This window comes from Triplophysa dalaica, chromosome 10 (assembly GCF_015846415.1).
Source record: "Triplophysa dalaica isolate WHDGS20190420 chromosome 10, ASM1584641v1, whole genome shotgun sequence".
NCBI lineage: Eukaryota > Metazoa > Chordata > Actinopteri > Cypriniformes > Nemacheilidae > Triplophysa > Triplophysa dalaica.
In genome coordinates this window covers 12130097-12271428 of record NC_079551.1, presented here as the reverse complement: position 1 = coordinate 12271428, position 141332 = coordinate 12130097, and the positions used below count along the sequence as shown (strand labels likewise).

Genomic DNA, 141332 nt, shown 5'->3' with positions numbered 1-141332 from the left:
AGGAGCATGTTGATGTCTCCACGCACTTTGTGCTTTCCACCTGTAGAGGGCACCAGAGAAACACATCTCTGTCAATACTGTATTTTTATTACTTTTAACAGAGGCTCAGATATGACACATTTTTGTAGGAGAAAGAAAGAAAGTGCCACGCTCTGTGATTAAGAAAGGTTTGTGATGTTTACACGTTTTGTATATAAAGAGGATCTTTACAAATTACCACATTTATTACTTTTGAAGCCGAAATACAAATAGGCAGAAGTCAAAAGCTAAAACGATGCTATAAACAGACTACAATTAAGGTCGCTTGATATCAACGCTCGATATCCTCATCTATGTTTTAATAGATTTGTGTCCATGTTGCATTATTTGTGAGCTTTATATGCACGATGGCGTCTAACGTCCCCACAAAAGGAAGTAGTCGCTTTTAGCAACTGCAGTTTTTAAGACACAATAAGTCTGTAAAAAATCTCTAGCTGGTTGTAATTAGTGCATTTGTCAAAAAATAAGGTTTTGTTTACCACAGATTTTATTTCAGGCAATTTACCAAAAAACATTAAAAAAACTATGCCAATCCAAATGCACTCGCTTACAGGTTAAGCATAAAAAAATACATCATCTGTGCGGCTCCCTAGTCTAAGACAGGCACGACGATGTTAGTGTTCAGTACCTGGATTCTTGGCCTCGCCGCCAAACAAAGCAAGAGCCAGACCACGTTTAATGTCCTCATGCCCATAGATGGATGGACCAATACTGGCAAAAATCTAGAGCAGAAGAAAAAAAACGTGTAAACTGGAGGTTTTACATAATTGTTTTATGACAATCAAGCTATTTTGAGTGATCAACACTCACTCTTTCACCAATGCGCTCATCTTTGGATAGAGCTACAATGGCTTTCACGTCTTCATCCGTGAGCTCTGCCACGGCCACGCCCTCATCCTTACGAGAGATGTGATTGGCCATGATCACCGTGGCAAACACCGGGAAGCCATTGGCCATGTTGAGGGAGCCATCATAATTATTGTGGTAGATCCCAGTCAGCTCCTATTGATCAAAACCAAATTATGAACATTTTAATTTATTAAAGCATAATAAGTATTAATAGTGTTTTATAGTATTAAAGAATGCTTAAAACTAGACAGATTTTGCCCCCCTTTGACTACAATAGTAGAAAAAGCTACAATAGTAGTTAAAAGTGCCCCAGAACTGTTTGCTGTCCAACATACTTCAAAATATCTTCTTCTGTGTTCATAAGAACAAAGAAATGTACACAGATCTGGAACAACTCGAAAGTGAGTAAATGATGACAGAATGTTCATTTTTTCAAGTTTTTTTTTTCCAATCCTTATTTAATAAAATAGTGCCAACTCACAATTTCATCTCCAGGTTTGCAGGTGTCCACCAAGTCGGCAAGCAGGATGGCATCTTTAGATCGAGGCAGACGGCCGGCAGCGACTTTCCCAGGACTCTCCTGTATCGTGATACGCTGGTAGTTCTGGTACACGGTCTAAAGAGCGAAAACAACCGTTAATATCACAAAAAACACATTACGCATCTTTGTGCCATCTTTCACAGGTTCATCTTTCTAACACACCTGTTCCATGTTGATGTCGAACGGGCCGAGGGACTGACACTCAGGACAGGAGCCCGGCTTCACCTCCTGGTTCTGGGACTGGAAGAACGGACCCAATATGAAGTTACACTTGTTACAGTTGTACTTCACCATACCCAGCTGAGGCAGAACTCCAGTACATCTGGTCACCACCCCGCTGGTGCGAATCAACTGATTCAAGTGAAGCTGCCTGCAAAACAAGGTTTAATTCATTTAAACCCATTTCAATTTAGTTAAATAATTAAACTAATTTTTGTTATGTATAGTCACAATAGAAATGCAGCTATCCGCACCTGAGCGATCGGAGTTCTTCCACCAGCGGCAGGTTTCCGATACGGACGTGAATTTCATGTGCGATTCGGTCGTATTTGGGGTACATGGCCAGCACGACTTCTCTCGCCGCCTCATCGAAGATCTTCAGCATTTCTGAAGGTGCTTCCGGCAAGAAATATGCCAGAACGTGCTCTCTGGATGCCAACTCCTCGTAGTTCGCCAGCAAGCTCTCCTTATTTTCTAAAAATGCCATAGAAAATTATATAGATGCATAAAAAGACGATCTTCTGTCATGACTATCTTTGTTCTCATTTACCCTTGCACATGTCGCTAATGCGCTCCTTGAAGACGTTGTGTCCATGCTCGTCCACATGTGTGCGCAGAAAGTTTTTGAAGCGGTGGTAGATCTCCAGTCGCGGTGCGGCCATTGACACCCACTCTCTGACTGTGTGACCCTTCATGTCCTCCAGGTTCTCAATGCTTTCGATCATCTCTTCGTCTTCACCCTCCGCCCCGATGCCTTCGGCAGCGATCTCCGCCAAACGACGCTGTCTCTTAGTGGGCCGCGAATCGTCTTCATCTTCACTGTCTGTGCGGCAGAGGAACACACTGCTTTAGTTTTAACGTCACGAGAAATGATCACAAGACACTATTGGATTAACACAAACACAGCACTCACCGTAAAGCAGACCACGTCCAATCCGTCCCATGCCCTCTACTCTGTCCCGTCGTCTCATGGCCTCTTCTGCCGCCGCCCGAGCGCCCGGAGACAGCTCGCTGAGATCTTCATCTTCATCCAGACCCTCCACTTCGTAACGGTCCAGCTCTGGGATTGCGCGGTAGTCTCTAAAGACAAAAGTTCAATGTAAAATGCATTTAACTCTTTCACAAAGTGGTAGTAGATGTAAACCGATCGATAAAGGTAAACACCTTTCCATCGCATCTCCAATCAGCTCTTCGCCATCTCCATCTTCCTCATCAGGAATGTTATCTCCCAGTAGCCCCTCAGAACCCTCATCTTCAAACGGGGGGAGGTCTCTGCCCGGGCTGGAGGTCAGATCACCCCGTCTGGAGGTGGGACCGGGGCTGGTGGCCATGTGAAACGACTCTGATGAATCCTGTTCACAGGCAAAAGAAGAGTCACTCTAATGTCATGCGTCAAAATGACATCACATCCTGCACACATTAACACGTCTGTTACAGAGCATATACTGCTGAATTTATGTAACAATGTTTAAGGTATAATTTATATTAAAATATATACACACTCATGCCAGAATCACAAACAGACACATAAATGTCACAGGGAAGATCAAGTCTGGACTGTTGTGTCCAGATGTGATAATATAACACTGATAATTTCATGATGAAACAAATCCGACTTCATTAAAAACACATCGACATACACACACTGCAAATTGCCAAAAACACTTTAAATGTGTAAGTAACGTTATGTTTGAACTAACTTATAACTAGGCCACGACGTTTAAACAAAAAAAGAGTATTCCACGTGGGACTTTCAAGACAAATTAAAAACATGTTTATTTTAACAAAATGTAACGGGATAAAAAAAATGCTAACACATGACAGTTCATAAAGATTTGCAGCTCAAAAAACTTTATTGACCGGAAAACAAAGATACTTTTATTTTGTATTTTTATAATGAAAGTACTTAAAAGTATTAAAGAACTCTAAATATGACACAGTATGACGAATTCAAATCAGAAAGTGCTACATTAAATGAAAAAAAATGATTTAATATAATATTCAAAGATAACAAAGTTTAACAGAACTAGTCGATCCATCTTATAAACAATTCCATGACAACTACGATCACGCTGACATATAGTAACGTTAAAACAATTTAAAACATGTAGACTGTTACACCGTCCACCTTTATTGTTTATAAACATGTTATTTCTATAAACTAATTAAATAAATTCACTCACCGCCATTGTCTTGCGTCCTCGTTTGAGTGTTGCTCGACTCGCGACTGGCTTCTCCCGCGAGCACTGAGTTTTCGCGCGAAATTCGTCACGTGACCAAAAACCGCGCGAAATCCTCATGAACGTGATACGGTAAGCGCGTCGGAGCGCTGTGATTGGGTCTTTGATCAATACGTCAAAACGCACTGAATTGCCATTGGTTGCCCTTCAGAAATGGGCGGGTCACTTTAATACTGTTAAAATACACAGCGTCGCTTCAGCGCGGAGGGGGATTTCTGCAAGATGCCCACTTGAAAAGAACTGTCGCATACTTTAATGTTTACTATAATAAAGTGCATTATATTTCAGTATACTGCAGAATATTATAGTTATGACGACACAGTGTAAACTACAGTGTTTTGTAGTATGAAAACTGTTGTGTACTTAATATTTAATACAGTTAAAAAACACTGACATTAGATTAGACATCTAGAAACTTTATAGTAAAAATTGACAGAACATCAAAATATCAGACTGACATTCTTGTAAAGAATTTGGACGTTTATAATATGTGTAATGTACAATAAAAGTCCCATTTAAGAATAAATAAAGATACTATGACAGCACAATATTGTGTTCAATTACAATGAAACATGAAACAGAAAGTTAGCATTGAGAAATTTAATTAATCTTTTACGACAACACTTGCATGATTTCAGTGCAGACAATGTAGTTATATTATACCTTTTAAATTCTCTTGTGTGTTTAATGGCCCCTAAAGTGTAAACGTCCATGTAGAGTTTCAAGTACCTTTCAAAATCACATACAAAACCGGTACGGTCACGGCGAACACGGCACACGTTACGACTGTGCTATACAGACTCGTCTTGCTAATCTGAGCGTCCAATCTTTTCTCAGCCTGATCGAGGCCCTGGATGACCACCTCCGTATCGCACACTAACAGTTGCTTGTCTCGCGTCTGAATGAGCGGCTTCTCGATGGGACGAGTCTGTAAGGTGGTCTTCACCGCCCGTAACTCAGTCTCGACCTTCACGACGTTCTCCTCCAGATGTTCCAGCTGAGGTTTAATGCTCTCCATGAGCCCTTGGGCTCTTTGGGTATGCTGAAGAATCTCTTTGATCGCTTTATCCGAGGAACTTGATGGGACAGTTTGGGCTACGAAGTGTCTCGGTGGGACATTCGCCGGCCTGACCGCTTTCACATCATCTACGCTGCCTTTTACAGTCAACCTGAGTGAGCCGATGAGGTTGCCGAGTTCATCTTGCTGGGCTTTGTACATGCTGTCTTGGACCTTCATGGCTTCCTGAAGACTCGCCGGTCCTTTCTGGGCTTCCAACAACAAGCTCTTGAGTTCCTGCAAACGTACCCTGTTGATGTAAGTAGACCCCATCACCCCGATAACGGCGCCCAGCACGGACCCGATGACGGACCAGTTCTTGGTGCGTTCGGCTCTCGTCCTTTCTCTCTCATGGCTTTCGCGCACAGCAGCGGAGAACAGGGCGAACTTCTCTCGCTCGCCTTCCTCTGCATTCTCATAGGCTGTTCTGAGACGCCTCTCCTCCTGTATACCCAAACAACGGCGTTTGAAACACGTAACTTCGCAACCTTTTAATAGAGTATTCGAGTAATACCTCACCTGTAGTAACTTGTGCTCCATTGTGGCTAACTCCAGATAATGTGCCTCTTCTCGTGACACACGGTCCAGTCGGTCCCTCACCTCCTTCAGCCGAACCTGAAGGGCCTCCAGGCTACCATGAGCTTCTCGCACGATTCCTCTGGCCACCATGAAGGCCTTCTCCCCCTAACAGTAAAAATTATTAAGATAAAAAATATATTTGATTTTGATTTTACTGAGATTTGAAAAATACATCAAATGACACAATTGCTTACCTCAGTGACTTGTGTCTGAGCATCTCTGACTTCATTAAGCCCGACAAACTCCTCGTATTTCACCCACCAATTGTTGACAGTCACAGTCACGACTTTAACGGTTTTCCGGCCCAACTGGCGCCCTAACTCTCCTGTGAACGTCAAGACAGACGCTGTGCGTTCTTTCACTGCTGTCATTTTACTGGGCTCATCTTTTGGGCTATGCTGCTGGGTGCAGTACGTTCTGCACATGTTCCACCGGACCGACCTGGACATGTGGTGTCTGTAGAGACATGTGCCATAGCTGCTTGGAAACACAGCGTTCCCTCGAAACCTCACTCCACACGTCATCTGAAAGTATTCCAAAATAAATTCATTTAGTCAAATATTTTGACGTGTGACATAATATCAATGATATATTAATGCTTTGCAGCAGTGTAAAGATATATTGATGTATCGAATATTGCAATACAAAAAAAAACATTGTATTGTATAGACTTAGTGACTGTATCAACATATTATATTAACATACAGTCTTTAACAAAATTGTAACTGTTTAGAAATAAATCTGTCACTTGAATTTAAGTTGAATTTCCACTTTGTAAAAAAATGCACGTATCGTGACATTTCCCGATACATTTGATTTGCATTTAAATGTACAAGAATAAGAAACAAACACTAAAAGAAAACAATTAAATTATTCAAGACAACAAACATGCTAATGTTAAAATTGTTTTTACAAGTTAAGCGCATTACTAACTTTCTATACAAGTTTAAATGTCATTATTTGGAAAACTAAAGCATCAAAGAATGTCGATCATTCAAAGTGAATCACACATCGAAACTAAATGTACAAATGGTGTTCGACATGTCTTCATTTAACGTGTTTAAAGTCCACGAATTCATCGCTAGCAAAATAAAACCGATTTTTAAGCCGATGAATGAATCAAATACTATTCGTAAGTAATTCTATTGTTTGGTGATGTCATTATTACTTGACAAACCAATTAAACACATACCAGGAGTTCGCAGTTTCGTCTTTTTGCTCGGTCAGTGATGAAACATGTTTACAAACTGTAAAATAATGAATATAGCTATTTAATCTTCAACTGTCATTCTGCGCATTTCACTCAGGCACTTGCTGCTGCTGTCCGATTCCCTAACAACTGAGCCGGTTCCTTTACAAACGATTCAGTCGAATCTTTTCGCAATCCGTGGAAACAACGTTGAGCGATGAATCACGAAGCACGAACCGATTCTTTTAAATAATTCTCACGAATCTTTCAGTCATATCAGGCAGGTGCTGGGACAACTACATCCGCCGGAAAACCGCTGGGGTCCTTACAGCGCCGAAAAAAGCGTTTGCTAAATAATCCGAGCATCATGTCTGGAAGAGATGGTAAAAATGAATTTAGTACACAAACATTAATACATTAGTCACTTCGTTTAGAAATAATATTGAAACAGACATTTCTACACAGCATCAATATGTAACGTTAACGTTTAAAGTTTTATTATACTCACGATGCCAAAACTGCATTAACGGTGTTACTATATTTAATTTGAAATTGTTCTTTTTAACCCATATAGTTGTCTGTCGATAAGAAAAGCCCTAAATTTGTAAATTTAAAGTGCTCTTTGGGATTTTTTTTGTTCTACGTAACTGTAACACATGTGTTATGGCGAAACAAATTATTTATTGATCTTATTAAAGTGTCTCGTCCACAACACTTCAGATTTTAGTGTTCATTTTGTACCAGAGAATACTAAAAGTTGTTTATTTTGTTAAACAGGAGGTAAAAAGAAACCACTCAAGGCTCCCAAGAAACAAGCTAAAGAAATGGATGATGTAAGTTTTCTGTTGACGTGTTTATATATAAACATTGAGATTATAGGTTTGTGGACAGATTCAGTCGCTCTAAAACTAGTGTTTAATCTTCATTGTTACAAATTTTAACATTTTAGACTAGTTGCAAATTCATCAAAGTTATAAATGGCCACAATTCAAGTGTGGGAATTATGAAATGACCATTTTCATATGTGAACCCTTTTTTGCCTGCTTGTCAAGCATTATCTGCATTAACTTCTCCGTTAAAATGAATTCCTTGCAGGATGAAATGGCTTACAAACAGAAACTGAAGGATGACCAGAAAGCTTTGGAACAGTTGAAAGCTAAAGCTTCTGGAAAAGGACCTTTAGGTACGTGATAGGGAATCATACATCGGCATTAATCATTGTGTTTCGTCGTGTTGAAATTATTATGTATAATTCGCTTGTGTTCAGTGTTTTGACTTGTGGTTTTAATAAATGTTTTTCTTTTTATAGCCTCGGGTGGAATCAAGAAGTCTGGGAAGAAATGAATTAGTGTTTTTATTTTATATTTGCTTGCCATGTTTGGGAACACATTGTCTGATTAAAGTCTGTGTAAACATCATTTGGGTCCACATAATGGCAAATCCTTTTCTTTCTTAGTTTATTACTCTTGTAAAGACAAAGTTCGGGAATAAAGTTTGTAATGTGTTTAAGTTTCTGTTTGAGATGATTTAATGTCCTTTGTGAAACTCTCACTACATTTTTACAAGACAATTCAAGTTCTGAATGATTTCTTGCAAGAAATTCTTTAATCTGTTCCAATTTCATATTTGGGTCTTCGGTCACTTCTGGAGGAGAATTCGGTCTCTTGTCCGGCTCTTTCACAAACTTCTAGCTTGAAGTATCATTGTTTTTCCTAAAGAAAGAATAGCATTCTTATTGTTTATACTCTTTCAATGTATTGCTATTTCGACCTGAAGTTGTTTCTTACATGTGCGTTTGCGCTTTGGCTGCTGACTTTCACGTTTCGGCTGCTGACTTTCCCGCTTTGCCTGCGGACTTTTTCGCTTTAGTTCCACCTCTACTGGGTAGTGATCACTCACTTTCAGTGCCTGTGTAAAGGTGGAAATATGTGTTATCGAAATACCGATTAGACCCCTTAAAATACAATACTGTAAATCATGTGCAGATTGATATTCATGGTAACATTGATTAAACAACTGGTTTCAGTGATGAAAAAGATGATTCTTGGGTTTACATTCTCATCTGTTAGCTTGTAGGCCTTCTGGAAGTTGAATGGTTTTGCAGAATCTGGAACAACAGCCTCCAACATATCGTTTCCATATACCACGATCCTGCATTTAAACGTGATATTGAGCATATATCAATTCATGTTTTATAAGTGCTGTGATTGGTTTATGTGGTATGAGAATGATTTACCGGTCATAAGTGTGGTCATTATTAACACTGGCTGTGGTGTCAACGTCGTCTGTGATCAGCCAATGGAAATTCTTGTCGCTCCGGATTCTGATTTTATGCATTTGTTTTTCAGACACGTAATTTCCATCTGCATTGAAGTCCCCCAGTATCATAATGTTCTGGACATATGAGAATAGTTGTATGTCTTACGATTGATAGAATTGATAAAGCATGTATACATATATTTTTATTATTCGTGGTGCTTGTCCTGATATCAGAACGAACCAGAGAAGAGAAAAAAAAAAATCATGTTTAACTATGCATTTATGTTTTTCCTGCACTTGTATAGTTTTTTACGCAATTAGACTAGTTTGGTTAAGAGGATCTGGCAAATAATAAAAATAAACATTTACAAATGTGACTTGTAGTGACAGACATTTTGAGGCAGGCTTATTCACTGGCGAACACCACCAAAAATAACCAAATCAGATAGTTACATCCGTCTCCCATTTCTCCTTGACGTTTTGGAACACATCATAGAGTTCGTCCAGTTCTTTCACTGAATCCTCTGGTTTTGTGTGAACAGGAATCAGCACCAAATCCTTCAACACTGTAAAGACACAAACACCACACATGATTACCCAAATTCCATCCAAACACCTTAAAAATGGATGAGGAAATGAATACTAGTGTTTCCGTCATTAATATTTATTTTCAAATTATGATTTGAATTGTGATTTCACCATACACTCATCACAAAAACATTTTGCTTGATTTTATGTATCATTTCCTTGTAGTCTACATTCAGTCTTCACACAAAAGAGCATCAGTCTTGGCCTTGCCCTTAAAGATGTGCAATGCCCAAGACTCATGGGACTGTCACACTGAGATGATGAGAGTATGAGTCAGTTTACCAGTTTCGTGACATGTGAATCGCAGAACATACGGTTCTCTGGCAAAAGCATCCTCGTCTCCAGTCTCATCATCTTTATATTGGTAGGAACCAATCAAATCCACCAGGTCGTCCCTTTTCAAATAAAACAAATACCAATAAGGTCTGTAAAAAGTGAATGATTATACTATTTAAATCCATATCAAATTCAACTAAGGCAGTAACCTGTAAAGGAACATAAACTGTTCTTTGTAAGTTCCTCGTCCCAGCCGTGTGCTGATCTTCAAGGTGTAATGATGCGTCTTAGTATACCTGTGAAAGAAGAGTAATGACCACTAATGACATTTAATCACACGCTTTTCAGTATAAATCCCACCTTTCTGACTCACTTGTTCAGCTCTTTGAGAAACTCATCCACTGAGATTCCACTTGAATCCACCACCTCCAGAATCACGATGATGTCATAGCGTGAAACTATCTGAAAAGAGGGAGCGACAGAAAATGAACATTGTGACGAAAGTGTGATTATACACGATTCTGCAATAATGTCACACACGCTGCTTCTCACGAATAGGATTCTGGGATTTCGGAGGGTGTGGAAAGGGCTTCACCTTAATCAGGGTTTTCCGCACTAACGGATCCGATAGTTTTGATTTGCCAAATTTCTGAATGTTAAAAGCAGCGATCTTCATGATGCCTGAGAAAACATGAATTCACTCATTACAGATATGCAGCAACATTTGTGAACGAACGAATCAGTAACAAACTAACAATAGATAATGAACAGATAAACAGATACAGTTGATTGAAGGATAGAAAGACAGACAGACGAATGGACAGACAGTTGAACGGATAGACAGATGAATAGATCAATAAGCAGACAAACACATAAATGGACAGACAAATAGAATCAGACAGAAAATAACATCCTGTAGTTGCTTCTTTAGAACAATAATATTCATAATGATGTAATGCTGATCATTGGACAACAGACTCTTTTCTCCTCAGAATGCTGTGAGAAGTGGATAAACCTGTTTCAGTAGACACCAGAGATCAGCAGCTTTTACAGAATTTGGGTGGAAGAGAGATCCCCCATTGATATCCCAATTCAAATGTTTTTAGATTGGCATGCAACACATTTTGTGTGAATGAAGAATTGTTACCCTTTTTTTATTTCACAAAATGTTGTTGTTTTAAAGTATTTTTCATAAAAAGAAACAGCAAAAACATAGAAATAAAATAAAATATAAACCTATATTATAGGTAGCTCATGCAAAAGACTTAACTCACATAATTCACAAAATGTTGTAGTTTAAATGTATTTCATATAAAAATACACACTTGAACATTTTGCAAATAATAGAAATAAAAAAACAGACTTAACTCACCCAGCCACTGGTCTAAAGATGCACAGGTAAAGACCACAAGACTTTTAAAACGCCAGCATTACTTATAGCAGAAACCTGGCCTGTGATTGGCTAACGCTTTTTTGGCCCAGCCCCAGTTTGGACACTGTTGGGATGGACTTTTAAACAACAAAGCAGTTCCTCCCCCTGGGCAAATACTCACACGGAAGTAGAACGTCCAACCTTACAGGTGAGTTTAGTCAACATAACCGTCATTGTCATTAAAAGCTTCACATTGCATTGGAAGGTGTGGACATCATCAACAGGTAGGAAAGAATTCAAGCTTTTGACCATTCAAGCAAGAAAACGTGTGAGGAAACAATAAACAGGTTCTGCCCTTAGAGGGAAGCAGAGTTCATGAGTGTAGAACAAAGCCATCTCCTGAAGATGGAGGTGGATGTGATCTTTGGCATCGAGTTGATATTGAGTGAAATTATAACAAATGTAAATTCATTGGTTGTGGATTAACTCAACGGCTGCAACCCATTTGGCTCAGTGTTTTTTGGCAGAAATCTTATACGTATCCAAAATTCCTCCATGTCACATATGTGTTTCGTGTTACATTATATCGGTTGTTGACACAAAATTCATGTTGAGGCAGAGGACTGATGTTCCGTTGAAATGCAGTCAGTCTCGCCATGGCAATGTGTAATGTGACTACAGTCTTTGTATTTGACCGGTGAACCAAAAACAACATTTTAGTTGTGCGCAACAGATACTTCAGATTAACAGCTTTCACTTTATTTAAAAAACTTCAACAAATCATCAGTCAATGTTTAAACCTATAGTCATAAACAATGGCTTTAGTTCTATTTATAGTGCATTCACATGTGTTCCCTTTATTAGCTGTCTGATTCTTTTGTAGTGTTAAACAAACAACACAGCTAACAAAAATGTGTTTACATTGCAGTATGTTTTGCTAACTTTCCATTACCCTATGAAAACATTATCTCTCACTTCTTTAACATTTCAGTGTATGTTTTCATAATTCGCTATGACGTTTACGAAACATTTTTAATCTTACTGCAAAAATGCTATTGATAACGTTGAGAGAACGTTTAGAGAACGTTATCTGAAAGTCTAACGTTTTAAAGTTACATCAAAAGTGTAAATTTGTTTGGTTCCAAAATGAGTTAAACTGCAGTTAGTTTTTTTTTTATTTAAGCCATAATAACTCCAAAAATACAGCTTACTAACACAAAAAAACATAATAACAAACATGATTTTTGAAAAATGTTAAAAACGTTATCTCATTTTGGAACCAAACTCTTCGTTTATTATTTGCGTTACATTGGAAGAACACTCAAGACAGTGTGCTGGCATTTAAAAAATGCAACTGAATGCATGAAGGATGTTATTTCTGTCAATCATTAAACCGGTGCAAGATCAACAAACACTTCCATACATCTACAACAAAAAAAGTTGTTATTTGTTTAGATAGAGGGAGACGTGTACCCGTTCTCTACTTTAGGACACATCTGTACCACAGACACTTCTGTTTAACTTTGAACAGGAAGTGGACATGTGACCTTATTATCAGCGCTCAACCTAACAGACAACACAGGAAGACAAGCCAACATTTGAAAACACTGCCGCTACTTTAGGTAAGAGTCGAAAATCCTGCTGTTGGATTTCATTAAAAGAATATTAAATGTTTAGATTGTGTCACTTGTGACTAATGTAACTTAACATTTATGCATTTATGTTCAACATTTACAAACATAACATACTTTAGTTTTATTTAAACTAATTTATGCCCAAAGCTCATTCTTGAATGTTTTGATAAATTTGTGACCTCCCACTGGTAATTTTTTTTAGTTTTGTGTTGTGTTGGGTGCTGTTTTCAAAATGAGTATCGCAATGGTTTTCCTTTCAGTGTCTAACACATCTGCTGTGGTCTGTAATCTGTCATGTCAGCTCTTAAAAAACTACATCTGTTTCCATTGTGAGAACAATGAAAACGTTTCCGAACATGATTTAAAGCAGGAAAATGTATGGAAATACACAGGAAAACATATAGCTGAGGCATTATCAGTGTCAAGTGGTTTAAAGGCGGAAAAACATGTTTTACCGTGACACACTGAAACCTTTCTCGACTCTTTCACAGAACGGCACCATGAAGATCGCATCTTTTAACATCAAACGTCTGGGCCCGACCAAGCTGTCAAACGCAAACGTTGTAAAATATCTCATAAAGGTGAGTTAAACGTGTCCCCTGCAGAGTGCAATAAATTCCAGAAAGCACTTTTACAACCAAACTGCACTTTATCTATGTTGTCAAGATAACATAAAAACTTCAAAGCTGCTTTTGAAGACATCTCAATACTCTGCCCGTAGATTTTCTCTCGCTATGATATGATCGTAATTCTTGAAGTGGTGGACAAATCAGGAAAATCCATCGAGAAGTTTCTGAGGGAGCTGAACAGCACGGGGTCTGTTGAATCTTCACACATACTTTATATGTTCTGTTGTTGGAAAATCCTAAAATACGACATCTGTGTTTCTCTAACAGAGCCAATAAGAAACGTCCTTTCAGTATGATCGGGAGCTCCAGACTGGGCCGAACTCTTTATAAGGAGCAGTTTGTCTGCTTTTACAGGTATGATGCTTTCAGCACAGTTTTTTGTATTATTATTGCAAATTTAGTGGCTCCCTGTTTTATTTTGATGTTATTTAGGATGCTGTTAACATACATTTTTTCATATCTGATAACAGAAAAGATGAAGCTGAACTGGTTGACACTTACCAATATGAGGACAATCAGGAGGGCGATGAAGACGCATTCTCACGTGAACCTTTCATTCTGCGCTTCTGTTGTAAACACACAGGTAGCCAATGTCTGCGAACAGACATTCTAGCATTTTAGCGTCCATTTAACACTTTTAAAATCTTTATAAAGGGATAATTCGCCGAAAAGTTCTGTTGTCAATTATTCACCCTCAGGTTGTTTCAAACCCGTTTACATTTCTTTGTTCTGTTCAAACCAAAGAAAAATATTTTGAAGAATGTAAATGATGACATGATTTTCATTTTTGGGTGAACTATCACTTTGAGAACATTAATTGACATCTATATTATTTAATATGTAAAAGAATTAAGAAAATTAGTTCAAAAATAATATTTTTTAAAGAACTTTTATAAAAACTAGAGATGCAACAATATTACATTTCTCCACTAATACCGATAGCAGAGTGATATCTGCCGATACCGGTGACGATACTGATAGTTTGGTGGTTATATTAAAAGGCAGGGTGACCGAATTCTCTTAGGCGTTGTTGATTTTCAAATCACCAAAACAAACACATCCTTAACCCAATCTTTCGTTTTCGTCAAGCACTCGGCTCGGCCAATGTCCGACCTGTGCACTGTGCACCTTTATGGTGATTGGCTGCAAGGTTGTTTTTGTAATCGGCCCGACTCAGTTGTCTAAAGCGTAATTCGGAAATCGGTTACCCCGTCTTTAACACACATTAACTAAATTCTAAATGTTAAATTATTTTTCTTACCTTTTAGAATGTTATTAGTTCATATAACGACTATTAGAGGTTTCTCAACATTAAATATACACAGAGCACAAATTAATTGCATTTTAATTGACAGGATGTATCGTCCCTGATCATTGGTTGTTTTGTGAAAAATTCCTTTTATCAACCGATACCAATAATTAGCCGATATATCGGTGCATTTCTAATAAAAAGTAGTCCATATCTGATTCCAAAATGATATTGTGTGTGTTGCAGTGCTAAAGGATTTAGTGCTGATTCCCGTTCACACAAAGCCAAAAGACTCCGGGAAGGAACTAGACGAACTGTACGATGTGTTTCTGCATGTTAAGGACAAATGGAAGACGGATGTGAGTTCGACCTGTGAAACAAAACTACATTTAAAATATACATTCATAAAAATAAATATTTCATCTTTCAATAAACTGAAATTTAAATTCAAAACAATGGGTAAATATCTTACATTTACACAAAGTATATAGAAACCTCATTTCTTAATAAATGAAGATTTTTCTCTCTCTCAAACACACAAAATAAATATATAAATTGAAAATTAGGTAGTTCGGTGGTAAATTAACACTGTTGAGTTTAAGAGAAAACTCAGACTGGCTTCTTACAGAATGTCATGATCCTCGGCGACTTCAATGCAGACGGCGCGTATGTCTCCAAGAAAAAGATGAAGGGCATCAGAATCCGCAGCGACCCAGATTTTCATTGGCTGATTGGGGATGATGTCGACACTACAGCCAGTCTGTCCAACGATCACACCTACGACAGGTGAAACAGATCAAAACCTGTAACAATTAACAAAATGCTTTGTGGGAAAAATGCGTTATTAAAGCCCAACCCTTAAATCTACTGTCACTTTAAAGCAGATTGAACTGAATACACGTTTGAATAAGATTGTACGAATTAATACAAATTAGCCCTCTCATAGAAAGTAATGTAGTTGTCATGAGATTACGTCTTAATATTTTATGGTGGCTAAACAGTTGTATATAAATACATTAAGTCTGTCTCACTGGACATTAATATTTACCTTGTTTAGAATCGTGGTGTATAAAAACGACATGTTGCAAGCTGTTGTGCCAAGATCCGCAAAACCCTTCAACTTCCAAATAGCTTACAAACTATCTGAGGAAATGGTGAGTATGTGCTTTTAGTAGCAGGAATCATCTAGTTTTCAGTTATGTAATGAAATATTATTATTGATAAATTTCATTCATGTTTTGCAGGCTCTAGACATCAGTGATCATTATCCTGTGGAGGTGACTCTGAAAAAGAAGTCAACAGCAAAGCAGTCAGCAGCAGGGACTAGCAGCAAACCCAAAACAAAGAAGCGCAAAGCATGATGGGATATCCCTGCTGTTAATTTCTTTAGAAATGACTGATCTCATCACTCTAGTTAAGGAGAGATACTACCTCTTAATTAGGAAAACCAGGATGTAACATTTCATTTAAATTTAACTGTGAAATTTTAAAAGCGTTTGTGATAATTTTCAATTTGCACTTCTATGAATTTGTGTTTTTAATTGTATTAAAACAAAACCCAAAACAATACTTTTTACCCCTTTATTGAAAAAAACACTTGCACCCAAAACATTGTAAAGATGCCTTTAATGTCAACAAAAAGCGTTTGTTCATAAAGTCCCCACGTGATAATAATGAAGACGTAACATTTCAAACATCGGAACAGTCACACCATGTCATCAAAATGTTTTAACATTTATTCTTGAAACGTTACGCATTGACCGGAAAAATGACTAACTGTGTTCCAAGACCCCATTTTATTTGTTGAGATAGTTCAAGTTAAAACAGTAAACTCAACAGGAAAGTAAGCACTTTAATGCATAGTACTACAATAAATTAATGACTTTTACTATTCATAAAACATTATAGTGATATTTCCACCAATCACATCTTATCCCCCATTGACTCCCATAGTATTTTCACCTACTATAGGAGTCAATGGGGGATGATATCTCTTTGGTTTCTGACATTCTTCCAAATATCTTTCTCCTTGTTCTTCAGAACAAAGAAATTCACAAAGGTTTGGAACAACCTGAGGGTAAATAACTAATCACAGAATTTTTGGGTGAACTGCAACTACTATAACTTCTCCACAGGCTCCATCCAGGTGTTTTTCACATAGTTCTTTCTTTATTGTGCTTTTGATATCTTTCCAACAGAAACTCTGCACTTTACTTCAGCAGCTTTGGATTCATGCCAGTCGGTAAAGCATGTGCGTGTAGGAACAAAACACAATGGCAGCTTGCAAAGCACACACATGATCGGAGTTTTGAGGTAGCAATTTCGGCATTTCTGCCTTCCGACAGTGCTATCATCACTGATGTACTTTGGCAGGTGTAGAAGTTCAGGAGCAGGATGAACTATGGAGTAACAACCGCTTGCTTTCATGAGATCTGAGCATAGACCCTCCCGGAACTCCTTCTGGGTCATCGACTTCTCATTCTTTTCCTTGGCCGTGTGCTTGTGTAAAATGAAGGCGTTTACCACGGCAATGTCCACAAAGTGGTAGAAGAAGGTCCGATACCACTTTCTTGTTTTATGTAGGACTTTGTAATATCCAATGAGTGCGTCAGAAAGATCCACTCCACCCATGTGCCTGGAAGTATAAGAAAATGTATTATTATACAATTTGAACTTGCTTCATAACTTCATAACACTAAAAGATTTCGACTTACTTATTGTAGTCCAGCACTGCAGCTGGAACCGGGAAGTCCTTAATGATCCTGCCTGATTTCTCTCCCTTCACCTTCCTCTTCACTGTGTCACCATTGTATGCTTTATGGAAGGTGGAGCACATCAGCACATCTCTTCTGTCCTTCCACTCGATGAACAGAAGTTTGTCATCTCTGAACCAGCGTATATTGCCACGAGGTGCCGGTGTTTTCGAGTGGTTTATCCTGTTTGCACGAAGAGTCCCACAAGCCCAAATCTTCTTACTCAGGAGGTCCTTGAACAACGATGGGCTGGTGAAAAAGTTGTCAACGAACAGCTTGTAGCCAGAACCCAACAACTTTTCATTTGCCAACCTCATGACAGTATCGTAGCCAACCCCTTTGCCTTGGCTAAAAACTGACTTTCCCTCGTACACGAAGAAGTCCCACGTGTAGCCAGAGAGCGAATCTGCCAGAACAAAGAGTTTGTAGCCCCATTTCGTCGGTTTGTTTTTCATATATTGTTTGAGTCCATTTCTAGCCTTTGTTGCAACCATTCTCTCATCGATGGAGATGTTCTGAAAGGGCTGAAATGAGGTCTTGCAGGCTTCTTGAATGTCCTGATACAGCGGTTTGATTTTACACAGACGATCGTATTCATGTGTTCCCTTCTTCTCTTCATTCACGGCATCTACTTTGGGATCACTGAGGTGAAGTGCGGAGGATATGGCTAGAAATCTGTTACCTGACATAGTTCGGTTGGGGAAGGGCAGACGGTAGATGTTGGAGGTTTTCCAGTAGTCTTGTAGCGAGGAGCATTTTAGCAGCCCCATGTAGATGACCAGTGCCAGGTACGCCTTAAATTCTTGTACGGAAGTGTCCTGTTTCCATATTTTTTTACTGCACTTCTCTGCTCCGTAAGCGTTAGTATGATCAACAATGGTCTGAAGGACCGACGTCGTAAAGAACAATTCGAAATATTGCAGAGGTCTGCAGAACGGGCTGCAAACCACCTGTGGTCCAGGTGGTTGGAGGGGTTTGAAAACCGGTTGGCGCGGCTCTTTATCTGGTTTATCCATACTGTTCCACTTCAACTCTGAGGTGTTTAGTTGAAACTCTTCTTGCAATCGGTGCAGGCTCTTTCTCTTGCCTCTCCATTTGACAACTGGTATAGCGGCGGGTGATGAAAAAGAGTTCACAGACTTCTCTGGAAAAGGTCTCTTTCTTTTTTGTGGGGTTACCTCTGGATTTAAGACCTCATCTGACGAGTCGCTGGATTCCGAGAGCTGACTGTGCATAGAAATATGCAAAAAGTTAGGGCTTTATCAAAGATATCGAAGACAAATGCAATAACTTGCTAAAAATTGGAGACAAAGGACTCTAGCTGGGGATGTATGTAAAAGATGCAAGTAAATGATAACAGCATTTTCATGTTTGAGTGAAACATCCCTTTAAAGAGGATGTCCGAAGCTTCATGAAATTCACACCCTCAACTCCGCAACCCCGCGTTTTCGCAATTACTAGCCACAATAAAGTAAAAAGATAATGCCTCAAGATAATAAAATCAATTCAACTCAAATTACACTAAAATATATTTCAAGCTGAAAATTATATAACCAGCATTTTTCGTGAAGAAAGCATCACCGGTTCTGATGGTCAAAAGGCGTGTTTGACGGTTTTAGACTAGATGTTGTGCCGAGAAATGAACCCCCTCCCCAGAATGGTTAGGATAAGGTGTGGGGAGGGGTCAGAATTAGCCAATAAAACAGGTGATCTGGCAGGGGTGCATTTCGGCACAACACCGGTTTCACAAACCAGGACGTTTTCCTCAGTGGACTTTAGATATTTATATCGCTTTTATAAGAATGTCTTCTAGGAATACATTACCGGTCTACATTTCGAGACAAATCAATGGCACTGATATATTTGAAGATATTTCTGAGCCAGCTATATTCAGGTCGATGTTAGTCTGGGACTAAAACAAATCTGACCATGTCATGGCAAACCATGCACAGGATTGTTGAGTTTACACAAACTGTTTGAATAACCCGCAAATATTTCCACAAAAATGATACTAGAATTTGCATATACATGCAAAATCTTGATCAATGTAAACTCACTCTTTAAGTACAGATTCGACGGTCATCTCTTCTTCAGATTCCTCACTGAAACCAACGCTCTCCGGATCAGATGAATCCTCAGACAACATCAACACTAATTCTACATCGTCCATAGATGTACAATCGTCCGAGTTATCCTCACTTAAATCGTTCGCGTTTAAAAAATCGTCCGAGTCATCCTCACTTACGTCGTTCGCGTTTATAAAATCGTCCGAGTTTTCCTCTTGTTTCACATCGTTCGCGTTTTTGCTGATAAACTCTTGCGAGTTTTCCTCTTTTGCATCGCGCGAGCACTCCTCTGTCGCGGCGCTCGAGTTGATCAAACTCGGCGAGTTTTCCTCTTTGACGTCGTCCATGTTTATATTGATAAATCTTGCGCGTTTTTCGCGCACCTATTTGTAACCTTTTATTTGAGGGTCCATCGCAAAATACTGAAGAGAGGCCACGTGCCGTACGGCTGCAGAATTTTAAACAGCGTGAATGGGGAGTACACACAAAACACGACACAGAGATCGAGCTGTGATTGGCGGCTTTTATCCTATAGCTTGACGTCACGGATATCGGTGGCCTCCATTGGATATTTGAAACAACACTAGTAGAGGACTTTTGATTTTTGGGAAAATCACGTCTTGATGTGGGAGTGGAATCACTTACGAATACGAACCATGATTTAACTGCAAAAACACGTGTTTAAAATACTGTGATTTGTTTTAATATTAACTAAAGTAAACTCTATCTAAGTGTGGTAGAGACCTCTTCAAAATTACGTCTTTGAATGTTGTAGCCCAAATAAAAATATGCAGTACACGTGGTATGTGTTTTTAGTTGCGAGTGAATCGTCTTACAAATATTTTTGAGTGTAATGTCTGGAGAATAACAATAGTGTTGATGATGCATCTTTTGTCATCCTAAACTAATATGTAAATATATCATCAGCACCCAATCCGACATAAAACTATTTGTTTAATAAATTTGGCAATTTTACATTATTTACACGATATTTTGCATTAGGTAGAAAAATGAAATGTGACGTCTGCTAAAGATCCGGAATACATCCGCTGTGTAAAAACATCTGATAAACGTCTTAGAAAAGGCAGGTTTACATGCATTCTAAATCATCAACACCTAACAGACATCTTCTAGATGACTACAGTACATGACACCTGACAGGAGACGTCTCGGAGACATATTGCAGATGGTCAAACAATAAACAAAATACATTTTGTAAATACATATATTAAAAAGACGTCTGCAAGACGTCAATTTTCAAAATTACGTCTGTAAATGTTGTAGCCCAAATAAAAATGTGCACTACATGTGGTATGTGTTCAGTTGCGAGTGAATCGTCTTAAAAAGGTTTTTATTGAGGTTGTTTCGAGAATAAATATAAAAACTACAATAATAGAGTTGGAGTGTAATGACTGGAGAGTAACAATATTGTTGAGTAATAATACTGACGTCTCGGACACATGTTGCAGATGGTCAAACAATAAACAAAAATACAATTTGTAAATGCAGACATCAAAAAAACGTCTCCCAGATGTATCTGTGATATCAGCAAACAAGTTAAAATGGATAATAGATTAGGTAACCACTTATGGACACAAGTACATGCATTTAATAAAACAAAAACTTTTTGTATTCGTAAATCATGTACAGTAAAATCTTGTCAAACCAGTTGCAAAATATACACAAATGGGCATGACAGCGCACACTTACGCATTTCAGAACACACGGAATAGTATTTAAATAAATTGTATTACAAAATTCACATAGTAATGTGTTTCCAGTGTACAATGACACCAACACTGTAACAAAATACAGTTCATCTAACTACTTTTTAAAAAGGAAATAGATCATAAATTATGTGCTGTTCACAATGTATAGCACGTTTCCAGGAAGCAGGCTTTAGACCAGGCGCTTTTCCTTCCAGTGTCTTTCTGTACATACCCGTTTAAGCATTCAAAGCAAAACTTCGGGACTCAGACTTTTCCCAAAGTCTCTTACATATAACTACCAGATTTATGCCATAGAGTGAAACACTGACGCTTGGCAACAAAGCACAGACACACATCACAGGAGACACATATAACTGGAGTTTTAAGGTGGCACAATTTGCATAAGCGCCTTCCGAAGGTGCTGTCGCCGGAAATGTACTTTGGCATGTGAGAATGATTGGGAGATATCTTGGAAATATTATTCTGACCATTATTTTTAGGACCGGTGTTATCTGCCGCAGTGGCAGAAACAGGGCCTGTCCCTGCCAGTTCTGAGACAAGAGCCTCCCGAAACTCCTTCTGCGTCATCGGCTTCTGGTTCTTCGACCTGGCCACGTGCTGATGTAAAATGAAGGCGTTTACCACGGCAATGTCCACAAAGTGGTAAAAGAAGGTCCGATACCACTTTCTTGTTTTATGCAGAACTGTGTAATATCCAATAAGTGCGTCTGACAGATCCACTCCACCCATGTGCCTGGAAGTAAAGGAAAACTGATTATTATACAATTTTCAATTCGAAAATGCTTCATAACACGGAATAAAGTTTGACTAACTTGTTATAGTCGAGCACTGCAGGCGGAACCGTGAAGTCTTGTTCAGTCCAAACTCCATCGACTCCCTTCACTTTCCTCTTCACTTTGTCACCGTTGAATGCTTTATGAAAGGTGGAGCACAGCAGGACGTTTCTTCTGTCCTTCCACTCGACGAACAGGAGATTGTCGTCTCTCAACCAGCGTATGCTGCCACGAGGAGCTGGTCTTGTTGAGCGCCCGATCCGGTTTGCTCGAACTGTCCCACAAGCCAAAATCTTCTTACTCAGGAGGTCCCTGAACAGCGCGGGGCTGGTGTAAAAGTTGTCAACATACAGCTTGTATCCAGTGCCCAACAACTTATCATTGGCCAACCTCATGACAGCATCATGGCCAACCCCCTTGCCTTGCCTTAAAAGTGACTTTCCCTCGTACACGAAGAAGTCCCACGTGTAGCCAGAGAGCGAATCTGCCAGAACAAAGAGTTTGTAGCCCCATTTCGTCGGTTTGTTTTTCATATATTGTTTGAGTCCATTTCTAGCCTTTGTTGCAACCATTCTCTCATCGATGGAGATGTTCTGAAAGGGATGAAAGTAAGTCTGGCAGGCCATTCTGATGTCATCGTACAATGGCTTGATCTTAAACAGACGGTCATATCCAGCCATTCCCTTCTTCTTTTCATTCTCTACGTCTTCTTCGGGGTCACTGAGGTGAAGAGCGCTGGATATGGCTAGAAATCTCCTACAAGACATCACTTGTATAGGATACGGCAGACTGTAGATGTCCGTCTTTTTCCAGTAGTCTTGGAGGTTGAAGCACTTTACCAGACCCATGTAGATGACGAGCGCCAAAAACGACTTGAAGTCTTTCAAAGAAATGTCGAACCATGATGTTCGCCTCGAAGCCAGCCAGTTGGCCCCATAGGCATTAGAGTGCTCTATAATTTTCTGCATTACTGATACTGAAAAGAACATGTGAAAAAACTGCATAGGACTGTAGGACGCAGTCAAGATCACCTGCGGGCCGGGTGCTCGGAGGGGTCTGAAATTCTGTTGAGGTGGCTCGATATCAGGCTCATCCGCACTATGCCACTTATCATTTGAGATGTCTACAGAAAACGGCAATGACCGCTTAACTCTCTTTTTCTTGACCCTCCCTTTTCTTCTGCCTGCATAGGCAGGTGAACCAGTTCTTTTCGATTTCGCTGGAGACGGTGAAACAGAGATCTTCCGCTTTCGTTGGCTGATTGCAGGACTCAAGTCATAATCAGACGACGAGATGTCATCTGAAAGACTTTTAAACGTACAAAAAAGGATTATTAACGCACACATTGAGAAAAAGTTGCACATTTTGTAGGTTTTTATTTATTATCTGCGTGACTAACTTTATCAACATAGTTGTGACTCTCGCCCAACAATGAGTAAAATAGCCTGTCTGTGAATCAAGATGTAATAACATGTACTTTTAAGCATTTAGAAGACACTTTTATTCAAAGTGATTAATTGAAATAGGATTTTTGCCTTATTTTTTCTAAATAGAAAAGCTGTATGTCAGGTACTATAGCCTGTACAGTATTATAAAACATCAAATAAATGTAAAAAATCTTTATTTACAAAAGGTGAAAGAAAATATCAATGCAGTACAAAAAAAATCATAAGTCACACAATTGGTTATTTGTTTTTGTTTCACAGACATTGTCTACCAATTTTTTTTTAAATATACAATCTCAAAATCTAAAACTATGTCTCTAAAAATCTAACAAAAAATTTGCCTTAACTCGAAAAAATAAAGAGCATGTGATCAGCCATGGACATAGAAGAAATAAGACTGCAAACAATAATTCATTAACAGACCTTCATACACAGCCACTAGATGGCGCATCTACGTCACTCATACAGGGTTTGTCCGGATTTATCGGCATCTAATTCATATCCATCTATGCAAATTTCCTCAGAAGAAATCTCTTTTATTGCTTTTTTTATTGCTTTTAAAAAATTAAGCTCAACAGAATATTCAGACTCTTTCATTTAAAAACAAAAAAGTCAATAAAACTTTACACCTGTGCTTATTATATATATATATATATATATATATATATATATATATATATATTGTTACTGTGCAATATTATATATTTTTTCTGAATAATTGTGTCTTGTTTTTATAAGTTGATTTTGTGGGTGTTGTTTAATTTATTTTCTCCTTGTTTTTTTGTTTGCTTTGTTATTGTTGTATTTTGCCACCTTTTTACTTGTCATTTATTTTCTTATGTGAAAAGTACAATTACTAAACTTTATACTTGTATCTACCTTACATGGGATTTAAAAAAAGTCCGCATGTGGTAAAGGTGTTTGCAAACGCTGCATGTTGCGGTTTTAGTTCATTTAGAAGTATGCATTAAGTAGAGACTTCAACTTGTAACTAAATCGGCTTTTTGTATGATTTCAAGCCATTAAAATTCCGGAATGTATTTCCTGTATACGTTACAAAACGCTGTTCAGTTCCCCAGTTAATAAAAATGACACCACGTGCTTTTTTGAGTACCACAACAGCGGTGTTTTGCGTCTTCTTTTCACGGATACATAAAAATATCTCGCAAAATCACGTTCTGAATGAAGCGATCGCTTTACATTCATAACAAGCGCGTGCATGACGTAAGAGGGTAGAAAGGGTCGTGTGATGACTACGGGCACATCCCAAACCCCCAACCCCCAATCCGGTCACCAATTAAATTAAATCGAATTTATGCGGTTTTACGCGGGGATCCATGCGCTTAAAAATACGCAAATACGTATTTATACGGAAAAAGCGTAACCGTGAAAATATCATTTAAAAAGCGTCTCTTTTTTTAATATAAGGTGAGAAAGTGTGCACTCACTTATCAAAGACCATCTCCTCTCCTGAGGACACCACGCTCTCATTCTCGGATAAATCCTCGCGTTCACTCGTTATGTCGTCTTCTTCTTCGACATCGTTTACTTTCTTCCGGGACTCAACAACTTTAACCTTTTTACGAGTTCTCATCGTAAACAAATGCGATGTCTGAGGTGAATAAACTCGACAGTCCTGCAGAATCACAACTATCGAACAACTTGGGAGTCAGTGGGCGGAGCTCCGAGACGCAGTTTGAAAACAGGAATTATACTCATTCACAAAAATTCAAAAGCAAACGTGTGAACGTCACTTGAAGCAAACAAATTAGTACTAATGGGCAATCGTAATAAGGTCTATGCATATTTGAGATTATGCTTATAATGTCGGAACCATAAAAGAAAAATGAGATTTGAAACAGGCGCACATTTGCAGGGCTCTGCAGACGAGGGGTGGGATCGACCTCGTGCGGTGCTGCGCAGACCAATCGGCAAAGACATCAATTATCGCGAGAGCGGTTAGGAAGTTGAGCGTTTGATTCGGTCTCGCGATACCTCGACGTCATACGCCGAGCATTTTGAGCCGTGTCGCTCAGGTCTGCATAACTGTACTTTAAGAAGTCCGTAGTAACAGGGCACAACATAGTGTGTAATTATGAAGGAATTTTCCGAATCCTTTTCTCAGTTGTTTTGCCAGTTATTTTTGTGCAGCATTTAAGTACATTTAAGCACTAACGGAAATGTCTGTAAAATACACTGATAAATTAGTGGCAGAAAATTGCCAGTACATTTTCCCCTTTTATTTACAGTGTGGTCTCTTCTGAAATAACATGAGGGTTAATAGATCATTTTTTAGGGTGAACCATCTCTTGAAAACAACAGTACTATGAACATTTAAAGGGATAGTTCACCTAAAAAAGAGGTCCTTGTTAATCACTCTTATCTCATTGCAAACCTGTATCGCTTTCTGGCTGCTATGGAACAAGTACACGATTTAAAGCTACCACAACCCACGCAGCTTCTGCCAATCTCATATTTATCTTGAGAACATATAGAGCAGTATGGCATACTTCTAATCTTCACAGTGTATTTAGTTTGATCACATTTATAAAAGCCCCGGAAAAATACGTCCTACTGGGGTATTAGACAAAAATGTATTTAAAATATGCATGTACGCGGCGATTGTCAACAAAACACAGACATTTGACTTAGTTTCACTTACCGCATGCGATTCATGTCCTGTATCTTTTAGCGCTGGGACCGTTCCATCTATCAGTTTCAAATAATCGCTTTTCCAGTAGAATTGCCCAATAAGGGACTAAGAGTTGTTTTTACAGAATGGATTTTCATGTTCGAAATAAACTTTCCAAAACCTATACAAACGCTGGGGGAGTGTATCGAGCACAGAAATACTACGTCATAGGTTCAAACTCGTTTTTGACAAGTTTACCATGTTAAGAATGAGAAGCCAGCATGTTTAACATTGTAAATAAGTCAGAATGCATGAAACACAGATGCATGGCCCCTTTCGTGAACATCCAGTGGGTTGTAAGTATATATTTGACTCGCTTTAACGCTTGGTGATGCAACAAAGTTTATACTCACCTTTCACCCTTCCATGCAGAAGTGAGATCGATTTTACTTAACAATGATAAACATTTAAAAAAAAGCTTGTGTTCACATCTGGATGTTTGACATCTTTAATGAAGATGGTAAAAAGTGACAAACACAGCGATTCTGATTTCTTCAGCTATATGAGGACAGAAACAATCATACCTGTGAATGAAAAACAACCGAAGGTTTTCTGAAAAGGCACATTTCCATAAAAACAATTCAAAGGACATAATAGAATACTTTTTAATACAACACTTTTTAAAAGCATTGGTAGGAATTTCAAAAGAGTAACGATAAAGTAGTGCACAAGACAGCAAAAGCATAAAAAACAAACAGAGTTCGTATAACTACTGTTCCGAACCACCAGGGTTTCAATTTAGAGCTTTCTTTCCTGTTGTCATGGGTCTCGGTGTGAGACATGGCTTGAGAACCCAAGTGCAGGCAGACACAGACGGTATTGATGTAACAGATATTTATTAAATTAACAACAAGACAAAACAAAGACCCACGATGGGGTAAAAACAAGACAGGGCTATAAATATAAACTTTAACAATAAACGAGGACACTGACTGAACTAAGACTACAAACAAACACTGGTACAAACACTAAACTGACACTTACTACAACTGGGGGAACAGGAACCAGAACAAGTACACCGGTACAAGAACATCAAGCAAACAGCAAACAGGTATCAAACATGAAACAGCAAGAAGTAATGCACGAGCAACGAGACAAAGAAACATGAGGACTCTTTATAGGGAGACAAAACACAGGATAATTAATGGGGACCAGGTGAAACAGATGAAACACTAAGGGGAAGCTAATGACACGGAAAGGGCGGGAAACACAGACGAGACTAGGGGAGAGTATGGAAGGCCAAAAGGTCCAAAATGTCTCTCCCCACATGAAACAGGGAATTCTGTTTTGGTTCTGCCTCAAGACCAAGAATTAGCCAGACAAGATAGGCAGAACCGTGACACCTGTTTCTTTCGGTACATGCTCATCTAGGTATTCTAAATAAAATTTGTGGGCTCAGACCATATTACCTTCCTCTTTATATTGACCAGATTTATGCCATTCAAAGAAACACTGACGCTTGGCAACAAAGCACAAACTCACATCACAGGTGACACACTTAAGTGGAGTTTTAAGGTGGCACAATTTGCATCTGCACCTTCCAGCAGTGCTATCACTAGAGACGTACTTGGGCATGTGGGAATTATTAGGAGAATTTTTAGGAGCGGTGTAATCTGGACCAAGGTCAGAAAAAGGACTTGTTCGGCCAGGGCTGAAACAGGACCTGTTCCTTCCAGTTCTGAAACAGGGCCTGTTCCTGCCAGTTCTGAAACAAGAGCCTCCCGAAACTCCTTCTGCGTCATCGGCTTCTGATTCTTCGCCCTGGCCATGTGCTGATGTAAAATGAAGGCGTTTACCACGGCAATGTCCACAAAGTGGTAAAAGAAGGTCCGATACCACTTTCTTGTTTTATGCAGAACTGTGTAATATCCAATAAGTGCGTCTGACAGATCCACTCCACCCATGTGCCTGGAAGTATAAGAAAATGTATTATTATACAATTTGAACTTGCTTCATAACTTCATAACACTAAAAGATTTCGACTTACTTATTGTAGTCCAGCACTGCAGCTGGAACCGGGAAGTCCTTAATGATCCTGCCTGTTTTCTCTCCCTTCACCTTCCTCTTTACTGTGTCACCATTGTATGCTTTATGGAAGGTGGAGCACATCAGCATTATTGTACAATTTTCAATTCGAATTGCTTCATAACACTGAATAAAGTTTGACTAACTTGTTATAGTCGAGCACTGCAGCTGAAACCGGGAAGTCTTCTTCGGTCCAAACTCCATCGACTCCCTTCACCTTCCTCTTCACTTTGTCACCGTTGAATGCTTTATGAAAGGTGGAGCACAGCAGGACATTTCTTCTGTCCTTCCACTCGACGAACAGGAGATTGTCGTCTCTCAACCAGCGTATGCTGCCTCGAGGAGCTGCTGTTGTTGAGCGTCCGATCCGGTTTGCTCTAACTGTCCCACAAGCCAAAATCCTCTTACTCAGGAGGTCCCTGAACACTGCGAGGATGGTGTAAAAGTTAGCAACATACAGCTTGTATCCAGTGCCCAGTGACTTTTCATTCACCAATGTCATGACAGTATTATAGCCAACCCCTTTGCCTTGCTTTGTGTCTGACTTCCCCTCCCTTCAGGGTCACTGAGGTGAAGAGCGCTGGATATGGCTAGAAATCTCCTACAAGACATCACTTGAATAGGATACGGCAGACTGTAGATGTCTGACTTCTTCCAGTAGTCTTGGAGGTTGAAGCACTTTACCAGACCCATGTAGATGACGCGCGACAAGAACGACTTGAAGTCTTTCAAAGAAATGTCCCACCGTGATTGTCGTTTTGAACCATGAAAGTTTGCCATATAAGCATTAGAGTGCTCTATAATTTTCAGCATTACTTTTGATGAAAAGAATAATTCAAATAACTGCATAGTACTGTAGGATGCACTAGAGACAACCTGCGGGCCGGGTGTGCGGAGGGGTCTGAATTGCTGTTGAGGTGGCTCGATATCAGGCTCATCTGCATTATGCCACTTATCATTTGAGATGTCCATAGAAAACGACGGCTTTCTCTTGACGCTCCCTTGTCCACTCCCTACAGAGGCAGGTGAAGCAGATCTATTCGATTTTGCTGGAGGCGCTGAAACAGCGGAGGGACGGGAGATCTTCCTTTTCCGTCGGCTGACTGCAGGACTCAACTCATCTTCAGACGACGAGGAATCGTCATCTGAAAGACTTAAAAAAGAAACAGCACTGCTTATGCTCATATGAAGTAACGGATGTATACATGTAAAAGAAAAAAGAAAATAATAATACATTTGTGCTTTTTCAAGTTCGATCATATTGATTATGAAATGCAGCAGATTAGGTTTAGTTAAAATGGGGAGAGACTCTATAGCAACAAAAAGTAAAATAGCTGTCAAGTTAATTTACATTAAATAAAATGACAGATGCTATTCACATAGCGATTTGAAAAATAAGAACTAAATATAAAGTAACTAATCTTAAAGGAGCAAGAATAAGAGAAGATCATTTTTTATCAATTTGGAAAAGTGATAATCAGTAATCAGATTGATTACTTTATGAGAAGCATTAACAGTAGTCAGTGGGCGGAGCTGTCGTTTGAAAATAGAAATGATCAATTATTGCGTAACTAAAACGTATGCATTATTATATACAGCAAGCGAAATAACTCGTATTGATAAGCAATCATATTGATGCATATTTGAAGTTAGTGTCGGAACCTCCAAAGAAAAATAACACGTGGGTGACCATGAACTTAATCGACTTCAAACGGCGCTGCGCAGACAGATCGGTGAATGACATCATGTATCGCGAGAGCGTGGTGAGAAAGTTGAGCTCTCGCGATACGTTTAACTTTTGAACGATTTCGTGAGGCCACAAGTCAAATCAAATATTTTATTCACTTAAAAGAATCGTCAAATTCACGAGTTGTGAGACTTTACTCGATAAACCTTTCATAGAAATTCACATTCACTGGCAACTTTAATGAAGACGTAATCAAATTCGAAATTTCATTTCGATAAAAGTTTTCTGAAAAGGTACATTAGGTACAAATTTCAAAGGACAGATAGGCTTATACAAAAACTGCAATAAAATACACGCTTTTAAAGTGCATTTTTTAAGAATTTCAATATAGAAAGGATAAAGTGATGTGTTTCTAAGTCAGCAACAGTGTAAAAAATTACTACTGTTCATCTAACCACAACATAAATATTGAATTACTGTAAGATTTTAACCACCAGTCTTTAGATTTAGAGATTTTTATTCATCGCCTTTCTGTACACACGTTGTCAAACATATATCAACAAATTACATATAAAGTTTAATTAAAAATAAAAAATAATTGGAAAATTTATAAAAGTAATTGAGTGATCTTGACACCAGATGGCGCTCTACACATTTCCTCATCTACATTGCACTGCTGAAAGAAGAACAATTGGGACACAGAACAAGTTTCTTTTTCTGAAGAGGAATATTTTTGATGTAACAGAAAAAAATCTGAACACATCGTTTCAAACCTGTGCAAAGATGTGACCTGTGAACACAGCAACTACTTAACCTGCAATGCAAAAACTTATGAACAAAATAAATGTTTATCCTTCCGCCTTAAAAATAAAGTGACGAGATTTTGGTCAGATTTAAAGGTATGACACGATTATGGTGCCTATACATTTGATGTAATGTGATTCATATAGTAACAAACAAATTAGTTTGGTCTTTCACTCATACAGACACTTTTCTAGCTAAAGGCCAATTAAACCTAGAAATACATTTTTCAGATAATGTTTTTTTTATCATAAAAATATTGATTGTAATAGTCATATGTAGGGAAGTGTATATATATATTTTAATAATCATTCACTGAAACGTCCCAAAAATACCTTTGCACGCATTAAGTGCATGTGATATTACCCCGTCTTTTGAAAGTTACTACAAGTTGTGAAGGTATTTGAGAACGCTGCTGTCAAGGGCCACATTAAAAATTTAGGTGCTATTCGAGCTCACTGAGACAATGAGAGAGAGAGTGTGTTTACCGCAGACCAGCGAGCTCAGATAAAGCATCCTGTGTGAGTTTGTCCCATCTAAAACAGGTTCTCCCACAATAGAACTCTCCACCCCATCCTGGTCGGACTTTAAAAGCCCAACCTCCCCACAGGGAGACACACGTATCACTCAGGTCTGCCCATCTGGTCTCATCAGAAACGTCTTCCATCCTCTCCTCCACGGTCCTGTTTTCGAACCATGAGTATTAGAAGCAAGCGCATCAGTTCCAGCAGCTCCATGAGGAGCAGCGGAAAGGCAGGAGGCTATGGCTACAGCAGTTTAAGCGGGATCTCGCTGGGCGCATCAGGCCAAAGCTTCAGCACTAGCTCCGCGTACCTGGGGCCACCCATGGTCAGCGTCTCGGTCAACAAGAGCCTGTTGGCGCCCCTCAACCTGGAGATCGACCCCAACATCCAGATGGTGCGCACGCAGGAGAAAGACCAGATCAAATCGCTGAACAATCGCTTTGCAACGTTCATCGATAAGGTACGGTTGGATCTCTCGTTTCGTGACGATATGATGTGGTGGAAGTGAATAACTAACTCGAAAGTGTGTGATAAATTAACTCTGAATGTTATTGCAGATGATTGTGTCTTCATTACACTCTTTAAAAAAAGGTGCTTCAAAAGATTGTTCGATGCCAACCTTTAGGTTCCATAAAGAACCTTTAACATCCGAATACCCTAAAAGTTCTTTCTAGCGAAAAAAGGTTCTTCAGATCATGAAAAGGTAAGAAAGAGATGGTTCTTTAAAGAACCTTTTGGCTGAATGATTCTTTGGGGAACCAAACATTTTACTTCTATGGCATCAGTGTGAAGAACCTTTTAAGTACCTTTATTTTTCCGAGTGTAGATACTTTCTCTTACAGAAAGTACCTCTGTGTGGCCCTCAGGACCTCTCGCTTTGGTAGATTCACACGAAAATGATAGCGTTCCGTAGCCTGACCCATTTCTCTGAAGCCTGTAACTTGATAAAAACAGGTCAGATCAGATCCTGTCACTGAAGACAGCGCTATCCGGAGACCGTGAAGGAAGCTTTTGTGCACTGGAAGACAATGCAACCAAATCCCCGGAGCCCGCTGAAATCGATACTTCAATCGCATTTCAGTACAACCGAGTCACTGTTGCGGCCCGGGAGGGTTGAGTCCCTCAACACAGACCTGGGGTCAGCTTTGAAAGTGCACGAAATTAAGGGTTTGTGAGGAAAGAACCCATCTAGGTCAGCTGCTAATCTCTGGAGTGTTGCAGTGCCACTAATGGGGGAGTCGTATTGCGACGTTTATAAGTCGGTCAAAGCAGGGTGGGCACTATTAAAGCCTTGTGGCATTTAGGATGTGCAGTGAACTGACAACTGTCAAGGAGTGGCTCTTAAAAAAACGGATGCTTCTTCTGTGTTCTTGCTTTAGAAATGACAGGAACTTTGCTGTGAAACAGAGAGAATGACATTTGTAACATGACGCTGGTTGAACACACTATACCCCTGGCACATGCGTCCAATGAAAGTGCTAAGCTTCACTGCTTCAGGTAGAACCTGATATCTACTGATAAATTCGACATCAACATCTAGGGAGGATAACATCATTTACAAAATTGACTTTGCACAAAAGGGATGGTTCAGAAATTCCTTCATCATTTATGACAAGCCTGTCTGACTTTCTTTCTTCTGCAGAACACAAAAGAAGAGATTTTGAAGAAGGTCGATAACCGAACAACATTAAACCTCATTGACTTCGATTGTATGAACACAAAATCACGGAGATATTTCTCAAAATACCTTCTTTTGTGTTCCAATGAAGAAAGAGTCACAGATTTTAAAAGGGTCATATGAATATTATTGTTTGTTTTAGATGTTATGCAATGTGTATACACGATTTAAGGTTAAAAAACGCTGTATTTTCAACATACCGTGCATGTTTGTATCTCCTCTTTACCCCGCAACTCTGAAACGTGCAGGTGTTTTACAAAGCTCAACGCTCTGAAAAGCGAGGTGTGCTATGATTGGCCATTTAACCAGTGCGGTCGAATACTGCAAAGCATGTGACAGAAATTTAACGCCTCTTATCATATTTGGGATTATCAGATACTGACAAGTACGCCCACCTTGCGTATAAATTAGGGCAGTGTGGGTCAAATCGTACCACGAACTGACGTAGATTTGTGGGGATGTGGTTACACAAGGTGTTTCAGGCAGGTCTGGGTGAGCATTTGCTTTTAGATAGAATGCATCTTTTGTTATGACACTTGAGCTTTTGCAATTTTTCGTGTCTAATACATGCATGGGCAACCTAAAACACACCAAAGACACAGAAAAACACATATTCTTGCCATATGACCCCTTTTCAACCACCATGAGGGTAAATTAAAAAGGGAACTATCCGAAATTCTTAAAATCCTCCAATATGGTTGAACCGCAGGAAACACTGATAACAAAAAAATAATAGAATGAGAGTTAACTAACTTGATGTCTCTTTCGCAGGTTCGCTTTCTGGAGCAGCAGAACAAGATGCTGGAGACAAAGTGGGACCTGCTGCAGTGTGAAAGCCCGAGCCGGTCCAACGTTGAGCCCATGTTTGAAGCTTACATGGCCAACCTGCGCAGACAGCTTGACGTGGTCAACAACGACAGGACCAAACTAGACGGAGAGCTGCGCAACATGCAGGGTCTGGTGGAGGACTTCAAACACAAGTACAGTGTCCACATATCACTCATAAAACACCAATATTCTTATAGGGACAGTTCAGCCAAAATATATGTCATAATTTATACACCTTCGTATGGTTCAAAACCTGTGATTGACTCTGTCTTCATAAAAGAAGATATTTGGAGAAATGTCTCAGTGGTTTTGTGTTTAAACAATGGAAGACAATCGTGTTTAATGTTGGTTATCTTCTGAAGAAGACAATCATACAGTTTTGAAATACTGTAAATAAATGATGAGTGAACTGTCCATTGAAAACAATGATGCTATAAACATTAAAAGGAAGAGCTCACCCAAAAAGAGGTGCACATTTACTCACCCTTATGTCATCACAAACATTTATCACTTTCTCTCGTCTGAGGAACACAAAAGACGATGATCTAATGAACTCCCACTTTGGTGGATTCAAAGGCAGTACATTTTGAATTAATGAAATGTTTCACTGTATGAAATATCAGCTGTTTTGGAACAGCACATTTCCAATTAAATTAGTAGACCGGGGTTAAGGTGTGCCATTACATCGATAAACGTGCCTCTAACTTATTACTTTAGAATTTCATAATTTTGTGCACTGTTGTTATTTATTAAATTTGTGCACCTCCATGAAATATCCACTTTGCATTCTCAGATATGAAGACGAGATCAATAAAAGGAACAACCTGGAGAACGACTTTGTGATTCTGAAAAAGGTCTGTTTACCATCTCACTTTTTCTTTGTCAAAATTTTAACCATGTATTTACTTTTAACACGACCCGAAGTAACAGGGAAAGTTAAACTTCCAACACCTATAATAAAAGCAGTCCTAGCGAGGGAACAATGGGAAGTTTGGGAGTGGTGAAAGACCTGGAGGGATCATATCGCCAGCGACAAAAGCCTGGGTGTGGACATGGCATCATTTATACATCAGAGCAGATCTGTTTTCAGCAGCCGACAGAGCATCAAGAAGATGCATATTAAAAGTCTACAAGATGAAGCGCTATTCATGTACTGATATGAGCGTTTGCTAACTAAATATTGTGTTTCCAACAGGACGTTGACTCTGTGTATCTAGTGAAAGCTGATTTGGAAGACAAAGTTGGTGCCCTGACAGATGAGATCAACTTTCTGAGGACCATCTATGATGAGGTCTCTGCTCCAATAACAGTGATGTCACCAAAACAAATAATAAAATAACCTTTTTTATTGAATGTATAAAATGTCAAATGTGACTTTGATTGTGTGATCTGTACCTGGATCGGTCTCAATCATTCTTGTTTCTGTGAATCAGGAGCTGCATGAGATGCAGTACAGTATCAAAGACACGTCCGTCATCGTGCAGATGGACAACTCAAGGAACCTCAACATGGATCACATTGTTGCCGAAGTCAAGGCTCAGTATGAGGAGATTGCAGCCAAGAGCCGCGAAGAAGCCGAGTCCTGGTACAAGTCCAAGGTAGACACAAAAAGCAAATGTTAAGAGCCGTTACACATCCTTTCACAGCAGTTTGGTTGTTTGTTTGAAGTCAACAAAGCCAACTCTTTAGGATTACAAAGACAATTTCCTTGACATGCACCAATTAATTGTGCGGTTTAAGAATGTGTGTTGAGAAAACAAATAGTTTCAATTTTATATTGACCTTAATCTGTGCCTAAAATTACACACCATTTCGTCTTCGGTTTAAGCCACATTGACTATGGCACTGATGTGTCGTTCTTTCACCACAGTTCGACCAGATGTCCTCCCAAGCCATTCAGTACAACGATGAACTGCGCAACACTAAAGGAGACATCGCAGAAATCAACCGTATGATCAGCCGCCTGCAAAGTGAGATCGAATCCATTAAATCTCAGGTAAGCAACACGCCGTACCGCTTCTTGATTTACATGAAACCTATTGGTCATGTCTCTTAACACTACGATCACTTCAGCGTGCTAACCTGGAGAACCAGATAGCGGAGGCAGAGGACCGTGGCGAGATGACTGTGAAGGAGGCCAAGAATCGTATCAAAGATTTGGAGGAGGCACTGCAGAGAGCCAAGCAGGACATGGCCCGTCAACTCCGTGAATATCAGGAGCTCATGAACGTCAAGCTGGCGCTGGACATCGAGATCGCCACCTACAGGAAGCTGCTGGAAGGCGAAGAGGATAGGTACAATACTTTTTTTGTGTTTTACTTTAGAGGGATTGAAATGGAATCACATTCATATTCACATATTTATTGTGTCATTCCTTTTTTAACTGTGACAGAATCGGGCAGCAGTCCATTGTGAATATCCAGTCGGTTCCTAACTACAGTGAGTCTAAAGGGATAATTCATATAAAAATCCATATAATAATATGACTTCTATATATGAAATCTTTGGCGTAACAATGACCATGACGTACCCTATGTTGTGCCACTTATGTTGATTCTTAAAACGAATGTTGTTCTTATCTTTTGAAGGCTTGTCTTAGGTTTATAGGATGGACGGAGATAACATTGTAACTTTTTCTTCTCAGGTTCCAAAGGGATGAATAGTTTTCAGCAGAGCAGCTCTCCATCACCTAAGATCCTGATCAAGACTACAGAAACCAGAAACAATACCAGATTCACTACTCACTAAAGACCATACCATCAAAATAAAACTTCAACATTTCAACTTAAAAAATGCTATACCTTATATCATATCTATAAGCATAGCGTAGAAATAGTTATTTTTGTGAATCAGTGGAAGGAATCCACAATGAATTTTCTGATTTAAAGACTTATGCAAAAAATGACTGAATAAAAATTGTTTGTTCATTTAAACTATTCTACGTTTGAATACCCAACACACAGAAGACAACACCCTACCAAAAGAAGCAACTCTCTTTTTGCTAAAACTATTTACAAATGTAGAACAATGTGTTATGTGTGACAATATTATCAGCCTTGGGATCAACAGTGAGTAAAGTTTCAACATGAGCCATGGCAGCTCAGAGACCAGAGGCATCGGATCTACTGTAATCCTGCAGAGTTACAGTAAATTAGAGGAATATATCGGAAAATGATCCACGCTAACAAACCCAATATTTGCTAAATTACATCCTGAAGAATGAAAATCGTGAGAGCTAGAAACACAATAAACAATGTGTATAGAAGGAATGACACTATGAATGCCATGATACACCTGCTGCTCCTCTCTAAATTATTCATCATAGGCCACTTTGACTGCAACACAATGTTGGAGATATGAGAAGAGGATTTTACATGTTAGACGGACATTAACCATTAAAAAGATTAATATGGATAAATTTTTGTCAGTTATACACACAAATATATGCAGTTATAAGTGAAGCGAATTTCTAATTAATAACAACTATGCTTTTGACACAGCTTGTCGTGTTTTAGTGGAAAACAATTTTCAATGTAAAACGAGCAGTTTAGTGCGTAAATATAGAGCAGACGGGCAGATTAATGAAACATAACACCAAATATTATAATGGAATGTATTTATTTAAAATAAAATGTAATTACCAAAGATGCTTTTTAGACACAAACCTGTTGTAACGTAAAATGAATAGGATTTCGGTTTAAAACAGTCTTTTTTGCAAAGGGTCCATGGTTCTTGCATTGACTATTATAAAAAAGGGTAAATTCAGTTCTCATAATAACCAGACATCATTCGCCCTCTTGTGTTTGATAAACAGAATTACAAATAATAAATTGCCAAAGTTACCAATTGTTTCCAAAGTTTTATAGTATAGTATTGTATAAAAACTTTGATTTTAAAAACCAATCCTTTGACTTCTTTCCATGGAACACAAAATCAGATTTAAGGATGAATGTAAGAAGCTGTCAGTTGTCACATATGTCATAAAATCAAGTACAGAACAATAACGAATGAAAACAATGTTCCGTGGAAGAAAGTAATACTTGTTTATCATGTAAGGAAAGCATGTGTATTTAAAACACCTTAACATTTGTGCTTGAAACAGGAACAACTGGATACATAAATATAGTGATCTTCACTCCTCTATAGTCGTCTTTTGAACAACAGAAGGCTTCTGTCCCATGTTGTGTTACCAAAACTCTGCACCAGTTCCATGCCGCACTCCTTTTCCAAGTGTTCTCTAGCATGTGCTGCCATGTCCCCACGAATCTCAAGAGTCTTAAAGTGGTCGAAGTCGCTGCGGCCCACTTTACGTAACCGCCGCGCAGCAGAGCGATAACACTTCCACGGCTGAGCTTCCAGCAGAAGATACTCACAGAGAGAAGAGAGTCTGGAGAGAAGAGACCGAAACCCTTCATCCCCATGATTGAGATGAACCCACATAGTTACAGCAAAACACGTGCACAGGTGAAATCGAGCGCGTCCGAACTTCTCAAGATAAGAGTCCAGCACCGTCTGGCTCTCTGACTCATCTGTGATATCCAGAGGGATAAACTGGACGTTCTGGGGAAAAGGGTTGAGGTTCTGTGCCCGGAGGATTAAATCTTGGTCCAGGTCAAATCCAAGCAGGTAAACCTCTCGTTCGGAAGAGTCACTTTTAGGGGTGTCTTCCTGCAACAGATGCTTGTACAGAGCAACAGACAGGTCCTGAGAAGACAAGAAAATAATAATAATACACATCATATTCTGATTATTCACATACAGTGAGATCAAATTCTGTTAAATTTAAGTTTATCTACACAGTGCTTTTCACACTTGTTCATTGAAAACACACTGTTGAATAAATAATCATAAGTACAGATATAGTACAAACAATACTATAGAAATGATGACAGTTACTGTAAGAAAGTAAACAAGACAAACTGTCAATCTCACCCCTGAGTTGCAGCCCACGTCCAGCATTAAAACCGTTGAGCTGTTCCCCGAACAGTATCCGGTGTTTTCCAGCAGGGATGTCGGTATTAAACTAAGGCGGTTTTCTGGTGGATTAAACGTGTAATAATTAATAAAGTTTCCGAAAGGTGCAGATCCTGGATCTTCATTCACAGCAGATCCATCTGAACCCACATGAGCCTCCATCTCTGTCCGGCAACAAAATACTTCCGGAAGAATCGCGTTGGAGCGGAACATTAGTTCCTGCTATTATATCGATCAAGAAACGTGTGGTGGCATAATAATGAAAGAATTTATTCAGCAATAATATCTACTTATATGACTTATCCTGTTTATATTTTTTGGCTTCGTATTACGTAATAAACAAAGGTGTTCAAACGAAACGATAAAACGCGTTTACTCTCTTTGGCTCTTCCGGCTTCCCTTAGAATTACGAAACGACAGTGCGCATGCGCATAACCCACCTCACGCTGACATTGAGAACACAGGCACATTTCCTCAGTTTTACTCTCGGATTACTAAACAGGTAAAAACGTTTTTAAATTATTTTAGTAGCTATTTGTTTAGATAAAGGTGCACACGTGCTTGTGCTTACAGTTCAGTGAAAAAATTCGTGTCTTTGATACGATTGTGAAGCAGAGATCTATAACGTCCAACGTGAAACGTATATGTTGAATTTACGAAATAAAAGTAATATTTAGTAACATTAAAGTAAGATATTAGTACGGTAGTTCCATGTTTTTGGATGCTATTCTTTGACGTTACGTTACGTTACGATGTTACGTAAAATACGTATAGATATGGTAATCATCCATTAGGAAGTGAAGTAACCATGCTGTTTTTAACAGATTGATTATTATTTCATCCCCATGATTGCTATGGTTTTACTACAAATGCTATGACTACTGTAGTAAAATCATAGATAATTGTCTTATGTCATGTGATATCATCTCTACACCACTGAGCTGGCACAAAACCTGTTGTATATTCAAGCTGTGATGTCAATGTTTACCACTGGATCCCTCCATTTTTCTCACAGGTCCATCATGGTCCTCGGAAAGCGCATCGCTGATGCGGGATACAAGATCTTCTCGGGCTCAATGATGCTGTTGACAGTATATGGTGGATATCTGTGCGTCCTCCGGGCTAAGAGATACATGGACAAACAGAACCAACTACAGCTGGAGGCACCAAACCAAAGCACAGATTCAGAAGCCATCAAAGACTGAGACATCTTTACATTTATCATGTCAAGTGTGTGTGTGACTCTAAATGTGGCAACGAAGATGATGTAGATAGAAACAGGATCTGCTTTTTGTGAGGTTCTCAATGAAAGTGTTGCTATGGAAACATCCTGTCCATTTTATGTTGTAATATATTAAAAATAAAGTATCTTGTATAATAAGATCATCATGAGTGTTTGTTCGTGTAGTATCATTTCGAAAGCTTTCCACAATCGTTGAGATTTTCAAATATTCAGTAGATACTTGAAACAAGTAGAGATTCATAAGCATTGGATTTTCTTCAAAATTGTTCAGTCCTCCTTTAATAATTTTTGTTTTGATAAAATGTTTATTTAGGGCAGTATGTGCACTTTTATTAATTCATTTGTCACACACTGAAGGACTGTACAGAATGTTTTAAAATGGTGAAAAACGTGACTTGAAACAGTGCAAGCTATAGATAGATACATGACCCAAAATGAACACTTTTAGCTTTTATAATATCTGTAAATATTTGTTTTCAATCTGGCTGTGGACAAACAAGCAAAAAAATATTCTAGATTTTATCAAATTTGTAAAATGGGTACCCTACATTTATTACCTCATGCATGAAGCTACTTCAGTTATCAAAAAATGGTAAAATCTGTCAATTTGATTGCGTTTTGGCAAGTCAATGTAAACGTGAAAATTTCTTTGATAAAGCTGAGAAACATTAGTTTAAAAATCATAATACCAATATTAATGTATGTGCTTTCAATCATCTCATAAGACAAAGTCCCAGCTTTTATTTCAATAATCTTATTTGGTTTGCAAAATGAAAAACAGAACAGGAATCACATTAAAAACGCAACAATAACCAAAACAAACAATGAAAAACAACCGTGAACAGAAACTCAAGCACATCCAACCAATAAAATCTAAAGAGAAGCTCCTTGACCTTCAGTAAAACGTGAAGATCGAAAGAAGAACGTCAAATCTCTTCTCGACTCCCAAAACAAGCAAACAAGGGAATGCAAATATCACAAATTTTCATTCTTTTCTCTCATTCATCTTGTCTTCGTATATAGTGTCCGTATTGTCAACGTAACTGTCCGTCACTTTTATCATCACTGGAAAAACTCCCAACTGTGTCTCATAAATACCCCAAAAGAGGATTGTTCTGTTTATTTGTAGTTCTTCATGTTTTTAGTTTGGAGCAGGAGGTACAGGAAGGTCTGTGGAATGTCAGGAGTCACCGTGGTTTTGGTTCCAGGATTTGGAGCCGTAATGGCCGTTGGTGCCGTTTTCTCCTTTAGGCGACGTGGCGTTGTTGCGGGTCATCCTGAGGCGATCTTTGGTGGGCGTTTCGGTTTCTTCGTCCGAGCTGCTTTCGATGTCACTGCGGTCATCTTTGGAAACCTAAAAAGAAACTTGGTTATTATCTACGAAAACAGTTTTATTTATGTGTAAACTTTATTTAAAAAACCTTGGTTACACAACTTAAGGTCAGTGATTCTATGTTCTACCAACCGATGGTCACTGTGTGTCTTTCTGTACCAAAACTTATTCCTACACAAATAGCGTAACCAAATTTTTGTGTAATCGGATTCTTTCCAGAGTAGCAGTAGTAAAATCAGATCATTGTTCACAGGTTTGATGTACATGAAGCCTTATGGGCATCTAAAAAAAGCCCCAAAACTTCCTGTTTCAGTAGGAAACATGTCTCATCAAGCCTTTAACACGTACCGAACCCGGAACATTCTTTGAACAGTCTTAAATATCAAAGGATTGAAAGAGGAAGACAAGGTCGGGAGACGAGGAAAGCAAACTTACAGAGCTAAGGAAGCAAAGACTCAAAAGTGAGACGACAGAAGCGAGTCAGTTTAGCCGAGAGAGTGAAAGATCTATCAGGAGACGAAAGATGAAAGGTGCCGACAGCTTTCCAGCCAGCGAAAGAGTGAGAAGACAAACCAGTTCTGCAGGGAAGATCAAGAGAGAGAGAGTGGAATCATTTTTCTTCTTCTTTCCTGCATTCTTGTGCATAACAACATCACACGTTGCAGTCGAAATAAGGTAAAAAAATGACATGTGAGAGAGCTAGAGGGATCTGGGTTCAGACCTTTCCCCTAATGATGGCTTTGAAGGCGATGCGTGCGATGAGGTAAGACCAGATGATGTGCAGAACCTGCAGCACCAGCAGCAGGCAGTTGAAGAGCCACCATGACGGGTATGGCCCGATGATCTCCCAACTCTCAAACAGCGTAGTGTTCAGGATCCTGCAAGGCACAACAAGATGATCGATGATTTATATGCAAATTTGCTCTATTTTATTATCTGGCATTCATATCTTTATTGTGTAACTTGTATATGGATGATTTATGGTTTTACACACACAAGCTTAGAATTGACATTTACCCTTATTTTCTAAAACCCACTTCTTAATCTTTTTTCTTCGTTCAAGTATTGCCAATGAACCATTGAGTTAATAAACCAGACACATCAAAAATACTCTTAATGTATGGGTTTAATGAAGTAATAAGAGCTGACAGAGCGCTGCCAGTTCCTCCAGACACACACATTTAATATGTTAATGAATGATTTGAGGGGGTGTCGGTCAATCTGGATCATTGTGGCTTCTGTCATCAGCACACACCCCTTACAGGTTTTATTCTGAGTGACATCAGACCTCCATCAAACCCTGACGCTCGGGTTTCAGTCCTGCAGGAGGCAGAGACACGCAAATGCCGCTATTTAATGAACAAAAACACACGCACACGGATACTAACCAGAAGGGGTAAATGATCAATCTCATCCCAAAGAAGACCATCCCAAACACCACAAACACGGCGTCGCATAATCGCTGGTATTTGGCGTAATTTGCTAATTTTGCAGCCTGTTAAAAAAAAAGAGAAAATATATTTTGTTTCTGTGTCAGATTTATATTCTATGTTAGGGGTGTAACAATATACTTAGCTCACAATTGGACACAAAGTACGATACCAAGTTCTCGATTACGATAGTATCGTATTTGGGACAAAATGTACAAGATGAAACTGAAATTCAAATAATAGATTTATTCCCAAAATATTAGAAAATGTTGTTGTACACACAAGGTGTTATTCAAGATTTTTTATAAATAAATACATAAATAAAAATCGCATAACAAAGCAAACATTTTAACGTAAATTAAAGCACATAAAATGTAAAAACTATTGTGATTTGTATTGAAACATGAGATATATTGTTACACTCCTATGCATTGTTTGTGAAATGTTGGTTATTGGATACAAATTATACAGAATGAAGAATATACTAGTACATATTTTATATTATACTACCACAATCGTTTATATTATGCTGGATTGTAAATTTGACATTACATTATATTTCTACGTCAAATGACAGAAGACACAAGTATAGTAGCTCATACCTCCAACAGGAAATCTGAGGCGTCGTGAACACACATGACTAGACTGCCCACACGCACCATGTTATTTACATATGAGAAACTGATCAGACTGACCGTGGCCAGATGATGAACGAACATAATAAGAAAATCCTGCGGAAAAACACAAGAAACACATTCATAACGTTCAGAGTACAAAAATACAGTAGAGTATGTTTTAGGGAAACTTGACATCAAAATAATTTGCATTACAAAGAGCGCAAAAACACAGCCCATAAAAATGCAAAAAATATAAATCGATGATTCTGTTAAAGTAATTCTACAACGTTTCTGTATGTGTGTGCTAGCAGAAGCCAGCTCTGGGTCGGCTCTGTCACTTCCACAAAAGCATTTCCCTCTGAATGAAGAGAAACAATATCCCTCTGTTATCACTCAACCCCGACGGCTCGCTTCCACTCTAAATATAATGTTCAAATAAAGACTGTCTCCTGAACAAATATACTGAGTCCGCCCAAAACACACATATAAAAGACATAGAACCGTGTTATTTGTCATCACACACAGCTAAAGCGAAAACAGTCAACTGCACCCGAAGAAAAAAAAAAACAGCCGAACAAAAGCCGTGAGCATTTGTCAGCTGTTGTGTGCGTGTGTCCTCTTACTCTGTATTTTAATAGATTATTTTGTGTACAGACATACTGTATACTGCCACACACGCAGAGCCTGTTCTCTCAATTATTCTATTAAAGTACAAATCCGTAACACATGACAGTCTGAGCTGCTGACATGGCTGTCTCTCTCACACACACACACACACACAAACCCACACACACACGCACAGAATGAATGAAAGTCGACTGCTGTGAGGGGAAACTAGAATGTGCTCAATACATTACAAAACACTGTATCCTAACAGTTCATGAACACTCACCTTTCTTTTGATGTCTGTAAACTGTGAGAACATTAGTGACCAGTAGAAAGCCAGTTCTGTTATGTAGTAATAATACAGGCCTGGGGTCAGCACCTACAGAACAAACACACAGACAGAAAGACGCTCAGACTATAGACCGACATCACTATTAACAACTGATACGCAAATAATCATTACAAGGCTCTTTGTAACACTTGTTTTTGATTGGACAGATGTGGGATTTTAGGTTCAGATATTTTTGTGTTTATCGATCACAACAACGTATAATTGACCAGTGAAAAAGTCTCCCATTCGTTTGAACCCACTTGTTATAATCTGCATTATTAACAGACCAACGTTACCTGATAGGGGTAATTGAACCAGCACTGCCTTGTATCCCACATCCAGGTAGACTGTAACACACATACACTGTTAAATATATACATATCGTATATATCATATAAATATCATCTGAGGTAGGGATGTAACGAATGTTTGGCAATCGAAAATAGCGAAACAAGCATGACGTGTAATATAATGAAGCAGCAACAAGTGCAGAGAGAGAGAGACACGCGCGCGTTTTATTAATGCAGCAACATGTCTGCGGAGCATATAATAAGTGTCAGAGAAAGACACAGCACGGAGTAAATTTCTGAATGAAAGCGTCTTTACCAGTCGGTAACTTGTGTGCTTCAGACTGGGGCGGGCTGTCTGACAGGAGCCCGGCAACTTTGGACATCCTTTGACATCATACAGTGGTCGCGTGCACATAATTCCCTGCACTAAACAACTTGTCAAAGTATGTTCTGTGCATCCCGGCCACGAGTGCACCTTCTGAGAGAACAATCAGCTTTTGGGGGCGGCGTTTGGAGGAGAGACTTGAACTGAAATGGTTGCAGTCAGAATTTCTTGCAAGGATGTTTTTTTTTCTTGAAATCATTTTTAAGCGTAGCTTATAAGAATCCAACAGTTTTCGTTTACTTGTATTTTTTGCTTATATTGTTGAATGACACTTTTAATGAAGTGTTTTGTTGTAGGCTTACATAGTACAGTAGATTCTTTCAGCAGTCAGTTATAGGCCTAATATAGGCTATTCAATAATATTTTTGGTTTTAAATTAGCCTACTTGTTTTGCTCAATTTTATTTTACGTTATATTGAAAAGCAAGACAAAATATAAAAAGCACATTTTGACCATTCAGTTTGTGCAATAGAGAAAAAAACGGCTAAATAAATTGAAGAAATACGAAAAGCCATGTTCGGTCTTGGGCCAAGTGTTTCATTTTTAATCGGCTTCGGCCAAGAATTTTCATTTGGGTGCATTCCTAATCGAAGTCAAAAAACTGATTTGACAAAAGGAAGTTCATTTAAGAATAACTCGGGATGTAAGATCAACAGTAGCTACATAAAAAATAATTCTGGCCAAAGCTTACCTGCCACAGGAAACCCACGCCGTAGATAAATATACAAAGATAGAAGGTAAACCTCCACCTGCAGAGAAATCACAGCGACCGTCAGATAGAGAATGTGCGAGAAATCAAACTTGAACACATAAGACGAAGCACAGTCAGAGTTGTAACATTAAAGAGTCTATTCAGACACCAAAAACCTACTGAAATATAAACCTACATGCTCTCACAAAATTTGGTTTGTGTGCTGGGTTTGTCCTGGTTCCGCCTTTGTCTGAACCATCTCTGGACCTTTCGGACATCCCAGTCTAGCTGTTTGGACAGACCTACTAGATGGCGTGATTCTGGGGACTACACAAAAAAAACACTTTTATTAAATTTGACAACGTCAGAAGATACACACTGACTCATAATTTTACATAAAACATCAAACTGCATCTAAAACGTTTCATTAGTAACCAATGACATCAACTTGTCATTTTTTTACTTCCTGTAAAAATATCACTACTAACTGATAGACATGAGTATGTAATTTTAAAATTGTCACTTTCGCGGAAATAAATATTGAAATTGTTCAATTGCTATGTTGCATTTTTTTTTAATCTATATTAACTATATTAAGATCATATTTAGATTATACTATATTAAAGCTCCGATATGTAACTTTTTTTTTTTTTACACATGTTGAGTAACAAACGTAATCTTTAATTTGATGTTTTATACAGATATGGCGATAAAAGCACAAGTTATGGATTGCAGCTTTATAAGGTAAAGTTGAAATGAATAAAAGGAAAGCAAAATTGGAAAATAATTGTCATAACATTTTTATAAACCAGGATCAAATTAAATTAGATTAACCCAAGGGCACAAATGTGCTGGAAGTAGATTCATGTCAGAAACAAAGCAGTCGATGCAAAATCAGGCCACATATTGACAACGTCTTTTCTCACGTCTATGAGATAACATCTACACCTATAACAAAACGCTTCGGTTTCATTGCTGATAAGAACGTTTAACTGCAGCTGAAAAAGACGGACCTTTGAAATCATTGTTCAAAGTAAAGATAAACGCTATAATTCTATACCACGAGCTCTATTCATGTCTGGTAATGCTAAACCTGCTGTGGAGTGACTTGTGTTCATAACACGGTTTCTGGGATTAAGGTGAGATCCTGCATGACCGTATTGTTCTGGCCTCATAAAACAAGAGCAACAACAGTCATGTTAACCACAAAATATCTAAAATTCTAAACAATGATGTCAACAAGGATTGCAGACGATTATAAGCCGGCAGCACACCTTGGTGATGGATGTAAACACTTTCTCCAGGACGGTGTTGGGCTGGGCTCTCCGGCTCACTTCCGTCTGGATTTGAAGAATAGAGGCGCATGGACTTGCGATACACCTGCAGGACGAAATACACAAAAATGAGACTCGACTGACGTAAGATTAGACCAGACGAGTGATTTACATGCCGTTCGTGCTAATCCAGATCTTAATGTGGTCCTACACAAGACACTTCCAAGAAGTGGTTTGCATCATTCGAGGAGAAGCGTGTCGTCCATTCAACCTTAATACACATACAAAGAAATTATAATCTAAATATGTACAATATCTCAACTGCATACATCTTATTGTCATTATATACAAAATACACAATATGATTGGTGACATATATGGTGAACTTGTTGTATGTCAACAGCTGTGAAATCTTTCCAATCGTTTCCGAAGCTTTGAACCACCAATGTGTTCATTTGACTCATGCAAAACCTTCCTAATGAAAACCAGAAGCTACAAATCAGGACAAAAGCAAACACATCCTCGTAGCGCAGCAGGCAACTTCAGATTTGCGTGAACGATGACTATAAAGATGACAGTAATGATAGCCATATTAGATTCCACGAAATTGCGGAAAAACCTCATTCCATCAATGCCATTCATCTGTATCGTTCTTGTCATAGTTGACTCCACTATTCTCTTAAATTTAGATCGATTTTTATAGTTATCGCACCAAAACAAGTTCAACACAGATTTTTCATAAATACCTCAAAATATTTTCTTAACATTTTGATGTTGATTTTCTGGAACACATCGTGATTACTTTTTCAATTTAGTTTTATATAGGTCTTTAAATTATTGCTTGTATTCAGTCATTGTTAGTCATTGTCTTTGGTGTGAGTCTTTAATCTGTAAACTTTTGTAATGCTCCTCAAAATAGGTCCTCTCATAAACAAAAAAAAAAGACAGACTGCAATTAAAAAGTTACAAAGTTCCTCACATAAAACTGTCTTTCGAACAATAAAAGGCAGTAAGCGATTTAATAAATATCTACGTTGACCCGGCATGCTGAATGAACGCTGTTGACGCATTTTGACAATGACTGTTTTTGAGCAGTTCATTAACTCAGAATGCCCATAAGATGTTGAACCATGACTTCAGGCCTGTCCATGAACACAAATAAATCACCATCGATGAACTCAATTAAAACACTGGGAAAAAATATTCAGTTTATAAGCGCTTGGTAAATAGTTTTGAAAGCGTTTGGATCTGCGCAGGTACACTAGAACTGGTCATGTTGGATTACGCAAGGCTAAGAAACAAACCAAGTTGTGCAAACAGTGACTAACACAAAGGCATTTGCAACATTGCCTCATGACAACGGGTCAAAGTGACAGTCGAGTCCGAACTAAACATTAGCTTGTGCCTTGTTGACTATTGCTGAATACAAGAAACTTCTCATTGCATGCCCTCACAATCTTCCCAGAAAATCAATGTAAATATGTTTAGACAATACACTGATGTATTGAGGAATCCCATGAGGAGTCTTTGGAAAATCTGTCTGGCGAGTTTGTTGAAGTTGTTTGGTCCTGTGTGGACTGTGCCGGACCGGTGGCCGTCTCAAAACATAAACTTGAGAACATCCAGACTCCATGTGGACGTGCGGCTTTTCCAGCTTTAAGACAACAGCAGCCATTGTCAACATGCTTATGATCGTTTGTTGCTCGTAAAGCAAAAACATCCGTCAATCTACATATTAAATGCAAAATCATTCAGATTTGATCTGATCGTCAAAGCGCTTCAAGACCAACTAAAACAAAAGAGGAAGTTCCAAACGGCTTCCTAAAGTTGAAAGCCAAACATTATGGTCATGAGAGTTACATCACTGCCACAACATTCCTGGCAGGGATTTTACTCATGTTGTCATACTGGAGTTTCAAAACTCTGGGTTGTTGGCGTTTCAAGCCTAATTTCTTGCACTGTGTACAACTCCCTCACATCTGCATGACGGCGTCTGCTATTTTCTCACTAATTCGATTTGAGTCTGATAAACGGTACATGACCTGACCATGTCCTGAGTGGGCGGGCGGGGCTTCGGATAAGCCTCACATTCTGTGTCCAGCCGCCATTAGCCAACAAGACAGTGAGTGTACAAATGCATCATCACCATTCAATCACCACCATTCAATCATGTAGCTTAAAAGGACAGTTTAACCAAAAATATTAGCCTGTATGTGAGTCTTTCTTCAGTGGAGGACAAAAGAAGATATTCTGAGAAAGGACCCAGTGGTTTTGTGTCCATACAATGGAGGTCACTGAGGGTCAACGTTGTTCCTTCTTCAAAATAGCAAGAATGCAAGTCACACAGGTTGGGGGAAAAAAATGGAAGTGAGTCAAGTGTGACTGAATTTTTATATTTTCCAAAACGTGCTGAAGACACAGATGTCAATAAATCTTAAAAATCTCTCAAAATACCCCAGTCAGTCCTGATCTGATGTTGTCGGAGCGATGGTTTAACAGGTTCCACTAACAAGAGCCGCATGAACAACACACTGTGTGTATTTGTGTGCGTTTGCGTTTGAATGCAAGTTAAATGTCTGATGCCTCGGGGAGCACGGAGACACACGTTTGTGTGTAACTGTGGCAAGAACACAGTGATGCGTGTTTGTTTACTTGGTCTAAAATGTCACATGAACAATCAATAAAAATATATATGAAAAATACGAAATATTATTAATAGCAAAACGTTCTGTGAAGCAGCACCGATGCCTCAGGTTCAGACATACATATGGGACTTCTCATTGTCAAAGGACATCAAGACGGTCTCTGGTCTAAATCACTGATGAATAAATAAAGAGAGAGAGAGGCGCTGATGATGTCATTTTGGCCCATCGCATGCGGACGACATCAACCCCCTCTGGACCAACTAGTTTAATTGGCCTCCTCGGAGGTTTGGCCAGAAGTGAGACATGCCTGACAACGCTCGTCCACAGAGAAACCCACAAGACAAAAGAACACAACAGAGTGAGAGTCATTACGTAAAATATAAACACCACGCAAGACGCCGCAAACCACTCGAGCATACCTGTCAGAAAAAAACTCACCGAACGTCATTTACAAGTTTTTCCAGAATGAAGTCGGGCTTCATTCATTCTCTAAACTCCTCTACAAGATGCTTTCATGGCATGTCAGGTGGTTCTGCAACTACATAAATAAAACATTCATCATGACTTAATTTGAATGAAAGTAAATCTGATAACTGTAACAGTCATCTGTAACACACATTCAATGTCTTAAAGAGACAGTGCATCCAAAAATTTTCATTTTTTTAATTTATCTTCTCATTGTTAAAAACGTTGGTTCTTTTCTACGGTGAAAGGCAAAAGAAGATATTTTGAGAAAAGCGGTATTGTTCATACAGCGGGAGTCAATGGACTGCAAAAAATGACTTTCTTAGTATGTTTGTCTTATTTACCAGTACAATTGTCAATTTTTTTATCAAGATGCATTTTCTTGATTTGTAATTATAAAAAAAAATCAGTGAATTTGTACTTAAAACAAGCAAAAAATTTGAACATGGGGTAAGAAAAATGATCTTGAATTTAGTGGCTTAGAAAAAGGTACACCCTAATTCAAGATGATTTTTCTTACCCCATTTTTCAGTAAAAAATTCTAAAATTTCTTGAATCAAGATGCATTTTCTTGATAAGCAAAACAACCCAAGGAAATAAGATTTGTTTCTTGAACAAAAATATGAAATTTCAGATAATATGTGTTTAAAACAAGCAAAAAATCTGACAATGGGTTAGAAAAATGATCTTGAATTTAGTGACTAAGAAAAAGGTAAACCTTAATTCAAGATGATTTTTCTTACTCCATTGGCAGATTGTTTGCTTGTTCTAAGCAAATATTCACTAAAATTTTCTTGTTTTTGTCTCAAAACAAGATTTATTTCTGATGTCATTTTGCTTATCAAGAAAATGCATCTTGATTCAAGAATGTAAGACATTTGTACTAGAGAACAAGACAAAAATACTAAGTAAGAAAGTCATTTTTTGTTCAATGTTGTTTGGTTATCAAACGTCTTCAATATCTTCTTTTGTGTTCGGAAGAAAAAAGTCCTACAAGTTTCCCTTTAAGAGGACCATTAACACCTGGCCTGACGTCTATCTCATCTGGCTCAAGATCACCGAGTTGGTTTTCTGATCTGGTTTCGGTTGATATCTTCAGGGCTTTTGACGCATTCCACACATGAGTGAAATAAGTCCGATGTTAATTTTCGGCCATAAGGATGGGACTCAAAGCAAATATATACTTTTAGTTCAACGACAGTAAGACTCGTTTCCAACAAGTTTGTCGAGAGGATTCTACTTGTCACATTGTGTGTGTTTATTTTGTAGTTATGTTTTCTTATAGTTAATAATCTGACACCCTCAATGGAAAGCCACTGTACTTCTTCGTAAGGATACAAGTCCCACGTTAACCCGCGGAAACTGGGTTTGGACGTCAACCCTGTCGTAAATCCCACCCTCCGAATGTTGATCTGAGAAATATCTGGAATGTTTCTGCAGTCTATTCTTGGTGCTAAATCTAAAACATTAGTTCGAGACGCTAAAATGTGTTTCCTGGAGAAACCCAAGAGTAGAGAGATTAGTACCGAATCGTGTCCTGACAGACAGCCATGGCTTCGGTCATAGAAATTGGCCTCCCTTAAAGGAAAACGTGGACAACGCGTTTTTAAAAAGTTCATTCGACAACATTTGGGGTATAACTTTGATTCCCACCAAACGTTTGACTCCTCCCACTTTTTTACACGAAGGCACTTTCAATAATGAATCAGCAAGTCTATAAATGATAAACACACTGCTTAAAAAATGAGGCCACGAACTGTAAACCTTGTACCTGATATCAAGATTTTACTGCAATAAAACCCTGAAGCACTAAACCATGAATATCTATTTAAAGTTCAGCTCGTATTGACGGGATAGTTAGTTTGCCAAAAAACAACCCTTCTGTCATCATTTACTCACTCGCATGTTGACGCACACGACATTTTTAAGAAAACAGTCAATAATTTAAACATCCATTCACAAAAAACTCAAGTCACATACACCACCTTTATGGAACTGCCACTATTGGAGCTCAACATCCCCAGTCCCTATTCACTTCAACTGTACATAAAAGAAGCCACACACACTTTCTAAAAAACGTTGTCTGTGTTCCAAATAAGATAATAAGTCACATGGGTTTGTGAAAGAGACGTGGGTGAGTAAAAGACGACAGAATAAAAACACAAGTTTTGTCCCCCTGATAGCACACACACATCCGGCATACGTCTATTTGACGTCTGAATTAACATCTGCAAGACATCTAAAATACATAGTTTGCTCATCTCCAATACGTCTGCAGTCAGACGTCACATAGACATCTAGATGTCTGTAAGATGTTTCTGATTTAGAATGGATGTAAAGCTGCTCTGTCTAAGATGTTTAGCAGATGCTTTTACGCAGCAGATCTCCAAATCTTCAGCAGACGTATTACAGACGTCTTCAAGATGTATTGCAGATGAGCAAACTATGTATTGCAGATGTAAATGCAGACGTCAAATAGACGTACGCCAGATGGATTGTGCTATCTGGGAGAAGCGATTCTTCTCGAGGTGGACATACAAATGTTCAGCTGAATTCAGAGCATTCTTCAGACATGACACTGCACATGTTTACACACCGTAGGGTCTTCATTAGGTGTGGCACCGATTCCTCATTCATCCCAACACTACACATCACCAAGATAATCACAAATATTCAATCCCACCTCTTTATATCTGCTCACACTGATCAAGGAAGCTTGTGTCAACAGCATGCACTTCAAAGGGTTAATAAAGAGAGAAAGGGGTGAAATTGAACAAGTACACATATTTTACACAGTTACAAGCAAATCTGATACTCTTTTGTAAATCTAGGCCTTGCTGGTCAGCTGACAGTTGTCTCAGGCTGATAGTTCATAGCCAGCAGGGTTAAAAACAGCCTCATCAAACCCAACTGCATCATCACAAAACAACTTTTTATCAGAAGCTTAAACCACGTGAACGCGCACATTTCTAGCCAACACACAACGTGCACGTGATGCAATGAACCTCACGTGGGTTTAATTCGCGTTTCTCGCGACCAAACCAGCTCGCCATCCGAACCGAATCATACCTCTCGAAGAAGATGCGCACTACGAAGATCCCCAGAGCCAGCGGGAGCACGGGCAACAGGTGCCCGGCCTTTGGGTACTCCAGGCCGGGCGCCGGGTCGGCCAGATCCGCCCAAGTGACATTGTGCGGAAGCCAGAAGCGCTCGTTCCAGAACCAGGCTGAGAGCGCAGCCATGTTTAGAGGAGAACTGAAGATTGAGCGGAGGACGGGCCGAAAGAAACGATTGACCGCCCCCTTCTCTCTCTCTCTCTCTCTCTCTCTCTCTCTACCCGAGTGTGTGGTTCGTTGTGTGGACGTGTTGGAGGCGTTTCCACGAGGGAGGAAGTGTAGCTCGATCTATCTTCCGCGAGATGCGGAAGGGCGAATGCAAACGTCACAGTGCAAAATGTTTTAATATAATAATTTAGTGTTGTTACGTGTAAATTAGTTGTTGTCGTTCAACTTTTAGCGACGGAGCTTGTGACCGTTAATAATCGAATTCAAATTTGAATCGATTCAATGATTCAGTCAACGCGATTCGCAGTGTTCATGCTCGCGACACCTGTAGCGACTTTATCTAGTTGAAAGTTCACTTTTATTATTAAATATGCGAGGTGGAATCAAAAACAATGTAGTTTTATTTTGTATAATTAAACAGCAGAATTTCTAAATATTTATTTCTCTTGAGTTCAATTAATCAACGAATCAGGTGAACCGTTTACGAGCGAATCATCCAAACGAACAGATTCGCTGGAATTGCAGTGTTGCACAATTGCCATGACAACCATGGCTCGTTTTCTCAAAACCTTAAATAAAAGGCCACATCTTAAACTATATTAATAAAATCTCGTACGCAAAGTAAATATAGTCTTAGCACGGGAACATATTAAGTTAAAGCCAAAAATACATTGTGTGGCTCAAAATGATAGATTTTTCTTTTATGTCAAAAATAATTAGGATATTAAGTGAAGATCATGTTCCATGAAGACATTTAGTTAATTTCCTACCTTAAATATATACAATTTTAATCGTTGTGAGTGGATGGCCAGTAACAGAGCTTCTTATTAACAACTTCAAAGGCAGTTTTCTCAATATTTTGATACTTTTGCACCCTAAGATTCCAGGGTTTCAAACCTTTTTATCTCCGCCAGATATTATTATAACAACCGATACATCAGTAGAAAGCTTCATTATCCAGCTTTCAAATGATGTTAACATGTCGATTTCGAAAAAAATACACATAAGTTTTGTTATCCAGGGTTGCATAACACCTCATTCATCACAATTCATCACACACTATGATAAAACAAAAAAAAGCATCCAGGTGTAAAGGTTTTTGAACATAGAAATACACTTTTCAAGCACTGTAAACAAATCTATAGTCATGACAAGTTTTAATAATGAATACAGACCTTGGGGTCTCGTGCTGGATGCTCATCCTCATCCTCCTTTTATTTTTAAACTTTTGTCGACTGTTTACCATTTTGCAATACAGGTGTATAAATATATTTTAGTGAGATTGTGTTTAGTTTTGCAAAATAAAGGCTATGATATTTGCAAACTAAACTTGTTTAATGTTTTGCAAAAAGAATGACAGATTCAACATATAGATTTAGGCCAATGAGACATTGCAACACAGTTTGATGGACATGAAGTTTCTTTATAGCGCCTCTTTGTGGCCAAATATACAAACAACAGCAGTTATGAAATTCATATAATACAGTATATTGATCTATTACAGTAATGTTTCTCAATTCTTATTTGTGCATCTTATCCTATGGGGGATGTGGAGGAATCGAAGCAATTTAAGCATATTCTTTCTCTCTATTATCAAATATCAATTAACTTTAAACATTTTGAAACATAAAACATAAAGTTAGACAGATACTTGAGTTAGAGTCATAGAGGAACTATAAAAATACATCAAATTTATAAAAGGCATGAGTTTGATATACCACATCAATACTGTCTATAATACATTTATATTCACAATAACTCAATTCTTAAAGTAAAATATATGCATGTTTGACTCAATTTGCATATTATTGATAAAATTACATAAAATAATAATAATAGGCTTATAACAAAACCATTATGACAAACCAATAACAACAACGATGGTGTATAAGACCATCAAATAACTAAATTAACAGGTCCCCAAAGTATGTAGTGATAGCTATTACGAAGACTTTCAAATAACTTTCTATAAAAATTCCTTTTGCTGGTTAAAACTACTCTAACAAAACACATACTCACAGCTAAATGATGTATTAGTTTAAAAACACAAGGAAGGAGAATGGTTTTGTAAAATGTCTTATAAACATTGAACTGCACTGTGGCTTTCAGTGAGGCTTTTGTTGAACACGTTTTAAAACATTTACATTTTGGGCAATTCCATGAAAACCTCAAGCTTACCATGAAAAAAGACAACGGTTTTAACAGCACAGATATCAACGTTTGGTGGTTCAAATACCAATGTGAGGTCTATTTTCAAGTTTAAAAAAAATTGAATGCATGATTTTCCATAGTCAGCTGAGATCGTTACATCCATAACAGGACACATTCCTCATAACTGGGCACATGAAAATGAAGATAAAGTGACTATTTTAGAGACATCTCTTCTTCATTTGTTGCGTATAATTGCTTAAGGTTTGTGCATTATTATTCACAGAAATTCGACAAAGTTTCTTGTCTCCCAAAAAACGTGTCCCATTTACACAACATGCAGAGGCATTCACTACACTGCATCAAGTGCATTTTACATTGAGACGATTTACAGCATCACACAGTTCAGTTTCACACGAATAAGCAGCAACATAAAATCATATATATTTCTTCGTATAAAATACATTACAGATGTTTTTATGTATAAAAGACTAAATTAGGTGGTGTGTATTACAATGCTTTAGAAAATGTATTTTAATATAGAAATTGTGGTGGCAGTTAAGGCACAGTTAACGATAAACATGTTAAAGGCACAGCTAAACCAGATTTTATCCGTAGTAACCGTTGCATTTGATTTATTTATTATAGCTTATATATTTTTATATTAGTATTGTTTCTTAAACTGCACATTATGGGGAAGAACTATAGCCATTGTTACATGCACTGTGAATGAGTCGCGTCACCTATATGCAAATTTCCTCACAGCCAGTTGGTTCAATTTCAGTTTGAGATCTCGAATCTAGATAAAAACCTACTATTAAAAGCATATTAAACATAAAAAATTAAAAAATTAAAAATAAAGTCTGATAGACACTTGAGTTAGAGTTCATAGCACAAAACATTTAAAAAGCAAACATAAAACTTAAAATTAAAGTCAAAACATGCTTTAAAGTGCTCTAAAATATAAATGGCATGAGTCCAATTCATGTTATACATCAACATTAAATAGTTTGTCTGTAATAAGTCTGTAATAAGTCTACATTTAGAATAACTTAATGCTTAAAAAATATAATCTATGCATCTATGAATTATGTGTCAGATTTAGTTGATAAAACACTTCCACAAACACCTGCAAACTTTTAACAATAAATTGAACATTGAAAGCTTTTTTTGTAGTTTTTTGTTAAGACGAAGAACTCCATGTTATTGACAAAATTAAAATAATTTTAAAATAACAAACAAATGAAAACAATGAAGTTATATAAGAAGCTATGAAATAAAAGAAATAGCCAAAGTTTCTGAATGAAGCTTGTAGTAATAGCAAATAGGAAGAAGTTCAGATAACCCTGAAATAATGTCACTTACAGTTTTCCTAAAGGCCTACAAATGTCTTGGAACGGGTGACACATTTAGTGGTTAAAACTACTTCAATATTAAAAAAACACACAGCCAAATTATACAAGTAAAAAAACACTATATTAAAATACACTCAAAACAGATTGCTTCATACTTGCTGGAATGTTAATGTTAAAACATTTAACTGTTCAAGAGGTAGATGGCCTGAGGGAAGAAGCTATTTTGGTCAAATGCTTAAATGCTCAATACTTGGCATTTTTGTTTTTAGAAAGGTTTCTGGCAAGTCTGACAGTTTGTTATGGTCTGAAACTGTGTCACCCAGCATACATGGCAAACGAGCCATTGGAAGGTTTCAAGGTCAGTCAATGGCACAGTAGATTTCAGTTGCCTCAAATTAGTGAAGTATGTTACAGACATTTGTTTGGTGATTAATAAACAGTGCATTGGCAGGAGTGTGCAGTTAAAGGCCATACAGAATCGCACCAATTTGTGAAAACAGGCACATTTAAGTGTTTTTTTGGTGAAGCACCACTATAAAGAACCTTCTGTAGCAGCACCTTTAGTGTACCTATGGTCACAAGTAACCCCTCCCTTTCACTAATTCCCTTTAATGAAGTTGTGATCCAAATTTTGAGGTATTCACATTTTTTAGCTATTCACATCACATTATTTTCCCCAAACTGACTAAATTTCCCAAACAAACTAAATGCTTATGTCAAGGGTTTGAAATGAACAGCTGTCAATCCAACAAAAAAGAAAAAAACTGAACCCGCTGACAGACGCGGTGGAGGAATGGAAACTGGAGAGGGTAAATAGCATAATTCCGGTTACTACAGATAATGCTAAAAAAAGAGTGAATGCTATCGATTTAGCAGCGGGACTTGGGCCACGGATCGGGTGCTTCGCACACACAGTTAACCTTGCAGCCAAGAGTGCAATCTCACTAAACCAAGTATCCCGACTCTTGGGGAAGGTTAGGAGGGTGGTTAGCTTCTTTCACCGAAGCACAACAGCTCCCCATGCCCTGAAAACCAAGCAGGAAATGCTGGAATTGCCTGTACACAAACAAATTCACGACGGAACAACTTTTTTATTTTTCCAAATAAAGGAGAAGCATGTCATCATCAATGTCTTCTCTCTTGCTGTATCAAAATCTCACATAGCTTTTAGTCAGAGATGGTCCCAATAATGTGTTTGAAGTCAAGTAAAATTCAGTTAGTGCATGATTACAAAAATGTTAATACTGTATCCTAAATTCAGCTATATATCATATGTTGTGTTAAAGATTAAAAGAAAAAATAACAACAAGAACTGTACAGAACCGAACTGAGGGTTTTGTGAACCGTGCCACCCCTAATATCTATAAATTAATGCACACGTGTTGTTTTCCACTTCATATTTTCTTGTATATATATTCCTTTTATTGCATGTTTCCTTCATGTTCCTGCCATGCTATATACCGCTTCAGTGGTTATGTTACGTTCAAAGAGCGTAAATGTATATGTATGTATAAATGTACTGCCACTTTTAAGTAGAGCTTCTATTTTTCCAAATCGACTGTTAATGCGTTCAGTTTGCGTACTTTTTAAGATGTCGATTTTAACTTGTTCATTTCATTTCACGTTGATTCCTTTGTAAACAAGGCACATCTTAATGCTGGATTTCCAGAGACTGAGAATAAAAAGCAATGCAGTGCGATCAATGTTGGATCCCAGAGGAATGGCGCAGCAATCTTGTGCGAGTGAAAGATATTTGTACCATGCATCAATATTGCTTCGTTCGAGATCGCTTGATGTGCCCTGATTATGTGTAACCTACAGTACGTGTCCATGAGTACTGTTATCAAATCGTAGCAGTGGGCATTATCTACCAAGTCTTTAAGATTTCTCATTCATGTCTTCTGCCCTGTTGGGACCTGTAAAACACCAAAAAAGGTCAAATATTTAAATCAATAAAAAGTGACAAACATTTCCAAAAATATTTATGCACTTATTGTTGTGCCCTCAATTGGTAGAATAATGCATCTGCAAAAGGCATAAATTTAAATGCAGGATGACAATGAGTGTATTGTGGATTAAGATGCTTGTAACCCTCAGGGTCATATTCAATAACCAGGTTTACATGCAAGCAAATTATACATTTGCAATTGATTCTTACCCTCTTGATCTAGACCATTCCTGATCTAGACAATCTATGACGACGGTAAAACACACCAGCAACAGCAGCAGCGATAACCAGCAGAAGACCAACACATATCCCTGCTATAGCACCTGAAGAGAGACCTCCAGCTGTAACGACAGAGAGAGACTTCATGAATTCAACTGAATCTGTCAGTCTTATCATAGACCTGGGGTGTATTCCAGAAAGGAAGTTCAACAAATTTTAAGATAAACCCTGACCTCTGGTTTAACAAACCCCAAAAAAGGAAGCTCTGAGTTTAAGGTTCCATTCCAGCTGTTATGGGTTAGTTTTATTAACTCTGAGCAGGTTTACCTTGAGTTTTAGGCGAGCCTGACAACGACAAAAAGCCATCATCAATAGAGTGCCGATTCATCGATTTACCATAGTCACTGAATATAAGGGGGTTGTATTGTCATTTTCTTCAGGCTTTTGGCCTCCACAAGTTTTTAAGTGCGAAACATGACACCAATGGACCAATTGAACACAAAAAAACATTTTGAAGAATGTAGGACAGCAAACGGTGATCGGGCACTTTTGACAACCATAGTATTTTTACCTACTATGGGAGTCAATGGGAAGATCTGTTTGGCTACAAGCCTTCTTCCAAATATCTATCTCTTGTCTTCAAACATTAACTACGGTGGATGTACCTTGTCATTCTGTCAGTCTTTCACTGACTTTGTCACTCCTGAGGTTTGATTTAATTGATCTGAAATGGCCACAACACACAAGGTTGATTTCCCTTCTCCCAATCGGTCCTCTAGTGATAAGAATTAGTGGCGATTCACGTTCATGTCTTTGGCGCAAGCAAGTTCGTTATTTAAATGTAGACCCTTAGCAGGCACATGCAAATAGGGACTCGTGGTCGTGAGATGCATGGAGGAAGGTGCCGCATCGAGATGAAAATGTCAACTTTTCAGAAATCCTCTCTAAAAACACATAGGATATTTTAGTTACTGAGATGGTCTCTGCGTGAGCCGTGTTATTTTTTCTTTTTAATGGGGTCATCATATATTTAAAGTAGGCTTTTACATGTCAATAAAAATACAGCCGCTAAAAATGTGTAAAACCAGGAGTGAATTGAATCACCATTGAAATGCTATCAGTCATAGAAAAGCTTCTAGTCTGTTTTTATCACTTGCAAGACTAAAATAACATTTCACTTCTATGTTAATGAACTACAGTTTTTCATGGTATATGCTTTAACGTTTTCTAAAGTGATTGTTGGTACATTTTACCGTTATTATCATACTTCGGATACAACATATACACTAAAATATGCAATATGCAGGCACTACAGCTTCCCCTTGTGTCTTCTAAAGAGATATGCAATAATTGCAACGATCTGAAACCATCGAGATGGGGGCAAAAAATCGGGATTAAATGATTATTTAAAAATCGTTGAAAGTCCTACTGAGAAATGGGGTTGACTTACCCCGCGTTCTCGGGTTTGACATACATCGCATTCTGAAACGGACAACCCAGAGTTTCCCTCATTTCAGGCTTAACAAACATAGTTTTCACTTAAACTCCTTTCTAAAACAAGCCCCAGGACTGTAAAGAGCTTTTAATGTGAAGGAGTTAATAAACTTCACGTATTTGTGTGAAACATCACTGAGATGATGACGAGTCAGTAAAACAAATATTGACTCACTACACCGTTAATATTCCTCTGACGGATTTATTGGACAATGGGTTTGACATAATGGATTTATAGAAAACTATGATGAAAAGACTTATATTGAAGAGATCTCCTCACCTGAGTCAGTGAAACTGAATGTCTTGTGTATAGTGTGTGTGTGTCCGATGGTGACATCTGCTTCATACTGTCCAGAGTCTTCATTCTTCATGTGTGTGATGATGAGATCTCCAGTCTGATCATCCAGCTTCAGTCTGTCTCTGAATCTCTCTTCAATAAAAGGTGTTGAGATCTTTCCATTCTCTGTAATGATTTCAGCTACAAGAGAGTTGTTGTGTTTGATCTTCCAGTGTATCTTCTCATTTCTCTGTTCTTCAGGAACATCAATGTGTAGAGAGACATAATCTCTCTCTTTCACCATCTTCATTTTACGAGACAAACCTGCAGAACAAACAGAATGTGTAACTAATATTAGGGCTGTCACTGTTGATTCTTTTAGTAATCGAGTTATGCAGAAATATTTGTCTTAATTCACAAAATAAACAAACTTAAAGCTGGAGCACACTGTGTGACTGTTACTCAAATATTTGCAATCTGGAAAAGTCTGTGGTGTATGAGGGGCACAGAGCTGCAGACAGTGAAAACATTATTTTTAAGGCCCTATGATTTCTGAAATGTGCAAAACACAGACAGAATCTAGACATTAAAACTGTATGACATGGACTGTCACATAACCTGAAAATAGTAACAAATCTTATTCAAATCATAATATGAATATGAATGAATCAGGAATCATTTAGCTGCGGTTTTAAAATGTAAACTTGTTTTAATAATGTGTGGCAGTTTTGAGACATTTTCTGTGTCTGCATCATGATTTATGAAGATATAAATACATGAACTTCTACTACAGAGCTGCTCTTAAAGTTTACACTTCAAATGCTTTGTATGAGGGAGCTATAAATTGATCTTTGAGTATAACTGATTCCCTGGACAAGCACAATATTGTGTATACAAACTATTACAAAGTGGTACATGAGTAAAATCCTGACTTGCAAAGTGTATGAAATGTCCAGCATTTCACCTATTGTCAGTTGAATGAGAGCATATTTTAAGTGCACTTCTTTTTTTGGGAATGTTCAATGCGAACACACAACTTGCACTTTTTATATTTACCGATTTGTACCTAACATACCTTTTAACAGACCAGACTAGCTGATCATACAGTTGTGTTCAAATTATTCAACCCCCAATGCTGTGAATGGTTTTAGGGAATTTAGTGTACATTTGTAATTGTATTCAGAATGAAATCCTACAAGGACTTCTTAAAGAACCATATGCAACTAAAATGACATCAATTAGTTCTGTAATACAGTAGTAAATGTTTCTTTTGTGAATTCTTCATTGACATAATTATTCAACCCCTTAAAGACTAACACTCTGTAGAACAGAGGTTCAATGAAGTGTTTTCAATCAGGTATTGAAAACACCTGTGGATATCAGGGAGCAGCAATAAAGCCTAATAAGCACCAATTAGGCAGCTTTAAAATGACTGTGATACTCAGCTCCTTCTAGACTTTAACTGGTGTGGTTACAAACATGGTGAGGTCAAGAGAATGGTCCAGGAAGACGAGAGAACAGGTAATTACTCTTCACAGCAAGGGCAATGGCTATAAGAAGATTGCAAAGATGTTAAACATACCAAGAGACACCATAGGAAGCATCATTCGCAAATTCAAGGCAAAGGGCACTGTTGAAACCTTACCTGGTCATGGCAGAAAGAAGATGCTGACTTCGACTGCTGTGCGCTACCTGAAGCGTAGAGTGGAGAAAAGTCCCTGTGTGACTGCTGAGGAACTGAGAAAAGATTTGTCAGATGTGGGTACTGAAGTTTCTGCTCAGACAATACGGCGCACCCTGCGTAATGAATGCCTCCATGCCAGAACTCCCAGGCACCCCCTTGCTGTCCCCAAAGAATAAGAAGAGTCGACTGCAGTATGCCAAAAGTCATGTGGACAAACCACAGAAGTTTTGGGATAGTGTTCTGTGGACTGATGAAACAAAATTAGAACTGTTTGGGCCCATGGATCAACGCTATGTTTGGAGGAAGAACAAGGCCTATGAAGAAAAGAACACCTTGCCTACTGTGAAGCATGGCGGGGGGTCAATCATGCTTTGGGGCTGTTTTGCTTCTGCAGGTACAGGGAAGCTTCAGCGTGTGCAAGGTACCATGAATTCTCTTCAGTACCAGGAGATATTGGATGACAATGTGATGCAGTCCGTCACAAACCTGAGGCTTGGAAGACGTTGGACCTTTCACCAGGACAATGATCCCAAGCATACCTCAAAGTCCACTAGAGCATGGTTGCAGATTAAAGGCTGGAACATTTTGAATAGGCCATTGCAGTCACCAGACTTAAATCCGATTGAGAACCTCTGGTGGGACTTAAAGAAAGCAGTTGCAGTGCGCAAGCCTAAGAATGTGACTGAACTGGAGGCTTTTGCCCATGATGAATGGGCGAAGATACCCGTAGATCGCTGCAAGACACTTGTGTCAAGCTATGCTTCACGTTTAAAAGCTGTTATAACTGTAAAAGGATGTTGTACTAAGTACTAAGATTGAATGTCACTTGGGGGTTGAATAAAACTGATAATGATGTGAGCTCAGAAAAGACATTTGTGGTTATTTCATTATAAATGTTATGTTATATTTGTCTGACCTACACGTGCCTCTTTGATTTAATTGTAAGCAGGATGACTGAATGATCATAATCAATGTCAAACCGACCAAAACAATCAATTTCAGTGGGGGTTGAATAATTTTGAACACAACTGTATGTGTGAATACGCAGTTATCAACCTGTTTTGGGTCTACAAAGAATGTTGTCTTTTAAAGCTCTATTTTACACTGTGATTCTGATTTTGGAGGCTAAATAATTATGTAAATAAAGTATTTATTAAAGTAAAAGAATACTCACTGACACTGAACGTCTCCGTTTTGCTCTCTTTACTGGTGATGTCTAGTTGATAAAGTCCAGTGAGTTCAGATGTGATGTTTGTGATGGTGAGATCTCCAGTCTGATTGTTCATCTTCAGTCTGTCAGTAAATCTCACATCAGGGTCATAAACTGGATCACTGTTGACCTCTCTGTTGATTCTAGCTATGAGAACGCCCATAAAATACCACACAATCACATCATCTGTCTGTAGTTCAGTAAGATGAGTGTGTAGAGTAACAGATCCTCCATCATTCACTGACACTATCTCACCAAACACACCTGCAGACACAAACAGTAAGAGATCAAACATACTTAAACAGATAAAACTACTAGAATAAGTCATGTTTTAAACTCATAAGCTCTCTCTCTGAATGTTAGTTAGTTGCGATAATTAGTCTCCACAATTAACACAGTAACCAGCTGATGAGTTGAGTGTTCCAAATTAATACACATCTAAAACATTCTGGAAGGGGAGTCCCGAGGACTGGAGTTTGGATATAATGGTGTGGTTGTGGTGCAGGTGGCAAGCCTCCAGTGCAGTGGACCTAAAGAACTGTGAGATAAAGGAGGGGGAAATCAACATTATTCTAAACTAAAAAATATTTTGCCCCGTTAATTTTTTCTTTTCTTTTTGTTACTACTTAAATTAAGTTCATTTTTTTATTATAAGTAGCACAATTTTACTAGCACATTAACTTTCAGTTTGCTTAAGTTAACAATATACTCTGTGGTCGAATTATAAAAAAAAATCAAGGGGGTGGTGTGGTAAAATGTGAGTGTATTATAACTTGTTCAAGTCAACCAGGCTTTTATTTTGACGGGATGCCGCAAAGAGAGTTTGTTTAAGTTAAGCGGACCTTATTTTGACAGATAACTCTGCAACTTTGTCAATTATCACATAAGAATCAAGAGAGAAGAGGATGTCCCTCTCTGTTGCCATCAACATAAAATCTATAAAAAGACTCCTGTGAGAGTTTGTGTCTGAGTCTGGTTTAAATGAATCGATTTGTCCTTTAGTTTCTTTACTTTCATCCACTCTTATTCACTCTCTCCTAGTCTTCCCTAACCTATTCTTTCCTCTATCGTGCGTTTTATCTTCTCCTCGGTCTTCCTTGCTCCTGTCTACTCTCATCATTTCCTCTCTCTTCTTCACACTCCTCTCCTACCTCAAGCCCCGCCTCCTCTCCTCTAATGTGGACACACTAGGCCTAGCCTGAGAATCAACATCGAACATGTCAGAAATGCACAAAATATTATAAATACTGCACCATAAAGAAAAAAGGTCATCCAGGGTGCAGACAGAACGCAAAAATTCATATTTATACAAAAACATCTCGTGCTCATGAGTGAATTAAAGACTCCTATATAACCAATAAGTTAAATAAAAGTTGCAGAACTTACCGTTGGTTACTAAAGATGCAAAAACGAGCAAAGGAATTTTCATGATGTGTGACGCCCTAAGAATTCACGACCAAAAACTCTCTGAAACCGACACACATATAGCGATGAAGATTAGATGAAGACTACAAATAAAAAAAAGACTACACAACTATAGATGCTGAAAGTGAGGTACAGTTTAACAGAATATTAAAGAAGAGCGCAGGACACGTCGAGATGCGTAATATCGCATACAAGATGACGTCACTGTACGGAAGAGCAACAGGGTCAAAACGCATCCACTCATTTTAAGACACAGTATTTTTGTGTAAAACACATGATTAAATGGGACTGAAAGTAAACTCTTCTTTTTAAGAGTTTTAATTTCGAAGTGTTTGTTACAAACTGAACAGATATTGATTAATTAGATATTAATTATGAACATAAAGTAATAATTTGAATTCTGAAAAATCTTTTATATTTGACATTGAAAGTCTACACTTTGTCCCTTTGTGTTTGTTTCAAAATGAACCGATATTGATCATGAACACTTAGTCAATATTAAATCTAGTAAAATAGAAAGCACTATGCATTTAATAACTACAACAAAAATGTAGGTTATGCGAAATCAATGCAAAAATAAGAACATAAACTATGAAAACTGTTGGTAGCTTCATCTGCTCTAAACCATCTTTGGTTCCAGCCTGAGATTGGTTGTCTGGATCATGTATCCTGAAACGCGTGGTGCTGCCGGGCCGCCCCTTCTGCCCTGAGACTGGTGGTCTGGATCGTGTGTCTTAAAATGAGTGGCTGCGGGCTTGCAGCTGGATAGATCTCATCCTACGTGAGAAAATGGATGTGTGGTGTGATACACTTCTGAATGAATGTGAATTAATTCTGTGGCGTGAGGGTTGGCAGCCCCGCATTAGCTAACGCCTACACCTAAACCTAACCTTACAATAATGAAAAATATGAATCCCCTGTTTCCAGTGTGAACAAAAATTACGCTGTTTCCTTCTAGTCAAAATCGAGGGTTCGATAACTCATGTAAGGGGTGTTTTATGTGCTAGCCCAACTAACCGTGTTTTTGTAGGAGAAGTGTTTTAGTCATCCCTTACTAAAAATGACACAGGTTTTTTTTTGTGGTAAACATGTAGTTTTACTACATTAACTTTATTATTTTGGTTTTAACTGAACCCATGGTTTTTGGTGTATTGCTTAAGCCTTCCGATTATTTGTCTGGTACCCCACAAACTCAAACTTAAACACATCCTTATTTCTGACTCATACACAACATCTCAGTTTTTTCAAGAGTGTCAACTCTTACTGCATCATTGATAGCATCAATACAAACTGCATCACAGTGTTGTATGGTAACAGCACACACACTAGAAAGCACCATCTGAATCAGGTTCTGAATTAAGTCTGTCGCTATTATGCAAATATTATTTTAAATAAAGGAATGGAGTCTAAATACAACAGTGGCAATTCAATTATTCTAGTGTAAAAGTCAATAACGAGAAATAAAAGTAGTCAAGTGGTCTGGGGGTGATTTGTGCCAAAGGGCTTGGGTTAAGTTGTGCCAGTTTTTAGTGGCCTACGTCACAATGTGATGTTTAGAAATTCCCTTACGAAAATTAACCATAGGGTTTTTTTTGGTACAAGTGTAGTAACCATGTTTTTTTGGTGCATTGATGTCTTAAGGCAAAACCATCGTTTTACTACAGTTACCATCGTCATCTATGGTTTTTACAAAAAAACATGTTTTTTTAAATTTCAACTGTAGTAAAACCATGGTAAATTTTGCTAAGGGTTAGCCTAGTCACTTTATTCTTATATGTTACATAATTGACACACAGCGTTCTATGTATGTCAACAGGCATCTATTGCCAAAGCCTTTTTGCCTGAATTGATTCTCAAATATCATATATTGTGTATTAAAGTTTTCTGTGTTTTCCCAAAAACTACAAAATATGACTTATTCCAACAGTTTAATTGGGTGACAATAACTAAATAAACTAATTTTGTATTGAATTTGTCTTGCTTATATATATCATTAATGTAGTAATGTATAGAAATCACTGGCACAATTTACCCCAACGTATTCTCCACAAAGGCACAACTTACTCCGCACCAGGGTCAAGTGTGCCACAAGACCACTTTTTCCCCAAAAGCAATATTTCTGAAACAATTTATTTCATATCCAAAGTTATTGTTCCCAGGGATGCACCACATCCTGAAATATATGTACATTCTTAAGTTGAAGGCATTACTGTCATGGCCTCACTTGAAAGACACTTTGAGTAAAAACCTCACCCCACTTTCCCCTATATTCAATTCCACCTATTTTTGGGGTTGTCTGCTAAAAATAACTCTCACAGTATCCTGTCAAGTTTTTGTCTAAGTCCGCCACTGGGGTCAGGAATAGATGTAGGGAGGGGTGAGAATCAGCCAATCGGACTTCCGCGTTGTTGAAGGGGGTGCATAATGTGGCACTGGTACATTGCTGGGCACAACACCGGCCATTTGTATGCGGATCTCACAAACTCCTCAGTCATGGTCATTTCCAGAGGTAAGAGACCAGAAGCATTAAGATGGATGCCCCTGCAACTCACTCTGCCCAACATACCTTTTTTAGTCAGCCTAGATCATGAACACTTAATTAGAGTAATAAATATTACAAGGTCATGACCCCTCCACAGAGATATATAGATCAACCTCACCATCTCTAATGGCTGCTTTATATAATCATGCAACAGTTTCCTATGTATACTTATAGAATAATGTTACAATAACCAGAGGTTTGAGTTTTACCCTTTTTTGATTGGTCAGACAACACTTTGTTGTTCTAGACGGAAATTCACATTACTAGTCCCTACGGTCTAAGTACTCTTAAATTTATGGCATGTTGTTATCTCTAAGATTCTCAGCTGGTGTGTTTCTATGCTCCACCTAGACAGGATTCATAACTGGGATTTGCGGTAACAATGATATAACTGGATCTACTTATATTTATGATATAAGATTTTATTTATAAATTAAGAATACTGGAGACCAATTTCAAACATTCAAAATCCAATTCAACAGAGTTCGTAAGAAATTGAGTAAACAGAAATTCAACGTTGCATACCTGGCAAGAGACGACACGGCCATTTGTGTGGGAGATCTGACTACAGGTCGTTAAGTACCCAGACAGAACAAAGCATTATGGGAATATTCTTTAGATTTAGGACTTTGGCTGTGATTGGGTCTTGTGGTCCCAGGGGCTGTTATTAATTTGCATACAGTAGGTCAGTGGTTCTCAAATGTGGGTAAGCGTATTAACTGACATTTAGGAATAAATAATGAAAATCAATAAATTATGGTAATAGTATTTTTATATGAAATTAGGACTACACAAAGATTCATACAAATAAATTAATACATTTAGATATAATAAAGAATTGACTGTCATTTCACTGTATTTTAAAGTAAAATGTTGTTGTCCGGTCAAGGGGTACTTGGATTGAAAAATCATAAAAAGGGGTACTTAAGCCAAAAAAGTTTGAGAACCACTGCAGTAGGTGATTGGTGAAAGTCACCAAATGAGTGAGATATGTTCAATTTTGCCAAGTTCTACAAAACATTATTTTTACATTGGATTGTTATGGGAGTGTGACCATTACACCTGTCAAGTTCCCTCACTATTGCAAGGTTTTAGTGTGCAAAACACCCCACTTGATAAGGCAGCTCATTTCAGGAAGACTTTACAGGATTCCACTCATCACACTTTTGCTTTCTTTCTTTCTTTCTTTCTTTCTTTTTTCTTTTATTTAGAAGATTGATGCAATGTGAAAAGCCAGCTGAAAAACCTTTAAACATGAACAAATACAATTTTAAAAAACGAAACAAAATAAATACATTCAATGAAACACATGAGTATTAAGTTCTCAATATCCAGAAATAAATACAGAAAACACCTGCAATACTTTCTCAATGTGGAATTTGACTTGACCTCATGATTTTAACTATGCATTAAATTAACAGCTTTTAAGACACATCTAAATACATAACATTTGAATTGCATTCAGCTCACATGATTTTAAAAGGCATTAGTTTTAACTGCATTTAACTACCATGAAATAATTTTTTAGCTATATTTATCCAACATGGTTTTAGCCATTAACATGTATTGCTCACAAGCAAATCATTAAAATGACTTGCAAACAATGGACCACAACAATGCAACAACAAGGCCCAGTTACACCCAAGAAAATGCAGAGAGCTCCCCTGCTGCGTCTTCCTTGAAAGCTTTGTTTTGCACAAACAGTCTTGGTGTTTCAGTCTAAACTACCAGATCTCGTTCACCACTCATGCTGCTTGCTCCCACTGCTGCTCTGTATAGATTATGTGTGTGTGTGTGTGACTCCAAACCCAAATTGATCAGTAAATCACCTTCACCTGGTGCGTTCAGGCTGGTGTATCCAGGCCGGAGGGGCATGGCCCACAGTTCAGCTCAACAATACCAGTTGCCTTGGATGATACCAAACATGTATGTGAAGTGTTCTTTTCTTGTGTACGGTCCTTATGTGAGCTTTTGGGAGTCCTGTGATTCACTGGTATGCAGATATGAGTGTAAAGGCACAAATATCAGATGCATTGTCTACAGGTAACAGATATTAAATCTGATATATACTGATTACTTGTCTAGTTTAAAAAATAACAGGAATTTATCACTGTGTCTCACAGACTTGCAAACTCAGAAGAGATGAAAGAGGTGACACAAATACAATCTTTTTGATTTTTACATTCAATTTATGAATTCTGGCAGGCTCCAATAAGAAGTTGCGTTGTCTGAGGACATTCTATAAATCACCACCCCTCATTCTACGACAAAACTCTTCAGATCTGCTCATCTTAGACGGATTTTGCCTTAACCTCATGCTCTTCATCTTTACCTGACCTCTGGGCCACTAAGGCCATACCTCCAGACCCTTGCTTCTCTTTTCTGTCCCATCTCTCAGGTAATGTGTCATACTATAAGACACAGTTCATTGCTCAACTGCACACATACATCAATTTTTGAAATTATTGATGTTTATGATGTTGATCATATTACACTGGAGACACATCACAATTACTGCCGACTATTTTCATCAGAGGCTCATTTGTCTCCCTCAACTCTTCTCCTCTTTGGAATCTGAAAGAAAACAGACAACAAATAATTCTGTTGAATTTTTTTTGGAAAATCTCCAGATTTCAAGTGGAAGTTTTTCGGGTGATAAACATTTCCCTCCTACGGTCGTTTTTTCTTACTGACTTATCCAATAAAGGTCTCCGGCCTTGTCGCTTACGCAGAGAGATTTCTCCAGTTTCTCTGAATCTTTTGATGATGTTATGCACTGTTGATGATGAGATTTGCAAAGCCTTTGCAATTTGACGTTGAGGAACATTGTTTTTAAAGTATTCCACAATCTTTTTACGCAGTCTATCACAGATTGGAGAGCCTCTGCTTCTCTATAACATCCCTTTTATAGCTCATCATGTTACAAAACTGATATCAATTAACTGAATTAGTCAATAGATGTTCTCCCAGCTCTGAATCTTTTCAAAACAGCTTGTTTTTTTTGCCATTTTTTGCCCCGTGCCAATGTTTTGGAGACCTGTAGCAGGCATTACATTTTAAATGAGCTAATTTAGTGGATAAAAGTGTACAATTTCTCAGTTTAAACATTTGGTGTTATCTATGTTCTATTGTGAATAAAATATTGGCTCATGTGATTTGAAATTTCTTAAGTTTTCATTTTATTCAAATTTAAAAAACATCCAAACTTTTCCGTAATTCAGATTGTATCATATAAGATGTGTTGGATTTGTATTATCGGAGCTTTCTGACTTTCTTTCACGTGAGGGCAAATGTCTCAATCAACGGCTCAGTCAGCATTTAAGTAGCACCGAAATGAGACATCAAGATCTGGGTTTTGATTCGGTCTAGTCATAGGGTATATACTGTAAAGATGTACATCTAAAACAAATCCACATGAAAACATTTCATCAGCATTCATATCTGACATTTAAAGGTTCTGTGTGTAAGTTTCAGAGGCCACTATTGGCGTAGTTGGAAATTGCAACCTAGAGCTCCGCCCCCCCTCCCATTAGAGAAGCTACGGTTGCCGTCACAGGACAAAAGGGTTCCGTAAATGATAGCGGCCATTATCAGTGGTGTAGATAATTGCAATCTACGTCTCACAGGCGAACAACAGACTGAAGTTACTGACACAGGACAGAGATGATGTCGTCTGAGACATCAGAGAGTAAAGTCAAATGACGAGTCTTATTTACAAAGAAAAATAAATAAAATTTACTTAATTCATAATTTACTCTAATCGTTATAGTGAATATTATTATTACTTGTTTAACATTGTCTCAGTAATTTATTTGCTTATTATACAAAGCATTTTTGTAAGTTTAATTCAGCATTTAATTAAATAAAAAATCATACTTTTCTACTTTTAAAAGTAAAAATACTTAAGTAAAGGAAAGTGGTAGATTTTAATGTACTCATTAATTAAAAGTTTAAAAACGACATTTATTTATGGACTGTAGTGGAGTAAGTATGATGTGCTTCATACTGTAGGTAAGGATTTTTTGTCCAAAGATATTTTTAAATGCACTTGATAGTAAACATGCTTAAGAACTATCCACCTCTGAGAATAAAAGATCAAATATGCAATTGATTGATTTTGTAACATTACTGATTTCCACATCCATCAAAAAAGACATGAAATATTTTTAATAATTATTATTTTAAAATAATAATTCATTTATTAGGGCGAGTGAGTGAGTGAGTGAGTGAGTGAGTCCAGGGTGTATCCTGCCTTGATGCCCGATGACTCCTGAGAGTGTGATTCAGGAGTATGTGTGATTGTCGAGCTGTCTCTGAGCTCAGTGTGTGTCCAGACTCTGATCATACCCCCAGAAGTAAAGTCGGTCTCGTGGTGTGGAGGAGGGATGTGGTGAAACCAGAGAATGGAGGTGAGGGGGCTTGACTACTTCTAAGAGCACAACAGAGTTCACGTGTATCATATATGATCATATATAAACAGAGTAAAAGAGCACAACAGAGTTCACGTGTATCATATATGATCATATATAAACAGAGTAAAAGAGCACAACAGAGTTCTTGTGTGTCATATATGATCATATATAAACAGAGTAAAAGAGCACAACAGAGTTCATGTGTGTCATATATGATCATATATAAACAGAGTAAAAGAGCACAACAGAGTTCACGTGTGTCATATGTGATCATATATAAACAGAGTAAAAGAGCACAACAGAGTTCACGTGTGTCATATGTGATCATATATAAACAGAGTAAAAGAACACTACAGAGTTCACGTGTGTCATATATGATCAATTAAAAAAAGTAAAAGAGCACAACAGAGTTCACGTGTGTCATATGTGATCATATATAAACAGAGTAAAAGAGCACAACAGAGTTCACGTGTGTCATATGTGATCATATATAAACAGAGTAAAAGAGCACAACAGAGTTCACGTGTGTCATATATGATCATATATAAACAGAGTAAAAGAGCACAACAGAGTTCACGTGTGTCATATGTGATCATATATAAACAGAGTAAAAGAGCACAACAGAGTTCACGTGTGTCATATATGATCATATATAAACAGAGTAAAAGAGCACAACAGAGTTCACGTGTGTCATATATGATCATATATAAACAGAGTAAAAGAGCACAACAGAGTTCACGTGTGTCATATATGATCATATATAAACAGAGTAAAAGAGCACAACAGAGTTCACGTGTCTCATATGTGATCATATATAAACAGAGTAAAAGAGCACAACAGAGTTCACGTGTGTCATATATGATCATATATAAACAGAGTAAAAGAGCACAACAGAGTTCACGTGTGTCATATATGATCATATATAAACGGAGTAAAAGAGCACAACAGAGTTCACGTGTGTCATATATGATCATATATAAACAGAGTAAAAGAGCACAACAGAGTTCACGTGTGTCATATGTGATCATATATAAACAGAGTAAAAGAACACAACAGAGTTCACGTGTGTCATATATGATCATATATAAACAGAGTTAAAGAGCACAACATTTACACAACATGAATCTGCTCTTGTTCATGAGAACTTTCACATCAGTGACAGAGAAACAAGCAACTGATGAAAACTAAACAGAAAATCTTCCTCCACTCACACAAGAACTTTTGTCTCTGATGGAAACAAACTAGTGACTAAGAGTCTGACGTGACAAATATTGACACACAAACATATAAATAATGTAAATACAGTTGAATGTCTGTTATTATCTATATATTTACTCATTATTGACAGTTATTGTGATTTCTTTGCTCATTTTCACGCACACACACACGCACGCACGCACGCACACACACACACACACACACACAATAATGTCCAGATGAAAGAAAGCAGAAGAGAAACATTTGACAGCATTTGTGTTATAACTCATGTGGTTATGTGTGTGTCTCTCTTGTGTTTAACAGGAGGCTCTATAGAGACTGTTTATGTCACACAGACACACTGAGGAGTCATTATACACACCAAATCCAGCACAGAGAGGCTCAGTGAATGTTGTGTAGTATGTGTGTAAGTGTTTGAGTGTGTGTGTGTCAGAGACGCTGTAGAAGGACAGAATGCCGGCCGACTGGTCCACATACACTCCTGCTCTCTTACACACACCTGGAGAGACACTAATGTGTGTTTGATTCTTATTGTGAACTGCAGTGAATCTGTTATTATAGCACCACAGACACCATGATTTTACATTCCATCCAAACCCACAATCATAACTGCGTCCTGTCCTCTCAATGCTTTTATATGACACTGATATATGAACAATTGATCCGCTCCATTCAGTCTCCCAGTAACAGCGTCCAGTCAGACTCTCTCTACACAACACCTGATGATACACGTCATGATCAAATCTGTCTGGATGATCAGGATACGACTGACACTCTCTCACATGTGTGATCTTTCTGTTCTCTTCAGACAGTTTGAGGAGAGTGTGTGTTGTGTTTAGATCCAGTGTGAGATCACAGACATCTGAACACAAGAAGACACTTTTATAACACAACAACACAACAATCACTAAATCAATCTGTGTGTGTGTGTGTGTGTGTCAGGTGTGTTTGTGTGTGTGTGTGTGTGTGTGTGTGTGTGTATGTTTGTGTGTGCGTGTGTGTGTGTGTGTGTGTGTGTGTGTAAACTTACACTTGTGTAGTCCTGCTGTAATTCTTCTCTCTCCTCCATGACCCACACTACACAAACACAAACACATAAAAGACAGAAACATGATGTGACATTGGTCTGGTGTGTGTGAATCATGTGTATGTTGTGTGTCATACTTGATTGTGTAGTTTGGATCATTGATTGTGTGAGAGAGCAGCTGAAGTGTTGTGTGTTGTGGGTGATTGTAGCTCAGATCCAGCTCTTTCAGGTGTGACGACTGTGAACTCAGAGCTGAAGCCAAAGAACAACAACCTTCATCTGTCACCATACAACCTGATAACCTACAAACACACACATCAACATGTCAACACACTTTTCACTTTTCTATTGTGAGATCAGTGTGTAGAGAGAAACACCTCAGTGTGTGTAGTTGACAGTTGTGAGTCTTGAGAGCATCAGAGATCAGCTTCACTCCTGAATCCTTCAGATCATTGTTACTCAGGTCCAGCTCTCTCAGAGACGTTGATGATTGTAGACATGAAGACAAACTTACACAACACTCTTCAGTCACATTACACAACGACAATCTAAACACAAACAAAACACAATGACAAAAAAGACACAAAAGTCAGTTTGTAAAGAACATCTAGTTTATATACAGTTGAAAGAAAAAGTATGTGAACCCTTTGGGCTTACTTGGATTTCTTCATAAATTGGTCATAAAATGTGTTCTGATCTTCATCTAAGTCACAACAATAGAGAAACACAATCTGCTTAAACTAATACCGCACAAACATTATACGTTTTCATGTTTTTATTGAACACAACATGTAAACATTCCTAGTGCAGGGTGAAAAAAGTAAGTGAAACCCTAGGCTAATGACTTCTCCAAGAGCTAATTGGAGCCAGGAGTCAGCCAACCTGGGGTCCAATCAATGTGATGAGATTGGATGTGTTGATTAAAGCTGGCCTGTCCAATAAAAAAACACACACCAGTTTTGAGTTTGCTGTTCCGAAGAAGCGTTGTCTGATGTGAACCATGCCTCGCACAAAAGAGCTCTCAGAAGACCTACGATCAAGAATTGTTGACTTACATACTGCTGGAAAGGGCTACAAAAGTATATCTAAAGGCCTTGATGTCCATGTGTCCACGGTAAGACAGATTGTCTACAAATGGAGAAAGTTCAGCACTGTTGCTACACTCCCTAGGCATGGTCGTCCTGTAAAGATGACTGCAAGAGCACAGCGCAGAATGCTCAATGAGGTAAAGAAGAATCCTAGAGTGTCAGCTAAACACTTACAGAAATCTCTGGCACATGCTAACATTTTTGTTGACAAATCTACAATAAGGAAAACATTAAACAAGAATGGACTTCATGGGAGGACACCACGGAGGAAGCCACTGCTGTCCAAAAAAAACATTGCAGCACGTTTGAAGTTTGCAAAAGAGCACCTGGATGTTCCACAGCACTACTGGCAAAACATTCTGTGGACAGATGAAACCAAAATTGAGTTGTTTGGAAAGAACACACAACCCTATGTGTGGAGAACAAAAGGCACAGCACACCAACATCAAAACCTCATCCCAACTGTGAAATATGGTGGAGGGGGCATCATGGTTTGGGGCTGCTTTGCTGCCTCATGCCCTGGACGGATTACTGTCATCAATGGAAAAATGAATTCCAAAGTTTATCAAGACATTTTGCAGAAAAACTTAAGACCATCTGTCCGCCAACTGAAGCTTAACAGAGGATGGACGATGCAACAGGACAACGACCCAAAGCATAGAAGTAAATCAACAACAGAATGGCTTCAACAGAAGAAAATACGCCTTCTGGAGTGGCCCAGTCAGAGTCCTGACCTCAACCCGATTGAGATGCTGTGGGATGACCTAAAGAGATCGATTCACACCAGACATCCCAAGAATATTGCTGAACTGAAACACTTTTGTAAAGAGGAATGGTCCAAAATTTCTCCTGACCGTTGTGCAGGTCTGATCTGCAACTATAGGAAACGTTTGGTTGAGGTTATTGCTGCCAAAGGAGGGTCAACCAGTTATTAAACCCAAAGGTTCACCCTGCACTGTGAATGTTTACATGTTGTGTTCAATAAAAACATGAAAACGTATAATGTTTGTGCGGTATTAGTTTAAGCAGACTGTGTTTCTCTATTGTTATGATTTAGATGAAGATCAGAACAAATTTTATGACCAATTTATGAAGAAATCCAAGTAAGCCCAAAGGGTTCACATACTTTTTCTTTCAACTGTATATGACATTATAAATCTCTGATGTTGAATAACTTTGCAGTGCAATCACTTAGAGACGAGGGGGTGGACTCATTTCACTCAGGCAACCAATCAGTATCACACACACAACATTATACTAAGCCACGCCATAGCAACCAAACAGGTTAACCTAGCAACCATTTAACAATACCTATATCTCTGCATCAGCACATCGTAGAGACATGGGGGTTGGTTCGTTTCACTCATAGCTAATAGTGTCATATACCATTATTGCAAATGCTAAGCCATGCCCATAGCAACCAAACAGCTTAGCCTAGCAACCATCTTGCAATACCTATATATCTGCATCAGCACATCGTAGAGACATGGGGGTTTCTTCGTTTCACTCAAAGCTTATAGTGTTATATAATAGCATTGCAGATGCTAAGCCACACCCATAGCAACCAAACAGGTTAATATAGCAACCATTTAACAATACCTATATCTTTGCATCATCACATCTTAGAGACATGGGGTTTGTTTATTTCAACTCATAGCTAAGAGTGTCATATACTAGACTTGCAGATGCTAGGCCACGGCCATAGCAACCAAACAGGTTAACCTAGCAACCATTTTTCAATACCTACAGTATTGTTCAAAATAATAGCAGTACAATGTGACTAACCAGAATGATCAAGGTTTTTAGTATATTTTTTATTGCTACGTGGCAAACAAGTTACCAGTAGGTTCAGTAGATTCTCAGAAAACAAATGAGACCCAGCATTCATGATATGCACGCTCTGAAGGCTGTGCAATTGGGCAATTAGTTGAATTAGTTGAAAGGGGTGTGTTCAAAAAAATAGCAGTGTGGCATTCAATCACTGAGGTCATCAATTTTGTGAAGAAACAGGTGTGAATCAGGTGGCCCCTATTTAAGGATGAAGCCAACACTTGTTGAACATGCATTTGAAAGCTGAGGAAAATGGGTCGTTCAAGACATTGTTCAGAAGAACAGCGTACTTTGATTAAAAAGTTGATTGGAGATGGGAAAACCTATAAAGAGGTGCAAAAAATGATAGGCTGTTCAGCTAAAATGATCTCCAATGCCTTAAAATGGAGAGCAAAACCAGAGAGACGTGGAAGAAAACGGAAGAAAACCATCAAAATGGATAGAAGAATAACCAGAATGGCAAAGGCTCAGCCAATGATCACCTCCAGGATGATCAAAGACAGTCTGGAGTTACCTGTAAGTACTGTGACAGTTAGAAGACGTCTGTGTGAAGCTAATCTATTTTCAAGAATCCCCCGCAAAGTCCCTCTGTTAAAAAAAAGGCATGTGCAGAAGAGGTTACAATTTGCCAAAGAACACATCAACTGGCCTAAAGAGAAATGGAGGAACATTTTGTGGACTGATGAGAGTAAAATTGTTCTTTTTGGGTCCAAGGGCCACAGGCAGTTTGTGAGACGACCCCCAAACTCTGAATTCAAGCCACAGTACACAGTGAAGACAGTGAAGCATGGAGGTGCAAGCATCATGATATGGGCATGTTTCTCCTACTATGGTGTTGGGCCTATTTATCACATACCAGGGATCATGGATCAGTTTGCATATGTTAAAATACTTGAAGAGGTCATGTTGCCCTATGCTGAAGAGGACATGCCCTTGAAATGGTTGTTTCAACAAGACAATGACCCAAAACACACTAGTAAACGGGCAAAGTCTTGGTTCCAAACCAACAAAATTAATGTTATGGAGTGGCCAGCCCAATCTCCAGACCTTAATCCAATTGAGAACTTGTGGGGTGATATCAAAAATGCTGTTTCTGAAGCAAAACCAAGAAATGTGAATGAATTGTGGAATGTTGTTAAAGAATCATGGAGAGGAATAACAGCTGAGAGGTGCCACAAGTTGGTTGACTCCATGCCACACAGATGTCAAGCAGTTTTAAAAAACTGTGGTCATACAACTAAATATTAGTTAAGTGATTCACAGGATTGCTAAATCCCAGAAGAAAAAAAATGTTTGTACAAAATAGTTTTGAGTTTGTACAGTCAAAGGTAGACACTGCTATTTTTTTGAACACATCCCTTTCAACTAATTGCCCAATTGCACAGCCTTAAGAGCGTGCATATCATGAATGCTGGGTCTTGTTTGTTTTCTGAGAATCTACTGAACCTACTGGTAACTTGTTTGCCACGTAGCAATAAAAAATATACTAAAAACCTTGATTATTCTGGTTAGTCACATTGTACTGCTATTATTTTGAACAATACTGTATATCTCTGCATCGTAAAGACATGGGGGTTGGTTCGTTTCATTCATAGCTTAGAGTGTCATCAACTGGCAGATGCTAAGTCACGCCCATAGCAACCAAACAGGTTAGCCTAGCATCCGTTTAGCCAGACGTATATTTCTGCATCAGAACATTTTACAGACATGGCGATTGGTTAGATTCGATCGTGGCTTTCGGTTTCTTCACCTCAGTGAATGCCCAGTGCCGCTGTTTGCCAAGAACCACAAATCACATTTTTCTCAGAAAATATACATTTCTAGTGTTGAAGATTTTCTCCATTAATCACCATTTTAAGTGCCGTCTCCTTATGTTTTGCCTTTTAAGGATGCAAAAAGCAATGTAGAATGACACCTTATGTCGATGATTCCTAATATCATCACAACTGTAAAAGTGACTGATGTTCTACAGTTCAATAAACAAGAAACTATTATTAGATTTCATTGTCATATTGTAAGCAATGACTGTTTTCTCACTATTTCAATGATTCAAATCATTCTAAACAAAGCAGAATTGTTGCGTTACTCTGAACAACACACAACGCTGTTTTGTTTCTAAATGAATCTGTTAGAGATTTAATCGATCTTTACTCCACAATCAAGAACTTTTATCACAGCTGCGTTCTTCTCTAGTCGAGTTTATTCACTTGTTAAATAATCCTCTGTCCTTATGGGATGTAACAAAATATTTTATAAGAGGGAAATGTGTGTTTTTTTTACTTCTTTTCCTCAGAAATCTATGAGCAGCCAAAGAAATGAGCTGAAGAGACGAGTTCAGGAGGTGGAACAGGACCTTAAAAACACTTTCTGTCAAACAAAGAGAGAAGAATTACCTGCACTTAAATCTGAGTTTAAGGATCACATTTTTACACCCATAGATCTGATCAGAAACATACATTTGCTTCATATTTTATTTCATTTATCATTAATTCCATTATATATTTACTAAGTTGTATTTTAGTACATTTCTTTATCATAATCTTTATATTCATTAATTTATTTGATCATGTTATTATTCACTCTTATTCTTATAATTTGTCACATTTTGTCCTTATTTTTAATCTTGTTAAATCTTATGTTGGGTGCTCTATTGTGTCTCCATCTCAAGGTTCATGATAACTTCACGAGATAATGTTTTGAAAGCTCATTCTTGTGTGGTATAATAATACATATTGAATCTGTTTCTAGTCAGACGAAACTAAACTGAGCATTGAAGCACACCTGAGATTATTCACAGAATTATTTTCATTTTATTCACATCACTTGGTGTCACGCAGCAGTTCTACCAGAAAGACTCAGGAAACATAGAACGATAAATAATATTTATTAAACATAATGTTAAAGATCTTTGGGCATAGGCCCCGTCCAATAAATGAATCATGGCAAAATGATTCCGATGTTCCTGCCTGAAGATAAGGCAGGGGCGGAGCCTACCCCCGGACTGAGGACGGGACCCTGACCTGGTGGTGGTGGTGGGGAGGATGGAGGTTTCACTCATGCGTTAGTTTCTGCGAACGAAAGAGAGGGTGAGTACCATCCTTTTATAATACGTGCTGAGGGATGATAGGCTAACCGTAATTGATTATGCTGTGAGGAGTCTTCCTGATAGAACTTGCGCGGAAGCTTACATTTCTTCTCTTCTGTATCTACCTTGTGGTTGATTTGAAGTATTAACTCACAACAGAGTTGATTTTTAAGTACAGGTTTAGTCCCATCTAGTGAACCTGGACTCTTTGCATCTATAAGATCTGCGAGTCATATCTATAGTTGGATCCATCAACACAGAGCTGAATTCATTCAACATCAAACGAGGCAATCTCATGATTTCATTGGTCAGAGGTCAAGTGCATGATAAGCATGATGGATCTAACAGATGAAATCTGGAGCAAACATATATGTTGTAAAGAGAGACGGGATCTTCTGCACCCAACCATGAGATATAAATCAGAGCTTTAAAAGATCTTCTGAACACTTCCATCTATCTGTCCTTCAGCAGTTTCATCTTCCTAAACTTGATGAACACTATAAGGAGATGCTCAATTGTCCCTTGAAGAAGTGAAACTGGTGACTCGATGTCAAAGAACAAAAGTCCAGACAGTGAGGGAATCCCCCTGAAATCATTTCTGTCATCTGGGATATAGTCTCAGCACTCATTGAGAAGATTTATCAGAATGGTTGAAACACTCTATAGCTCACATTCTCACTGGCTCTTCAGTGTGGTCATGTTTCGCTCTTGATCGTGATACCCGTCATGGTCGTCCTCTATGGCCTTTGCTTTTCATTCTGTCAGTGGAGTCATTGGCTGAAGGCGTCATCAACTATACAACCCATTATCTGTGTCAATACCTCACGTCAAATCTCTCTTTATGATGACAAGATTTTGCTCTGTTTATAATATTTCTGTGTCTCTTCCTGAATGCTTCAATATTTTCAACATTTTTGTTTCAGAATTAATTGTAATAAATCAGCTTTAATGTGTGTTAATGATGTCATGATTCCACCTCTTCTGGTTGGGTAATTCTTGGTCTTGAGGTGGAATCATACAGGATCCTTTGTTTCTCGAGTCTGCGTCATCGTTCCTACCCTCCTGTTTCCCAGTCTGTGTTAATTGGTTTATCTCCTGCACCTGTTCCCTCTTGATTTGCTCCCCTTTAAAACATCCTTGTGTTCCTTGTCCTGTGCTGGTTCATTGTACGTCTTACCTCGTGTGTTCAATGTTTTCCAGTTTCCTCAGCTTAATGCTTGTTCCTCGTTCCTGGTGTTCTCTGTTTCTAGTAAGTTTTAGTTAAGTGTTTGTTTTGTAGTTTATTTAGTTCTTGTTCTTTTGTTTAAATATATTCTCTGGATCTGTTTTCCCCCCTCGTGGGTTTTTGTTTTGTTCCTGTTTTTTTGTTATTTATATAATAAATATCCCTTGTTTACCCCGTACTATCCGTGCCATTGTGTCTGCCTGCAATTGGGTTTCGCTCACTGTCATCCGTTGCTCAGTGGTGGAGTTGGCGATTTGCTACGCCAGAGACCCGAGTTCGATCCCCGCTCCTGATAAATGATGCAGAGAAACAAATCCAAAAGTCTTCCTCCCTTGATCCCTGTAGTAATAAAACCTTGTGTTTTAAAGCCTGACGTGATTGTGCTCATTATACCCTGAAAGATATTTTCAGTGACAAGAGTCTCAAATCATTTCAGTTTCTCTATTTCAGACTGAGATGAGCTGTTAAAGCTGATGGTGTTCTCTGGGTCACTAACACCTCTGTGGGAGCGGCTGGACTCTATAAGAGCTCTTTTACTGCTTTACTTTCTAAGGTCTAGAACTCACATCTTTTCATTTAGTATTCCTATATTCCAGCAACTAACTCCTGGGAAAGTGACGATTTAGATCAACCTGATTGAGACGTGGTGTAGGCCAGATGCTTTATGATCTATAAGAACCTGACACATCATTATAAATGTATTCATAGAGCTTATTTTACCTGTATTGTGTTAAAGATAAAAAAAACATTCCAAAAACATGTTAAATGATGTTAGTAAAGTGTCTGACCTCAGTGTGTGTAGTTGACAGTTGTGAGTCTTGAGAGCATCAGAGATCAGCTTCACTCCTGAATCCTTCAGATCATTGTTACTCAGGTCCAGCTCTCTCAGAGACGTTGATGATTGTAGACATGAAGACAAACTTACACAACACTCTTCAGTCACATTACACCCACACAATCTAAACACAAACAAAACAAAATGACACAAAAGTCACAAATGTTAGTTTGAACATCTAGTTTATGACACAGACTCATGTTTTGGTGGTGTTTGTGTAGTAAAGCGTCACTCTTGTTCTTCTTCTTCTGTGTATTTGTGTGGTGTAACTCATGCGCTTGTGACCCATGAATGAGGCTCAAATGGTGTGTTTACTGAGGAGAGGTGTGATGGGACTTTTATGAGTGATCAGGCTTCTATAGGGGGGCAAAAAACACCCAAAAAATCACATTGATTTAACATTGAGGCCAAACTTTGACGGGTCGTAGCTCAGAGTGAGAATTGTGTAGAAACATGCGGGTCACCACATTTGAAGACACTATCAGACTCTTTTAGAATATCCCTCACATCTCACAAAATTCCCCATTGACTTAACATGGGACAGGAAGCATGCCCATATAAGGCATTATAAATCTCTTATGTTGAATAACTTTGCAGTACAACCACTTGGAGACACGAGGGTGGGCTCATTTCACTCAGGCAACCAATCAGTATCCAGACACATCATTAAGCAATGAAGCCACACCCATAGCAACAAAACATGATAACTTCGCAACCATAACAAGATCTATATGACTGCATCAGAACATGGTGGAGACATGGGGGTTGGTGACTTTCACTCATAGCTTAGAGTGTCATAAACTGGCAGATGCTAAGCCACGCCCATAGAAACCAAACAAGTTAGCCTAGCAACCATTTAGCAATGCCTATATCTCGAAATCAGAACGTCATAGAGACCCGGGTGTTGCTGCGTTAAGGACCTGACAGATGTATTATTAGAGATTATTTGACCTGTATTGTGTTAAAGATAAAAAAACATTCCAAAATCATGTTAAATGATGTTAGTCAAGTGTCTGACCTCAGTGTGTGTAGTTGACAGTTGTGAGTCTTGAGAGCATCAGAGATCAGCTTCACTCCTGAATCCTTCAGATCATTGTTACTCAGGTCCAGCTCTCTCAGAGACGTTGATGATTGTAGACATGAAGACAATCTTTCACAACACTCATCAGTCAGATTACAGTTCTGAAGACTGTGTGCAGGAAAAACACAAACAACACATTCAAATAAAACACTTGCTTTAATAGACAACAAATACATAAAACGCACAAATCATGTGAACAAACAGCGGCAGTAAAGCTCAAAGCCTCACATGTGTTTACAAATAAGAATTTAACACAAATACTTGTTTGTGTTTATATTGAGATTGTTCATATATTCTGATAACTTCATTTAAACAATCAATTCAGTGACAAAAACTATCCGCTGCTGTCAATCTACAGACAAACTAATATAACTTTTATTATAATATTTGATGCACAACCTACATTTAATTCAAACATTTAGGGAAAAACATTGTCCAGGTTTAGAAATATCATGTTTTACATTAATACATGTTGTTTGATGTAAAGTTGCATTATATCAGATTACTCAAGTGTGTCAGTGTTGTGTTGATATGAATGAATGTAGAGATGAATCTTACAGAGCTCTTCTGGTGTTTCTGATCACTGGCAGAAGTCGAATCAGAGCATCATCAGATCTTCTGTATTTCTGCATCTCAAACATCTCTTGAGTCTCTTCAGACATCAGCAGCACAAACACCAGAGCAGACCACTGAACAGAAGAGAGCTTATGTGCTGAAAGATCTTCTGAATTTAGATACTCCTGGATTTCTGTGATCAGTGAATCATCTTTCAGTTCATTCAGACAGTGGAAGAGATTGATGCTCTTCTCTGATGATTCAGATTTCTTAATTTTCTGTTTGATGTATTCACAAGTCTGTCTCATGTCTTCTGCTGTGATGTTCAGTGAGGGCAGAAGATCTTTCAGCTCATTCTGATTTGACTCCAGAGAGAGACCCATGAGGAACCGCAGGAGAAGATCCAGGTGTCCATTCTTACTCTGAAGAGCATTTTTAATTCCAATCTTATGAAGGTCAACCAGTGAATTTTTCTTGAATGTCCTTTTTAGTTTGTCTCCAAGAGTGAGACAGAATGGGTTTTTTTTTCTGTTTCTGTAAATGAAAAGCACGTAAAGAGCAGCGAGGAATTCCTGAACACTGAGATGTACAAAACTGAAGACCTTTCTCCCAGAAACTGGCTTTTCTGCCTGAAACATCTGAGTGCATAACCCAGAGAAAACTATACCATCATCGACATACAGCTCACATTCCTCAAGATCTTCTTTATAGAAAATCAGATTTCCTTTCTGAAGCTGTGTGAAGGCCAGTTTCCCAAGCTTCAGAACAACATCTTCAAAAGACTGAGGGAGATTGTCACTTTGTTTTCTTGATTTCATCCGTTTCATCTGAGAGAGTAAGAAGTAGATGTACATCCCTGTGAGAGTTGCGGGAGTTTTGTCCTGATTCTCTCGAGTCATCAGAGGCTGGAGAACACTGAGACAGATCCAGCAGAAGACGGGAATATGACACATGATGTGCAGACTTCTGGATCTCTTGATGTGTGAGATGATTCTCTCTGACATGTCAGGTTTGCTGTTTCTGGTGAAGTATTTCTCCTTCTGCTCATCGTTGAATCCTCTGATCTCTGTCACCTGATCAATGTGTTCTGGAGGTATCAGATGGGCTGCTGCTGGTCTGGAGGTGATCCAGATGAGAGCAGAGGGAATCAGATTTTTCTCGATCAGGTTTGTTATTATGACATCCACTGTAGTTTCTTTAGTAATATCTGTAAATCCCTCACTGTTCTTAAAGCTCAAAGAGAAGCGACACTCGTCCAGACCATCAAAGATGAACATCACTTTATCTTCTTCTTTAGGCAGTGAGGACAGTTGATTTTCAGAACCAAAGAACTTTTTATTAATCAATCCCATTAGACTGCGGTTCCCTGAAATCAGATTCAGTTCACGGAAGGCTAGAGGAAAAATAAAGATGATTTCCTGATTTTCTTTTCCTTCAGCCCAGTCAAGGATGAATTTACTGACAGAGACAGTTTTGCCCACACCTGCGATGCCCAGCGTCAGCACTTTTCTGTTTTGTCGACCTGTATCACGCTGGACTTTAAATATGTCATTACACATGACAGACGTGTCCTCAGCAGCAGTTCTGTTTGATTCAATCTGTCTAACTTCGTGTTCATTCACTACACCACCAGTTTGATTCTTCACTATATAGAGATCGGTGTAGATATCAGTCAAGTATGTATTCTGGTGTGAATTACCATCCAATATTCTCTCATAATTCTGTTTTAATAACTTCTTCAGTGTGTTGCTGAACTCACTGTAATCAACATCAACAGCTTTACTGTCAACTGCACCTTTAAAGCAAAACAACAAGAAGATTAAATCCTCCATCATTTAAGACATTACAGTACTGTGTCAGCATTACTGTTCATTTACTCAATGAGAGGGATTTCCCTTCCCATCATGCTTTGAGTAAGACTACATTCTCTTTAAACAGTACACTCTAAAAAAATATGGTTCATAAAAGGTTCTTTAATGATGGTAAATGTATTATTTAGAAGCATGTCTTCTGAAGAAACCCTTTTCAGCTGAAATGGTTCTTTGTATTGGGAAAGGTTTCTTTATTCCTGCCTTTTTTGGTTTAAATTAAATCAGTCATTTAGAAGCTGCCTCCTGATTGGTTGTTTGTCCTGAATCAACTGACTGACACCCCACAGGTAAGCTTCAGACTGTTTTTAATCGTATATTTTTTTAATGTATTTAAGACATTTTATGGTTAAATAATTAATGTGAATCTGCTTTACCAATTATTTAGGATAGTTAAAATGTATATACTCTACTCAATGTTTATCACAAATATTATATCATCAATCATTATTTACTTCTACAGGTTGAAATTCCATAAACCATTTTTCTAAAATCATTGTATTGCCTTGTTGTATCATTGCTTGCTGTATAATCTTGCTTAACCAGTTAAGGTATTAATTTGTTCAAATATATTGAATGTTGCATGACATTTAATGATGTGACCAATAGGAAATAAAAGTATTACTTGATTTACATGTCTTGCTTATTGTTTTTACAAGGTAAAACGGAAATAGAAAATCTAGAAAAAAATGAATTAATAAAAATATCTAAATTAAAACCCCTCCTATATTCTGATAAAGATATGGTTCTTTATAGCACCCCTGAGGTTCTGTAAAACCTAAAAGGGTTTTATATAGCAACAAAAATGGTTGTGGTTTTGTTTTAAGCCAAATAAACCTTTTTTTGTACAATTTTGAACCATGTGTAGTGAAACAGCAATATTTATATATGATTTGACATATACATAAATAAAAACTCTCGTATGAATGGGTCATTACTGGTTGCAAAGTACTATTTAAATGAAATAAATTACTTTCAGTAAGGATTATCGTTTAGTCTATAAAAAATTATCACATAATTTAGTACTGACAAGACTAGGATGTAAGTGTTTTAAGTTACTACACTTGCTCGGAGGTTCTAAAGGATACCAACACCTATATATGTGAAAAGATCAAGGAAAATGTGGTCTGACATGTGATGACCCTTTTAATGCTTCAACCTCACAGTGATTTATTTGTTCATCAAACTGATTCCTTATCAAGAGTTCTGAGTGAAACACTACTGTTGCTGAAAGAAAATTCATTTCAGTTCTGTTCTGGTCCAGTTATAAGTTATTTCTCAGCTGAGATTTGGGTCAGTTGTGGCTCATGTGTTTGTTTAATCCAAAACTGAGACCCCTGAGGGTCGTCATTCTCTACTGTATGTGATCTGAGGGAAACTGGTTGTGTGGACTGAAGATGAGACAGAACAATAATGTGATGTATGTATGTGAGATGTCACTGCTCCATCAGTCTCGTTCTCCAGCATGTAAAGATCAGTTTCAACATTATTCAGACTGATACAGAACTGTCTCTACATCACCATTCAATAAGCGCTCAAGTTTCTATTTTAAGATGTTCTTCAGTCTGTTTCTGAACTCACTTTAATCACAATCAACAGCTTTACTGTCAAATGAAGGAGAGATAATAAAAGACTCGTGAACTTTAACATTAGATGAAACTTTTTTTCTGTACCTTTCTTTACTTTGAGTTTTTTCTCTAGTTCTTCAGCCAGCTGGTTCTGGTTCATCTTCTTCAGGATGTCCAGTGTGATGTTCACAGCTCCTTCTTGTTTCTCACGCTCCACCATCTTATCTACTGTATCTAATACATCTGCTTCCTCCAGTCCAGAAGCTGGAAACTTATAATCATTCCTCAGGTGCCACTGAAACTCTTTAAGTTCATCTTTTCTGAGATCATATAGCGAGTTCTTGAGAAGCTCCATCATCCATCACTAACTGACTTCTGCAAGACGAGAAGAAAAACATCTCAGACAGTTTCTGGAGCTCAGATGATGTTGCTGTGTAAATAACAAACCAATAATGTGGTTCATAAAAGATAACAGTGAGCTGTTGATCTTCTGCATGTTTTTCTGTCTCTTCATAATGAACACATTCAACATGTTTGTCAGATGGTGGAGAGATGTGATAATGTAGATCAAATACTGTAGTAAATACTGTAGTAGTTCAGTGTACACTTGTGTTCTCTGTCTGATCTCACCCACACACCATAAACTGACTATAGACCTAATGAAACGTCTTGGTTACATATGTAACCTCAGTTCCCTGATGGAGGGAACGAGACGTTGTGTCGAGAACGACAGATGGGGTTCGCCCTTGAGAACCAATCAACTCTGACTACTATAGAAAAGGCCAATGAAATTTGGCGAATGACATTTGCAGCATTCATTTACCTCTTGTTCTGAAGAGCCTGAGAGCCTCTCACGTCTGCAGCAGAATACGATACGTGTTTGTGGCATAAGGGACACAACGTCTCGTTCCCTCCATCAGGGAACTGAGGTTACAAACGTAACCAAGACGTTCCCTTTCTGTCGGTCTCTCGACGTTGTGTCGAGAACGACAGATGGGGTTGCCTATGGAAAACGCCACAACGCTGTATCGCGTCACAATCTCAGCGAAGCGACGGTAACAAGCCTGGGCATGTCAGCTCGAATCTTTCATGAAACTTGTAACCTTCCAATGTGGTGGTCGGGGGGTTCCAGAGCTTTCTTGGAGAAAGATGGGTACCGCACTGACCAGTAACCTTTCACGGGCGGGGCCTTAGGTCTCTACAGGCGAGAGGCCGTCCGGCTCGGGTTTACACCGGGAAAAGTGCAACTCTTAATCAGAGAAGCGCTGCAGAGGCCACCTCCTACCCGTGGGGAGGAATATGGTGGAGATATATATATGGTCTCGTCCTTGGAGGAAAACGCATGGAACGTGCGGACTGGGTAGTTCACTGCGAGGTGGAGGTCCACCTGGGGAAGCTCATGGGTTACCATGTGTGGGAACCATTGTCATGAGGGTATAGCAGACAGAACAGCCCACGGGGGGAGTGTTACTGCGTTAGGGTGACCACCTGCTAATAAGCCCAAGGGGGGACAGGGGGTATGTTTCTGAGGGACAATGTGGGACACTGGCTGGCGCGGCGGTGCCCCCACCCCCCCGGACAGACTCACTAGTGGTTTACCCATTTCTAGCACATACCACCTTACATGGTATATTAATAATGCCCTATTCCCCTAAACATGTGTAATTGCTGATGTATGCTCATGAATAGGCCAGCCAATGTATATTTTTTTAAAATAAAGATTCACAATATTTTGAACATTCAATGAATTGACAAATGCACCTCCACTTACGATTTACTTTAGCTATTTAATTTCCCAGTCTTTCTTGTACCCACACCTTCTCTTTTTAATTAATGGCTCAGACCAGTGGCGTTGCTAGGCCCTTTTTAGGGGAGCTAAAGCCCCCCTAAAGTTCTAGCTCAGTCCCCCCTAAAATAATGTGTGTAATGTAATCTGCACAAGAATGCGAGATCGCTTTATAGCCCCCTTTAAAACTCTTATTATGAAAACGGCGTTAGGCTGCGTTATTTAGCGCATTCTTCAGTTCACACACGTCAGCACATTGGAGTTAACGTCATTAGCAGAGTAACTTTACAAGGTGTGTTCATTAACATGACATCTGCATTTTTGCCATTCTCTGTTATAAATGCATCTTAATATGATGTGGAAGCGATACAAGACCCTTTCCCATTCACTGTTTAAAAGTTTTATGTGCGTTCACCCCTCGTTAACTATTTGTTAACGTTATCTCGAGAAAAATGAAATCACTAAACACCAATGACGGCATACCTCGACGATCAAGATGATATTGTAGCGCACAGAAAGTGTCATTAATGATGATGTGCTATAGTTATAGAGAGTCGACGGTAGTTTTGACAGCTCTGGAAAGAGGACGGGCAGAGTTACTGTAGATCAGCCCGGTGCAGCAGTGTTATTCATTGTTCTGAGGATATAAAAGTGTACAGAAGCTCTATATCGTTTTCAGACGCTTCAGTATTTTTATCATTAATTGAAAACATATTGTGGAGGTAATAGATGAACACACAGTCATGCAGAGAGTGACAGCGCTAGTGCTCATCAGAATGAATGGCAGGGAAACATATTAAGTTATTCTTACTAAATAATGATTCAGCAGTTGATTGTGACATTTATTTTATGGATTTGTGACTGTTGTTGTCACTTTGAAATATAAATGTTGCAGATTGACCGATTAATGTGATATTCATTTGAATAACAATAACTTGTATTTATGCTTTTCTGCATATTCTTTCTTAATGATTTATTTTAGTAACGTATACAATATGTGGTGATTAGAGTGTGGCTCTCTCTCTATATATATATCCTCATTGGAGGCTGAGCCCCCCTAATATTGAAAACCTAGAATCGCCCCTGGCTCAGACTCAGTCTCTTTCTCCATTTTTCAAATTGGAGCGCGCATCTAAAAGTTCCTTCCCAGTGTGTGAATGTGCGCGCGCTGTCATGACGACAACGGAACAACCTAGTCAGCAGTTCATCTGAGGGGTGGGTGTGGCAACAGTAGCATGCTGAACTGTCAAGTAATGTTCGTTTGGCTGCCTGGGGCTCGATGATATAGAGCGACCAACTTTTTTTTGAGTATGCATTGATTATGCGTGACACGGTCTCAATTTGCGGGACGCATGAATTGGGCTTCAAACGCTGTGCGCGCACGCGCTACGCGGGACGGGTGGTCACCCTACTCGATGATATAGAGCGACCAACTTTTTTTTGAGCATGCATTGATTATGCGTGACACGGTCTCAATTTGCGGGACGCATGAATTGGGCTTCAAACGCTGTGCGCGCACGCGCTACGTGGGACGGGTGGTCACCCTATACTGCGTCTGATAGCACCAGGCCGGTTAGAACTATCTGTGATAGGTCATATCGTATCCCGGCCTATGGGGGAAGGCTGCTCTTCCCAGCCAACCCCCAGGGGTGCTTGTGTAGTGATGGATGGAATGCCTGTCCTTAACCAGTGTTTGGGTAAGAAGGGAGGTTGGTGAGATACCTGTTCTTAGCCAGATATTCGGGTAAGAAGAGAGGTAGATAGCACACTGACCCAACCTACTGGAGGGTGCAAAGGTTCTTTCGCAGGCATACGCCCCCCCGGATGCGAGTCCTACATGTCGCCAAGCAGGACGTGGGCTGACATCAGGTATACGCAAAGGTAGTTAAACCTTGCGAGGTGTTTGGTCGTAGCCCAACCCGAACCTCTACAGATGTCTGCTAGAGAGGCGCTTCTGGCCAGTGCCCAGGAGGTGGCTATACCCCGTGTGGAATAAGCCCTCACTGCCAATGGGCATGGGAGATTCTGAGATCGATATGCCGTTGTAACGGCATCCACGACCCAGTGCGCCAGCCTCTGCTTGGAGACAGCCTTCCAGGTGGAGGCGCAGTGCTCGGACTGGACACAACATGGATGGGTTGGGTCTTCCTCCCCGATGGGGTGCGCCTGCAAGTTCACCACTTGGACCCGGAAGGGAGTAGTGGGAACTTTTGGGCACGCATCCATGCCTGGGTCTCAAGATAACGCAAGAGTCCATCTACATGACATCCTTGGGACCCCTCATACAGGCTCATGGCTTCTCGTATCACTGTTATGATGATGACACCCAGATCTACATCTCGTTTCAACCAGACGATGCCACTGTAGGAGCTCGTATTACAGCTTGCCTCAAGGACATCTCAGCTTGGATGAAAGGGCATCACCTCCAACTGAACCCTGCCAAGACTGAACTACTTGTGTTTCCGGCGCACCCTACGGTGCAACATGATCTCAACATCCATCTTGGCAATACCAAAATCACTCCTTTCAAAAACAGCCAGGAACCTCAGAGTCATATTTGATGAACAGCTGTCCTTCAATGATCACATTGCAAAGACAACACGGTCATGCCGATACGCCTTATTATTACACTGACTGGGCGCGTGCTGCAGACAGTCGCGCCAACATGGTGACAGAGTTGAGTTCCATATCGAGAAAAAGGATGCTCTGCACTGGGGAGAGCTTGGCCTTCTTTTGGTTGACCTGTAGTCCCAATCGATCTAGGTGCCGGAGCACAAGGTCCCTTTGTGTACATAACAGATCTCGCGAGTGTGCCAAGATAAGCCAGTCATTGAGACAGTTTAGTACCCACACACCTCAGGGAGATAGGGTGGCTTCCATGATCTTTGTGAAGACTGTGGGGACAGGGACAGACCGAAAGGGAGAACAGGTCTTTTGCCACAAAACCAATCCTGACACCTGATCAATGTCAGGATGCGTCTATGCATGAGCATCCTGAACTGCAGCTTGCCAAGGTGCTTTGTTCAGGGTATGCAGACTTTATGGGCGCAACCTGCTGTCTTTCTTGGGAACGATATGGTGCTGGCTGTAACCCACTGAACATCTTGGTTTTCAGGGACGAACTCGATGCCTGTTTCACCAGAAGGGTGGTGACCTCTACCCGAAGTACGGAGCCGTCCCTGCCTCTGATAGAGGGAGAGAGGATGCCCCGAAACTTGGGAGAGTCTCTGGCAAACTGGATCGAGTAACCAAGACGGACCGTCCTCATAAGCCACCGAGACAGTGTGGGCAGCTCTCGAGATTCCAGGGAGTGTGACGGGGACCAAGGGGACGGTCTGCTTCACCATTCCCACGGGGGGTGGTTCATCGGCTGGCGGAGCTAACCATGTGTCACGGGGGGGTCCCTGAAGGGAAGGTTGGCCCCGCCTTTTTGCCTGCCTGGCGGGACAGCTGCAGGCACTGTCTGTTTGAGAGTGGTGGCCTCGCCAGGGCGTGAGGTCGGGTTGCCGGGCACAGTCCAGTGGAGTGTGCGATCGGCTGCAACTACACCCGGTGGGCAGAACAGAAAAACTCTGTGTGTAAGTGGGCGCCAGGCCCTGAAAAGGATCCGGCTTTGGTGACGAGGCAGGAGCCGTCCCGTACCGACCGATCAGAGCCGTGGCTGTGAAGGTTGGGCCCAATGTTGTTCTCCCTGGGGTCTTCCCAACAGTGTCACTTCTTGCAAGAAGGTTACTGACAGGGTGGAGGTTTACCCCTCGACCTCCGCTTCCAGGGTGCCGCCTGTGGGGCCACAGGAACCTGAGCTGATGTCGAAGGGGTCCTTGGCTGCCGGGAGGCAGACATCACGCGGGATCTCGGAGGCCTCTAGGCGGCTGAGTCGCTGCGCAGTAAAATGTGGCTAATTGCCACTGTCCGGTTCTTCACCGTCAAAAACTGCTGAGCGCAGTCCTCAACGGTGTTGCTTACTTTCTCTGTGTCACTCAACTGCGCAAGGTACAGCCGGGGGTGTCTCTCCTGGACCACTCCAAGTTTTACACAGCTCCTCTGGGAAAAAAATGGCACCCGGAGTGGGCGCAGTGCGGGCAAGATGTGTCAACAAAAGCTGCCTCAGTGTGCTGGACGCCCAGACACTCGACGCAGCTATCGTGTCCATCCGACTCCTGCAACCAAGAGAACAGCGGGACATGCCGCGCTGGAGTATGCTCAGTCCTGAAAAGGACCTTTTCAAAAAAAATCTCTAACACCTCCGGAACCACAGAGACTCCCAGGGGAAGGTCGCTGCAGGTAGGGACGATCCGCTGCTCTACGTCGTAGGTCCGGCAAGGTAGAAGAAGAATTAGTTGAATTCGTTTTGTTCGTAGTCATGAGCGAAGACTCTGAAGAACAAAAGGTAAATGAATGCTGCACGCCGGCTTCCTTTTATACCGGACATCCGGGGGCGGAGACCGGCAATGCAAATTGAATTTGCCAAATTTCATTGACCTTTTCTATAGTGGTCAGAGTTGATTGCTTCTCAAGGGCGAACTCCATCTGTCGTTCTCGTCACAACGTGGAGAGACCGACAGAAAGGGAAACAACGTTTGTATCACAAAAAACATGAACTAGGCCAATGACTAAACCAACTGTTACACAGAATCTTATAGACATTGGTATTATTGCTTTACAGCCCTATACATCCAACTTAAATTAAATGGTTGAATCTAAACACAGACATGATGTATGGAAAATCAGAAATATCACCAAAACTGTGGTAAGTAGCATTAAATTGCCTGCGAAGGTACTACCGGAAGCTTCGATAGTTTTTACTTCCGTGTGAAAATAAGTTTCAAAGGAGAAAATTAGTGGGCGTGGCTTGCGTTTTTCAATGCGAATTTATTGAATGTGTAAAAAAAGCTGTGGCATTGATTTTGAAATAAAGACTGACAGCTGAAGGGGAGGAGTTAACGGATGACCCAATCCGTCTATAGAGCATTTGAGATGGATCGCCATTTCAGGGCGGCAGTGCATTTTCAGATTTTAACTGGAGAATATGAAGGTACATGAATTGTAAAAAGAAAATAACCCACATTGATAAGCTATTTACTATGCAATCTGCAATATTTCATGAAAAAATAAGAATTGTTATTTTTAATTTCACTGGGACTTTAATCAGGAGATACGATTTCTTATAAAAGCAACACTAATGTTACTGTAATTTGAAATAGGCCTTAGTTACTATTGCTGTACTTCATTCCACTTTAATGAAGGACTCTCGTTTTACTTATCACTGTTGTGCCGAGAAAAGCACTCCTTTCAGATTACACCGGATGTCCTACAACAGTTTTATGTGATATCTGTAGGCTATAGAAAGATAAAAAATATATATAAAACCCAAATTATTTAGGCATACATTCATACTTTTACCCAAAGTTGGCGTTTACTCTCTATTACGGCAGGAACCTTTGTCTGAATGTCACAGGAAATAGCGGTGTGTGAAGTGTTGAATACTTTCGGTTTGACACAATCACGAGAACACAATCACAGCAGTGCGGCATCAAAAACTAACAACTTTAATGACGTTTTAACTACTGTGGTCTTCCTTTTATGTCTTTAAACCCATTTTAAACTCAAACCCAAGCTTTCATCCCTTATAATTTTATTATAAACATATTTATTTACCCTTACAATTTTTTCTTTGATAGTACTTTTTATGTTTAGAATTTATTAACAGTACCTTTTTAATTCAATTGATTTACCAAAGACAAATATTTGATAAACGACTAATATTAACCACACAGGCTATACTGTCTGGCTATCTAAAAATTGCATGTTGCAATTATTGCAATTCAAGCGTGCTTCAAAAATGCACATTTTTGTCATGGCTTTATTGACTTAAAAAATAATGATGTTTGTGGGTCCACTTGACCTGTTAACATAGTAGGTCTAACCCGAAAAAATGAACACCATACAAGAATTAAATCACTATGACATATAGAATATAATTATAAACTTACTTTGCAGTAGTAGTTCATGGCAGTTAGCCGCTTCCTCGATAAGTAAGATCCTCTTTTCGATTTCTGATGCGTGTGAGGAAGTCTCTATTACTCTATGTCACTCCTTTTAAATGCGTTTGAGCTGTAAATGTTGACATAATGTATGAATGATCCCATGAAAACTATCTACATGCGATTTGATTGCTTATTGTAATAAATATAAGAAATATAAAAGGTGTGCATTAAAGTTGACACCATGAACATGAATTTTGTGACTGAATGTAATTCACTTTATATGCCATTGAAGTTTGAGTAGAAACGTGTGTATTAAAGTGTATATAACCAGGGACCCTATAGGATATTCACGAATATTGACCGTCCAACGTTTTTGAGAGTTTTTATAAATTTGTTTTTGGACTTTATACTAATCTAACAGGTAACATTGAGACAGACCATATGGTTGAAGATTTTGTTGGATTGAACACAGTTCTGTTTAAAATCATCGCATTAGCTACACCCTGTGGCTCTCTGAGGTCTCGGGTTTATTTCGGGACACCTTCAAACCGAGTGACGTGCGCAGCATCCTTTGCGGAGATCACGTGACGCAGTCAGACTGGTCCAGTGCATCAGTATCACTGATCTCAAACAGTCTGAGAGCACATCAAAGAAACATTAACATGAAGAATCTCTTAATGCTCTTCTGTTCTTTGATCCTGAACGATGAGTGACATTTATTGTATTGCTTTTCAAAAAAACGGTCAAAAACGAATTGCTCTTATAGCAGAAGCCTACTAAGATAATACTTAAATAAGTAGCCTCGTAAATGTAATCGTGTTTAAGAGTGTGTGGTGTTAAACATGTTTTGGGTGTTTATCTCAGGTGGGAGGATGTGGGTTTTGGGTGCGGCTCAGATTCATCAAACACGTATTTTATCCTCTAACATCACTTCATCTATTCAGTCAGATGATGTCTACAGCAAAATACATACATGTATATCAATCACATTTAACAAGTTTTGTTCTTTTTACCCAAACACTTTGAGTGACAGTCTTGTGTGCACCTTCAAACACTTTCAGTTTCGCTCTTCACCGGATCACAGAAAGAAAACACATTTACAGTAAATCACTTGTCGTTCCAGAATGTCTTGAAAGGCTGAGATCGTTCATATCACATTCAATGATTAAGCAAAACCTCAAAGCATCTCAGTCAGACTTCGATTACCATCAGCACCTGTTATTTACAAAACAATATTGTCATTCTACAATTTAACACTTTACTATATTCTCTCACTCTTTTAAACAAAATGCTATAATTTGCTTGAATCTCCCATTATGACGTCATGAAAATCCAGTTTGTAGTGAATTAATCCAGTGTCACAGTGTCTGCAGTGAAATCACGGTGAATAAACTGAAATACTGAACTACGGCCATGAGCTGCTTTTAAACATGAATATTGAGTAAATAAAGTATGTTTTAGGAAATAAAGTTGCCATTTTCAAACACATTGAACTGTTTGTTTGTGCAGGTGTGTTTGGTGCTGATGATGTTAAAGTGTCAGTGATGGAGGGAGAATCTGTCACTCTTCCTATAATCCCGATGATATAAAGAGAGCATCTAATCTAGAGTTGACGTTTAAAGACACAATTATAGCAAAGATTGATAAAGAATGTGAAGATTGTCCAGCAGAATACCCCGATGATAGATTCAGAGACAGACTGAAGGTGGACCGTCAGACCGGATCTCTCACCATCCAAAACATCACATCTGAAGACTCTGGAGAATATAAACTGCAAATCAGAGGCAGCACAGAAAAGAAAAAGACATTCAGAGTTTCTGTCAGCGGTGAGTGATCATGTCTTCTCTTCTGAGCATTGGATTCAAAGTCCGTGAAGAGTTAATATATTGTTCAGGAAAATCCCAAAATGTATGCATTAATAAATTATAATTTTTGATGGTTTATTTGATCTTGTTTGTTGAAAGATCAAACTTCAGATGTGTTAAATATCGCAGAAGCGAACAACAGCAGCATTTCGATGATGTAATTTATGATTAAAAAAGGTTTCATTTCAGTGTTTAACCTTCAGCCTACCTAGTGTAGGTTACAACATGTCCAGTTATTAAAAACAGCAGTAAACACATCAAACAACACATTCATTAATTTATATATATAATTATTATATTAAAAATTAAACAATCTTTTGAATATTTCAGTATTTACAATTCACATTTATGGCAGCACTACTGAACCTACGTGATCCAAACCTGACACATGGCACATGCAATATACAATGTAATAAATATACACATTTAACTCGATTTTACACAAATCTACAATCCGCAACCTTGATTATGACCATTTAGATTTTGATGTAGATTGGACACTACAGTATATGTCAACTTCCCCTATTTGGAAATTATTGACAATGTCATACATGTAATGTGTTTCTGTTTGTTTCTTTGTTTGTTTGTTTGTTTGTTTGTTTGTTTGTTTGTTTTGTGTTGAGACAGAAATGAGTGTCATTGATGGAGGGAGATTATTTCACTCTGCAACCTGGTCTTAAAATACAGACAGATGATGTCATACAGTGGAAGTTCAATGGCGATGTTTAACTCACTCGAGATTCACGAACTGTGAAGTGAATTATCAGACCGGACACATGAACATCACAAACATCAGACTCGATCAATCTGGAGAATAAGTGAAGTGAACGTCAACGGCAGAAGTTTGATGTTACACAGGACATTCCTCATTAATGTCACTGGTGAGTGAGTGACGTATTTGTTTATCGGCTAATAAAGAAAAACTGAACTCTATACGGGTTAATATAACTCTTTACTAAACGCTTTTACTAATAGGCTACATTTAGGAGAAATGTTAAGATATTAAAATGTTTTGTGAATACAAGCCCAGATTTAAAAGACAAAAGTTATATCAAAAGCTAAAGTTTGTCATTAAAAAGTGTTAAATGTTGCTCATGTACAGACTCAAAGACCGGATGTAAGTTACAGTAGATGTGACTGTGTCAAAAAATAATCATCTTACTTTGCTCAAAAACACAGTGTCCGGGTCCAAATGATAGATTTTTCTTTTATGTCAAAAATAATTAGGATATTAAGTGAAGATCATGTTCCATGAAGACATTTAGTTAATTTGCTACCTTAGATATATACAATTTTAATCGTTGTGAGTGGATGGCCAGTAACAGAGCTTCTTATTAACAACTTCAAAGGCAATTTTCTCAATATTTTGATTCTTTTCACCCTAAGATTCCAGGGTTTCAAACCTTTATATCTCCGTCATATATTATCATCCTAACAGCCCATACATCAGTAGAAAGCTTCATTATCCAGATTTCAAATGATGTTAACATCTCGATTTCTAAAAAATTACACAAAAGTTTTGTTATCCAGGGTTGCATAACAACTCATTCATTACACACTTTGATAAATCAGAAAAAAAACCTTTTTGTACATAGAAATACACTTTTCAAACATTGTAAACAAATCTATAGTAATCAAAAGCTCAATAATGAATACTAGGCTACAGGTCTTGGGGTCGTGTGCTGGATGCTCATCCTCCTTTTATTTTTAAACTTTTGTCGACTGTGTTTACCATTTTGCAATACAAGTGTATCACTGTTTCAAATATCTTTTTGAGAGATTTTGTTTAGTTTTGCAAATAAAGGGTATGATATTTGCAAACTAAACTTGTTTAAGGTTTTGACTAAAGAATGACAGATTCAACATATAGGTTAAGGCCAAAGAGAAATTGCAACACAGTTTGATGGAGATGAATGTCTTTATAGCGCCTCTTTGTGGCCAAATATACAAACAACAGCAGTTATCAAATATATATAATACAGTTTATTGATCTATTATAGTAATGTCAATTCTTATTTATGCATCATATCCTATGGGGGATGTGGAGGAGTCAAAGCAATTGAAGCATATTCTTTCTCTCTATTATCAAATATCAATTAACTTTAAACATTTTGAAACATCAAAAATTAAGTTGTACAGATACTTAAGTTGGAGTCATAGAGGAACTACAAAAATACATCAAATTTATAAATGGCATGAGTTTATTGTTACACATCAATACGGTGTATAATACATTTACATTCACAATAACTCAATGCTTAAAATAAATATGTTTGATCTGAATTTGCATATTAGTGATAAAATAACACATAATAATAATATGGCTTATTTAAACAACAAAACAATGACAACAACAAAGTTGTATAAGACCATCAAATAACTAAAAGAACCAAACGTTTCCTAAGTATGTAGTAATAGCTATTACAAAGACGTTCTGGTTAAAACTACTCTAACAAAACAAAACAAAAGCTAGCTTAATTGACTGAATTCCCTTTTGGGTTAAGTCCAGTCGGTGTGCAGTCGAACGCGAAAGTGCTGAATACTTGGCATTTTTGTTTTTCTGGCAAGTTTGACAGTTTAGAAAAGCTGTGAAGAAAACACAGGCAGCTGTGTCACCCAGCAGTTTCAATTTTCAGTACATGGCGAATGAGGCATTGGAAGGTTTCAAGGTTCGAGACCGACCAGGTTTCAGTCAGTCAATGGCACAGTCGATTTCAGTTGTCTCAAAATAGTGAAGTTTGTTACAGACATTTGTTTGGTGATTAATAAACAGTGCTTTGGCAGGAGTGTGCAGTTAGAGGCCATATAGAATCACACCAATTTGTGATAAATAGGCACTTTTAAGTGGTTCTTTGGGGAAGCATCACTGTAAAGAACCTTTTGTAGCAGCACCTTCAGTGTACCTATGGTCACAAGTAACCCCTCCCTTTCACTAATTTCCTTTAATGAAGTTGTGATTCAAATTTTGAGGTATTCACATTTTTTAGGTATTCACATCACATTATTTCCCCAAAACGACTAAATTTCTCAAACAAACTAAATGATTATGTCAAGGGTTTGAAATGAACAGCAGTCAATCCAACAAAAAAAAAAACTGTACCTGACAACATACAATCATTAACAAACTCACAAAGGCAAAAGTAGTGTCAAAGGCAGAACGTCAGTTTTTACAGCACAAAGACAAAAAACAAACTGAAAATTGTTCAGGTAGAGTCAAAACATTGAAAACCTAATACCCAAGTCGATTTCCTATTAAATTTCTCTATATATACACATCTATTATATATATTATATATTTCAATTATATTTAATGCACGTTTCCTTCATGTTCCTACCATGCTATATGACACTTTAGTGGTAATGTAACGGTCAGAGTGTAAGGCACTACAAGTATTCCAGGAATTCAAGTACTGTTAATGCGTTCAGTTTGCGTACTTTTAAAGATGTCGTGATTAAGAAATCAATTTTAACTTGTTTGGTTCATTTAACTTTGTAAACAAGGCACAGGTAAACACTGGATTTGCAGAGAGACTGAGAATAAAAGGCAATGCAGTACCTTCAATATTGCATCCGACAGGAATGGCGCAGCAATCTTGTGCAAGTTAAAGATATTTGTACTATGCATGACTATTGCTTTGTTCGAGATCATTTGATATGCCCTGATTATGTGTAACCTACATTACGTGTCCACCAGTATCGTCATCAAATCATAGCAGTGGGCATTAACTACTAAGTCTTTAATGCGGACCGCCCGTAAAAAAAATATTTTGAGTTTTTGAATGTAAAAACCACACGAATATCAGAAGAGTTGACCTCAGACAGTATAAAAATAATAAAAAGGCCACTTCACGACACCTCTAAAACTTTCCTACTGTGTACTTGTTCAAATAGGCTGATTTCCTGTACTTCTTTGTAACCGAGAACAATGGACATTTTTACTGAAATCTTTTTAACCTAGGTGAGTTCCGCTGTGATAGACGCCAGAGAGCTTGCAGATGGAGGGTGAGTTTGATGAGCATTTGAACAGCAGACTGAAGACGCCACAACACTGAAGCTGATGGATTTCTCATTTATGGCTTCTAACTCACTTGCACTGTTGGAACCTGTAAGACAAAAAAAGGTCAAATAATTAAATCAATAAAAAGTGACAAACATTTACTAAAATATTTATGCACTTATTGTTCTGCAGCTCAATTGGTAGAGTAATGCATCTGCAAAAGGCATAAATGTAAATCCAGGAAGTTCTGAGACAATGATCAAATAATCCACTTGCAATCAGACTGAAGAGCCTTCATGTGAACACCTTCATCAGTCCGATTGAGGCCGATATGATTGAAAGGGGTGGTGTAGACCAAAAGCAATCCGATCAGGAGGAAACATTAAGAACTCTGAATCAGAGTGTTTTCTCAAACAGATTTGAAAACAACATTGTGCAAATGCGCAGTGCTGCGTATGTCTTGACTATCTAATGTTTGCGTCAAATATTGAAAAACACAAAACTCATGTTTTATCCATGGCAATGTCTCGAGCATTATTAGGTAAGGGAGACACTTGCTGTACATTCTACAGGGCTATTTTGTTCTTCTGTAACATTACATAAAGCAAATGAAGAATGCTGTGTTATTCATTTTCTTTGCAAATGTGAAAATACTAACTATACTGACTTATACATCCATCCAGAGACTTGCCAGGTCTTGTTACGTTTAAAGTACATGGACAGTCGGGAACTTTTTAAACTGTTGGCGAGGTTGTTTTTTTCTTGCGGGTTATAGTAATAGTAACATAGTAAATAATGTAAACCTTTTGAAATTCAATAAAAAGAATTGGAGAATAAAGATGATGATATTCCTGCTGATGTATCAGAGCTACGTGATTCTTACCCTCTTGTGTTTCTGAATTTGACGATCTGTGACGTTGGTAAATCACACCAGCAACAACAACAGCAACAGCAGCGATGACCAGTAGAACACTAACACATATCCCTGCTATAGCACCTGAAGAGAGACCTCCAGCTGTAACGACAGAGAGAGACTTCATGAATTCAACTGAATCTGTCAGTCTCATCATAGACCTGGGGTGTATTCCAGAAAGGAAGTTCCACAAATTTTAAGATAAACCCTGACCTCTGGGTTAACAAACCCCAAAAAAGGAAACTCTGAGTTTAAGGTTCCATTACAGCTGTTATGGGTTAGTTTCATTAACTCTGAGCAGGTTTACCTTGAGTTACACGCGTGCCTGACAACACAAAAAGCCGTCATCAATAGATTGCTGACTCATCGATTTACCATGGTCACTGAATATAAGGGGGTTGTATTGTCATTTTCTTCAGGCTTTTGGCCTCCACAAGTTTTTAAGTGCGAAACATGACACCAATGGAGCAGCCAATCACATGACAACTATTTGGAGCCAAGGGAAAAATATTGATTTTGTTCAAATTTAAGACCTTCATAAAAAATAAATACGTTGCCCTAGTCTCAAGATCCCAATGCTCCATAATATAATTAAACATCTTAAGTTTTCTGAGAGGTGCACCTCTTCTGATTTACATGGTTCTCATTAACAGCAAACAGTGATCGGGCACTTTTGACAACCATAGTATTTTTACCTACTTATGGGAGTCAATGGGAAGATCTGTTTGGCTACAAGCCTTCTTCCAAATATCTATCTCTTGTCTTCAAACATTAACTACGGTGGATGTACCTTGTCATTCTGTCAGTCTTTCACTGACTTTGTCACTCCTGAGGTTTGATTTAATTGATCTGAAATGGCCACAACACACAAGGTTGATTTCCCTTCTCCCAATCGGTCCTCTAGTGATAAGAATTAGTGGCGATTCACGTTTCATGTCTCTGGCGCAAGCAAGTTCGTTATTTTAAATGTAGACCCTTAGCAGGCACATGCAAATAGGGACTCGTGGTCGTGACATGCATGGAGGAAGGTGCCTCATCGAGATGAAAATGTCAACCTTTGAGAAATCCTCTCTAAAAGCACATAGGATATTTTAGTTACTGAGATGGTCTCTGCGTGAGCCGTGTTATTTTTTCTTTTTAATGGGGTCATAATATATTTAAAGTAGGCTTTTACATGTCAATAAAAATACAGCCGCAAAAAATGTGTAAAACCAGGAGTGAATTGAATCACCATTGAAATGCTATCAGTCATACAAAAGCTTCTAGTCTGTTTTTCTCACTTGCAAGACTAAAATAACATTTCACTTCTATGTTAATGAACTACAGGTTTTTTATGGTATATGCTTTAACGTCTTTCTAAAGTGATTGTTGGTACATTTTACCGGTATTATCATACTTCGGATACAACATATACACTAAAATATGCAATATGCAGGCACTACACCTTCCCCTTGTGTCTTCTAAAGAGATATGCAATAATGGCAACGATCTGAAACCATCCAGATGAGGTCAAACAATCTGGATTAAATGATTATTTAAAAATCGTTGAAAGTCCTACTGAGAAATGGGGTTGACTTACTTTGCATTCTTAAACGGACAACCCAGAGTTTCCCTCATTTCAGGCTTAACAAACATAGTTTTCACTTAAACTCCTTTCTTAAACAAGCCCCAGGACTGTAAAGAGCTTTTAATGTGAAGGAGTTAATAAACTTCATGTATTTGTGTGAAACAGCACTGAGATGATGACGAGTCAGTAAAACAAATATTGACTCACTACACCGTTAATATTCCTCTGACGGATTTATTGGACAATGGGTTTGACATAATGGATTTATAGAAAACTATGATGAAAAGACTTATATTGAAGAGATCTCCTCACCTGAGTCAGTGAAACTGAATGTCTTGTGTATAGTGTGTGTGTGTCCGATGGTGACATCTGCTTCATACTGTCCAGAGTCTTCATTCTTCATTTTTGTGATGATGAGATCTCCAGTCTGATCATCCAGCTTCAGTCTGTCTCTGAATCTCTCTTCAATAAAAGGTGTTGAGATCTTTCTATTCTCTGTAATGATTTCAGCTACAAGAGAGTTGTTGTGTTTGATCTTCCAGTGTATCTTCTCATTTCTCTGTTCTTCAGTAACATCAATGTGTAGAGAGACAGAATCTCTCTCTTTCACCATCTTCACTTTAGGAGACAAACCTGCAGAACAAACAGAATGTGTAACTAATATTAGTCACTGTTGATTCTTTTAGTAATTGAGTTATGCAGAAATATTTGTCTTAATTCACAAAATAAACAAACTTAAAGCTGGAGCACACTGTGTGACTGTTACTCAAATATTTGCAATCTGGAAAAGTCTGTGGTGTATGAGGGGCACAGAGCTGCAGACTGTGAAAACATTATTTTTAAGGCCCTATGATTTCTGAAATGTGCAAAACACAGACAGAATCTAGACATTAAAACTGTATGACATGGACTGTCACATAACCTGAAAATAGTAACAAATCTTATTCAAATCATAATATGAATATGAATGAATCAGGAATCATTTAGCTGCGGTTTTAAAATGTAAACTTGTTTTAATAATGTGTGGCAGTTTTGAGACATTTTCTGTGTCTGCATCATGATTTATGAAGATATAAATACATGAACTTCTACTACAGAGCTGCTCTTAAAGTTTACACTTCAAATGCTTTGTATGAGGGAGCTATAAATTGATCTTTGAGTATAACTGATTCCCTGGACAAGCACAATATTGTGTATACAAACTATTACAAAGTGGTACATGAGTAAAATCCTGACTTGCAAAGTGTATGAAATGTCCAGCATTTCACCTATTGTCAGTTGAATGAGAGCATATTTTAAGTGCACTTCTTTTTTTGGGAATGTTCAATGCGAACACACAACTTGCACTTTTTATATTTACCGATTTGTACCTAACATACCTTTTAACAGACCAGACTAGCTGATCATACAGTTGTGTTCAAATTATTCAACCCCCAATGCTGTGAATGGTTTTAGGGAATTTAGTGTACATTTGTAATTGTATTCAGAATGAAATCCTACAAGGACTTCTTAAAGAACCATATGCAACTAAAATGACATCAATTAGTTCTGTAATACAGTAGTAAATGTTTCTTTTGTGAATTCTTCATTGACATAATTATTCAACCCCTTAAAGACTAACACTCTGTAGAACAGAGGTTCAATGAAGTGTTTTCAATCAGGTATTGAAAACACCTGTGGATATCAGGGAGCAGCAATAAAGCCTAATAAGCACCAATTAGGCAGCTTTAAAATGACTGTGATACTCAGCTCCTTCTAGAGATTTACTGGTGTGGTTACAAACATGGTGAGGTCAAGAGAATGGTCCAGGAAGACAAGAGAACAGGTAATTACTCTTCACAGCAAGGGCAATGGCTATAAGAAGATTGCAAAGATGTTAATCATACCAAGAGACACCATAGGAAGCATCATTCGCAAATTCAAGGCAAAGGGCACTGTTGAAACACTACCTGGTCGTGGCAGAAAGAAGATGCTGACTTCGACTGCTGTGCGCTACCTGAAGCGTAGAGTGGAGAAAAGTCCCTGTGTGACTGCTGAGGAACTGAGAAAAGATTTGTCAGATGTGGGTACTGAAGTTTCTGCTCAGACAATACGGCGCACCCTGCATAATGAAGGCCTCCATGCCAGAACTCCCAGGCGCACCCCCTTGCTGTCCCCAAAGAATAAGAAGAGTCGACTGCAGTATGCCAAAAGTCATGTGGACAAACCACAGAAGTTTTGGGATAGTGTTCTGTGGACTGATGAAACAAAATTAGAACTGTTTGGGCCCATGGATCAACGCTATGTTTGGAGGAGGAAGAACAAGGCCTATGAAGAAAAGAACACCTTGCCTACTGTGAAGCATGGCGGGGGGTCAATCATGCTTTGGGGCTGTTTTGCTTCTGCAGGTACTGGGAAGCTTCAGCGTGTGCAAGGTACCATGAATTCTCTTTAGTACCAGGAGATATTGGATGACAATGTGATGCAGTCCGTCACAAACCTGAGGCTTGGAAGACGTTGGACCTTTCAACAGGACAATGATCCCAAGCATACCTCAAAGTCCACTAGAGCATGGTTGCAGATTAAAGGCTGGAACATTTTGAAGTGGCCATCGCAGTCACCAGACTTAAATCCGATTGAGAACCTCTGGTGGGACTTAAAGAAAGCAGTTGCAGTGCGCAAGCCTAAGAATGTGACTGAACTGGAGGCTTTTGCCCATGATGAATGGGCGAAGATACCCGTAGATCGCTGCAAGACACTTGTGTCAAGCTATGCTTCATGTTTAAAAGCTGTTATAACTGTAAAAGGATGTTGTACTAAGATTGAATGTCACTTGGGGGTTGAATAAAACTGATAATGATGTTAGCTCAGAAAAGACATTTGTGGTTATTTCATTACAAATACGTTATATTTGTCTGACCTACAAGTGCCTCTTCGATTTAATTGTAAGCAGGATGACTGAATGATCATAATCAATGTCAAACCGACCAAAACAATCAATTTCAGTGGGGGTTGAATAATTTTGAACACAACTGTATGTGTGAATACGCAGTTATCAACCCGTTTTGGGTCTACAAAGAATGTTGTCTTTTAAAGCTCTACTTTACACTGTGATTCTGATTTTGGAGGCTAAATAATTATGTAAATAAAGTATTTATTAAAGTAAAAGAATACTCACTGACACTGAACGTCTCCGTTTTGCTCTCTTTACTGGTGATGTCTAGTTGATAAAGTCCAGTGAGTTCAGATGTGATGTTTGTGATGGTGAGATCTCCAGTCTGATTGTTCATCTTCAGTCTGTCAGTAAATCTCACATCAGGGTCATAAACTGGATCACTGTTGACCTCTCTGTTGATTCTAGCTATGAGAACGCCCATAAAATACCACACAATCACATCATCTGTCTGTAGTTCAGTAAGATGAGTGTGTAGAGTAACAGATCCTCCATCATTCACTGACACTATCTCACCAAACACACCTGCAGACACAAACAGTAAGAGATCAAACATACTTAAACAGATAAAACTACTAGAATAAGTAATGTTTTAAACTCATAAGCTCTCTATCTGAATGTTAGTTAGTTGCGATAATTAGTCTCCACAATTAACACAGTAACCAGCTGATGAGTTGAGTGTTCCAAATTAATACACATCTAAAACATTCTGGAAGGGGAGTCCCGAGGAGTGGAGTTTGGATATAATGGTGTGGTTGTGGTGCAGGTGGCAAGCCTCCAGTGCAGTGGACCTAAAGAACTGTGAGATAAAGGAGGGGGAACTCAACATTATTCTAAACTAAAAAATATTTTGCCCCGTTATTTTTTCTTTTCTTTTTGTTACTACTTAAATTAAGTTCATTTTTTTATTATAAGTAGCACAATTTTACTAGCACATTAACTTTCAGTTTGCTTAAGTTAACAATATACTCTGTGGTCGAATTATAAAAAAAATCAAAGGGGTGGTGTGGTAAAATGTGAGTGTATTATAACTTGTTCAAGTCAACCAGGCTTTTATTTTGACGGGATGCCGCAAAGAGAGTTTGTTTAAGTTAAGCGGACCTTATTTTGACAGATAACTCTGCAACTTTGTCAATTATCACATAAGAATCAAGAGAGAAGAGGATGTCCCTCTCTGTTGCCATCAACATAAAATCTATAAAAAGACTCCTGTGAGAGTTTGTGTCTGAGTCTGGTTTAAATGAATCGATTTGTCCTTTAGTTTCTTTACTTTCATCCACTCTTATTCACTCTCTCCTAGTCTTCCCTAACCTATTCTTTCCTCTATCGTGCGTTTTATCTTCTCCTCGGTCTTCCTTCTCTTCTTGCTCCTGTCTACTCTCATCATTTCCTCTCTCTTCTTCACATTCCTCTCCTACATCAAGCCCTGTCTCCTCTCCTCTAATGTGGACACACTAGGCCTAGCCTGAGAATCAACATCGAAGATGTCAGAAATGCACAAAATATTATAAAAACTGCATCATAAAGAAAAAAGGTCATCCAGGGTGCAGACAGAAGGCTAAAATTCATATTTATACAAAAACATGTCGTGCTCATGAGTGAAGGAAAGACGCCTATATAACCAGTAAGTTGAATAAAAGTTGCAGAACTTACCGTTGGTTACTAAAGAAACAAAAATGAGCAAAGGAATTTTCATGATGTGTGACGCCCTAAGAATTCACGACCAAAAACTCTGAAACCGACACAAATATACCCATAAAGACTACAAATAAAAAGAAAGACTACACAACTATAGATGCTGAAAGTGAGGAATAGTTTAACAGAGTATTAAAGAATAGCGCAGGTTCTTGCGTCTTCAACATTGCAGAACACGGAGTCTCGCATCGCATAAAGATGTCGTCACTGTACGGAAGGACAACAGGGACAAAACGTGCGAAACATACATACAGGCCCGCATCCACTCAATTAAGACACAGTATTTTTTGTGACTGTAGTCTCACCAAATTCAGATTACACATTAATGGCCTCCTGCTGAATCTAAACTGGTTTTAGTTATACTACATTATGTAGCACTGAAGTGAATTACTATTTTGAGTAGCCTAATGATCTTCTGGGTTTGCCCTTTATAGAGGATCCCTTCGGTCTTGTCTCAGCCGGCTCCCGCCTCGGGCTCGTTTTGTTAAAATATTTAGTTCATGTTCATTGTTTACGTTACGTAGAATGAGGTATCATTTGTGTTATAAGAACGTTTAGTTCACTAGTTATTAGTTCGGGAATCTGCATATATAAACCAATGTTTAAGGAGCTAGTCTCAAACTCAGCCAGCAGGACATTAAATATATTCCCCTAATGTTGTATTCTGTATTTATTCACACTGTATATCCTGCACTTGCTAATTGCACTTCTGGTTAGACCTAAACTACATTTCGTTACACTGTACTTGTATATGTGTAATGACAATAAAGTTGAATCTAATCTAAACAGGAAGTGTTTGTCCGAATTCAAATATGTTTGCGAGAGAACGCAAAAGTTTTGCGAGATAACGCAAAAGCTTTAAAAAATATTTTTCTCTTCCCTCTCATTTTTTTCCATCACCATGTCCCCAAAAGGGCTCCGTATAAATGAGATTTCCGCCCATGGTTTGTGATGTTGATGTTACACTGGAGACACATCACAATTACTGCAGACTATTTTCCTCAGAAGCTCATTTGTCTCCCTCAACTCTTCTCCTCTGTTGGAATCTGAAAGAAAACAGACAACAAATAATTCTGTTGAATTTTTTTGGAAAATCTCCAGATTTCAAGTGGAAGTTTTTTTTTCTCGGGTGATAAATATTTCCCTCCTACGGTCGTTTTTTCTTACTGACTTCTTATCCAATAAAGGTCTCCGGCCTTGTCCCTTACGCAGAGAGATTTCTCCAGTTTCTCTGAATCTTTTGATGATGTTATGCACTGTTGATGATGAGATTTGCAAAGCCTTTGCAATTTGACGTTGAGGAACATTGTTTTTAAAGTATTCCACAATCTTTTTACGCAGTCTATCACAGATTGGAGAGCCTCTGCTTCTCTATAACATCCCTTTTTATAGCTCATCATGTTACACAACTGATATCAATTAACTGAATAAGTCACTAGATGTTCTCCCAGCTGAATCTTTTCAAAACTGCTTGTTTTTTTGCCATTTGTTGCCCCCGTGCCAATATTTTTGAGACCTGTAGCAGGCATTACATTTTAAATGAGCTAATTTAGTGGATAAAAGTGTACAATTTCTCAGTTTAAACATTTGCTGTTATCTATGGTCTATTGTGAATACAATTTTGGCTCATGTGATTTGAAATTTCTTTAGTTTTCATTTAATTCAAATTTAAAAAACATCCAAACTTGTCCGTAATTCAGATTGTATCATATAAGATGTGTTGGATTTGTAATATCAGAGCTTTCTGACTTTCTTTCACGTGAGGGCAAATGTCTCAATCAACAGCTCAGTCAGCATTTTAGTAGCACCGAAATGAGATCTGGGTTTTGATTCGGTCCATTTATAGGGTATATACTGTAAAGATGTATATCTAAACCAAATCCACATGAAAACATTTCATCAGCATTCAGATCTGACATTTAAAGGTTCTGTGTGTAAGTTTCAGCTCCACCCCCCTCCCCTTCCCATTAGAGAAGCTACGGTTGCTGTCACAGGACAAAAGGGTTCAGTAAATGATAGCGGCCATTACCGGTGGCGTTGATAATTGCAATCTACGTCTCACAGGCGAACAACAGACTGAAGTTACGGACACATGACAGAGATGACGTCATCTGAGACAGCAGAGAGTAACCTTTGCAAGTCAAGTGACGAGTCTTATTTACAAAGAAAAATAAATAAAATTTACTTAATTCATAATTTACTCTAATTGTTATAGTGAATATAATTATTACTTGTTTAACATTGTCTCAGTAATTTATTTGCTTATTATACACAGCATTTTTGTAAGTTTAATTAAATTAAAAAAATCATACTTTTCTACTTTTAAAAGTTAAAATACTTAGGTAAAGGAAAGTGGTAGATTTTAATGTACTCATGGATTAAAAGTTTAATAACAACATTTATTTATGGACTGTAGTGGAGTAAGTATGATGTGCTTCATATTGTAGGAAGGGATTTTTTGTCCAAAGATATTTTTAAATGTACTTGATAACATGCTTAAGAACTATCCACCTCTGGGAATAAAAGATAAAACATGCAATTGAATGATTTTGTAACATTTCTGATTTCCACATCCATCAAAAAAGACATGAAATATTTTTTATAATTATTATTTTAAAATAATTCATTTATTAGGTCATTCATTCATTCAGCTCACATGTGACAAAAACTGTTTACAATTTATTTTTACTTATGTTTTACTGCTTACCTATATGCCCGGCATGTCTGCATATAGATATGGGTGGTCTTAGTCAAGAGAGTAAAAGAACACAACAGAGTTCACGTGTGTCATATATGATCATATATAAACAGAGTAAAAGAGCACAACAGAGTTCATGTGTGTCAAATATGATCATATATAAACAGAGTAAAAGAGCACAACAGAGTTCATGTGTGTCATATGTGATCATATATAAACAGAGTAAAAGAGCACAACAGAGTTCATGTGTGTCATATATGATCATATATAAACAGAGTAAAAGAGCACAACAGAGTTCACGTGTGTCATATATGATCATATATAAACAGAGTAAAAGAGCACAACAGAGTTCATGTGTGTCATATATGATCATATATAAACAGAGTAAAAGAACACAACAGAGCTCACGTGTGTCATATGTGATCATATATAAACAGAGTAAAAGTGCACAACAGAGTTCACATGTGTCATATATGATCATATATAAACAGAGTAAAAGTGCACAACAGAGTTCACATGTGTCATATATGATCATATATAAACAGAGTAAAAGTGCACAACAGAGTTCACGTGTGTCATATATGATCATATATAAACAGAGTAAAAGAGCACAACAGAGTTCACGTGTGTCATATATGATCATATATAAACAGAGTAAAAGAGCACAACAGAGTTCACGTGTGTCATATATGATCTTATATAAACAGAATAAAAGAGCACAACAGAGTTCACGTATGTCATATATGATCATATATAAACAGAGTAAAAGAGCACAACAGAGTTCACATGTGTCATATATGATCATATATAAACAGAGTAAAAGAGCACAACAGAGTTCACATGTGTCATATATGATCATATATAAACAGAGTAAAAGTGCACAACAGAGTTCACATGTGTCATATATGATCATATATAAACAGAATAAAAGAGCACAACATTTACACAACATGAATCTTCTCTTGTTCATGAGAACTTACACATCAGTGACAGAGAAACAAGCAACTGATGAAAACTACAAAGAGAATCTTCCTCCACTCACACAAGGACTTTTGTCTCTGATGGAAACAAACTAGTGACTAAGAGTCTGACGTGACAAATATTGACACACAAACATATAAATAATGTCTGTTATGATCTATATATTTACTCATTATTGACAGTTATTGTGATTTCTTTGCTCATTTTCATACACACACGCACACACGCACACACGAACGAACACACGCAGACACACACACACACACACACACACACACACACACACACACACACACACACACACTCACACACACACACACACACACACACACACACACACACACACACACCTACACACACCATAATGTCCAAACAAAAGAAAGCAGAAGAGAAAGATTTGACAGTGTTTGTGTAATAACTCATGTGGTTATGTGTGTGTCTCTTGTGTTCAACAGGAGGCTCTATAGAGGCTGTTTATGTCACACAGACACACTGAGGAGTTACATTCATAAACACCAAATCCAGTACAGAGAGGCTCAGTGAATGTTGTGTAGTATGTGTGTAAGTGTGTGAGTGTGTGTGTGTCAGAGACGCTGTAGAAGGACAGAGTGCCGGCCGACTGGTCCACATACACACCTACTCTCTTACACACACCTGGAGAAACACTAATGTGTGTTTGTTTATTATTGTGAACTGCAGTGATTCTGTTATTAGAGCACCTCAGACTCCATGATTTTACATTGAATCCAAACACACAATCATAACTCTCTCCTTTCCTCTCAATGCTTTTATATGACACTGATATATGAACAAATGATCCGCTCCATTCAGTCTCCCAGTAACAGCGTCCAGTCAGACTCTCTCTACACAACACCTGATGATGAACATCAAATCTGTCTGGATGATCAGGATACGAATGACACTCTCTCACACGTGTGATCTTTCTGTTCTCTTCAGACACTTTGAGTTTAGTGTGTGTTGTGTTTAGATCCAGTGTGAGATCACAGACATCTGAACACAAGAAGACACATTTATAACACAACAACACAACAATCACTAAATCAATCTGTGTGTGTCAGGTGGGTCTGTGTTTAAGGTCTGTGTGTGTCTGTGTGTGTGTTTGTAGACTTACACTTGTGTAGTCCTGCTCTAATTCTTCTCTCTCCTCCATGACCCACACTAAACAAACACACACACATAAAAGACAGAAACATGATGTGACATTGGTCTGGTGTGTGTAAATCATATATACAGTTGAAAGAAAAAGTATGTGAACCATTTGGGCTTACTTGGATTTCTTCATAAATTGGTCATAAAATGTGTTCTGATCTTCATCTAAGTCACAACAATAGAGAAACACAGTCTGCTTAAAATAATACTGCACAAACATTATACGTTTTCATGTTTTTATTGAACACAACATGTAAACATTCATAGTGTAGGGTGGAAAAAGTATGTGAAACCCTAGGCTAATGGCTTCTCCAAGAGCAGAATGCTCAATGAGGTGAAGAAGAATCCTAGAGTGTCAGCTAAACACTTACAGAAATCTCTGGCACATGCTTACATTTTTGTTGACAAATCTACAATAAGGAAAACATTAAACAAGAATGGACTTCATGAGAGGACACCACGGAGGAAGCCACTGCTGTCCAAAAAAAAACATTGCAGCACGTTTGAAGTTTGCAAAAGAGCACCTGGATGTTCCACAGCACTACTGGCAAAACATTCTGTGGACAGATGAAACCAAAAAATTTAGTTGTTTGGAAAGAACACACAACGCTATGTGTGGAGAACAAAAGGCACAGCACACCAACATCAAAACCTCATCCCAACTGTGAAATATGGTGGAGGGGGCAACATTGTTTGGGGCTGCTTTGCTGCCTCGGGCCCTGGACGGATTACTGTCATCGATGGAAAAATGAATTCCAAAGTTTATCAAGACATTTTGCAGGAAAACTTAAGACCATCTGTCCGCCAACTGAAGCTTAACAGAGGATGGACGATGCAACAGGACAACGACCCAAAGCATAGAAGTAAATCAACAACAGAGTGGCTTCAACAGAAGAAAATACGCCTTCTGGAGTGGCCCAGTCAGAGTCCTGACCTCAACCCGATTGAGATGCTGTGGCATGACCTCAAGAGAGCGATTCACACCAGACAGCCCAAGAATATTGCTGAACTGAAACACTTTTGTAAAGAGGAATGGTCCAAAATTTCTCCTGACTGTTGTGCAGGTCTGATCTGCAACTATAGGAAACGTTTGGTTGAGGTTATTGCTGCCAAAGGAGGGTCAACCAGTTAATAAACCCAAAGGTTCACATACTTTTTCCACCCTGCACTATGAATGTTTACATGTTGTGTTCAATAAAAACATGAAAACGTATAATGTTTGTGCGGTATTAGTTTAAGCAGACTGTGTTTCTCTATTGTTGTGACTAAGATGAAGATCAGAACACATTTTATGAACAATTTTTGAAGAAATCCAAGTAAGCCCAAAGGGTTCACATACTTTTTCTTTCAACTGTATGTTGTGTGTCATACTTGATTGTGTAGTTTGGATCATTGAGTGTGTGAGAGAGCAGCTGAAGTGTTGTGTGTTGTGGGTGATTGTAGCTCAGATCCAGCTCTCTCAGGTGCGACGACTGTGAACTCAGAGCTGAAGCCAAAGAACAACAACCTTCATCTGTCACTATACAACCTGATAACCTACAAACACACACATCAACATGTCAACACACTCTTCACTTTTCTATTGTGAGATCAGTGTGTAGAGAGAAACACCTCAGTGTTTGTAGTTGACAGTTGTGAGTCTTGAGAGCATCAGAGATCAGCTTCACTCCTGAATCCTTCAGATCATTGTTACTCAGGTCCAGCTCTCTCAGAGACGTTGATGATTGTAGACATGAAGACAAACTTACACAACACTCTTCAGTAACATTACACCACGACAATCTAAACACAAACAAAACACAATGACACAAAAGACACAAAAGTCAGTTTGTAAAGAACATCTAGTGTATATATAAGACATTATAAATCTCTGATGTTGAATAACTTTGCAGTGCAATCACTTAGAGACGAGGGGGTGGGCTCATTTCACTCAGGCAACCAATCAGTATCACAGACACAACATTATGCTAAGCCACACCCATAGCAACCATACAGGTTAGCCTAGCAACCATTTTGCAAAACCTATATCTCTGCATCAGAACATCGTTAAGACATGGGGGTAGGTGTGATTCACTCATAGCTAAGAGTGTCATATACTAGCATTGCAGAAGCTAAGCCACGCCCACAGCAACCAAACAAGTTAGCCTAGCAACCATTTTGCAATACCTATATCTCTGCATCGTAAAGACATGGGGGTTGGTTCGTTTCATTCATAGCTTAGAGTGTCATCAACTGGCAGATGCTAAATCACGCCCATAGCAACCAAACAGGTTAGCCTAGCATCCGTTTAGCCAGACGTATATCTCTGCATCAGAACATTTTACAGACATGGCGATTGGTTAGATTCGATCGTGGCTTTCGGTTTCTTCACCTCAGTAAATGCCCAGTGCCGCTGTTTGCCAAGAACCACAAATCACATTTTTCTCAGAAAATATACATTTCTAGTGTTGAAGATTTTCTCCATTAATCACCATTTTAAGCGCCGTCTCCTTATGTTTTGCCTTTTAAGGACACAAAAAGCAATGTAGAATGACACCTAATATCAATGATTCCTAATATCATTACAATTGTAAAAGTGACTGATGTTCTACAGTTCAATTAACAAGAAACTATTATTAGATTTCATTGTCATATTGTAAGCAATGACTGTTTTCTCACTATTTCAATGATTCAAATCATTCTAAACAAAGAAGAATTGTTGTGCTACTCTGAACAACACACAACGCTGTTTCGTTTCTAAATGAATCTGTTAGAGATTAAATCGATCTTTACTCCACAATCAAGAACTTAGCACACACCTGCGTTCTTCTCTAGTCGAGTTTATTCACTTAAAATAATCTTCCGTCCTTATGGGATGTAACAAAATATTTTATTAGAGGGAAATGTGTGTTTCCCTCTAATAACACCTGTCGATCGTCAGCATCTGAGGCAGATATCCGGAGGATATAAAACCGAGGAAGAGAGGAGAAAGAGTGAGTTATATCTCCATAAGGTTGATGCGGTTGACACTATTTCTCTTTCTCTTCTGTTTCAAGAGTCAAGCACTTGACGATCGACAGACGGACTGAAGCAAGTTTGGACCTACCCCACAAGCACGGAAACGAACACTGGAAGCACTTCATCACGGAACGGGAGTTTATTCCTCACTGGCACCCTGGTGGATTTGTAGTGTTGCAGGCCTATATCTTCACGTGTGTTACAAAATAAACCACCCTCCGGGGATTGTTGTCAACACCAACCTTGGTTGTCTCGTGTCTTAAGTCCCACAACTGGTGGAGAATGCGGGTGACTTGACACGAGTACAACTTATCAGGAACCGGGTAACATACTTTTTTTTTTTTTTTCGGTTCCATAGGATCTCATCTTCTCTCTCTCCCAACAACAACGGCTTACTTCCGGGTTGGTGAAAGATAGAGAAGATGAACTACTAGGGAACTGTTGGTCCCAAGTTCGAGTGGTGGACGAAGAAATCCGCAAGAACCCGCCCCACCCGCTCCCTTATTTTGCCGTACGAAATGGTCTGCTCTACTGTGTTGCCAAAAGGAGGAGGGAGGATAAACAGCTGTTGGTAATCCCAAAGTCCAAGGTGGACCCCATTCTAGAATTGGCCCACACCCATCCATTAACCGGACATCTAGGACCAGCGAATACGATCCAACGAATAAGGGACCGATTCCACTGGCCAGGATTGGAGGGAGATGTGAAAAGGTTTTGCCAAAGCTGCCCCACTTGTCAGGTAACAGCAACGAACAAACCTCCCCCAGCCCCCTTATCCCCCTGCCCATCATAGAGGTACCCTTCGATAGGATTGGGATGGACCTGGTGGGCCCACTGCCGAACTGTTGGTCCCAAGTTCGGGGATTGTTGTCAACACCAACCTTGGTTGTCTCGTGTCCCACAATTTGCTTCTTATTTAATTTCATTTATCATTAATTCCATTATATATTTACTAAGTTGTATTTTAGTACATTTCGTTATCATAATCTTTATATTCATTAATTTATTTGATCATGTTATAATTCACTCTTATTCTTATTATTTGTCACATTTTGTCCTTATGTTGGGTGCTGTATTGTGTCTCCATCTCAAGGTTCATGATAACGTCACGAGACAATGTTTTGAAAGCTTATTCTTGTGTGGTATAATAATACATATTGAATCTGTTTCTAGTCAGACGAAGCTAAACTGAGCATTGAAGCACACCTGAGATTATTCACTGAATTATTTTCATTTTATTCACATCACTCGGTGTCACGCAGCAGTTCTTCTCTTCTGTATCTACCTTGTGGTTGATTTGAAGTATTAACTCACAACAGAGTTGATATTCAAGTACAGATTTAGTCCCATCTAGTGAAACTGGACTCTTTGCATCTATAAGATCTGCGAGTCATATCTATAGTTGGATCCATCAACACAGAGCTGAATTCATTCAACATCACACGAGGCAATCTCATGATTTCATTGGTCAGAGGTCAAATAAAGGATTAGCATGACGGATCAAACAGAACCCAACCCTGAGATATAAATCAGAGCTTTAAAAGTTCTTCTGAACACTTCCATCTATCTGTCCTTCAGCAGTTTCATCTTCCTAAACTTGATGAACACTATCAGGAGATGCTCAATTGTCCCTTGATGAAGTGAAACTGGTCCTGGACTCGATGCCAAAGAACAAAGGTCCAGACAGTGAGAGAATCCCCCTGAAATCATTTCTGTCATCTGGGATATAGTCTCAGCACTCACAGAGTTGACTTCTGAGAATTTGTGGGCGGGTCAATGGTTGATTTCTAGCTCCCTCATTGGTCACTTTTAAACACACAGTCACACACAGTCTCTGACGTGCATCTTAACCATTATACAGACACTTCCTCATTTGGCATAACACCATACATTTATTCGTCAGTTTTTAAAGTTGGGTTACAGTGTAATGGATGTCCTTGACTTTATGGATCCACATAAGTTAAAAAACAGGACTGGAGTGAGCTGATGGAGTGAGCTGATGGAGTGAGCTGATGGAGTGAGCTGATGAAGAGAGCTGATAGAGTGAGCTGATAGAGAGAGCTGATGGAGTGATCTGATAGAGTGAGCTGATAGAGTGATCTGATAGAGTGATCTGATGGAGTGAGCTGATGGAGTGAGCTGATAGAGTGAGCTGATAGAGTGAGCTGATAGAGTGATCTGATAGAGTGATCTGATGGAGTGAGCTGATGGAGTGAGCTGATAGAGTGAGCTGATGGAGTGAGCTGATGGAGTGAGCTGATGGAGTGAGCTGATGGAGTGATCTGATAGAGTGATCTGATAGAGTGAGCTGATGGAGTGAGCTGATAGAGTGAGCTGATGAAGAGAGCTGATAGAGTGAGCTGATAGAGAGAGCTGATGGAGTGAGCTGATGAAGTGAGCTGATGGAGTGAGCTGATAGTGTAAAGTTTATGGCTGCTGATTGTGAACCAGCCTCTCTTAATTATCTGCTCTGGCTTCTCCTGAACTTTCTTAATCGTTAGTCAACCATTGACATCATTTGTTATTGTTCTTGTGCGCATGTGATTCAGTTCAGGACTGCGACCAGTTCACACTGGAATCTGATACGGGCCACAGTCTTCAAATAATATGAACAGCCAAACAGAAAATCAGAATTGAGCATTAAGGCTGGCAGTGTGAACGTAGTCTTAGTCTATTCTTGAGTTGCTGTAATGCTGATGTTTAAAGTCAATGCATCACTATAAGGAGCCATATATGGTTTAAATGAAACAGCGCTTATGAATACATATGTATTCACATATACATTGCTCACATATACATGTATACTATTGGATGTTCAAGCACACACATATGAAAACATGTGCGCACTAATGTGAAATCCATACCAATACATCCTATGTTAGTTATGTATGCATGTACACTTTTTCACGCATACATATAAAATCGATGCGTGCAAACACACCTATACAATACTCACACATACATATAAACTCTGCGTACATACACATCTATAAACGCTCACACATACATACAAAATATGACACGGATTAGTTTTGATGGATAGAGATTTCATATGTGGATGTGTGTGAACTTTTCAGTGTAAAGTAAATGTAAATGAAGAAGACTTCCGTTTACACTGAAAAGTTCACGCACATGCACATATGTGATGGTTGTCTGTGATTCTCTCAGATCACGTCTTTGATAATTCACACTGTGTTATTTTCAATCATGTGAGCGAGCACTGATTTACCTCCGGTTTCGACCATTCGTCTGGGAATGCACAAAACAAGTTGGTGAGTGAAATTTGGGGCTAAAATGGTGCAGTGTGAACACAGCCTAACTGACATTATCAACCAGATGTGATCTGATCATGTGACATTAAAAACCTCTGAAGTCAAAATAAACCTTCAACAAAATTGTGTCTTTTCATGTTTCATTTCAACGGGAGTGAAATTAGCTTTTAAAGGGTCATGAGGTCATGAGGTTATTTTTGACAAAAGACAAGTATAACTGATATGGTTCAAATATGACAGTTACCGCATTTGAAGAGATGAAAAGTCCTCAGGTCACAGTCGTGCAATAACACTGACCTCATGACAAAGTCACATGTCTACATTTTCTAAAAGCACCCCCACAAAAAATGGTTGCTACATACAGACAGTTTTAATGTGTCTATAGTTGATGTCCAACCAAACACAGGGTTTCCATCCGCCTACTCGTGATCTCATTCCAGTGGTCAGTGGTTGTTGGGGTCACCCTTCAGCCGTGTGTCCACCGAGGCGTTTATGCCTGTGGCCGGCGTGTTTTTTCAATTGTTTTCAACGGTTACGCCGCGCTTTTAAAAAGAAGCCATCAGTTGATGTTTTTTCCGCTCAGCGCTGGTACTATGCATTTTCCCACGATGCTCAACTTTGCAGCGAGCGTTTTCAGCCGAGCTGCTGCCGTTATCAGCCGCGTAAATGTACCTCGGTGGACAATAAGCCCCTTCAGCCGTTTGTGTTCTGAACGAGACACATTGAGCTGGACTTAACCACTTGAGCTGCGGCCGTCGAAAAAAAGTTGCAGTTCCAGTTGGCCATCAGCATCTGTCGTGTATTTATCACTCTCTGTGAAGAAGACCTTTTCCCACAAATAACATGCTTGTATTTCACATAAAAATATATTTTACATTTGATTTTTAAACCCAGAAGACAAAAATGTTGAAAAACGCTCAAAACAAACTACTGATGATTGAACTCAAACAAGACATTTTAAAAACAAACAATAAGTTTCTTTTACCATCCATCCATCCATCCATCCATTTTCTACCGCTTATCTGGGGCCAGGTCTCGGGGGCAGCAGTCTAAGCAGGGATGCCCAGACTTCCCTCTCCCTAGGTCTTCCCCGGGGTCTCCTCCCGGTGGGACATGCCCGGAACACCTTCCCGGGAAGGCGTCCAGGGGGCATCCGGAAAAGATGCCCGAGCAACCTCAGCTGGCCCTCTCTCGATGTGGAGGAGCAGCGGATCTACTCTGAGCTCCTCCCGAGTGACCGAGCTTCTCCCCCTATCTCTAAGGGATCGCCCAGCCACCCTGCCAGAGTCCAACATGCACCGGAATCAAGTCTGACTTACTGCCGGCTTACTGCTCCGGTCGTACAGGGACCGGATAGCCCTTAGCAAAGGGTCCCGGACCCATACTCTCGGAGCACCCTCCACAAGATGCCACGAGGGAGACAGTCGAATGACTTCTCCAAATCCACAAAACACATGCGGATTGGTTGGGCAAACTCCTATGAACCCTCCAGCACCCTGGAGAGGGTATAGAGCTGGTCCAGTGTTCCACAACCGGGACGGAAACCACACTGTTCCTCCGGAATCCAAGGTTCTACCATCGGCCGGATTCTCCTCTCCAGTACCCTGGCATAGACTTTCCCGGGGAGGCTAAGAAGTGTGATCCCTGATAGTTAGAGCACACCCTCCGGTCCCCCTTTTTAAAAAGAGGGACCACCACCCGGTCTGCCAGTCCAAGGGCACTGTCCCTGTCCCCCACGCGATGCTGCAGAGGCGTGTCAGCCAAGACAGCCCCACAACATCCAGAGACTTGAGGTACTCAGGGCGGATCTCGTCCACCCCCGGTGCCCTGCCACCGAGGAGTTTCTGGACTACCTCAGTGACTTTGGCCCTCAGCCTCAGCTTCCTCAATGGAAGACGTGACGGCAGGATTGAGGATATCCTCGAAGTATGCCTTCCACCGCCCGACGATATCCCTGGTCGAGGTCAACAGCTGACCCCCTCCACTGTCAACAGCGTTGGTAGGGCACCGCTTACCCCTCCTGAGGCGCCAGACGGTTTGCCAGAATCTCTTCGAGGCCGACCGATAGTCCTTCTCCATGGCCTCACCGAACTTCTCCCAGGCCCGAGTTTTTGCCTCCCCAACCATCTGGGCTGTCGTCCGCTTGGCCTGTCGGTACCTGTCAGCTGCCTCTGGAGTCCCACAAGCCAGCCAGGCCTGATAGGACTCCTTCTTTAGCTTGACGGCATCCCTTACTTCGGGTGTCCACCACCGGGTTCGGGGATTGCCGCCTGGACAGGCACCAGAGACCTTACGGCCACAGCCCCTCCTTGAACTGCCACCTTACCGTGGTGGAGGGGTTTGAGCACCTGAAAGACCCTAGGAGCTATGTTGTCTGGGGCTATATGCCCCTGGAAGGGTCTCCCAAGGGTCCAACAGGTCCTAGGCGACGGGTCAGACTAAGAGCGGTTAAAAAAAAACCTTATGATGACAAGGAATTGGAGGACCATGACGTCGCCCGGTATGGCGAAGCCGGGGCCCCACCCTGGAGCCAGCCCCGGGGTTAGGGCTCGTTTGCGAGCACCTGGTGTTCGGGCCTTCCCCCATGGGGTCCGGCCGGGCTCAGCCCGAAGGAGCGACGTGGGGCCACCCTCCCGTTGACCCACCACCTGCAGAAGGGACCGTAAGGGGCTGGTGCAAAGTTGATCGGGCGACAATGGAAGGCAGGGGCCTCGACAACCCGATCCCTGGACGCGGAATCTAGCTCTAGGGACATGGATTGTCATCTCTCTGATGTGGAAGGAGCCTGAGATTGTGTGTGAGGTTCAGAGATTCCGACTAGAAATAGTCGGGATCACCTCTATGCACAGCTTGGGCTCTGGAACCACTCTTCTCTAAGGAGGATGGACTCTTCACCTCTCTGGAGTTGCCTATGTTGAGAGGCTATGCCTATGCAAACTCGGCAGACCCAAACGTACTGTAAGGGTCTGTTGGGAACATTTGGCCGAATCGCCTGTCAGAAAGATCTTCAACTTCCACCTCCGGCAGAGCTTCGACCAGATCCCGAGGGAGTCTGGAGATATTGAGTCCGAGTGGACCATGTTCTCCACCTCCATTGTCAACGCACAGACACCAATGTAAAAATGCTCTTTAAATAAACCACTCAATCATTTCAGCTGAAGTGAATAAAGAACTTCTAGTGTATGACAGACTCTCTCATGTATTATTTTTTTGTATTTTCAGTGAAAGTGTCTGACCTCAGTGTGTGTAGTTGACAGTTGTGAGTCTTGAGAGCATCAGAGATCAGCCTCACTCCTGAATCCTTCAGATCATTGTTACTCAGGTCCAGCTCTCTCAGAGGACACTTTGAGAACTGAAGAGCTGAAGACACAACTTCACAGGACTCAGCAGTCAGATCAGACCCTGACAATCTGTGAGAAGAAGATTGATCTAGATTATATTCCACTGTTCATTCACAGGTTGTACTTTCACAGAGTGAATATTGTTATTTTGAGAGGCTATAAAAACACTTAATGAACTCACATCGCTCGTCTACAACATCTCACAGCTGGAACGAGTATCTTCTTATCCCATGTCTTATATCTGTTCATGTTGAACTCATCCAGCACGTTCTCTGACATGAGCAGCACATAGATCATCAGTGTACACATTGAATCTGAGAGATTTGTGACTGAATCTGAATCATCTGGATGTAAATATTTCTGGATTCTCTCGTATAATGACTGATCCTTCAGCTCCAGTAAACAGTAAAACATGTTCACTTTAGCTTCATCTGAGATCCTCTTGTCCTGTAATCGTTGAATGTATCGAGTTGTTTTCGTGATGCTGTCTCTGGTGTCTTCAGTGCGTGTGAGCAGACCTTTGAGAAGCTTCTGACTAGACTCCAGTGAAAGGCCCATCAGAAAACGTAAAAACAGATCCAGATGTCCTCTCTCACTCTCTGTGGATTTATCAATGGCCTTCTTCAGAATGTCATGAAGATAAATCTTTGTGTTTTGTTTAGGTGTGATAAAAAACTCAAGGTCCTTCATGTTGATGGTCATGTAGCAGATGAAGACGTGCAGCGCAGCCAGAAACTCTTGAACGCTCAGATGTATAAAACTGAAGACTTTTGTCTTGTGAAGAACAGATTCTTTCTTGAAGATCTCAGCGATCATTCCTGTGTATTCTGAATCTTTACTCACATCAATATCACAATCTTTAAGATCTTTCTCATAGAAGATGATGTTCTCTTTCTTCAGCTGCTCAAACGCCAGCTTGGCCAACTTCAGAATGGTGGTTTTATTGGATTCTAAGAGCTTGGTATAGTCTTCTTCATCTTCCTCATCATACTTCTGGTTCTTCATGTTCATCTGAATCAGCAAAAAGTGAATGTACATCTCAGTGAGAGTCGTGTCAATGTTTTCTTCATGGTTCTGGATGAGAATATCATGAAGTACTGACGCAGTGATCCAACAGAAGACGGGGATGTGACACATGATGTAGAGACTACGAGATCTCTTGATGTGTTTGATCATTTCATCAGCTTGACTCTTATCTTTGATTCTCTTTCTGAAGTATTCCTCTTTCTGCTGGTCTGTGAATCCTCTCACCTCAGTGAACAAACCTACAAACTTAGAAGGAATCTGATTGGCTGCTGCTGGTCTTGATGTGATCCAGATGAGAGATGATGGAAGCAGATCTCCTCTTATCAGATTTATAATCATTTCATCTACAGATGATCTTTCCTCAACACTCCTCAGTTTCCTGCCTTTAAAATTCAAACTCAAGCGACTCTCATCAAGTCCGTCAAAGATGAACGCCACATTACATTTCTCTGTTAACTTTATGACATTTGTTTTCATTTCAGGATAAAATTCCAGCAGAAACTCATGAAAACTGACTTTGTCTTCTATCTGGTTCATCTCTCTGAATGGAAACAGAAACATGGCATCTATGTCCTGATTGGCTGTTCCCTCAGCCCAATCCAGAATGAACTTCTGCACAGAGACTGTTTTACCAATTCCAGCGACGCCTTTGGTCAGAATAATCTTCTTCTTGTCTCTCAGTGACTGAAATATCTCATTGCATTTGATGTGTTTGTCCTGTGATGTCTTGGTTGTGTTTTTGAAGGCATCATCAATCTTCAGAATCTCACGTTCACTGTTGACTTCTTTCATATCTCCCTCTGTGATGAACACATCTGTGTAAATCTCATTCAGATTGGCTTCATTTTCCTTCATACCCTCAAATATACGTTTTGAATTCTCCTTCATGTAGATCTTATGACTTCTCAAAAACTCTTTCAGTCCTAAAGTCTCTGTTATTATAAATGACGAGAAGAAAAAAGAAATGATTCAAGACAAATGTTATTCACATCAGCATGTTCATCATTATTCACACATTTCAATTCATCTAATGGAGGATTACAGACCAAATGAAACAAATCTCACATGAAACAGTTCAAGACATCATGACATTGGGTGGATTCAATAAATAGGGCATAAAATGTATTTAAGGGAAATAAAAAGTGTGAAAATATGAAGCGCCACCTGCTGTACAACAGTACAACCACTGAACCGTTTTTTTAAATGACGAGATAACGCGACAAAGCCTGGCAGACAATAGCGGACTGGCTCAATGCGTAAGAAGTCCAAAACTGTACAGTTAATAAAAAGTCCTCCACTGGAACTGTCATAATTAGGCAATAAATAACGGAGTAACGGAATTACTATTGAAGTCCACTTATCAACTAATGTAAACAACTATCCACAATGTGTGTCATTTAATCTATTTTTCTCACGTTACGTTTTTATCAATTTTATCTTTCTATCCTTCATAAAGAACAACTTGTTTGGCCATAAAAGGATCTGGCAGCAAGTTAAAATTAAATATAAGAACATTTTGGAGGCTGGTAAGTGACTTTAAAGTAGATAACAGAGAACAAATGAGGTGAATAAATTTGGTGTCTGCTGACATGTTGAATTGTAGCAGTTAAAAAAAAGCCCATAGAACTGGCACAGGGGGCGGCCCACCAGTAAATCTAAGTTTTGTAATCTCAATTAGTGCAATAAAACACATATTTATGAAACCTGTGATGGCAATTTGAAAAGCAGTATTTATTAGCATAGTAATATAACACTTGGCCTGAGTAATAATAATACAACTTGAATCAATATAGAAAGACTGTTGCATTTACAAACAACCAACAGATTTAAATTAAATTAAAATTGACTATATATGTAATATTTTAATACAGGATAATTACAATGATGCAACAAACTTAGAAAGACCCTGGACATGCTGCAACCAAACCTGTGAGGAATTAACGTGTTTGCATGCAGCAGTGGAATCACAGGCGGTGGAATCACTAGGATTAATTTTAGCCTGTCTGTTAGCCTGGTCTGGAGCAGGCTAGCGTCAGAGAATAAATCACCATAGTTACTTGCCTGGGTTAAGTTTGAGCTGCTTTCATGCAACCGACTTGAGGCTAAATCTAGCCAGGATAACCAACATATCCCGGCTTTATCCCTTATCTTGGTTTTGTGCAATACCCCCCAGGAGTCAGTCTAGTGTTTTATTTCTGTGTAGTTGAACACAAGCTCTTACTGAAATACACTCAAGTTCTTCTGTATCTTCTGAAATGAGCCGATCATCTCCGAGCAACAAACCTTATGATGGAGTTTAAACAGGCTAGTGACTTCCAACAAAGCATTAGTTGAAGACGTATGGAAGAAAGTAGAACTGATGTGTAGTAAGTCATAATAGTAATGCTGTTCTGACTCAACAAATCCCTTTTTACACTCAACTGGATTGTTTAAAGTTAGAGTCTCTAAGTCGACTGTTTCAATCACTCGACACTTTACTGTAACTAACTGAGTCATGTTTTCTGTGAGTCAGGACAGAATGTAAAGTGCTGTTAGAGTCTGATGTTTAGTGTTGATTCACCTTGTTCTTTTGTGCGCTTCTCTGTGGAGTTTTGCTGCTCTGTGAAGAGAGAAAAGATGAATGAAAACACTGTGAAACTGATCATGTTGTATTTGTGTTTGTGTTCTATTGTACCTGCAGTGTTTGAGCCGCAGATGATGGTCACGGGTCCTGTTATAGTGTTTCCAGTGAGCACAGGAGCATTTACAGCTGAACTTGTGTCCGCCTTCACATCAACACTGACTTTACTCATCTGCAGCAGACACATTTTACAATGAGATTCATTCATGCTACTTAAAGGGCTTGTTCACCCAAAGATAAGCATTCTAGCATCATTTACTCGCCCTGAGATTGTTCCAAACCTGCAAAAATATAGTTGTACGCAAAAATATAGTTGTACGCAAAAATATAGTTGTACGCAAAAATATAGTTGTTCACAAAAATGATATTTGGAAGAATGATTGTAAACCGCTCTGGTGCACCATTGGCTACTATAGAAGTGGACAAAATCTACAATGGTAGTCAATGGTGTCCCAAAACTGTTTAGTTTTTATATGTATGCAGGTTTGGAGTGAGTAAATTATGACATAATTTTCATTTTGGGACGAACTATCCCTTCATTTAAGGGCCTCCATCTCAGGAAATGCACTTTTAAATGTTTATCAAACAGATATTGAGTCGCCAGCGAGTGTGCAGACACTCTATACAAATCTTTTTGTAACTATACAAATCCATCTATTCTTCTTTTTGTAATCTCCTTTAAACCATAACAGTGATACAAAATGTCTTGGTTACGGATGTAACCTCAGTTCCCTGAAGGATGGAAAGAAACGTTGTGTCGAGAACGACAGATGGGGTTCGCCCTTGAGAACCAATCAACTCTGACTACTATAGAAAAGGCGAATGAAATTTGGCTAATTAAATTTGCATGCCGGTCTCCACCCCCGGATGTCCGGTATAAAAGGAAGCCGGCGTGCAACAAGATTAGACCTTATCTCACGGAGCATGCGGCACAACTCCTTGTCCAGGCCCTGGTAATCTTAAGGTTGGAGTACTGCAATGCTCTCCTTGCTGGTCTTCCTGCAAAGGCTATCAATCCTCTCTAGCTGGTCCAGAACGCAGCAGCACGCCTCGTCTTCCAATAGCCCAAAAGGGCTCATGTGACACCCCTTTTCATCTCTCTCCACTGGCTGCCCGTCGAAGCCCGCATCAGATTCAAGTCACTTATGTTTGCCTACAGGACTATCACTGGATCTGCACCGGGTTACTTTCACACCCTCCTGCAACCCTACACCCCACCAAGATCCCTGCGTTCAGCAAACCAGCGGCGTCTTGTTTTGCCCTCTCATAAGGACAGTAAATCGCTTTCCCTGCTCATTCCACTTCACAACTCCTTCCTGGTGGAACATTCTTCCTAACTCTGTCCGGTTAACCACATCTCTCACAACATTAAAAAAACTACTCAAAACCCAACTCTTCTGAGAATATCTGACAGACAAATAAATTAATTAAAAAATAAAACTTAAAAAAAACTCAATAACCCTTTCTCTCAACAGGTAGTGGTCTAGCTTTTGTTTAAACTAGTAACTTTGTATTGGCACCTCATGTATTATGGCTCCTGTATGACATATCGCTTGTTGCTCCCTAACTCTATGTAAGTCGCTTTGGATAAAAGCGTCTGCAAAATGACTAAATGTAATGTAAATGTAAGAGTTTCCAGGGCCGAATTCAAGGCAATCCGGGGACACAGAGAATGCTTGGAGGTCCCCTACCCTCTTGAAGGAAGCGAGCGCCATCAGGAGGGCCGTCTTACTCGTCAGGTGAGAAAGATCGGAACCTCCGAGGGACCACATTTAAGACCACTTTAGGGTCCCAATCTTTCCATCAACTCATGATGAGTGGGGATAGCGACTACATACACATTCAGTGTGGAGGGGAGACTTTAGTCTCCAGTCTCTTAAGAAGGACAACATGATCCTGATCGAGCTGCTCAGTGGGTCTTTCTTGTTGAGAGAGACACCAGGACGAGAAGGGGCGCTGTCTAGAGGCGTATAACCACCTAGTAGATGGGCCATAGCCTGGGTGATGTTCTCCGCCATAGAGGGAGAGTAGCCAACTCAGGATCTTCTGGTCCCGTCTAGAGACCAGACATGGGTATTCCAGAGGTCTAATCTGGGATGCCAAAACGTGCCCTTCCCCTGAGAGAGCAGGTCCTCTATCAGGGGAATGGGCCAGGGGGAGTTATTGTCCAGAGCATCAGCTCTGAAAGCCAAGTGCGGTTGGGCCAGTGTGGCGCAACTAATAATACCTGGTACTCCTCTTCCCTGACCCTGCGTAGTGTCTGCGTAACTTGCCCAGAGGGACCTTAGTACGTCAAAAGGTTATGGAAGGCCAGGGGGTTATGGTGCGTCGGCAGCAGGGCGTCATGACCATGCACGTGCTGCCGGTATGCCATGCTCTCCTTGGAAATGAGACTCTGAAGCCAGTGTTGGAGCGGTCTCATGTGTATCAACCTGAGGGGAACTACCCCCGCGAGGACGCAATGTTTCCCAGGAGCCTCTGAATTATTTCAGGGGGACCGCTGCTTGCCTGAAGTCTTCCAGGCAGTTCAACACTGACTGGGCGCGTGCTGCAGACAGTCGCGCCAACATGATGACAGAGTTGAGTTCCATATCGAGAAAGAGGATACTCTGCACTGGGGAGAGCTTGGCCTTCTCTTGGTTGACCTGTAGTCCCAATCGATCTAGGTGCCCGAGCACAAGGTCCCTTTGTGTACATAACAGATCTCGCGAGTGTGCCAAGATAAGCCAGTCGTTGAGACAGTTTAGTACCCGCACACCTCAGGGAGATAGGGTGGCTGGGACAGACCAAAAGGGAGAACAGGTCGTTTGCCACAAAACCAATCCTGACACCTGATCAATGTCAGGATACGCCTATGCATGAGCATCCTGAACAGCAGCTTGTGAAGGTGCTTTGTTCAGGGTACGCAGACTTTTGGTGCGCAACGGGCTGTCTTTCTTGGGAACGATGAAGTGCTGGCTGTTACCCACTGAACATCTTGGTTTTGAGGGACGAACTCGATGTCTGTTTCGCCAGAAGGGTGGTGACCTCTACCCGAAGTACGGAGCCGTCCCTGCCTCTGACAGAGGGAGAGAGGATGTCCCGAAGCTTGGGAGAGTCTCTGGCAAACTGGATCGAGTGACCAAGACGGACCGTCCTCATAAGCCACCGAGACAGTGTGGGCAGCTCTCGAGCTTCCAGGGAGGGTGGTTCGTCGGCTGAAAAAGGCGGAGCCAACCTTCCCTTCAGGGACCCCCCGCGACACATGGTTAGCTCCGCCTTTTTGCAAGCCTGGCGGGCAGGACAGCTGCAGGCACTGTTGGTTTGAGAGTGGTGGCAGCTGTGTGTGTGCGACCCTACGCCCCCCGCCAGGCCGTGAGGTCGGGTTGCCGGGCACAGTCCAGTGGAGTGTGCGATCGGCTGCAACTACACACTGTGGGCAGAACGGCAAAACTCTGTGAGTAAGTGGGTGCCAGGCCCTGAAAAGGATCTGGCTTTGGTGACGAGGCAGGAGCCGTCCCGTACCGACCGATCAGAGCCGTGGCTGTGAAGGTCGGGCCCGATGTTGTTCTCCCTGGGGTCTTCCCATCAGTGTCACTTCTTGTGAGAAGGTTACTGACGGGGTGGAGGTTTACCCCTCGACCTCCTTTTCCGGGGTCTCGCTTGTGGGGGCACAGGAGCCTGAGCCGATGTCCAAGGGGTCCTTGGCTGCCGGGAGGCAGATATCACGCGGGATCTCGGAGGCCTCTAGGCGGCTGAGTCGCTGCGCAGCAAAATGTGGTTAATTGCCACTGTCTGCTTCTTCACCGTCATAAACTGCTGAGCGCAGTCCTCAACTGTGTTACCAACAACCCACCCTGCGAGACGGGTGCATCAAGAAAGCTTACTTTCTCTGTGTTACTCACCTGCGCAAGGTACAGCCGGGGGTGTCTCTCCTGGACCACTACAAGTTTTACACAGCTCCTCCGGGAAAAAAATGGCACCCGGGGTGGGCGCAGTGCGGGCAAGATGTGTCAATAAAAGCTGCCTCAGTGTGCTGGACGCCCAGACACTCGACGCAGCTATCGTGTCCAATCCGACTCCTCCATGAGAGTAGGGCAACCAAGAGAAAAGCGGGACATGCCGCGCTGGAGTATGCTCAGTCTTGAAAAATCTCTAACACCTCCGGAACCACAGAGACGACCAGGGGAAGGTCGCTGCAGGTAGGGACGATCCGCTGCTCTACATCGTAGGTCCAGCAAGGTAGAAGACGAATTGGTTGAATTTGTTTTGTTCGTAGTCATGAGCGAAGGCTCTGAAGAACAAAAGTTAAATGAATGCTGCACGCCGGCTTCCTTTTATACCGGACATCCGGGGGCGGAGGCCGTACGCAAATAGAATTTGCCAAATTTCATTGACCTTTTCTATAGTGGTCAGAGTTGATTGCTTCTCAAGGGCGAACATCATCTGTCGTTCTCGACACAACGTCGAGAGACCGACAGAAAGGGAAACAACGTTTGGATCACAAAAAACATCAACTAGGCCAATGACTAAACCAACTGTTACACAGAATCTTTTAGACATTGGTATTATTGCTTTACAGCCCTATACATCCAACTTAAATTAAATGGTGAATGTAAACACAGACATGATGTATGGAAAATCATCAAAGTTTGAAAAATTAGTGGGTTTCAAAGGAGTTTCAAATGAGAAAATTAGTGGGCGTGGCTTGCGTTTTTCACTGCGAATTTATTGGATGTGTAAAACAGCATTGATTTTGAAATAATGACTGACAGCTGAAGGAGAGTAGTTAAGAGATGACCCAAGCCGTCTATAGGTCATTTGAGATGGATCGCCATTTCAGGGCGCTGGGCATTTTCAGATTTTAACTGGAGAATATGAAGGTACATGAATTGTAAAAAGAAAAGAACCCACATTGATAAGCTATTAACTATGCAATCTGCAATATTTCATGAAAAAATAAGAATTGTCATTTTTAATTTCACTGGGACTTTAATCGGGAGATACGGTTTCTTATAAAAGCAACACTAACGTCACTGTAATTTGTACTCCTTTCAGATTACACCGGTCCTACACCAGTTTTATGTGATATCTGTAGGCTGAAAGATATAAAATATATATAAAACCCAAATATTTTAGGCATACATTCATACTTTTACCCAAAGTTGGCGTTTACTCTCATTACGGAAGGAACCTTTGTCTGAATCTCACACGAAATAGCGGTGTGTGAAGTGTTGAATACTTTCGGTTTAACACAATCACGAGGACACAATCGCAGCAGTGCGGCATCAAAAACTAAAAACTTTAATCACGTTTTCTAACTACTGTGGTTTTCCTTTTTATGTCTTTAAACCAATTTTAAACTCAAACCGAAGCTTTCATCCCTCATAATTTTATTTTGAACATATTTATTTACCCGTACAAATTTTTCTTTGATAGTACTTTTTATGTTTAGCATTTTTTAACAGTACCTTTTTAATTCAATTGATTTACCAAAGACAAATATTTGACAAACGACTAATATTAACCACACATGCTATACTGTCTGAATATCTAAAAATTGCATGTTGCAATTATTGCAATACAAGCGTGCTTCAATAAATAAAAATACTGATGTTTGTGGGTCCACTTGACCTGTAAACATAGGTCTAACCCAAAAAATTGAACACCAAACAAGAATTAAATCACTATGACATATAGAATATAATTATAAACTTACTTTGCAGAAGTAGCTCATGGCAGTTAGCAGCTTCCTCGATAAGTAGATTCCTCTTTTCGATTTCTGATGCGTGTGAGGAAGTCTCTATAAAGTCTATGTCACTCCTTTTTAATGCTATTGAGCTGTAAATATTGACATAATGTATGGATGAGCCCATGAAAACTATCTACATGTGATTTGATTGCTTATTGTAATAAATATAAGAGATATAAAAGGTGTGCATTAAAGTTGACACAATGAACATGAATTTTGTGACTGAATGTAATTCACTTTAAATGGCATTGAAGTTTCAGTAGAAACGTGTGTATTAAAGTGTATATAACCAGGGACCCTATAGGATATTCACGAATATTGACCGTCCGACGTTCTCGTAGAGTTTTTATGAATTTATGTTTGGACTTTATACTAATCTAACAGGTAACATTGAGGCATTGTTACCATATGGAAGACTTTGTTAGATTGAACACAGTTATGTTTAAAATCATCGCGTTAGCGACACCTTGTGGCTCTTTGAGGTCTCGGGTTTATTTCGGGACACCTTCAAACCGAGTGACGTGCGCAGCATCCTTTGCGGAGATCACGTGACGCAGTCAGACTGGTCCAGTGCATCACTATCACTGATCTCAAACAGTCTGAGAGAACATCATAGAAACATTAACATGAAGAATCTCTTAATGCTCTTCTGTTCTTTGATCCTGAACGGTGAGTGACATTTATTTCAGTGCTTTTAAAAAAAACTGTCAAAAACGAATTGCTCTTATAGCAGTAGCCTACTAAGATAATACTTAAAAATAAGTAGCCTCGTAAATGTAATCGTGTTTAAGAGAGTGTGGTGTTAAACATGTTTTGGGTGTTTATCTCAGGTGGGAGGATGTGGGTTTTGAGTGCGGCTCAGATTCATCAAACACACATTTTATCCTCTAACATCACTTCATCTATTCAGTCAGATGAAGTCTACAGCAATATACATACATGTATATCAATCACATTTAACATGTTTTGTTCTTTTTACCCAAACACTTTGAGTGACAGTCTTGCTTATTGGACCTTCAAACACTTTCAGTTTCGCTCTTCACCGGATCACAGAAAGAAAACACATTTACAGTAAATCACTTGTTGTTCCAGAATGTCTTGAAAGGTTGAGATTGTTCATATCACATTCAATGCTTAAGCAAAATGTCAAAGCATCTCAGTCAGACTTCGATTACCATCAGCACCTGTTATTTACAAAACAATATTGTCATTCTACAATTTAACACTATATTATATTCTCTCACTCTTTTAAACAAAATGCTACAATTGCTTAAATCTCCCATTATGACGTCATGAAAATCCAGTTTGTAGTGAATTAATCCAGTGTCACAGTGTCTGCAGTGAAATCACGGTGAATAAACTGAAATACTGAACTACGGCCCTGAGCTGCTTTTAAACATGAATATTGAGTAAATAAAGTATGTATGAGGAAATAAAGTGGACGCAGACATTTTCAAACACATTGAACTGTTTGTGTGTGCAGGTGTGTTTGTATGGAGGACCAGGAGAGTCATGTGTAAAGTAATAAAGTATTTCATTGTTTAATAACTAATTCTTCAATAAAAATAGGCATTAATCCATTTATTTTTAATTTCATTTTTTAATGGGCAATAAAAAGCGTGATTGTAAAAAGAATTATTAAATGACATATTAATCCATCAATAAATACTTCAATTTAAAAAGGGACTTTTAAAAATCAACATAAAACACGAAATAAATACATCATTTTAAAGCGCATTAATGAATTCCTTTATAAATAGTGGAATTTAAAGATCTATTTCAAAATGCGATTTAAAAAGAGGAATAAATAATTGGATTTACAAATTAAACTAGAAATAAAAGTTTTAATCCGTCATTTAAAAGACTATTTCTTTTAGCATTTGCATTTCCATTTCCCCTCTGCATTTCCTTATCCGATTTGCTATTCGATTTGCCAAATCATTTAGCTTTTCCTTTTAGCCTCTCTATTTACCATTTCCGTGACACTCTGGGGCCTTGCATGCTCAAACGTGGTAAAACAATGCAAATTAGCTACGGAGAGAGACATGTTACAAGCTCTCTGATTGGCTAGTTCATTCTACGTCATGTTCAGAGGTGTGTCAGATGAGCAATGGAGAAGAGAGGATAGTCTGTTGTTCACTACACGTGTAACCAGTGCGTTATCAGCGCCTGCTTATTCTCTAACACAAATCATAGAAAATGAAACTTATTGTTAGAACAGGTTAGAACATTCATATTGCACGTGGAAGCAGCAGTGCTGCGGTCATTATGGGCCGAGTCTATTTATGATGCGATGCTTACGCGGAGTTAACGTGACATAAGTTACGGTGCTTATGGCCAAAATGCTTATAGATTCACGCGAAATGTAACAGTTTTACCATTAAAGCATGTAACTGATGTCAGCTGTGTTTTAATCCGCCAATATCTACTTTTTATGAAACCGCAAACACACACCATGGTGTGTATTATATGCATATAGTAGATGCAGTGCCGGTGTTACACATTTTCTGTTACCCGTGATATTTTGTGACCGCAGTAGGCGCTGTTGTCACTGTCGACACTTCTCTACGCAAAGAGCGTAAATTCGGGCGAGGATGCGCTTTTGCTCGTGCGCAGCTTTTTAATCTTGTGCAATAAAGCGCTTTGTTCTCGTGCACGTTACTGTGAGCGGGCTTTTCGGAAAGTCTGTTAAGAGTGCTGACGTGACGTGGGTGGCTGAAGACGCAGATTGAACTGTACAAAGCAGGATCATTTAATTCCTCTACTGATTGCGTTTGGCATTATTGTGATTGCCATGGTAGTTGTTTTATAGCCAACATGTAGGTGTGTGTGTGTGTGTATGTATATATATACATATACATATATAAAAAGTGAATACACACACACATATATATATATATATATGTGTGTGATTGCGTATTACCCTTTACCCAAATAATAGAACAGCAATCACGACAATCTAAACGTTGTCCATTTAAGAAACATGAACATAAATGAGCTTTGTGTTATACATACATACATGCATTATAGGCTATAAAATGTACATAAGAACATAATATTATAAAATTATATGTTTATAATGTACAGAGTAACCTTGTAGTACAGCAGCTCACCATATTTCACGATGCACGGTAACAGGCTAAAAAAATCTTTTACCTTCCCCTGTTTTACACAGAATAGCCTTATTGTTCTCCATATTCACTCTTTTGACATGTAATGCCTTCTGTGTCTTATCCTGAAGAGCATTTAGCTGTGATGAGAACAGTGACTGTGGTACAGCAGGTCACCATATTTCACGATGCACGGTAACGGCCTAAAAAAATCTGTTACCTTCCCCTGTTTTACACAGAATAGCCCTATTGTTCTTCATATTGACTCTTTTGACATCTAATGCCTTCTGTGTCTTATCCTGAAGAGCATTTAGCTGTGATGAGAACAGTGACTGTGGTACAGCAGGTCACCATATTTCACGATGCACGGTAACGGCCTAAAAAAATCTGTTACCTTCCCCTGTTTTATAATATATGGGTTAACTTTCTGAAATGAGTGACAAAACATATTGACCTTTTTCATTATATTCTATTTTTTAGCTTTACCTGTATCCAATTTCTGTATGGAACGTTTTTTGAACGTTCTTTTTTGGTTCCCCATAAATAACCAAATGGGAACCAATATTAGGGGAACGTTCTGTGTTTGCTTTCGTTAACTTCATTGTAATTGATAATAATTTATTGTTAAAGATGTTGTCGATTTAGTGTATGACAGTATGTTTTATATACATTTGAAAACAGTTTAATTAATTTTTTCTATTTATTTATGAGCATTAAAAAACTGTCTGGACCTCTCTGACCTCATTGCTAGCTATGATTATGATTAGCCAAAATTTTGCGCCACTAAAGTCACACCGTTTTTGGCTGAGACATGTGATTAAATCATCACAAAATGAATACTTTATACCTTCAAATGTTACATTACTAAAAATACAATACTGTAATAATTTAGTTAAAAAATATTTTTGAATTTGTGTTTAAGTTATTTTAAATCTGTTATAAATGCTATCAACGTCCTTCCATGAACTGTTGCCATGCATGCATAATAAATATGTACAACATGGGTGAAAAATATCAAATAACAGCGATCGATGCTTTTGCTGATTTATAACAAATTAAACACAAATACCATGGTTAACGGTTACTGTAGTAAGAATATATTTATAGTGGGGATAATGAATATTTGAAAAGCCTAGAGCCATACCCACTAGTGTACTTTTCTCTCAGGTGCTTATTAACATTACCTACCAATGATACGAAAGTTGTTAGCTCTTCTTTTCAAAACGTAACACTGCTGTTTATCAGCATCTTTGGGATATTCCCCTTTTAAAAGATAGTTCTTCAGCCCCAGCTGCATGTTACCATCCATTTTGCACAGATATAATATCAGGTGCCGATCACGTTAATCTGCTTTCCAGTTGGTGCAAACTAGCTAACGGAGTCCCCACATGATTGGCATGTGCGATATGGGGAGATGGGAAGAATATTAAAAAATTAAAAAATAATTATTTAGTATTTAATAAAAATAAAGCTAAAAAAATAGAATATCATGAAAAAGGTCAATATTTTTTGTCACTCATTTCAGAAAGTTAACCCATATATTATAAAACAGGGGAAGGTAACAGATTTTTTTAGGCCTGTAACTGTGCATCGTTAGATATGGTGACCTGCTGTACCACAGTCACTATTCTCATCACAGCTAAATGCTCTTCAGGATAAGACACAGAAGGCATTAGATGTCAAAAGAGTGAACATGGAGAACAATGAGGCTATTCTGTGTAAAACAGGTGAAGGTAACAGATTATTTTAGGCCTTTACTGTGCATCGTGAAATATGGTGACCTGCTGTACCACAGTCACTGTTCTCATCACAGCTAAATGCTCTTCAGGATAAGACACAGAAGGCATTAGATGTCAAAAGAGTGAATATGGAGAACAATAAGGCTATTCTGTGTAAAACAGGGGAAGGTAAAAGATTTTTTTAGCCTGTTACCGTGCATAGTGAAATATGGTGAGCTGCTGTACTACAAGGTTACTCTGTACATTATAAACATATAATTTTATAATATTATGTTCTTATGTACATTTTATAGCCTATAATGCATGTATTTATGTATTTATGTATAACACAACGCTCATTTATGTCCATGTTTCTTAAATGGACAACGTTTAGATTGTCGTGATTGCTGTTCTATTATTTGGGTAAAGGGTAATACGCACTCACACACATATATATATATATATGTGTGTGTGTATTCACTTTTTATATATGTATATGTATACATATATATATATACATACACACACACACACACACCTACATGTTGGCTATAAAACAACTACCATGGCAATCACAATAATGCCAAACGCAATCAGTAGAGGAATTAAATGATCCTGCTTTGTACAGTTCAATCTGCGTCTTCAGCCACCCACGTCACGTCAGCACTCTTAACAGACTTTCCGAAAAGCCCGCTCACAGTAACGTGCACGAGAACAAAGCGCGTTATTGCCCAAGATTAAAAAGCTGCGCACGAGCAAAAGCGCATCCTCGCCCGAATTTACGCTCTTTGCGTAGAGAAGTGTCGACAGTGACAACAGCGCCTACTGCGGTCACAAAATATCACGGGTAACAGAAAATGTGTAACACCGGCACTGCATCTACTATATGCATATAATACACACCATGGTGTGTGTTTGCGGTTTCATAAAAAGTAGATATTGGCGGATTAAAACACAGCTGACATCAGTTACATGCTTTAATGGTAAAACTGTTACATTTCGCGTTAATCTATAAGCATTTTGGCCATAAGCACCGTAACTTATGTCACGTTAACTCCATGTAAGCATCGCATCATAAATAGACTCGGCGCCAAAATGAGCGCAGCACTGCTGCTTCCACGTGCAATATGAATGTTCTAACCTGTTCTAACAATAAGTTTCATTTTCTATGATTTGTGTTAGAGAATAAGGAGGCGCTGATAACGCACTGGTTACACATGTAGTGAACAACAGACTATCCTCTCTTCTCCATTGCTCATCTGACACACCTCTGAACATGACGTAAAATGAATTAGCCAGTCAGAGAGCTTGTTACATCTGTCTCACCGCGGCTAATTTGCATTGTTTTACCACGTTTGAGCATGCAAGGCCCCAGAGTGTCACGGAAATGGTAAATAGAGAGGCTAAAAGGAAAAGCTAAATGACTTGGCAAATCGAATAGCAAATCGGATAAGGAAATGCAGAGGGGAAATGGAAATGCAAATGCTAAAAGAAATAGTCTTTTAAATGACGGATTAAAACTTTTATTTCTAGTTTAATTTGTAAATCCAATTATTTATTCCTCTTTTTAAATCGCATTTTGAAATAGATTTTGAAATTCCACTATTTATAAAGGAATTCATTAATGCGCTTTAAAAAGATTGATTTATTTCGTGTTTTATGTTGATTTTTAAAAGTCCCTTTTTAAATTGAAGTATTTATTGATGGATTAATATTTCATTTAATAATTATTTTTACAATCACGCTTTTTATTGCCCATTAAAAAATGAAATTAGAAATAAATGGATTAATGCCTATTTTTATTGAAGAATAAGTTATTAAACAATGAAATGCTTTATTACTTTACACATGACTCTCCTGGTCCTCCATATGTTTGGTGCTGATGATGTTAAAGTGTCAGTGATGGAGGAAGAATCTGCCACTCTTCCTATTAATCCCGATGATATAAAGAGAGCTTCTAATCTAGAGTGGACGTTTAAAGACACAATTATAGCAAAGATTGATATAGAACGTGAAGATTGTCCAGTAGAATACCCCGATGAGAGATTCAGAGACAGACTGAAGGTGGACCGTCAGACCGGATCTCTCACCATCCAAAACATCACATCTGAAGACTCTGGAGAATATAAACTGCAAATCACAGCCAGCACAGAAAAGAAAAAGACATTCAGAGTTTCTGTCAGTGGTGAGTGATTCATGTCTTCTCTTGTGAGCATTGGATTCAAAGTCTGTGAAGAGTTAATATATTGTTCTGGAAAATCCCCAAATGTATGCATTAATAAATAATAATTTTTGAAGGTTTATTTGATCTTGTTTGTTGAAGGATTAAACTTCAGATGTGTTAAATATCGCAGAAGCGAACAACAGCAGCATTTCGATGATGTAATTTATGATTAAAAAAGGTTTCATTTCAGTGTTTAACCTTCAGCCTACCTAGTCTAGGTTACAACATGTCCAGTTATTAAAAACAGCAGTAAACACATCAAACAACACATTCACTAATTTATATATATTATGATTATATTAAAGTTAAACAATCTTTTGAATATTTTAGTATTTACAATTCACATTTATGGCAGCACTACTGGACCTACTCGATCCAATCTTGACACATGTGCACACAATATGGCACATGCTATATACAATGTAACTCGATTTTACACAAATCTACAATCCGCAACCTTGATTATGACCATTTAGATTTTGATGTAGATTGGACACTATAGTATATGTCAACTTCCACTATTTGGAAATTATTGACAATGTTTTACATGTAATGTGTTTCTGTTTGTTTGTTTGTTTGGTGTTGAGACAGAAATGAGCACAGTGTCATTGATGGAGGGAGATTATTTCACTCTGCAACCTGTTCTTAAAATACAGACAAATGTTGTCATACCGTGAGTTCAATGGCGATGTTTAACTCACTCGAGATTCACAAACTGTGATGTGAATCATCAGACCGGACACCTGAACATCGCAAACATCAGACTCGATCAATCTGGAGAATAAGTGAAGTGAACGTCAACGGCAGAAGTTTGATGTTACAAAGGACATTCTGCATTAATGTCACTGGTGAGTGAGTGGCGTATTTATTTATTGGCTAATAAACAAAAACTGAACTCTATACAAGGGTTAATATAACTCTTTACTAAACACTTTTACTAATAGACTACATTTAGGAGAAATTGTTAAGATGTTAAAATGTTTTGTGAATACAAGCCCAGATTTAAAAAGTTAAATCAAAAGCTAAAGTTTGTCATTTAAAAGTGTTAAATGTTGCTCATGTACAGACTCATAGACACACGTGTAAGCTACAGTAGATGTGACTGTGTACAATATTATCAGGGAAGATATGATGCTCAAATCTGAACCTTTCTAGATCTGACGTCATACACCAGTACTGCGACAGTAGCCACGCCCACCACAGCAGAGATGACCAATCGGATCACAGGTTCAGGACCATTACAACAGCATCCACAATATGAGGAATAAAAGAGGATAATTCGTATGAATTGACAATATTGAACTTTCATAGATGTTTTGTCAGTTTGATCTTGTGTTTATTTCTACTTGACATCACAGCTGCATAACAAATGAGAGGCTGGAAACTTCCATCAAGATTGAACTGACATGAGATGTCCTGCATCCACAAACTCACAAATAAAACACCAGAGTGATGATATAATAACCCATTTCCCATAATTATCAATGAATATAAGAATCTGTGCGACTTGATCTAGTTGAAAGTTTCCTTTTATTATTAAATATGCATGGTGGAATCAGAAACAAATGTAGTTTGTTTAGTATAATTAAACAGCAGAATTTTAAATATTTATTTCTCTTGAGTTCAATTAATCAACTAATCAGGTGAACCGTTTAGGAGCGAATCATCCAACAACCATGGCTCGTTTTCTCAAAACCTGAAACAAAAGGCCAAATCTTTAAATCTTTCCTACGCACAGCCAGTAAATTTAGTCTTAGCACGGGAACATTTTTCGTTAAAGCCAAAATACATTGTGTGGGTCCAAATGATAGATTTTTTCTTTTATGTCAAAAATAATTAGGATATTAAGTAAAGATCATGTTCCATGAAGACATTTAGTTAATTTCCTACCTTAAATATATACAATTTTAATCGATGTGAGATTATGGCCAGTAACAGAGTTTCTTATTAACAACTTCAAAGGCATTTTTCTCAATATTTTGATTCTTTTGCACCACATGATTCCAGGGTTTCAAACCTTTATATCTCCGCCAGGTAGCATCTTAACAACCCTTACATCAGTAGAAAGCTTCATTATCCAGCTTTCAAATGATGTTAACATCTCGATTTCGAAAAAATTACACATAAGTTTTGTTATGCAGGGTCGCATAACTCATTCATCAGACCTGGGGTATATTCCAGAAAGGAAGTTCAACAAATTTTAAGATGAACCCTGACCTCTGGGTAAACAAACCCCAAAATAGGAAACTCTGAGTTTAAGGTTCCATTACAGCTGTTCTGGGTTAGTTTCATTAACTCAGAGCAAGTTAACATTGAGC

General features: G+C 39.0%; 13 protein-coding genes across 18 annotated transcripts in view; 3 read left to right on the top strand and 10 right to left on the bottom strand.

Moving 5' to 3' along the window:
• Positions 1–3936, bottom strand: part of mcm2 (minichromosome maintenance complex component 2) — a 6132-nt gene extending 2196 nt beyond the window's left edge. The window contains exons 1-10 of the mRNA XM_056758903.1: positions 3832–3936; positions 2813–3000; positions 2562–2728; positions 2199–2471; positions 1903–2122; positions 1592–1799; positions 1370–1504; positions 850–1041; positions 668–761; positions 1–40 (exon numbers count right to left, since the gene is read on the bottom strand). The exon at positions 1–40 is cut by the window's left edge and continues 211 nt beyond it. Of these exons, the coding sequence (XP_056614881.1) occupies positions 1–40; positions 668–761; positions 850–1041; positions 1370–1504; positions 1592–1799; positions 1903–2122; positions 2199–2471; positions 2562–2728; positions 2813–3000; positions 3832–3837 (1523 nt within the window). The 5' untranslated portion in view covers positions 3838–3936. The remainder of the gene's footprint in view (positions 41–667; positions 762–849; positions 1042–1369; positions 1505–1591; positions 1800–1902; positions 2123–2198; positions 2472–2561; positions 2729–2812; positions 3001–3831) is intronic.
• A 537-nt stretch (positions 3937–4473) lies between these two features.
• Positions 4474–6847, bottom strand: ccdc51 (coiled-coil domain containing 51). Its single transcript, XM_056759196.1, has 4 exons — positions 6717–6847; positions 5719–6048; positions 5465–5629; positions 4474–5389 (listed from the first exon to the last, which is right to left on the bottom strand). The coding sequence occupies exons 2-4, from the start codon at positions 6046–6048 to the stop codon at positions 4610–4612; spliced, it is 1275 nt and encodes a 424-aa protein (XP_056615174.1). The 5' UTR covers positions 6717–6847; the 3' UTR covers positions 4474–4609.
• Positions 6848–8044: 1197 nt separating this feature from the next.
• dnase1l4.1 (deoxyribonuclease 1 like 4, tandem duplicate 1) lies at positions 8045–11224 on the bottom strand. Of its 2 annotated transcripts, XM_056758697.1 has the most exons (10): positions 11209–11222; positions 10432–10517; positions 10210–10298; positions 10046–10132; positions 9843–9955; positions 9426–9538; positions 8950–9107; positions 8768–8864; positions 8501–8621; positions 8045–8425 (listed from the first exon to the last, which is right to left on the bottom strand). In XM_056758697.1, coding segments are annotated over exons 2-10 (861 nt in total). In that variant the 5' UTR covers positions 10513–10517; positions 11209–11222; the 3' UTR covers positions 8045–8423. The 2 variants fall into 2 exon arrangements, with proteins under 2 accessions (XP_056614675.1, XP_056614676.1); XM_056758698.1 differs by having other exon boundaries at positions 8045–8621; positions 11209–11224.
• A 137-nt stretch (positions 11225–11361) lies between these two features.
• dnase1l4.2 (deoxyribonuclease 1 like 4, tandem duplicate 2) lies at positions 11362–16289 on the top strand. Of its 2 annotated transcripts, none has more exons than XM_056758695.1 (10): positions 11362–11416; positions 12740–12830; positions 13334–13423; positions 13564–13658; positions 13739–13825; positions 13942–14054; positions 14967–15079; positions 15349–15506; positions 15778–15874; positions 15965–16289. In XM_056758695.1, exons 3-10 carry the CDS (start codon positions 13343–13345, stop codon positions 16079–16081), a joined length of 861 nt encoding a protein of 286 aa, XP_056614673.1. In that variant the 5' UTR covers positions 11362–11416; positions 12740–12830; positions 13334–13342; the 3' UTR covers positions 16082–16289. The 2 variants fall into 2 exon arrangements, with proteins under 2 accessions (XP_056614673.1, XP_056614674.1); XM_056758696.1 differs by having other exon boundaries at positions 11399–11492.
• On the bottom strand, positions 16288–19912 carry LOC130429867 (piggyBac transposable element-derived protein 4-like). Of its 2 annotated transcripts, XM_056758693.1 has the most exons (4): positions 19719–19790; positions 19531–19630; positions 17435–18700; positions 16288–17355 (listed from the first exon to the last, which is right to left on the bottom strand). In XM_056758693.1, exons 2-4 carry the CDS (start codon positions 19617–19619, stop codon positions 16890–16892), a joined length of 1821 nt encoding a protein of 606 aa, XP_056614671.1. In that variant the 5' UTR covers positions 19620–19630; positions 19719–19790; the 3' UTR covers positions 16288–16889. The 2 variants fall into 2 exon arrangements, with proteins under 2 accessions (XP_056614671.1, XP_056614670.1); XM_056758692.1 differs by having other exon boundaries at positions 19531–19912.
• A 1621-nt stretch (positions 19913–21533) lies between these two features.
• Positions 21534–25260, bottom strand: wu:fc11c11 (piggyBac transposable element-derived protein 4). Its single transcript, XM_056758694.1, has 3 exons — positions 24936–25260; positions 22082–23350; positions 21534–22002 (listed from the first exon to the last, which is right to left on the bottom strand). The coding sequence occupies exons 1-3, from the start codon at positions 25079–25081 to the stop codon at positions 21534–21536; spliced, it is 1884 nt and encodes a 627-aa protein (XP_056614672.1). The 5' UTR covers positions 25082–25260.
• Positions 25261–30929: 5669 nt separating this feature from the next.
• On the top strand, positions 30930–36493 carry si:dkey-222f2.1 (keratin, type II cytoskeletal 8). The gene is made up of 9 exons (XM_056758702.1): positions 30930–31676; positions 33666–33874; positions 34516–34576; positions 34918–35013; positions 35156–35320; positions 35593–35718; positions 35796–36016; positions 36115–36161; positions 36367–36493. The coding sequence occupies exons 1-9, from the start codon at positions 31389–31391 to the stop codon at positions 36468–36470; spliced, it is 1317 nt and encodes a 438-aa protein (XP_056614680.1). The 5' UTR covers positions 30930–31388; the 3' UTR covers positions 36471–36493.
• Positions 36494–37348: 855 nt separating this feature from the next.
• Positions 37349–39081, bottom strand: LOC130430299 (pre-miRNA 5'-monophosphate methyltransferase). Its single transcript, XM_056759348.1, has 2 exons — positions 38655–39081; positions 37349–38426 (listed from the first exon to the last, which is right to left on the bottom strand). The coding sequence occupies exons 1-2, from the start codon at positions 38907–38909 to the stop codon at positions 37863–37865; spliced, it is 819 nt and encodes a 272-aa protein (XP_056615326.1). The 5' UTR covers positions 38910–39081; the 3' UTR covers positions 37349–37862.
• A 35-nt stretch (positions 39082–39116) lies between these two features.
• Positions 39117–40088, top strand: LOC130430356 (cytochrome c oxidase assembly protein COX14 homolog). Its single transcript, XM_056759435.1, has 2 exons — positions 39117–39198; positions 39712–40088. The coding sequence occupies exons 1-2, from the start codon at positions 39122–39124 to the stop codon at positions 39899–39901; spliced, it is 267 nt and encodes an 88-aa protein (XP_056615413.1). The 5' UTR covers positions 39117–39121; the 3' UTR covers positions 39902–40088.
• Positions 40089–40657: 569 nt separating this feature from the next.
• On the bottom strand, positions 40658–53566 carry cers5 (ceramide synthase 5). Of its 2 annotated transcripts, XR_008907725.1 has the most exons (11): positions 53076–53566; positions 46897–47002; positions 45819–45949; positions 45623–45680; positions 44553–44603; positions 44212–44304; positions 43305–43433; positions 42661–42767; positions 41994–42150; positions 41708–41850; positions 41153–41293 (listed from the first exon to the last, which is right to left on the bottom strand). XR_008907725.1 is itself a non-coding variant. In XM_056758984.1 (10 exons), the coding sequence occupies exons 1-10, from the start codon at positions 53246–53248 to the stop codon at positions 41120–41122; spliced, it is 1179 nt and encodes a 392-aa protein (XP_056614962.1). In that variant the 5' UTR covers positions 53249–53555; the 3' UTR covers positions 40658–41119. The 2 variants fall into 2 exon arrangements, 1 of the variants encoding a protein (XP_056614962.1); XM_056758984.1 differs by lacking the exon at positions 41708–41850 and having other exon boundaries at positions 40658–41293; positions 53076–53555.
• Positions 53567–57864: 4298 nt separating this feature from the next.
• LOC130430539 (uncharacterized) lies at positions 57865–65239 on the bottom strand. Of its 2 annotated transcripts, none has more exons than XM_056759666.1 (5): positions 65012–65239; positions 63590–64163; positions 60735–61055; positions 58952–59082; positions 57865–58709 (listed from the first exon to the last, which is right to left on the bottom strand). In XM_056759666.1, exons 2-4 carry the CDS (start codon positions 63951–63953, stop codon positions 58961–58963), a joined length of 807 nt encoding a protein of 268 aa, XP_056615644.1. In that variant the 5' UTR covers positions 63954–64163; positions 65012–65239; the 3' UTR covers positions 57865–58709; positions 58952–58960. The 2 variants fall into 2 exon arrangements, with proteins under 2 accessions (XP_056615644.1, XP_056615645.1); XM_056759667.1 differs by having other exon boundaries at positions 63590–63889.
• Positions 65240–72895: 7656 nt separating this feature from the next.
• LOC130429372 (NACHT, LRR and PYD domains-containing protein 3-like) lies at positions 72896–95217 on the bottom strand. The gene is made up of 9 exons (XM_056757894.1): positions 95164–95217; positions 87490–87759; positions 83952–85743; positions 83331–83501; positions 82266–82436; positions 74627–74797; positions 74387–74551; positions 74253–74299; positions 72896–74084 (listed from the first exon to the last, which is right to left on the bottom strand). Exons 2-9 carry the CDS (start codon positions 87740–87742, stop codon positions 73519–73521), a joined length of 3336 nt encoding a protein of 1111 aa, XP_056613872.1. The 5' UTR covers positions 87743–87759; positions 95164–95217; the 3' UTR covers positions 72896–73518.
• Positions 95218–111394: 16177 nt separating this feature from the next.
• On the bottom strand, positions 111395–131944 carry LOC130430233 (NACHT, LRR and PYD domains-containing protein 3-like). Its single transcript, XM_056759266.1, has 9 exons — positions 131930–131944; positions 126286–126403; positions 126172–126210; positions 122767–124543; positions 122481–122654; positions 114587–114757; positions 114347–114511; positions 112938–112984; positions 111395–112816 (listed from the first exon to the last, which is right to left on the bottom strand). The coding sequence occupies exons 2-9, from the start codon at positions 126401–126403 to the stop codon at positions 112254–112256; spliced, it is 3054 nt and encodes a 1017-aa protein (XP_056615244.1). The 5' UTR covers positions 131930–131944; the 3' UTR covers positions 111395–112253.
• Positions 131945–141332: the final 9388 nt, after the last annotated feature.

Excerpts from the sequence above, each read along its gene's own strand:
- si:dkey-222f2.1 (XM_056758702.1), top strand. The coding sequence starts at position 31,389 with ATGAGTATTAGAAGCAAGCGCATCAGTTCCAGCAGCTCCATGAGGAGC. Across the intron at positions 36,017-36,114 it reads CTGGAAGGCGAAGAGGATAG|AATCGGGCAGCAGTCCATTG; the intron begins GTACAATACTTT and ends TAACTGTGACAG. Across the intron at positions 36,162-36,366 it reads CCAGTCGGTTCCTAACTACA|GTTCCAAAGGGATGAATAGT; the intron begins GTGAGTCTAAAG and ends TTTTCTTCTCAG.
- ccdc51 (XM_056759196.1), bottom strand. The coding sequence starts at position 6,048 with ATGACGTGTGGAGTGAGGTTTCGAGGGAACGCTGTGTTTCCAAGCAGC. Across the intron at positions 5,630-5,718 it reads CTCAGACACAAGTCACTGAG|GGGGAGAAGGCCTTCATGGT; the intron begins GTAAGCAATTGT and ends TTTTACTGTTAG. Across the intron at positions 5,390-5,464 it reads TGGAGCACAAGTTACTACAG|GAGGAGAGGCGTCTCAGAAC; the intron begins GTGAGGTATTAC and ends TTGGGTATACAG.
- LOC130430233 (XM_056759266.1), bottom strand. The coding sequence starts at position 126,403 with ATGAGTAAAGTCAGTGTTGATGTGAAGGCGGACACAAGTTCAGCTGTA. Across the intron at positions 124,544-126,171 it reads GAAGCGCACAAAAGAACAAG|AGACTTTAGGACTGAAAGAG; the intron begins GTGAATCAACAC and ends TTATAATAACAG. Across the intron at positions 114,512-114,586 it reads TGTCAACTACAAACACTGAG|GTTATCAGGTTGTATAGTGA; the intron begins GTGTTTCTCTCT and ends GTGTGTTTGTAG.
- LOC130429867 (XM_056758692.1), bottom strand. The coding sequence starts at position 19,886 with ATGGACGACGTCAAAGAGGAAAACTCGCCGAGTTTGATCAACTCGAGC. Across the intron at positions 18,701-19,530 it reads GTCGAATCTGTACTTAAAGA|TCAGCTCTCGGAATCCAGCG; the intron begins GTGAGTTTACAT and ends TTCTATGCACAG. Across the intron at positions 17,356-17,434 it reads GCAGTGCTGGACTACAATAA|GCACATGGGTGGAGTGGATC; the intron begins GTAAGTCGAAAT and ends TTATACTTCCAG.
- LOC130430299 (XM_056759348.1), bottom strand. The coding sequence starts at position 38,909 with ATGTTCCGCTCCAACGCGATTCTTCCGGAAGTATTTTGTTGCCGGACA. Across the intron at positions 38,427-38,654 it reads ACGTGGGCTGCAACTCAGGG|GACCTGTCTGTTGCTCTGTA; the intron begins GTGAGATTGACA and ends TTGTCTTCTCAG.
- wu:fc11c11 (XM_056758694.1), bottom strand. The coding sequence starts at position 25,081 with ATGAGAACTCGTAAAAAGGTTAAAGTTGTTGAGTCCCGGAAGAAAGTA. Across the intron at positions 23,351-24,935 it reads GAGGAGATGGTCTTTGATAA|TCTTTCAGATGACATCTCGT; the intron begins GTGAGTGCACAC and ends TACGTTTAAAAG. Across the intron at positions 22,003-22,081 it reads GCAGTGCTCGACTATAACAA|GCACATGGGTGGAGTGGATC; the intron begins GTTAGTCAAACT and ends CTTTACTTCCAG.
- dnase1l4.1 (XM_056758698.1), bottom strand. The coding sequence starts at position 10,512 with ATGAAGATCGCTGCTTTTAACATTCAGAAATTTGGCAAATCAAAACTA. Across the intron at positions 9,108-9,425 it reads AGGAGAAATGGGAGACGGAT|AACATTATGATACTGGGGGA; the intron begins GTAACTATCTGA and ends TCATATGTCCAG. Across the intron at positions 8,865-8,949 it reads AATGACCACACTTATGACCG|GATCGTGGTATATGGAAACG; the intron begins GTAAATCATTCT and ends GTTTAAATGCAG.
- LOC130430356 (XM_056759435.1), top strand. The coding sequence starts at position 39,122 with ATGCGCATAACCCACCTCACGCTGACATTGAGAACACAGGCACATTTC. Across the intron at positions 39,199-39,711 it reads ACTCTCGGATTACTAAACAG|GTCCATCATGGTCCTCGGAA; the intron begins GTAAAAACGTTT and ends TTTTTCTCACAG.
- dnase1l4.2 (XM_056758695.1), top strand. The coding sequence starts at position 13,343 with ATGAAGATCGCATCTTTTAACATCAAACGTCTGGGCCCGACCAAGCTG. Across the intron at positions 14,055-14,966 it reads CTTCTGTTGTAAACACACAG|TGCTAAAGGATTTAGTGCTG; the intron begins GTAGCCAATGTC and ends TGTGTGTTGCAG. Across the intron at positions 15,080-15,348 it reads AGGACAAATGGAAGACGGAT|AATGTCATGATCCTCGGCGA; the intron begins GTGAGTTCGACC and ends GGCTTCTTACAG.
- cers5 (XM_056758984.1), bottom strand. The coding sequence starts at position 53,248 with ATGGCTGCGCTCTCAGCCTGGTTCTGGAACGAGCGCTTCTGGCTTCCG. Across the intron at positions 44,604-45,622 it reads GCGTGGGTTTCCTGTGGCAG|TCTACCTGGATGTGGGATAC; the intron begins GTAAGCTTTGGC and ends TGTGTGTTACAG. Across the intron at positions 42,768-43,304 it reads CCTCAGATTTCCTGTTGGAG|GCTGCAAAATTAGCAAATTA; the intron begins GTATGAGCTACT and ends TTTTTTTAACAG.
- LOC130430539 (XM_056759666.1), bottom strand. The coding sequence starts at position 63,953 with ATGACTTATTCTAGTAGTTTTATCTGTTTAAGTATGTTTGATCTCTTA. Across the intron at positions 61,056-63,589 it reads AACGGAGACGTTCAGTGTCA|GTTTGTCTCGTAAAATGAAG; the intron begins GTGAGTATTCTT and ends TTTGTTCTGCAG. Across the intron at positions 59,083-60,734 it reads ATTCAGTTTCACTGACTCAG|CTGGAGGTCTCTCTTCAGGT; the intron begins GTGAGGAGATCT and ends CTGTCGTTACAG.
- LOC130429372 (XM_056757894.1), bottom strand. The coding sequence starts at position 87,742 with ATGATGGAGCTTCTCAAGAACTCGCTATATGATCTCAGAAAAGATGAA. Across the intron at positions 83,502-83,951 it reads AGAAACACCAGAAGAGCTCT|TCTTCAGAACTGTAATCTGA; the intron begins GTAAGATTCATC and ends TCCTGCACACAG. Across the intron at positions 74,300-74,386 it reads GATCCAAACTACACAATCAA|TGTGGGTCATGGAGGAGAGA; the intron begins GTATGACACACA and ends GTGTTTGTGTAG.